Source organism: Vidua macroura, chromosome 6 (assembly GCF_024509145.1).
Source record: "Vidua macroura isolate BioBank_ID:100142 chromosome 6, ASM2450914v1, whole genome shotgun sequence".
Classification (NCBI taxonomy): domain Eukaryota; kingdom Metazoa; phylum Chordata; class Aves; order Passeriformes; family Viduidae; genus Vidua; species Vidua macroura.
This window is the reverse complement of record NC_071576.1, coordinates 45743543-45881863: the sequence shown is the minus strand read 5'-3', so window position 1 is coordinate 45881863 and position 138321 is coordinate 45743543. Positions and strand designations below refer to the sequence as shown.

General features: G+C 49.5%; 6 protein-coding genes across 12 annotated transcripts; 3 read left to right on the top strand and 3 right to left on the bottom strand.

Moving 5' to 3' along the window:
- Positions 1-12930: 12930 nt before the first annotated feature.
- IFITM10 (interferon induced transmembrane protein 10) lies at positions 12931-26228 on the bottom strand. 4 transcript variants are annotated; one of them, XM_053979440.1, is made up of 4 exons: positions 25048-26228; positions 23748-24175; positions 22340-22754; positions 12931-13812 (listed from the first exon to the last, which is right to left on the bottom strand). In XM_053979440.1, exons 2-4 carry the CDS (start codon positions 23855-23857, stop codon positions 13663-13665), a joined length of 675 nt encoding a protein of 224 aa, XP_053835415.1. In that variant the 5' UTR covers positions 23858-24175; positions 25048-26228; the 3' UTR covers positions 12931-13662. The 4 variants fall into 4 exon arrangements, with proteins under 4 accessions (XP_053835415.1, XP_053835417.1, XP_053835414.1 ...); XM_053979441.1 differs by lacking the exon at positions 25048-26228 and adding an exon at positions 17069-17210 and having other exon boundaries at positions 13730-13812; positions 23748-24385; XM_053979442.1 differs by lacking the exon at positions 23748-24175.
- A 1890-nt stretch (positions 26229-28118) lies between these two features.
- CTSD (cathepsin D) lies at positions 28119-43887 on the bottom strand. Its single transcript, XM_053979429.1, has 9 exons — positions 43518-43887; positions 42912-43068; positions 40580-40703; positions 38849-38967; positions 35112-35311; positions 33854-33976; positions 32560-32704; positions 31513-31611; positions 28119-30886 (listed from the first exon to the last, which is right to left on the bottom strand). The coding sequence occupies exons 1-9, from the start codon at positions 43577-43579 to the stop codon at positions 30725-30727; spliced, it is 1191 nt and encodes a 396-aa protein (XP_053835404.1). The 5' UTR covers positions 43580-43887; the 3' UTR covers positions 28119-30724.
- Positions 43888-52539: 8652 nt separating this feature from the next.
- Positions 52540-59103, bottom strand: LOC128808396 (cytosolic 5'-nucleotidase 1A-like). Its single transcript, XM_053979435.1, has 7 exons — positions 59048-59103; positions 57683-57741; positions 56862-57029; positions 56400-56529; positions 55784-55906; positions 54518-54696; positions 52540-53992 (listed from the first exon to the last, which is right to left on the bottom strand). The coding sequence occupies exons 2-7, from the start codon at positions 57725-57727 to the stop codon at positions 53690-53692; spliced, it is 948 nt and encodes a 315-aa protein (XP_053835410.1). The 5' UTR covers positions 57728-57741; positions 59048-59103; the 3' UTR covers positions 52540-53689.
- Positions 59104-63045: 3942 nt separating this feature from the next.
- SYT8 (synaptotagmin 8) lies at positions 63046-65972 on the top strand. Its single transcript, XM_053979428.1, has 9 exons — positions 63046-63151; positions 63515-63672; positions 63802-63897; positions 64131-64298; positions 64492-64659; positions 64847-64964; positions 65128-65211; positions 65359-65492; positions 65576-65972. Exons 1-9 carry the CDS (start codon positions 63046-63048, stop codon positions 65807-65809), a joined length of 1266 nt encoding a protein of 421 aa, XP_053835403.1. The 3' UTR covers positions 65810-65972.
- Positions 65973-77316: 11344 nt separating this feature from the next.
- TNNI2 (troponin I2, fast skeletal type) lies at positions 77317-81426 on the top strand. The gene is made up of 6 exons (XM_053979443.1): positions 77317-77341; positions 79617-79658; positions 79947-80075; positions 80470-80559; positions 80692-80868; positions 81180-81426. The coding sequence occupies exons 3-6, from the start codon at positions 79953-79955 to the stop codon at positions 81276-81278; spliced, it is 489 nt and encodes a 162-aa protein (XP_053835418.1). The 5' UTR covers positions 77317-77341; positions 79617-79658; positions 79947-79952; the 3' UTR covers positions 81279-81426.
- Positions 81427-82175: 749 nt separating this feature from the next.
- On the top strand, positions 82176-129407 carry LSP1 (lymphocyte specific protein 1). 4 transcript variants are annotated; one of them, XM_053979430.1, is made up of 11 exons: positions 82176-82281; positions 105928-106080; positions 108261-108350; positions 111564-111750; positions 112711-112842; positions 115764-115807; positions 115978-116059; positions 116423-116563; positions 117351-117431; positions 118288-118402; positions 128022-129407. In XM_053979430.1, exons 1-10 carry the CDS (start codon positions 82202-82204, stop codon positions 118375-118377), a joined length of 1080 nt encoding a protein of 359 aa, XP_053835405.1. In that variant the 5' UTR covers positions 82176-82201; the 3' UTR covers positions 118378-118402; positions 128022-129407. The 4 variants fall into 4 exon arrangements, with proteins under 4 accessions (XP_053835405.1, XP_053835408.1, XP_053835406.1 ...); XM_053979433.1 differs by lacking the exon at positions 82176-82281 and adding an exon at positions 90465-90535; XM_053979431.1 differs by lacking the exon at positions 82176-82281 and adding an exon at positions 92940-93363.
- Positions 129408-138321: the final 8914 nt, after the last annotated feature.

Below are 138321 nucleotides of genomic sequence, written 5' to 3'. Positions count from 1 at the left end.
ACTGGAGTATGAACCGGGGATAAGGGCAAATGCATCAGGTAGGGAAAATACAAACAGGGGTGGAATCAGTGAATACACTCAAGCGAACTTTCAAGCTGTGGAATAAACAGACAAAAGGTTAAACATACAAACAAATTATTAGACCTTAAATTTATTCATAACAATCCCCCCTCTCTTACTTTGACCGGGCGTGAGCTTGCGTCAATTAGCAGTTTTTGGCTCCTGACAGTAGAACTTCCTCAGTCTTTGGTATTTGTTGTACACTTCCTTGGCTGTCATTCTTTCTGTGCCCTCTAACCTCATTATTTTAGTTTTCCTTTTCCCTCTCTCTGAGGAGATTTCTAGAGAAGTGGGAATCATACTGCCTGATTGAATTGCAGCTATAATTATCTTAATTAAGCATGGTATAAGGCAGGGAAGGAATAGCAGTCCAGCTAACCCCGCTACTGCAATAAATGCTACCTTTTTCCACCAATTACTCTTCCATGACCAAAAATTATCCCACCAGTCTGTGTTAACAAGCGGAGTCCACTCTTGGGTTCCAACATAAGCAATTTTCCTAATTTCTTTAGATATGTTACGGATTACTTCACTTCTATCGTCTATCTCAAGGCAACACTCTGTGGTGTTAAACTTCCCACATATTCCTCCTTCATCCACTAGCAGGTAGTCAACAGCTAGTCTTATCTGATATACAACAGTGCGGGTTTGGGAAAGTTGTTCACTAACGTGGTCTAGGGCTAAGGCAGTTCTATTTGAGATGGTTTCTATTACTGCTTGGAGTCTAATTATACGGTTTAACATGTATATAGGGGTCCGGTACTCCTACGAGCTATCTTGCGCCCAGGTGGCAGGTCCATAAGTCTTAATGATCTCCTCAGGAGTCCACGTTTTTCCTTTCAATTTCTGAGTTCCTCCCAATTCTACCAGGCTCCTTTTTTTCCTTTTTGAAGGTGTTTTCAGATTATCATATAAAGGAACTCCTAACCCTGGACCTGCTTCTTTGGGAAGTAGGAAAAAGGATGGCTTTATGATCCCTATTGTGCAACTGCCTGCCCAATCCCCTGGTAGATGCGTGTAAGCAGCTTTCCCACAAATCCAAAAAAGATCTCCCGGAGCCTTCGAGAACCCTTCCCCAGTTTCATGTGGGAATTCCCAAAACTTTGATATGGACCTCGTTCCCCAAAAGGGGTTAATTCCTTTATCTGCACACTCAAACAAGTTGTAACCCTCATTGTATACACACCCGCTTTCTTTTTTACTCATACTCCAATACCGGTTGGGTTCCTGGGGATCCCAATGCATGATGAATGGTGTTCCTTTCGTTATTAAATATCGTTTACAAGCCATCTTCCCCACTGGGGTGTGGAACTTGTTTCCTGTTTGTAAAATGCATTCCTCTCCAATCACACTGTTCTTTAATTCCCACCTCTCCTTTCTCCTATACTCTGGTGTCACTTGTCCCTCCTCTATTTGTTTGATTTCCAAAATTTCTCTTGGTTTGAGGCTTATGCCTTCCCAAGGCCACACATCTGACATTTGTGTGCTCCCACAAACTCAGCATCTGGTGATGTTTAACTCTTTGCTGATATTTTCTACCAAATCAATGAATAGGTTCTTCCCACCTAGATCTTCCCATTCTTTGTTACTAGTTTCCATATTCACTTTCTTTTCCTTAATTATATCCACTTCCCCTTCATTTATATCTTTTTTCTCAAAGCATAACCAGTTATCTTTCATGGGACAGTCCCCTAGGAGTCTTTGCCTAAAAGAGGCCGTATTCTTCGTGATCCAGTAGACCTTCCCTCCCTCTTTACAAGTTTCCAATTGGGACTGATTGTAACAGGAAGGACTCAAATTGGTATATATTCTTACTAAAGACTCCAAGTTCTCCCCGTCATACAAGGTGTGGTAACACTTGATACAGGAGTCTATTCCTCCTGTACTAGAGAGACCCATAACCATGATTATCATCACTTTTATAAAGGGTCAACTCATTTTCCTCAGGAGTCCGGTAGGCGTCATTCTCCCTTGACCTCCCCCGGTCTTGCCTCCTGGGATTATCTTTCGTGTCTTCACTGCACAGGGGAACTGAGTCTTAAGGTCTTTAAACCTTATCCTTCCTATCTCCCTCCCTTCTTCCCTGTTTTGGAATTTGTTATTCCTGAGGGGCAGTTGTCCAAAGAAAGATAGGTCTTTTAAGGAAGTGGAGCTATCCTTTAAGGGGGTTTGAGGTAACTGTTTCAATACATTCAGAAGACTTAAAACTTATCCACTTGTAATGGTTACAGCGTACAGAAGCTATGCAGACAACAAAACTGTTACTGGTGCAGTTTAACAACTGTATCAGTTCTTGGGAATTTTCTTTAATTTCACCTTTAAGGCTCCAGTGGGTATAGCAGTCCAGGCTGGGGTACTGTCTGTTGGCTCAGCCTCTTCCCTTGGGGGTTCCACAGGTCCTTTTACTCTTGAAATGTGCGTCCACCCTTTTTCCTTGGTCCTGACAGCTGTGTGTGTAGTAAGTAGGACTTGAAATGGTCCTTCAAATCGTGGGGTAAGAAAAGCAGTACTCCAATATCTAATTAGAACCCAATCTCTGGGACTGATGTTATGGGTGCTTATTTCTAACAGAGGAGTCTGGGGGAGATATCCCTTTTTCCTGAGTTCCCCTAGTGTTTTTATGATGGTTTCTAGATATTTTCGGGATGCTTCTTCTCCCTCTACATGTTGCGCAGTACTGTAAGGGGAGATTAGAAATGGAAGACCAAACAACATCTCATAAGGAGACACCCCCAGGTCTGCTCTGGGTTGAGTTCTGATCTGAAGTAATGCAAGGGGGAGACATTTCACCCAGTCCAAACCAGTTTCTAGAATCAATTTTGTGAGTGCTGTCTTGATGGTCTTGTTCATCCTCTCTACCCTGCCAGAGCTTTGGGGATGCCATGGAGTATGTAACCTCCATTTTATTCCCAGGGCTTCAGTGGTGTCATGCAAAATACGAGCTGTGAAATGGGGGCCCTGATCAGAATCAATATTATTGATTAGTCCATACCGGGGGATAACATTTTCTAATAAAAATTTTACTACTGTCCCCGAGGTCTCATTTCGGGTGGGGAAAGCTTCCGGCCAATGCGTTAGGTGATCTACGATCACCAGGAGATGTATATATCCCCTTGCCGGGGGCATTTCTGTGAAGTCAATTTGCACATTTTGGAATGGTGACTCAGCCAATTTTCTTCCTCCTGGTATAGGTTTCCTCATCACCTTTTGGTTTACCGTCTGACATGTTATACAACCTTGTGTTATCGCCCTTGCTATGTCGTATATTCCCACACAGATGTAATCCCTCAAAAATTGATCACACAGTCCTTGTGTCCCCCAGTGAGTAAGCTGGTGTATCTCGGCTAGAACTCTCCGTGCTAGAGCTTTGCATATAAACTTTCTCCCATCTGGGAGAATCCACTCCCCTTGGGGTCCTGGTTGCAGTTTTAGTTCTTGTATAACTTTTTGTTCTCGTTCTGAGAATACCATGTGTTCCCTTAAGGTATCCCCTCCCCCATTTATGCTAGTAGCATCCGTTAACTTTAGGACTCTGACGGGTTCTTTTGGGTCTTGGGCTACTTCTTTCGCAACTAAATTGGCTGCCCGGTTCCCCCTTACTTCTAGGGTATTACCTTTTTGGTGCCCCCTCACATGTACTACTGCAATTTCTTCAGGTTTCAGTAATGCCTCCAAGATGGACTTAATCATTTCCCTATGGGCTAAGTCTTTGCCCTTAGAATTCAGGTAGCCCCTTTCCTCCCAGATTTTACCAAAGGTGTGGACAATACCAAAGGCATACCAAGAATCAGTGTAAATTGTTCCACACTTCTGGTCTAGAAGTTCTAATCCCCGCTTTAGAGCATACACTTCACATAATTGGGCAGACCAATGTGCTGGTAGTTTTCCCTTCTCCTTGACTTCTAGATCTTTCTCATCAGATACTTTTATCACTGCATATCCTGACATTCGCTTCCCATTCACTACTCTTGATGACCCATCACAAAAATATATTTCTCCCTGTCTTAGGGGTGTGTCACCTAAGTCTGCTCTGACCTTTGTCTGCAAACTAATAGTTTCTACACAACAATGTTCTAAACTAGGGGCTGGTCCTCCAGATAAAAATTGGTCTGGATTTACTGATCTGGTGGTGATTAATTCTAGGTGATATGAGTTCATCAACATAATTTCATACTTTAGTACTCGGGCATCGGAGAGCCACTTGTGTGCCCCCTGACTAAGAATGCCCTTAATATCATGCGGGGTATGTACCCTGATTTTTCCTTGAAATGTCAATTTTTGAGCCTCCTCAACTATAAGAACTGTTGCTGCTATGGCCTGGAGGCATGTTGGCCATCCTCTGGCCATGGGATCTAGGAGTTTTGATAAATAAGCGATAGGCTTCCTGTGACTGGCCCATTCTTGAGTTAAAACTCCGTGTGCTGCCCCTTCTTCTGCATTAACGAATAGATGGAATTCCTTCTTTAAATCTGGCAACCCCAGGACTGGTGCCGAGATAAGTGTTCCCTTGAGTCTCTCTAACCTCTCATCATCTTCTCTTGTCCATTCTATTGGGTCTGGAAGAACCAGCTTTTCATATAGAAATTTGACATTCTGGGTGTAATTCTCCAACCATAATTTACAATAGTTGAATAAACCTAATAATTTCCTGATGTCTCTTTTTGTTTTTGGGGCCGGAATTGATACAATCCCTGAGATCCTCTCAGGATTCAATTTTTTGTACCCATGTCCAATCATGTGTCCCAGGTATATTACCTGAGGTTCCACAAACTGTAATTTGTCTTTTGATACTTTTAGTCCAATTATCCCTAAATAATTTAGTAATTTGGTGCTGGTTCTCCAAACTAGTTCTTGGTCCTTCCCTGAAATTAAAAGATCATCTACATACTGGAGTATCTGTACTCCTTCTTCGGGTGTGAAGGTCTCCAGCACTTTTTCTAGAGCTTGCCCAAACAGGTTAGGAGACTCACAAAAGCCCTGTGGCAACCGGGTCCACCTTAGCTGCATCCTTCTATTCCCCTCAAGGTTTTCCCACTGGAAGGCAAACCAGTCCCGACATTCCGGAGCTAATGGACAGGCCCAGAATGCATCTTTCAAATCTATGGTTGTGAACCATGCGTGGTGATGAGGGATTTTGCTTAGAAGGGTATAGGGATCTGGTACAGTAGGGTGTCTTGCTATTGTTCTTTTGTTGACCTCTCGGAGATCTTGTACTAAGCGATATTTCCCTTCAGCCTTCTGGATTGCCAAAATCGGGGTATTATGCAGTGACATACACTGCTCTAGAATACCTTCGTTTAGCAGAGATTGGACAATGGGCTCTAAACCCCTTCTGTTCTCTTAACGACAATGGATATTGTTTGACCTGTATAGGAGGTCCCTCTGTCATCTGTACCTTTAAAGGGGGAATATCTAACTGCCCATATTTTCCCTTTCCAGCCCAAACCTCTTGACTTATTTTCCCTAAATCTATTTCAGTCAACCTCAGCATTTTAACCACCATCCTTCCCCCTTGAGGAATTATTCCTATCCCTAACTGGACCTGGAGGTCTCTACCTAACAAATTAGTATCTAAATCAGGGAGGTAGACCAAGTCCACCTGACCTGCCCAGGAATTTCCTTTTATTAGTATTTTTTTCAAAACTGGCGCTGAAAGGGTCTACCCTCTGCCCCCACGACTTCACAAGTCTCACCTCCCGTTGTTACTCCCAATGGAACCTGATTAATACTAGAACGATCTGCGCCAGTATCAACTAAAAATTCAAACTCTTGAAAATAGGGACCTACTTCTAAAGTTATCAAGGGCTCAATAGAATGGTATATGAGGTCCCCTCACACATAGAGCCCCTGACACCCCTAGTCCTGCCCTCTTAATATTCTTTCAAGGGCCTCCTGCTCTCTCATGATGGCTTCATCTCGAGAGGCTTTCTGACAATCCCTCTTAAAATGTCCTACCTCTCCACAATAATAACATTTTAAGTCCTCAGGCCGCCAGGGCCTCACTCGCCAAGCTGCTACATGAGCTTTATTAAGGGGCGTTTTCTCTCTAGGTGGATTGGAGTTCTCCTTCCCTTCAGCTATTTTTTTCCCTACCCCTGCACTTTCTCTTGCCACTGCAATCATCATTCGTGCTTTGCTCTTGGCTTTCTCTTCTCTACGCAAGTACACTCTTAAAGCCTCTCTTAACAAATCATTGATTCCTTTTTCCTGCCAGTCTTCCAGCCTCTCTAACTTTCTCCTAATGTCTGGCCATGCCTTGGATACAAACTGAACCTTTAGCAAAACTTGGCCCTGTTGGCTCTCAGGATCTATGTTTGAGTATTGCTGAAAGTTCTTTTTCAACCAGCCCAACCAAGCAGTGGGGGTCTCATCCCTCTCCTGACAACAATCAAACGCCAGCTTAGAGTTGGTTCCTTTGGGGACTGCCTCTCTTATTCCTCTGATTATCAGAGTCCGATACTCCTCCATATTCCTCCTATCTTGCGCCTGGTTGGGGTTCCAGCCTGGATCTTCTACAGGTAATTTACGGTCTGCAGGAACCCCAGTTTGATTCTCCCTGTCCCAAATTCTTATGGCAGCGGCTCGAACCAACTTTACTTCCTCGGGACTAAATAATATCTTTAAAATGGAGGTGAGAGCTCCCCCCAAGTATAAGTATTAGGGCCAAGAAACTGGTCAAGTTGTTGCGATACCCCTACTGGGTCCTCTACTAGATTACCCATTTCTTTCTTAAAGCCTCTTACCTCTGAGGAAGTAAGAGGTGCATATACATGTCCTACCCCACCAAAACCTCCCCCCATAGGTATCTCTCTTAAGGGGAATAACCGATCTGCCCGCATAGTTCGGGATCTTGTGTTACAATATGGACCCTCATCTAATTTCTCCCCTGGGGTCTCATTTCAGGGTTGGGGAGGTTGCAAATCTTTAGCTCCAATGGAATTATCTACTGAGGAGTGGGATTCTCCCCACTGACGAGGGGGCTTAGGGACCACCTTTGGTGACGGAGACATGAACATAGGGGTAGCAATTTTTGCTAACGGGTGTTCAGAATAAACTAAAGAACTCAGAGTATATGGGGAGGATGTAGGGGTAAAGAGGGGGTCAGGGAGTTGAGATGGGGCAGGGATGGGAATCTGGGGCTGGGAGGCTTGAGGCGGGTTACTGGGGGCATTAGGGACAGGGGTCGGTAGGGATGACTCAGTAGGGGTTAAAGGAATTACGGACGATGACTGGGTAGTAAGTGGGGGAGACAAGGGAGAAGACACCTAAGAAGGAGGGGGAAGTACTGGGACAAGAGGTTGTGGAAGGGGAGTCTGAGGGGTGGGGGAAATTGCTATGGGCGATGAAGCAGATAAGGAATTGGTAGTCTGGGACAGAGAGGCTTGCGACATGGGGATAGGGTCAGGAGAAGAAGAAGATAAAGGAAGGAGGGTTGGAGGAGGGGGAAGAGGTATAAGAGTAAAGTTCGGTGGAGGGGGTAATGGAATAAGATTAGGTGGTGGTGGTAAGGGTTCTGGGGAACCTATAGGGTGAAGAGGGGGAGGCAGGTGATCTAGGGGATCCCATGGTTTGCTCTTTTCTTTCTGTTCCCTGTCTGGCTCCTCCTTGCATTCTTTTAACTTGCAGATCTTAACAGACTTCCTTCCAGTCTTTTCCTACCCCCAACAAGCAGCATATACTAGTTGTTCTTCATCCGGCTCGGGTTGACTACATAAATTCTGCATTAATTGAGCACACATCCATGCGTCCTCTGACCCGAACCACGGCCATTCGATATCTAGCTTTGGCCAGACTTTCATACAAAGATGGATCATCTTAATCTTGTCTAAATCCCGGGTTGCCTTATTCATTGCCCAGTCATCTAACATTCTCCCGAGGGGGCTGTTCGGGGGAATGCTCTTAACTCTCTTGGCCTTTCCACCACGGGAGCTTCTTTTGCTAGTACATTGACCCATCCTGAGGGTATTACAAGAAGAACTCTTAAGGTGCCTTACCCAAACACAAATCAACTGACGGACCACACAAATTAGGCTAGAACTTATCTCTCTCTCAACAACTGATTCACTCAACCAAACTTCTACCTAATCCACTAAAACAAAACAAAACTGCAGCCCCCCTCAGTCATTACTGCGCTCGACTCGCACTTCCCCAGGGTCCCGAGTGCCGGGGTTAGCCTGAGACCTGCAGGTCAACACAATGACACGCTGTCCTCCACCTGCCCGAAGGAACACACTTCACGCACACACTTCCCCAGGAACCTATGTGCCTAAACACTAACCTGAAGTCTGCAGGTCAACACACCACGATTTAAAAACCCTTCTACCTGCCCAGAGGGTTGGACTGCGCCCGACTCACGCTCCCCAGGATCCCGAGCGCCCGGGTTAGCCTGGGGTCTGCAGGCCAACTCACCGCCACTTAAAACCCTTCTACCTGTCCAGAGGGTTGGACAAACTAAACCAAACATGCACACAAGAGGATAGGGGAACCACAGCAACTAAAATAAAACCTAGGGGTCCCTCCCCACACCTTCTCCTTCAGGTTGGGTTCCAACGGGCAACCCCTAGGGCGGGGAAGTTTTGGAGTGAGGTCCTAGCAGGCTAATCCCTCCCCCAGTCCTTAACTCCCCCTTTCCCAGAAACCCAGAGCCCGGTCCCAACGGGGTAGCGCTATCCCCTTCCAGCACTCCTGGGTCCTGACCTAGAGGTCGGGTCCTAGCGGAGATCTTGGGGGCCCTCCCTGGCCCCTACTCCCTCCCCGTACCTCCCGTGAGGCTAGGTCTTAGCGGGGCCTAGGTCGTCCCTCCCTCCCTCCACCTCACAACTGAGTCAGGGGAGCTAATCACCTAACCCCTGAGGGAGGCGTCTCACTTGCTTCACTGGGCCCGAATCGGGCCTCTCTGACTTCCCCCCGTTCCCGGCCGGCCCCCTCGCAGGAGTCCGGAACCGCGGTACTAGGGGTCCTCACTCACCTCGGGGGTCCGAGCTGCCAGCCCCCGTCTCACTCGCACACACACTCACTCGCCTCCCGTATCCCGCCGCCGGAGGTCTTACCAATCCGGCGCTCTTCAGCCATCGACTCTCCCCGTAGGCTGTCTTCGCTGTCCGGATGTGGCCAGCTGTCCCCCGAGGGTCTGAGGCGGATGGCCAGTCCTCCTGGGTCCTCGTGGGCGTGGCTGATCCCGGACAAGCCCCCAATTGTTGTAAATAATAAAAGGGCCAGGAGACCTTGTGCTCCTTTCCTGATAAGGTCTTTATTAAAAGATAGCCTAAGGGGGCGGGGGTACGGGGTTCGCGACGCTGCCGCTACTCCCAGGTGAGTCGACGTCCCAGAGGAGGGGTAGACGATCCTGTCGATTACGGCAAGGTCAGAGTCTCCACCCTCGGAGGATACGTCCAGAGACTCAATTATGACTTGTTGGTCTAAGGTGGTGACTCCGTTCAGACCTTTCTCAAGTCACGGTGACCGACTCCAGGAATGTTGAAGGCTTTCTTTGATTCTTTGAGACTTTGCTGTCTTGTAGATGTGGATTGTTGAGCAGTTCTTACTTTGGTTTGTGGTTTGAGTCCAGTTTTAGTCTTCTGCTGGGGTCCGGCAATCAATATGTAGCACACGCTAGGCCTCCTGGGAATCAGGAAGTCACCTCAGGGAGCAGCGGCTGAGTTACCCGACGCCATGAAGGGGACAAAGAGGGTTTAACTTACTAGGTAAAGGGGTTCTAACACTAGGAAATATACTAAAACTTAGGGGAATACAACTGGAGTATGAACCGGGGATAAGGGCAAATGCATCAGGTAGGGAAAATACAAACAGGGGTGGAATCAGTGAATACACTCAAGCGAACTTTCAAACTGTGGAATAAACAGACAAAAGGTTAAACATACAAACAAATGATTAGACCTTAAATTTATTCATAACAGGGGAGACACTAAGAGAGAGAAAGGGAGACCGCAGGAATTTTGCTGCCCCACAGCTCAGAGCTGCAGGTGGAGCTGAGGTGAGTGCTGTGGTGAAGCTGAGCATGATGCTACTCTGTCATCCTTCTTCCTACCCTGTTCTTGTCCATGGTGGGTCTGGGTGGACCTCCAACTTGCTGCAGCTATTTCACCTCCTACAATGTGGGTAACAAACAATAAATATGATGGCTACTAATAATAACTCTCTCTCTCCATCCTCGATGGGTTATAGATGCAAAAAGTGCTGCTGAGTCAGTTCAATATTCCCCCTGGTTCATTAAACCAGCATCCCTTTTCCTGCAGATAAGATGGTCCTTCAGGGGAAGGGATGATGATAACTCATTTGTCACACTTGTTAAATGTAGAAAAGGCTGGCTTTGGGTCACTTCCAGTTTTGTGTCAGCTCTGCCTTTATCTGAACAGCTTCATGCCTGCATGCCTGTCTTGGTTTGAAAAGACAGGAGTCTGTGAAGGAAGGCAAGGGCCTCCCGTAAAATGGAAAAGGTAAACCCCCTCCCTCCGAATTACCACAATTTCAAAATGAAAAGGCTCTCAGGCAAAGATATGGGAATGGGAATAACAGTTCTTTACTAGGAAAAAAAACTAAATAATAATAATAGAAAAGTAATTAGTACAAACAAAACTACTGATAGAGTCAGAAACCTGACACCCTGAGGAGTCAGGGTGCTGATGATAGTCCAGTTAAATGGTGGCTGCTCCTCCTGGAGTGGAAGATGAAATGTGGCTGAAGTGGTAATCCCATAGAAGGGTGTAGTTTTCTCTGAAGGTTTGGTGATAGAGTAGATGGGCCTGGTCTTCCTCTGGGAATCCAGTGAAGAGGCTGATCTGATGTCTCAAAAAATGATGATTTTATGCAGGTAGGGATGCTTGGCTCCTCCCTCTGGGTGGAGGATCTTACAGTGGGATGATGTTACTTTCTCAGTCATGCAGTGAGCCATTCAATGGCACATTAACAGAAGATATCTCCCCGGGGGGAGACATCGTTCTTGGAAGAGATAAGAAAACTGCCCAATTTAACAGAAGATACCTGCCCCACCTCCAACAGATGGCAAATAGAATATATGCTTATCTTACAAGCCAGGACAATGCCAAACAGGGCGGTTCTCTCCTCTGTAGCACAGGAGATAGGGACAGTGGCATTGTCCCTACAAGATTCCCTAGAGTTGGGGGTGGTCTCTGAGTGCAAAAGCACTTGCAATTTGGCTGACATGAGTCCCAGCTCATAGAAGGGAATGCACTCATTATTGCAAGAGATGCCATTGGTCCCACAGGGATCCAAACCTGCAGCTTGGAACCCCTGGCACTACACACAAAGTGACCCTGTTTGAGTTATCCCCCGAGCCCACCCAACTGCACTTTGTTTGAGCTGAAAAGCTTGAGAGGCGTGATGGGGAAGGATACCATGGCCTCAGACACAGCCAGTGTGAGCTTGGTGCAGGTACAGGTGGAGGGAAAAGGGGATACAACTTCATCTCTGTGCCTTTCCTAACCTCGGAGGATCCTGGGATGACTGGCCTGGGTCTTGCCTAAGGTAGCACTGTCCCATTGAGCTATAATTTGTCAGTTCAGGGTGGCTGCAATGTGAGTCATTTTGGCTGTACCCTCTTTGGGGGCGTTGCCATTGTGACAGGCCACCTCCTTCCTCAGCCTGGGACAAAGACTGGCTATAGCCCCTATATATGTTAGGATGGAAACGCTGACAGTCATGACCCCTCAGGTCTTGCTTCAGGGAAGGGAACAAGAAGTAACCAAGAGAAGCTGGGAAGAGTATTGACCTCTGAATGAGTAAACATAGAGCTGTTCATGGCTGAGATACTTTCAGGGCATCATACACTGCTCTGCCAACTGAAACTTATCTGCAAAACAGAGCCCTGATCTGGTCTGGTGTGAAAATGCTCTCCAGTGAATGGGGGCAAGGGAGGACTGCAGGTCTTTCTGCCATAGCTCCCCCAATAAATGAAGCCTGGAAGTGGATGAAGGTGTGGAGACCTGGGCAGGAAGGAGGTGACATCTCATGATGCTTTCAGGGAAGCATCTTCATGATCTGTCCCCACATCTCACTATGGCACATCCCTCACTAAACACAGCCCAGAGACAGCCTGCTGATTAAACCATGCACTCAGCAGATGATGAAGTGTCCCATGACAGCCTGTCTGTATTCCCCATCTCTTGCTTCACCTCTGCTTTCAGGGTGGGTGCAAAGGTGGATCCTCATGCCTTCTCCCAGCTCCATGGCTGGTCTGCAGTGATTGCTGCCCCTTGGCATGAGGTCATCTTACAGCTGGAAAAAGATGAGGCAGCTATGGCAGATGAGATGAGATGAGATGAGATGAGATGAGATGAGATGAGATGAGATGAGATGAGATGAAGGGTCAGAGGAGCTCATAGACTGTATTTTAGTCCTGGTCTTGTCATTCATTTATGTGTGTTTTCAAGTCAGGGTGTGTTGATTTGCAGCATGACAGGCAGTTGCAGACAGCTATTGGGCAGGGCTCTGAGCTCCTGCCTGTTTCAGTGGTAAATGCACATCATCTCCAAAATCTGGCTCTTCATAATGACCCTGGGAAGTACTGCAGTAGCAGCAGGTTCAGACTGTGGCGATTTATTTCCCTCTTCAATGTTGGTCCTAGAAGGGGAGGGAGCCTGCCTGCTTGGCTGCCTTTGCCTGCTTGCCATAGATCTTCCATCAATGAGTCACCAAGGTCTCTGCTCTTAAATCTGGGTCTGCGCTCTCCTTCACGGCTGCGTGTGGCCCCGACCTGCAGCAGCATCCCTCACTCCTGCTTTAAATCTTTCCTGAGCAGCTGCTGGTGACATTAGCATTTTCTCTTGCCAGCCCATGGAGACCAGGAGACCTGCCCTGCTAAGGAAGGAATTAACCCAGCAGCATCACATATCAGAGATATCTTTTTATTGACTGTTTACAGAAATACAGTAGCACTCCAATTAGGTGGCTTAGGCGAGTTCTCCAGAAGGTGCCTTCCTTCTCAGCACTGCTGGGAGATCCCAAGGAGAAACCTGCCCTTTAACACTTTGGGGGTTCTCTGGAGGCTTTGGGGCTTCCCAGCATAAACTTCCTAACACCTTCAGCTCTCCAGGGGTTGGGAGTTGTTTGAACTAGCGGATGAAATTCAAGAGAAAAAAAAAAGGAAAAGAAACCCCCACAAGCTGGAGGTGGTGGGGCGGTCTGAACACACCTGATATGTTGTAAGCGAGCCCTGCCATGATCCCCATCCATCACTGTATGTGTCTCCAGCTCCACAGGACCCCACTGCTTCCTAGAGCTCAGCTGTTTGCCACTAAGTGTGCGTAGCTCTGGGCTTTGCACGCTCTTTTTCACACAGCTTGTTGGCCATAAAACAAATATTTCTTGGTCTTTTTTTCTTCCTGAACATGTGTAAGAATGAGACCCTTTCCTTCAGCTGTTCACATACCATTTCAGGGCAAGGAAGGTATGCTCAGCTGGGCTGATAAAATAATTTAACATTTATTTATGTATTTAATTGACTTTTTTTTTTTGGCAATCAAGGTGTAGTGGTTGGCTTGTTTTGTGTGTCCTTGCTACAAGAAACTGCAGACACTTCTGGCGTAGAGGCATTTTGGCGGGAGCAGCTGCTGTTGGCCTCACTCAGTAGTCAGTGAGAGGGTATCGCAGGAAGATGAAGATAAGGATGATACAGAAGGTGGCAAGGGCTGAGCTGGTGATGTTAAAAAGCCGAGCTGTCTTGGCATCTTCAACTGCTCCATTTAAGTCATTGAGCAGTTTCTTATCCCGCACCTGAGACAAAAAGATAATTAAATAAAGTAGTTGCAATATGTATGAAAGACATGACTTGTTTCAAGCAACAGCCACAAACCCCAGTGCACCTGTATGTGGTTACCTGTACAGGTGCACTGTGAGGGCTGGGCTGGGCCTCTTTGTATTTGAGCATTTGGGGTGCCATAAAACATCCTGAGGTGAGGTTTGCACCCAGTCTCTGCTATGGGTTGAGCTTGTGAAGCCAAGCACTGTAATACCTGTGGGCTGGAAATTCTTGGAAGCAGAGAAGACTTAAAAGAGTGCCCCATTGCTGTTACCAACCAGGCAAACCAGAGCCCCACGGTCCCCGGAGTGGGACAGTGTCATTTGGAGCCTGAAGGTGCACAAGGGAACTGAGATGTCATTGTACACCCCAGGCACATAGGCACTAAAGCACACTTCCCACTGTGTCACAGCACCCTGGCCCTGCAGCGCCAGGTTGGGCTCACCCAGGCCACAAGGGAGAAGGCTGGCTGCAGTTCTGGTGTGCATCCCTGTGCCTCCATGTGCACTGAGGGGCCGAGCGGGTAAAACCTGGCAGAGCATCCTACTGCAGCTCCAGGGCTGTGCATGAGCCTCCAGCATATTAAGTAGCCCAGGGTTAATGAGTTCCCTTCCTTTTGCAGGTCTTATGCAGATTGTGTAGCATCTCTGCCACAGGCAGTTTTCTATTCTAACAGCACAGTCTGCTCCCTTCATTATCCCATGGGTTGGGACTTTATGGACTTTCCTTGGGACAGCTCTGCAGTGGGTGATGATTGTGCATGTCCATGTCACTGGTCTGTCCCCACCTCTTCCAGGCTGCCAGGCAGTGCTCAGCACTGCCAGCAGCAATGCCACTAGTGGGCATTACCGATGTACTGGCGACAGCATTACCAGGCAGCAGATGGCACTGCAAGGCAGCAGATGACACTGCCAGGCAGCAATGGCATTACCAGGCAGCATGTGGCATTACCAGGCAGTGGATGGCACTGCAGGTGGCGTGTGGCATTACCAGGCAGTGGATGGCACTGCCAGGTGGCAGAAGGCATAGCCAGGCAGCACATGGCACTGTAAGGAAATGATGGCATCACAAGGCAGCAGATGGCACAGCCAGGCAACGATGCTATGAGCAGGCAGAGATGGCACTACGAGGCAGTGGATGGCACAGCCAGGCAGTGACAACACAGCCAGGCAGGCAGCAATGGCACAGCCAGGCAGCTGATGGCACTGTCCACCAGCAGCAGCTCTGCAGTTGGATCCCAGCAGAGGAGGGGTCAGACTCCACTGCTTCTTAGCAGGGATATGTCCCTGTCCCCAGGCTGCCCCTTCAGCCAGCACTCAGAAGACTCAGGCAGCTTGAGCCACAAGGATGAACAAAAGGACCTGGACACTTGACCTCTCATCCATCTCCCATATCCAAGTGGGGTGCCCAGGGTGTGGCAGGGCCTGCCCCACTGCCCACTCTTGGGTGGGGGTTGTGGGGAGTGGGGCTGTGAGCCCCTTGCCTGCCCTGCTGCCAGCAGTGAGAGCCCTGCCAGGCAGTGCTGGCTGGACACCAGATGTGGGTGGCAAGCTGCAAAAGCCAGCACCAGAGTCAAACCGAGGAATATTAAAAGGCTTTTATCGATTAGGAGCTTTCCAAAAAGACACTGCAATAGATTCAGACCACATCTTAGAGACTTTTTTCTCTTCCTCCTGCAGTGCTTACCCACAGGGCTGTCCTGAAAGCCTTCCGCTGGACATGGGGAAGGGTTGCTGCACCCCTTGTTCTCACTGAGTTGTGCTAATTCATGGGTCCTCTAAAACTGCATTTCAGACCCTCAAGCAACATTCCTCCTCTCCATCACAGCAATGAGGACCTCTTTGCACAAGCAACCCCTGCTCTTCTGAACTGTGGGTAGGGAAGTTGCTGTTGGCATGAGACCCACAGGATCTGCTGCTGGCAGGCACATAGGCAAGAATGAGCCTATTTTTCATACTTGTATTAAATCAAACTGTGCCATGTCCTCGGCCTCTGATGTGCCCTGCTTGTTGGAGCCTGGAGCTGGAGCTGGGGCCACCTACCCATTGCCCTGCTGTGGAGTGCTCACTTCAGCATCCTTCTGGGATCAGGAAGAGGGGACAGTCACAAACTGCATGTGTCTTTGGGGCACACTTGGCTGGAGCTCTCAGCAGAGGAGATGATCTCTGGGAAGGCATCAAGCCGGCAGCTTGGGAGCCCACATGCCTTTCTGTGTCAGCTGAATGTCTGGGATGACTCACATTTGAAATTATTCAGTAAGTTTAACATCCTCCCCAAAACCCCTAGGCTCAGCAGCACCAGACAACTGGCACCTCCTCACGCACTGGTGAGAAGCCCCAGAGGTGCTGGATTCAGGCCAGAAATCCTGCTTGCTGCTGCCAGCAGACTCTTTGAAGCTCTCACACACTTTCCTCTTCCCAGTGGTGGGGCTGCCTCAGGCAAAACTGACATGGAGCAAATGCCTTTTGCCCCTTCCTGCACTGTAACCCGGTGTTTTCTGCCACAGGCAAGCTGGCGTTTGCTGTCAGTGTTTGCCAGGCAGACAGAGGTTTCTCCAGCAGACCGGCACACTGAGCTCTGCAACCCTCCTGCAGCCAAGCTGCTTTACCTTTGTGAGGCCAGTTCCTCTTGGCCCCAGGAGCTGAATCCTACTCCTCACCTCCAGTTCCTCCTCTCCCTGGGGCACCCTATAACCCTAATTTCCATGCTCAGCCTTCTCCAGTGCTCCCAGCCTCTCCCAGCAGCATCTCCCACCTGGCACCAGCTCACACTCGTGGCTGGTGCTTTAGCCCTTTCCCATGACACTTCCCATGACAAGGAGCAGCACCTCTCCTTGACTTTCCCATGGATCTCCCTTTGGTTCCTGTCATGCTGCTGCTGCTGTGTCAAGGGGTGCCTGGGGCTGCCCTCTCCCCATTGACACCATTTTCCCACAGTTCCTTTTTTTTTTTTTTTTTAATCCCTTCTATTTCTTCCCTTTCCTGTTGTTTGGGTCCAAATGATGGCCACCTTTGACTCCTACCAAAGGGCACCCAACTGCCTCCTCTCCCCGCACCTCCAGCTGGTCCCACCCACACACTCCTGCTAACCCCTGTGGCTTCAGTGGTCACTCTCAAGAAAATCATCCCTGATTGCCCATAATCATTTACACTGAAATGGAGCCTCTAAGCGCCAGACAAATGCAAGGGCCCCTGTGGCATAAAAGTACAATGAAAAGGAGTTTCGCCTTACACACCACTCACAGCTCCAGCCTCCCACATCTCTCCAGAGCAGCCTTGCCTCCTCCTGCATGTCTTTGCACCCCCAGATGCTTCCAGATGTCTCCCTTTAACGTCCTGCTGTGGCAACTGAGCCAGGCTCTGGAGGAGCTCTCCTGGAGAGCAGATAAGTATTTCAGCTCCTGCCCTGCTTTGTCCTTAAGGAGATGCTGGTGTCTTTCTTATAGACCACTTCAGCTTTTCCTATTTTCATGCTCCTGTGGCCATCATCATCATAATGTGCTGGCAGCTGGTGCATGAGCTTCTGGGAGCCCTGGAAGCTGATTCTTTCCATAGCCAAAGAGATGAAGCACAGTGAGGGACAGGTCCTCAAGGTCACAAGGTTGAATCCCCACCCTAGACCCAGGTATTGTGTTTACTTAGCCACAGGCTCTTCTCATCATTCCTTTGACCCTTCTTACCTTGCCTAAAACTAGATGGGGATTTTTGGCCCTGCTTTGCACTGAGGTGACTGGAGTGTGAGGATAATTACATCTTCTGACTGGGGTTTCCCTGGGCACCTCCAAGTACTGTGTGGTGGCATCTTTGGAGATTGTCCCTGGACAAGGCAGAGTTCACCTCTGATCCATGCTGGCAACTTACACAATTTCTTTTTTCTTCCATGCCTATCCTTACATGAAACACAGCCAGCTTTTGTGCTCTAACATGCAAACCTTTCTCCTCTCCTGTCTCACCAACAAAAGGTGGTGTGGCCTACCCATCCATCCATCCATCCATCCATCCATCCATCCATCCATCCATCCATCCATCCATCCCTACTTGCCTGTCACCTCCCTGCTGCTCACCTTGTCTTCCAATATCTCCATCTCACTCTGTCTTCCCACACCTCCAGCGTGTCAGTGCCCAAGGGTTCTTTCCCTCCTCCCTCTCATCACCGTCCTCTGCCCTTTGTTTCCTTGGGGTTTTACGTTCTGCTTCCTCTCCAAGTGCTCCCCTTGGCTCCTACCACCCCAGTCCCTCCCCTAGCAGTCACCTCCCCTCGCTCTGCTCTGAGGCTCAGCGCCTCTTGTTTTTGGGAGCAGCAAACTTGCTGCTCTAGTAAAAAGTGCTGCCTCAGCTTGCAGAAGGAGACAAATGATTTGTTGATAACGAGTCTAATGAGGCTATTTTTAAGGCAGCCTGGAAGTCCACAGCTGGTTGTCAGTAAACCCATTTCTATGCAGAGCTCCCTGCACAGAAGGAGCTCTGGAGGAAATCCTTGGATTTATTTGTTCTGTGAATTGCTCAAGAGCTCTCCAGCCCATGTGACTCCACCACACCGGCACTGGCATCACGGGACTGTCACCCCTGCATTTCACCCACGTCCATAAACCATTGCTCTTTCCAAAAAGCAGGATGAGAGCCTGCCTGAGAGGCTGGGTGTGGCAGCTTCTCAGGGTTAATAAATAGCTGTGGATTCGTGCTGGTCTGCTTCCACTCGAAACAAGGAAGATCAACAAGTGGCAAGAGAGGAGGGCAAACAGTTGTGCTCACAGCTGTGTGCTAAGGGCCAGGCAGAGAGTGGGCAAGAGAGCTTGGCATATTTCCATGACCTCAAGGGGCAAGAAAACTCTGCAAGTAATGATGTGGGCTGCTGGTGAGGCTTAAAAAGCCAGCAAGGCTCCTTGGCATCTTCGTCTCTATAGAGCCATAGCGAGGCATCCATACTGCGGCGCATCTCAGATCCCAGCTCCTCTGATCTACTGCCCCATGGCACAATGGGTACAGAGGACTTGGCTCACCCTGACAGTCTCTAGAGACGAAGCTCTGAACAACTGAAGTGAGATCTCCTGCCACCAGGCACTGATGCATCATTCATTACCACTTGGAGCTGGGAGAGAGGAAGGGAGGGAGCTGCTGAATATCAGACCACAACACTTGCTTCTGATCAAAACCAACTGAATCCAAAGTGTTGCTGTTGGAGTGATACTTTTATCTGTGCTGGGTTGGAGTTAGGGCTACTTTCTTAGGGTTTTTTTAACTTCCCTGGTCCTGCTGTTGATCTCTCCTCCCCCAGCATCCAGCACACATGATTAGATGCAAGCGCCTTGCTTGAACTCGAGGAGGCTGACCTTGAGAGGCCTGACATGCTAGAAATGACCCCTGGAGGGATCCATGAGTTGTATGACCCCGTTGTAGCCCAGCAAGCTGTGTTTGCTGGGGATCTGGCCTGCTATGGGGGTAAATAAAGCTGAAGCGTGCTGCCACACTCCTGTTCAGAGTGCTCGGCTGTGACGTCTGTCACACACAGAATCTGCCTCGTATATCACAGTTTCTGCCCTCACCTGACTTCATGTGTTTCTTTCTTCACAAATTCTTTGGTGCTGGGGTGGGGGTTTTGGACATTTTTTAGTAAATGGTTATCACCACAAAATAGCATTTCCCTGCAGAAAGAAATCTAGAAGTCTGCAGCTAGCATGCAAAAGGCCAGGCAGACATGATGTGGCTGAAACCAATAAAATAGGGCATGAGGAAGGGGACAGCTTCACAGTAATATTCAAGTGTACCAAGGATATATCTGTCTTCCAGTGTGAGCATTATGTTGCTGAAACCAAAGGAAATGCTCGGGTGTGCTAAGATGTATACTGAAACATCTCATGGACTCGGGTCATGAAGGAGATACTGCCTTATTAACAGTATGAATCTGTCAGAAGCAGGTGGCCTGTATGACAGGGAATTGAAAATTCTATTTCTGATAATGAAAATGATAATTCCTGAAGTTGCTAGATGTTTTAGTTGTTTAAAGGAAGTGTAAAAGCTGTAACCCAGGAAACACTTAATGGTATCAGTGCACTGATGGCCCTTGAGGAAACTGTGTTCCACTGGCTGAGGGCTCTGCTGTCAGGGGTCCCAGAAGAGGCTCAGGGAGAGGAAGGTGCAGCTTCATTCTTCTTCCTACTGCCCCTTAGTCGGTCCTTTCAAAGCACAGACATCCTAGAAAGGTCAGACTTAAGTTCTTACTGCTCAAATGTCCTTACATTTAATTGCAGAGGAACAAGAGAAGTCTGTTTAAAGGGATATCTGTCCCCAGGGCATTTCTTGCTCCTGTTTTCTCAGAACTTCTGGGAAAAACATTATTGACAGTAAAAGAGAAGAAAACATGTTTCTGGAAAAATAACCATAACACTCAGCCTGGCTAGGGTGTTGTGAAGATCCCTGCAGTAGCTGTGGGTAAGAACAGAGCTGCTGTTCTGAACATCCCAGTCTTCCTCAGGATAGACTGTATACTGCCCCAGCATCTGCATTGCCTCTCACCACCCACCCCAACAGCAGATCATGAGAGCACCCGGCATCCCTTCAGCCACTTGCTAGCTCTCTCCTTTGCCTCTGAGGGATATTTTGTTTCTATTTCCCCCCTGCCACAGAGTCACAGCCACTGGGGAGCTCCAAAACCAGAGCAGAGTTATTTCTACCCGCTCAGCTTACCTCTGTTTGGGTACCACGGTTACATCCCATCAGCTACTGCCTTCTCAGCCTGAAAGCCAAGGCTGGTTTTTGACAGCCATCTTCTATTCTCCTTTCTCTGATTTGGAGCAAATTTGCTCATTTGCCTTCCCTCACCACTGCCCCTTTTTTTCATGCTTGAGTTTGTGTCCTCTAAGTTTTTGCAGATAGTTGCCAAGCCCACACCTCTGTCCTGGTGCAAGGCTCTGGGTTACTTCTGGGTTTTGGCCTTCCTTCCATCCCATGTCAAGGATAGTGAAGAGTCCAGCCTCTAAAAACTCTGTGGGTGGCAGACACTACTCTATCTTGTCACCAGGGATGGGTCAGCCCTGTTCTCAGGCTGTCCTGCCCTCACTGCTGCAGCAGCAAGGAACCACATGTACCCAGATACCCATGGTAGCCTCTTCCATGGGAAAGATGTAAATTGTTAAAGGCAAATACAGACAAGGAAAAGCTTAAAAAAACAAGGAGGAAGCCAGGTTTTTCTTCCCTTGCTGGATCAAGCTGTGAGGGGTGTTAAGGGACTTGCTCCCCCCAGTCATATTAGCCTGCTGCTGACTGGATTTGCCCGTTGCTTGGGGTGATGCTTCGCCACAGGATTATTTAAGTTATTAAGTGCCTCACCCAGGCAGCAGCAGAGCCTCCTGCACAGGCAATGGATGAGAGCTCACCTCCCATCTTGGAGAATGAGAAACTGAGGCAGGCATGACCAGGCCAGTGCTCAGTGAGCCCAAGACACAGGGCCTCAGACTTGTCCCTGAGCCTTTTTGATGGAGACCTTGATAGTGTTCGGGGCAGCCTCCTTGCAGTGCTGGGTGCTCACAGTCCAGCTCACAGGAGCTGTATGGGGTTAATTGATCTGCTTCTGTGACGAAGCCCGTCTGCACCCTGGCCTTCCTCTAAATGCTGCCTGCCAAAACAAATCAGCCAGCTCCTCTCTGGGCCACCCAGCCGCCCCAGGCTCTCTGCACATCCATTCAGTTAGTTTTGCATCTGGCAGGCAGGGAAGGGGAGGGCAGCCCAGGGCCCTCTCTCCTAGCAGCTGCCAAGGTGCTGCCTGTTTGCCAGGCACCATCCCTGCCGGGCTGCTCTCCCTGCATCTATCAGGAATAATAACCTGGTCCCATTCCCATCATGGGCTGTGCTCCATGCTATCACCCTCTCCAACAACACAGCTCTCTATCCCCCCAGCCCACTGTGGGAAGCCCCCTGCACTCTCTTCCACCTTCTTACCATTCCCATGATGCTGGCAGGTCTCCAGGCCTTGTTTTGGGATTTATAGGGCTTGGGCTGGGGGAAGTTGGCCACAAGGTCTGGTGTTTTAATTATGGAGAGGGCAAGAAAGAAACAGGCAGGATTGCCCTGCACTTTGTAAGCTTCTTATCCCCTGCAACTCGCCAGCTGATGGCTGATCCTGGCTAGCTGCTTCTTACTGTTCCTGCCTGACCATCCAATGCTGCTGGGTCCTATCCTGACTATCTCTAACAGCCAGGATCCCAAATAAGGGACCTAGTGCCGGCATGCCTGCAGGTGCAGCATGACCCAAAGCAGCCCTGTGTTTCCTGCCTGTCACCCTGCCGCCACGGTACAGAGGAGCCTCTGAGGGTACTTGGAGCAAGTGAAAGCACCTCTTCCCCACCTGAAGTAACGTCCCAGGTTCCTCAGCTCTTCCCATCCCCATCCCCATTGTCTGCAGCCTCTCATTTGGGTGGCAAAGATGTGTTTCACATCAGGCACAACCCCCAAACGCTTCCGCCCTGCCTGGTCACCCCCTACCCCGAGCCCTGCGCTCAGTACTCACTTTCAATGAATAGGCCAAGGCGATGAAGCCGAGGCAGCAGAAGTTGAGGTATACAAAGTTGAAGATGGACCAGAGATAGTAGTCGTTCACCTCGGTGGTGTCAGGGTAGATTTCGATGACAGTGGTGGGATTGGTCATTGTCTTCTTCTCCACCGAGTGCTTGCATGGGACCGCTGGCCGCAGGCTGTCCCCTTTGCAGCTCTTGCTTTCCATGAGATAAATGGCAGAAGAAGGAGACAGGACGGGCGAAGCTTGCCGGAGCGCTGGGGGCTTGGCAATGCAGGCGAAGCAGCCCTGTGGGGGGCCTTGCGGGGGTCTCGGGGTCCAGGCCACCCCCTCAAAGGGGCATGGTGGGCCCAAGGGGGGGTCCTGTGTCCTCTCCGTGGTGGCTGCTGCGGCGTCACCTCGCTCTGCCCTGGCAAAGCAAAAAGCCTCCCCGTCAAAAATGGGGGTGAGGGGATGGAAAGGCCGGGAGCAGAGTGAAAAGAGAAAGAGGGGAAGGAGCAGAGAAGGGGAGACGTGGGGGGAAGGCAGAAGAGACAGAGAGGGACCGGGAGACCGAGGAGAGAGCAGGGAGAGGAGTGAGGGAGTGGGCAGAGGAAAGAGGGAGGAGAGTAGGGCAGGCAGGAGAGGGAGGAGGGAGCACCGCTACACCCGGGAGCCACGACGCCGCCGCCTCGGCGCGGAGCCGCCGCCGGCCCCGGCCCCGCGGCGGGGGCAGAGGAGCGGGCAAGGGCGGGCAGCATCCCTCCCCCTCTGCCACGGCCTCCCCCACCGCTGCCCGCTGGCCTGAGTGACCCGCGTTCCAGTCACCACGGGGGAAATAATCTTTTTTTTAAAAAAGGAGACAAATAAAAGCAGAAAGAAACACATGGGAGGCGCCGGGGGTCTGCGAGGGAGTTGTCAGCCGGCCGCGCTGCAGCCCCCCGCAGCCCTCCCCGCCCGCCTGTCTGTCTGTCGGGGCCTTCTCCTTTCTGTCCCATGCCGGGATGGGAGCCGGTGGCTCGGCTGCGGGAAGAGCGGCTCTCCCGGTGCGGCAGAGCAGCCCGCCCCTCCCTCCCTCCTTCCTTAGGGGGGTGGGTATTTTGGGGGGGATTTTTTTTTTCCCTGAGTCCTAGTCTTTACGGTGATTCCATTTCCCGGTTCCTTCCACCTGCCAGCAGGTTTCCCATACCCCGCTCTCTCCACCTTTTTTTTTTTTTTATTTTTAAGGATATCGTGGCTGAGGAGGTGGAGGAAGAGGAGGAGGGGAAGAGGGGATGAAGACAGAGGATGGGGAAGGGCATATTAGAAGAAGTTCCCCTCCACCCTAGCTTCGCAAATAGGAGAGACTATTCCACCTCTGGCTGCCCGTCCGTCCGTCCATCGGTCTCCTCCGAAGGCATCAGGAGGAGCGAGGGATACTCACAAGGAGGGATGCGGGGAGTCGCTGCATATCCGGCTCAGCACTGCCTCCGGCTCGGCTTCCTCGGCGCTGGAGTTGAAGGAGGAGGGGAGGGCAGGGAGGGGGGCACCCATGGACTAGGGATGGGCAGGGAGGGAGTTAGGGGATGGGAAGGTCAACCTGCAGCCCCCTTTCTTCCCCCGAACATGCTTCACGCAGGAGAGCTCCTCTGTGTCTCAGCCCTTCTCGTGTCCCCCCCACTGGGACGTCACCTCCTGCTTGGAGCATCCTGGTAGCGCCCCGCTGGAGAAGGGCATCTCCTGGGCCCCGGCCGAGCGGCTTCCCCGAGCAGCATAAGGTGATGCTCGGCCCTGTTCTCCACAGCGTCACCCACAGAGACATTTGTGGAGGGGACTGGCTGCAGCCTTGTTTGCGGGTTCACTGCTATGGACCTGGGTGAAAAACTAAAATAAGTGTGGCAGGAGTGCGTGGAGACAACCGGAATTAACAAGGGGAGGTGGTGGTGATGCAATGCTGTGGGGAAAAACGGGCTGTGGTCGTGAGGGGATGAATGGAAAGGGGATAAATCCTGTGTGTGAGGTAATAGATCCTGCTGGCATGGAGCAAATCCCAACGCAGGCAGGGGTGGGAGCACTCCAGCAGCAGGATGCACGGCATGTGGCTGCTTTAGGGGAGGGGGGTGGGGGTGTCCTGGTCAAGCCTGGTCAAGCCCGGGCAAATCCCAACGCAGGCAGGGGTGGGAGCACTCCAGCAGCAGGATGCACGGCATGTGGCTGCTTTAGGGGAGGGGGGTGGGGGTGTCCTGGTCAAGCCCGGGAGGATTTGGCTGTGCCCAGGCTTAGCACAGGATCAGGGATGTGCTTGCTACCCCTCATTGCTAACACTCTGGAAGCTGCATGGAATCCCAGCTTTAGGGTGCTGCAGTAGAGTCCCCCCAGGGACATGATGATGGAGAGCAGCTGGTGCCGTGCAGGGACAGCTTTCAGGTCATTCAGGAGGATGCACAGGGAGGGTGAGGACACAAGGACACGCCGTGTCACCCCACAGTGACATCGCCTGGTGCAGGTGGCCTTGTTGCAGCAGGCAGTTCAGCTGTGGCGCTGGGAAAGGGTAGCAGAGAAATCCCCAGAATACTGGAAATGGGGTGGGTAGAACAATAGTTCATGTGAGCAGAAACTGCAAGGGAAGGGAAATCCTCTGGAAAAGCCTTAAGCCTACCCACAAAGTGCTGAGCTAAGAAATAAGGATGGTAATTCACTCAGCTCTTCACAGGCAGGTTTGGCTCCAGTATAGGAGCACCCACCCTGTGTTCATCCCTGTGGGCTGGTCTGATGTGGGGGAACTTCTTGCACATCCACAGGTCTCTGAGACTGGAGGAGGTCCAGTTTCCATGAGACCAATTTAATTCTTCTGAAGCCTGCATTGGTTTAAAAAGGACAAATTGCCCTCTGGTTCAGGATTTATCTCTGCTGGAGTGGTGTTGGGTCCTGCCAAAGTAAAGAAGGTTTTATTAGTGCTATGGCTGCCTGTGATGAGATCCAGATCTCTCTCCAAGAAGCTGCTAAGAAACAGAGGCAGTGCTAGGGTGAGAGTGATGCTCCTGTGGGATTAAGAGGTTTGCAGGAGAGGCAGAACCATGGCCAGCTGTCATCAGCTTTTCTAGAGGGCTTGGAAAAACTCAGCTGTGCAGAGTATCCTCCCTGCAGGCTCAGGAGGAACAATGAAACCCCATGGATGCAGACTGGAGCTACTGATGAACCTGCTGTTTGTTTATCTGGGGAAAGCTGTGTGGGTAAGGCTGCTCCTCTTCTTAATGTCAGGCAGGGATGGAGAGTGAGCAGAGAAACAGGTCAGAGGAGGTTTGGAGCAGGCAAGAGGAGGCAGCAGGGTGGTGTAGGGGAATGTGAGATCAACAGAGACAGTCACATTCCCTGGTATGAAGAGGACTGAAAGGTCAGAGAGGTTGAATGGCTGTTTTTCCTCTTCTCCACGTACCAGATCACCCTTACAGTTTGCAGAGCACTTTTTGGTCTTTGGGTGAGTGATTCATCATCTTCCTCAATGTTAAGTGTGAGTGGTGAGAGGTTTATTACATGGACCACAGTGGCATATATGCAGCATCGCTGGTTCAACAACCATTCATGTGACTCCCAGGAACTGACATAAAAAATGGAAGGAATAAAACCCCTCAATAGTCTACATTATTTTAACCTTCCTCCAATTTTCTGGGCATCTTCAAAAGTCATGCATGCACACCCTCAACCATATGGTCTAGGATACTTTCCTTTCAAATAAAAGGTGGGATGAATATGAATAATTGCCTGCATTCCTGTGGCATCAAGGCTGGCTTCCCCTTATACTAAGCATGGGACAAACAGAACAGAAATATGCTTTCTGCCCCAAAGCAATTCTCCCGTAATCATGCTAGAAACATGTAGGCTGTAGCATAACCAAGTGTTGTAAGACCTGTGAGAAAATCTTCTGTCTCAAATCCTACTCAAGCTCTTCAGAAACCATTAGCAGAACCTGACCCTGCTTTTTTTTTTTTTTTTTTTTTGGAAGGAAAAAGTCCACAGCCTCCTGAATGCTCCTCTCCTATTACCACTATAAAACTGCTCAGTGGGTTGCTAAGTTCCATAAGCAGTAAGGCAGCCTGAGACTCGGAGAGGTAAATCCAATCTTCTCACTCTCTCTTGATCTGTTTCCTGTTCTGAGCTTTCATTCTGCACTCCACTTCTCTTCCCTCCCAAAGAAACCTAAAAATAAATCCAAGAAAGAGCGGAAAAAGGAAAAGCCATCAGCCCCCAAAATGATGTGCTTAGTCATTTATGGTGAGTAAAAATAGTTTCCCAAATGAACAAATTCCTGAGCCAACCAGATGAGCAAGTCATCTCCATAAATGAGGGGTCTCATCTTCCCTCTTCTTGGGCAGGAGAAGGAAGCCATTGTGTTAATCGGCTTTTGGTAAAGCCGTAAGCAGAACTGGAGAAGGATCTGGTCCATGAAGATAGCCCTGGGGGTAAGTGCCAGGCACCCCACTACTTAAGGGGACATGTAATGAAAAATTTGATGTTTTTTTTCACCAATGGAGACATTTAATGAAGAGTGAAATACCAAATTGTCATATACATGGAGTTCTGTAGAGATGGGGCAGTAAACAGGGGGGTGTTAAGTAAACCTGAGGACTTTCTGGGCAAGATAGTGTGGGGCTGCATTCAGGCTGCTCATGGGGCAGTGTGTGCTTTGCTACCTGCTGGAAAAGCATGGGTGGGCAAGTCTGGCTCTTGGCGTCTCCTGCTTTTGGCCAAGATCAAGGCTGTGGTTGTTCCCACTGGGATGTAATGTTCAGTACACAAGGCACAATTGAAGACTTATGCAGAATCCCCCCAGCAGAAACAGGGCCCTCATATTCCTGTCAATAAATATTTGGCAGCAGATGACTTGTTCTCCCCTTGGACTGAGGAACAGTGGGCTACATGATTGGTTTTTAGGATCCAGCCAGCCCTTTTGGGTTAAATCCATCTCTTTAAGATAGGAGAACAGCTGACTGGGGAATTTAGGCATCCTGGGGGAACAAAGGCTCCAGACATGCCAATAGGGAAATCGGCTAAGCTGTGTGCTTAGATCGGCATTCAGAAGATGGGATGGGACTTGGCTGCATCCATCTTGCTTATGTAGATGATGCTTTTTTCAAAGTAGGGATTAGCTCTTATCTTCCACTTGGCACATGGGGCCTTCATTCTGCTTCAGAGTCTCCAGCTCCTATACAGCAGTGCTAGGAATAAAATGACACAGCTAGGCAAGAGGGATGGATTTTTCCTACATTGTTGAAAACAATGACACTGCACCGTGTTCATCACTGCGCTACAGGACTTCCCCAGACTTCACACCTTAGTTGAGTTTAGGCCAAACTTAGAAACTGAAGTTCCACTTTGGCTGCTACAGGACCATTCCAAATCCTAAGCAGGAACTTGTTCTAACTGGTCCAGACGATCAGGGGACAACTTAAGTTCCCTGTTAATGGAATACCCTTGGCAATACTCAGCTGGGGAGGTGTGGCCTCAGGAGAAGGCTGTAGACTAGCAGGGATGCTGGGAGTGCCCGCTGCCCCAGTGGTGCTGGGTCAGGGAGCTGGCATTGTCATGTCACCTTGCAGAGGCTGAGTTGTGTTTTAATCCATTGAAAAAGACAAATCCAACAGGGTCCTAGCATGTTTCCTTGTCAGAGAGAAAGGGAGGAGCCCTTCTGAAACACACAGGAGTCCACACAAGAGGGCGACCAGATGTCCAGGGATAATAGGTCAGGGAGACACAGTCTCTGCACACCCACAAAGTTTGGCATCTCAAACTGCAAAAGGAAAGACCACTCTCAGAGTTAAAGGGGAAAAAACTGTATTTTCTTTTCAATTTTCTATGAAGAGACAGTTAATTCTGACAGCAAAATAATTTAAAAAAACAGTTACATGATTAGAGATGGGTTTAAAAATGCAAATAACAGAACAAGGGGAGGAGACCCATTCAGGGAAAACTGTGGTGAACTGGTCCTCCAGCCTATCCTACAGTGTGTCACTCAGGGCATCACTCTGGGCCATGCCTTCCCAGGGAGCTGCCTCCTGCCTGCTGACAGACACTAGCCCACCTGGAGTCACTGTGCTGGGACCACGCAGGCAGTGGGAGGCAGCGCACGCCCAGCATAGCCATGGCCCAAGGGCTCCATCGGGGGCTGTGCTGCACATCCCACTTCAATCTCATGCTGAAGATGTTGAAAAGCCACTGCCAGGTCCATGTCAAGCTTCCACCTCACATCAGGTCTATTCAGCAGGTACCCAAGAGGCCAACTCTGTCTTCCCATGCTGAAGAAATCCTGCGGCTGGGAAACGATGTAGCAGAACTTGGAAGAGCTTGGGGCACTTAACTGGTGTGAAACTGAAGATCCCTGGAGAGGTGCTGAATATTTGCTAATTTTGGAGCAGCTACTGAAGATTTTTTTTTTTTTTTTGTAACATGCTACTGTTCTCTGGCCAGTCTAAAAGAGATGTTCTTTGGTGTCCAGATGCAGACCTCCAGGTGAAGATTATGAGGAGGCAGAAGCAAGCTTTGGGGAACAGCATTTATCACATCTGGGGTTGTAGGGGACAATGCATGTGTCCCACATGTGCCTACGCCTGTCCCCACTGTCCATGCCAGACCCCTCCAAGGGAAGCATGGTTATAATGCCAAACTTATTTCACTGGGCAAAACTGTCTATTCTCTCACTGCCCAAAGACCTTTCTCAAAAAATTTCTTGGCCCCACTGCTACTGCTGGCAGGATTATCAGTGAATTTTGGGTAGCCAGGATTTTGCCATCTGTTTAGTCTGGTTTGAGGTCATGGCCACCACTGATCTTATCTTTTTGCCACTCCAAGATTTGCTCCTTATCTGCTGCCACTCCCTTAACTTTGGGACCTGATCCAGCACACTGGGAAAATGAAGAGAGTCTTTTACTCCCAGCACAGGGACTGGGATTCTTGGCAGGCTCTCTTCTGCTTTCCAGTACTGCTTAAAACTTAATTTTATCATCCTCCCAGCTCCACCAGTGTTTGCCTACCAGTGCCAGCCCAGCAAGTGGCATCACATGCGCAGATCCCGGCTCTCTGGGAGGATCTGTGTGCACAGCTAAATCCAAAGCAGGATTGTGCCTCACTCTCTCTGCAACACAGCTGGACACGAACAGACCTCACCAGTGTTAGTGAAGTGGAAAGCGGGTACAGAGGGTGTTAAAGGCAGCTGGATTTTGGGACAGGGCAACAAGGAAAGTGAATGTAAGTCCAGCAGCTGCCATGCCATCCTCCTGCCCAGGAGGTTTGCTGGCTCTGCCAACTGTCTCTTTGAGTTTTGGGCAGTTCAAAATGCTGTGAATCCTGTTTCCAAAAGCTCTTATGTGGCTGACTAACACAGATTTTACCAGTATGATTTCAGCTTGTAGATCACTTAGTTGCTTCAGGAAACATTATTCTCAACTCACTGGCTGTGGTTGAAGCTGAGAAGATTTGCTGTTTGGGGAACCTGGGAGAAGGTCACTAAACTCAAGAGAACTTGTGCCACGTGACTTTGCTCAGCAGAAGGCTGGACAAGTATTGCCCTGAATTCAAGTAATCTCTATTGTAACCTACCTTGACCCCCTTAGTATTTGAACTGACTGAAAAGTCCCACTGTCTAGAGCCCCCCTACAAACCCATGTCCCATTATGTCAGGGATGTGGACACCATGCCTCCCAGCTCTCTCACTAATGCCATCACTAAACAAAACACCACCACAGCCCTTAGGCTCTGAAACTCATGCTTGAGGCACATTACCATGCTTCCCCTTCACTGCAGCCCACGACATGCTCTCCTAGGACCAAACCAGTGCAAACTCCTTGAGAAATGACCTACTGGTTACTGCCTCAACCTGCCAAGGAGGGGTCATAAAGACAGATTCTCCCAGGCCATCCACTCCCCCACTTCATGACTGAAAAAGCAGTAAGAACTAACGTGCAGGACAGCCTTCCCTTGTCCCTCTCCCCCAGCACAGAAGATCAAACCCAAGAGCAGTAGCACAGCCTCTCTGCACAAACAGATATGCCAGGGGCTGGCTTCAGCCAGCTGCTCCTCCCTCCCCCGAGGAAGGACACCAGTGCTGGGAGATGTGAGAGGGCCTTGTTAACCTCTGAGCATCATTCTCAAAAAGAACTACCAGAAGACCTAGCAGTAAAGCAAGGGACTACTCCAGCTGGAGTTGTCAGCTAGAGACCTCCCAGCACCACTTACTCAGTGGAAAAAGTAGCTAGCAGGGCACTAATGACTATTTTCCATGTAATTTTAAATCTAGTTCCATTTCTTTTTCCTTTTTTTTTTCCTCCTTTCCACTCACTGGATTTCTAATACTGGCAACCTTTCTCTACAGCTCGCATGTGTGTGTGTTCAAGTGTGTGCGTGGCAGAAGCAGTGGGGGTCAGGTGTTTAGGCACTTGGGGCAAAGCCAACACGGTTGTTATCACGGTCAAAGGCGGAGTAGTAAGGTCCAATAAAGACATCTCCCAGGATCCAGAGTGGGCCCCCGGGGGGTGGGATGTCCAGGCCTGAAAAGCCACTCATGCAGATAGTCTCTCCTTGTGCACTCATCTAGAAAGAAGAGTGAAAGCTTCAATTTAAGCAGGCCATTCCCTTTCCTCAATCTTGCAGGCTTGGCAAGAACACCTACAAGGCTGCCTTTACTTCGTCCTCTCCCAGACTGAAATCCAAAGATTGCAAAAGTGACTCCCAACCCACCGTTTCTGCGACTGCAAACCCAACTCCCCTTCCCTTAAGAACTAAAGCATCAAGCAAATCTGCACATGGCCATAAACCTCCCAGCCCATGCAGCTCTGAATTAGGGCCATTGGTGAAGGTCTGCACATGGTCCCTGTGAGTTGATTCTGATGGCTTAAATGACAGGCTAGTGGCCTCTGCTATAGTAAGGCTGGCCTCATGGCACCAGGATGCAGCAGAAAAGAGTTGAAATGTTTGTTGAAAGTGATGCAACAGCTTGCCTCCCCTTCCTTAACCATCCTGCTATCCCTCATGAGCATTATGCAGGGGGTCTTATTCCTGTGAGACATTGATGAGGTTACCTGGATCCATTGGCAGTACCACCACCCTGACACCCCAACCTTTGGCTGCTCTTGTGTTTTGGCTGCTCTTGTGTTTTGGAAGCAAAAGCCAGGCCTTGGGGAAGAAGCATAAGGCAGGAAAAATCTGCCTGGACGTACCTTGAGGACATACTGGTCTCCTGTGAGGTTGAAGGACTTCCCTCCTATTTTCATTGCGACGATAGGCAGTGTTGGCACTTTTTCACAAGGGATCATGTACTGAAATTGCAACAGTAAAGGCTTTGGATTGGACCTCCCACACTCTCCCACAGTCTTCCTTGAACACAGTTACATCTTTGCTGTGGTTTTCCCTAAAACCAGCTCAGCACAGAGGGCAGAAGCTCGAGCTGGGGTAAGTAGGCTGCTCCCTGCCTAGGGCTCCAAGCTGAGGGGCAAGAGCGCTTTATGGATAGGCATGGAGTCAAAGGATGTTGGATTCAGCTTTGGGCTCTGCTGGGTCCCAGAGTGCCACAGCTGATGTGGCATGGTTGGGGGTTTTTACCAGAGGAGAGGCAGCTGTGGCTAGGTAAATAGACAAAGCCAGTTTCATTAACAATGGCAAGTCTTGGGGATGATGGCAGGTCCAGGCCAACTGTTGCTGCAGCTTGGGGTTTCTGACACTGCAGAAAAGCCCAACAAATGCTCATGGCTCTGATTTGGGAGGGCTTTCAGAACAGGCAATTTTTTTTCTACAGAGTAGAAAAAAATTATAATCCATATTCTTCCACAATTTTAGGGAGGGAAGAGTGTCTTGTGAGATTAGCTTTGATGGTTGAAAACTTTCATGCAAAGGGTTGCCATTTGCATGAAATATACTTTTATTAGTGTCTCTGGACTCATATTAATGTGAATCCTTCATCTCAGCTGCAACTCAGATCCCTTCTCTTCCACCTTCCAGAGATGGGTGGCAGAGGTGACTCAAAGCTTCCCAAAGTTCATGGGACCTGGGTTTTCTACTGTGAGCATGAGTAGGGTAGTGAATGCTGCTCAGGGTGAAAAGATGAAGGGGTCCCTGATGTGCCAGTGGCTTTTCCAGTAGCGCAGGCTGGGAACAAAGATGAGAGGGAGCAGAAGACTAGGGTCTCAACAAGCATCTAGGTACAAAGTACGGTGTAAGCATAGGTGCTGTGATGGCCATAGACCCTCACATTTCCAGCCTGGCCTCACCTCGCCTTTTATGAGTGGTTTTGCACCAATGGCCTCCTGTATCTTCTTCACTTCTTTGGTGGGGCCAGTGATGAGTGAGGTTCCCGTGTCCACAATGGCCTCACAGCCCCCCTCACACACACGTGGCCCGTTGGCAACATCCACCCTGGGGAGAGATACCCAGACATTAGACAACCCTTAAGGCCTCCCAGAGACGGCTGCAGGAAGCAGTACGCAGGCAGGCAAAGGAGGGCTGTAACAGACACCCAGGAAGCACAGATGTTCAGAAACACTGATGCAGCACCAACTCAATGCACAGACCCCCTGGCTCCCTGTGGTCTGCTCGTGACTGAGCAGGTGCCTTGAAGTGTAACTACATTTCTGCAGAGAGCCTGGAAGCTGCCTGTGTACCCTGCTTGCTACCTGCACTCCAGAGCTAGTGCTGCAGGTAATGGACATGGGAGAGAGCTAAGGACAATGAATTATGGACTTTTATGGCTTGTGCTATTGCAGAAAAAAAAGGGTTAAAGGGGTGGTGTGACAGCCATGGGCAAGGAAAGGGTTCCTGTGCAGAAAAAAGGCAAGCCAGGAGCTGCTTGGCTTCCTCGCCCGCGTTGCATTTCACAGCAGTGCAAAAAGACAAAGCCTTCTAGCCAAGGGTCTGCTATACTTTGCCAACGCTGCAGCTCTGGGAGAAAATGAGAACTGAAACGCCGCACCGGGGAGGGATGCAATTCCCAGGAAAAGGACACACTCTGATCACAGGCCACTTTTAAGTTCCCATCACGTGGGAGAGCTCAGAATAGACGGGCAGGCAGCCGTCAGCTCAGCCTGCTCTCCTCCCCTCTGCCTCCAACAATGCGCGCTGATTGCTGCGCTGTGCCCTTCAGTCAAGGGCTGGCTTCCTGAGGCCTCATCCTGCTCCTCCGGAGCCGTGTGCAGGACAGCCATGCAGCTCAGGCCTTGCTGAGAGCTGAGCAAAACTGGGGTTTAATGGAGCTCGCCCTGCCTGCAAGGAAGACACACTGGCCTTTTTCTCCGCTTCACAAGGATGCAGCAGGCATCCTTTTAAAGGCCAAGGGTCAAGCCACAAACAAGAGGAAAGGATTTTGCAGAACATTTCCTTATGGCTTCTGCCTTTTGTCTCCTTCGAGTGACAAACAACCCAGCCCTAGGGTGGGATTTAATCTGCTTTTTTTAGTGAGGATATGTTGCAGGGATGATTCCTTTTCAAGGAGGATCTCACTGAAGCCTCAAGCATGTGCTGTCAGCACATGTGACCCCATGCATGTAGTCAGGTAGATGGGGAACTTACGAGTCCATGTGGATCTGCCAGTAGGCCTTGCGTGTCACATTAAACCAGCTGAACTCGCCCTTGTAATACTTGGGGTCGGTCCCTCCCAGGACCATCTCACCGCCAGGGACACCAGACGGATCTCTGAAAAACAATACCCAAACCTGTGAACATCAAGGGCTGGGTGAGAACAACCTGCTACAAGTGCCTCCTAAAATACCTGCTGCGTTGCTTGGAGGTGAAGCACAGCATTAACAGTATTGGAGACAGATAACTTATGTCACGCTATGTTATGTCAGTATAAGGACAGATACCATGAGATAGGCTGGGATGGGGAAATGGGAATATTTTGGCCCAGCCAAAGCATCCTGCAGCTTTTCACCTGGTACTTTCTCATAGAAACCTGAAGAAACTCATGGCAGGGAAGGGGGATGGCAAAGAGGAACTAAGCACTGACACAGGGACTTCCTAAATCAGCTTGTAAAAAGTGCCTGTGCAGGGCTGGACACAGCTGATGTAGGGTTAAGTTAGCTGTACTCAGCTCTGACAACCAGCAGCTTTGGAATGAATCCTCAAGGTTACCTGAGCAGATGGGAAGAAATATGGTAATGGGGGAGGGCTGGTGCTTGAATGGCAAGCAGCAGCCCTCTCTGCCCTACCTGGTCTTGGTGTGCTACTTTTTGGGCTGAAGTAGTTCAGACTCGCTGCTGTGGTGCCAGAAAAGCTATGTGGTGTCCTGCGGGGAGCAGGAGTGGGTGGGAAGGTGCTGGCAGCTGCAGAGGAGGATTTCCCAGGGTGGTGAGAGAGCACTGGCCCCCTCATTAGTGATGACTGATGGGGGGCACCTTTCCTAGGGAGGTGACATGGTGGTGACCACATGGCTTATGGATTTTGGCAGCAGACTAGGGCTGTTTACCTCTCTAAAAGGGACTGCACTAATATCAATCTCATGATCACAGCCCTGTTTATTTTTATTTCTCTTTCCTCTGGAAACATCCTTTGTCTATTCATCAGTTAAGAAATCTGGTCACAGATCCACCCAGCTTTTTATCAGAAAAAGAAATGCATTTCTACTTCCCATCTCCCTACTTCAGAGCAGCAAACATAAGAGATTTTGGCCTGACTGCTCCTGCAAGCAGAACTTGCTGTGACTTCCCCAACTGGGAAGTGCTGTCCAGAGTGTAAAACAGCAGATGACAAGAGGTGCTACTGGAAAACAGAGAAAAGCCCACTGGGCTTGCCCTTGCAAGCAGAAGTGTGCCACCAAACCAAACACTACCTGTTTAGGTAGAAAGAGAACATATTTTTGTCAACCAGCTTCTGTTTCATGACATTATCGAAGAAAGGCTCGGCGCCTTCCACAGAGATCCTTGGGAATGCCAGGCCCAGGATGCCATCAAACTTGGCAGCGATGAATGTTATGCCTGGCTGCTTCGTGGCTTCCCCAAAGATCTGATCCACGATTTTCAAGTCACCAAGCTGTGGGGAGATAGGGAGGGAAGGGAAAAGCAGACTGTAAAGAAAATGGACTCAGGGGACCTGGGTGGTAACAGAACCTCACTGAACACAGGCTATAGCATGTCCCTCAGTGTGCTGCCACACTCCTGCCTGCTTCCACCACTGCATTTGTAGGCAGCTGCAGAAACCAGATACCCTGGTGCCACACTTATCAGGGACTGGCAACTCTGGCTCAGTGGAACCTCCTGAGTCCCTGCAAAGCTCAGCACACTTCTAAGGGCAGGAGAATCTCTTTAGCCTTTTGCAGCGTCCCTGCACTGGCCGTGCTGTTCTGCAGCCCCTCCTCTTTGCACAGAGGACTCATATCCATTTTTCCCTCCTGCATCTCCTCCTCTGTCACCTACTTCATAATTTCCTCCCAGTCTGAAAAGCTCTTGTGCTGTTCCTTTTATCCTCTTTCCCACTCTGGACATCTTCTAAGTCATCTGTGTATCCTACCTCCTTGGGTGCTTCACCAATCCTCAGTTGGGAGCACAAATCCCTCCCACCTCTGCCCACAATCTCTGTGATGTCCCTTACGTAAGGAAAAGCCGGGATATTGCTGAATCTCTTGGAAGAGCCACCAGCCTGCAGAGACCTCCCATGAAAACAGAGAAGACCCAGCCAAGAAAGTGAGGTTGAGCCTGAAGCACGAAAATAGCAAGCAGAGTACTGAGAATTCAAAGGTCACCTCCCTTGCCAGCCATGAGAAGGACTGACATTCCCCACTGGAAAGCTGAAACGCCTTCCAAGGGCAGATCCCCAGAAAGATGATCAGAGAAAGGAGGATAGCTCTGCTGATGGGGAGCAGGATGCATCTGCTGGCTTCTGGCTCTAGCAGTTCAGGAGGCTTGTGAGCTTCTGGCTCACCACAGGCAATTTTAGCATCCACACTAGGACAATTTCAGCCTCTCAGCCTGCAGCTAGCAGCCCTGTAGTGAGCCAGGCTGGACTGACAAGCTGGCCTCTCCTACCTGATGGCAGATAACGATCCCTGTAAATTACTAATATCCCCCTAGGGTTAGACAGTGCAAGGCCCGGACAGCAGTGCTGCCTTTAATGGTATTGGAGGACTGCACTAGGAAAGGGTGATTGAGCCTTGTGAAAGCTAAAAGCCACAGGGCAGGATGTGGGGGGCAGCGTGTGTGGCAACGCATCCGCTTGCCTGTGCCTGCCCCAGTTGTACACTCCAGGTTTACAAAAGTCACCCCTTGGCACCACTGATCCTCAGCAGCTCGGAAAATTCAATGAAGCTTCTACTTGAAAAAAAGTAAAATGCAATGGACTGATAACACTGAGTGTCAGGTTTGTTTGAATATTGCTCTGCTTCACATCCCAAGGGTGAGGCAGATTTCTGCCCAGTCATGGATTCTCAACAGATCCTGCCTGCACTTGGTCCTCAGCAGGGCTGAAACCCAAGACCATCTTTAGCAGAGTGCTCCTGCCAGGTCACAGATCCTTTGTCTCTGTCTCTTGGCTGGCTCTTGGCCCGACACTGAGCAACCAAAAATCATGACCAGTGGATGGCCATGCGGTGGCCACCCTCCAGCACTTTGCAGACGGGCGTCAGCATTCCACAGCTCACCTGGCCTCCTGGTTAGTGGCCTCAGCCAGCAGTTAAGCACTGGACGGTAAAGGCAGACCAAGAGGTGAGGGCCTCTAAGGCACAGCTTGGCAGAAGGGCTTGGGATATAGAGGCACAAGGGAGAGGCAAGGAAAGTAATCTCCTGTGCACTGTATCTGCACTGCAGTCATGGGAGAAACACTGTGCCCCATGGTCAGCTATCTTTCCTCTGCTGTCCTTGAAGGACATCCCGAGGTTGGGCTGTGATAAAGAGATGAGATGTCTGAGCAGCAGAGGGCTGGCTGAACCTGCTGCTCTTTGGAGAGCAAGCAGCACTGCAGAGTGCAGCACTAAAGGGCATTGCTTCTCCACAGAACAAGAGAGGATGTTTGACATGAGCGCATCACCCTCTCAAAAAAAAACATTAGGGCTGAGGGACTCTAGACTACCTGCCAACAAGCATCTTTTCATCAGATGTCAGTGCTACCCGAGGTTGCTGTGGCTGCTTCCACCCACCAGAATGGCTGGAGCCAAGAGGGTCACCCTGAAGGTTATTTCAATGTCTTTCTTTCAAGACTATACCTGACTGGGAGCTTGCCTACAACGTGTTGTGCATCAGAGGATGCATCCTTGTGTCCAAGCTGAAGGTCCCTGACCCTCAGAGTCACCTCTGCTCCTGCCTACTACAAGTGGGACATTGCTCAGCTCCATTCAAGAGGTTTCTCTTGCTTCTGTGCAGACAGAAATCAAATGCTACAAGCTGTGCTGTCTGACAAGAGTCATCCCCACTTCGCAAACAAACTGAGGCACAAAATCCTTCCTCTGAGCTGCTGAAAAGTGGAAAGCTAATCAGCGAACAGGCACTAGGGTGACAATTACAAACCAAAAAAAGGGAAAAAATGGCAATCTTCTTTCTGACTCATTTCAGCCCTTGCATTAAGCCCACACTTTCTAAGGACAATGAAGTTTGCTGTTTGCCTTACTGCATCTCTGGATGCAGCATAGAGGCAACAGCTGATGCTTCCAGGCTAGCCTGAAATCTTCATGCTGTAAGGATGGGCTAAAGAGCACATCCTGCAAGAGTCACACACTTTAAACTTCTCCTGGGTACTTTTTTATTCTGATGAAATTGGCAAGCCAATACTTTTCATCTGAACCTAAACAGAAACCTCCAAATCCCCAGATTTATGTGCTTATTCAAAACTTTTGCTTTGTTTCTCCCCCCCTGCAAAGCAAACATATGCTCTTATCCCTGCCAGGAGAGCAAGTAATCTGAGAGCACATGCACCCCTGATGTTTGGCAGCTGGCAAACTCTTCTGAGCATCTGTACCTGGGAGGAAGTCATGAAAGGCACTTGTCCTTCACAGGACAGAAAGCTCAGGCTTTGCTTGCTGAAAAGCAAACTGTGAAACAACCACCACCCAGCTAACTCAAGATGCACACTGAATACTGCTGGGGAACCTCCTCCCAGCCTTTGTAAGGATGAGCACCAGTTCTTGATCTGAGACCGGGATGGGGCAGTAAAGAGACCTTTTCCAGTCTGTGTTTGGGCAGCCACTAATGTGTGGATATTGGCCAAGAACAAGCTGGGCACCACCAGAAGTCTGTGCAGTGGTGTTGGCATGTGCTTGGGCTGGTAGGTTTTTGGGGTCACCAGGAAAAGGGCTGGAGGGATGGCCAGAGACCATGTTTGTAGGGGCACCCTGTGAGCAGTCCCCACTCCCAGCCTGCTGACCTGCAGATTAATACCTTCTCCCTTCTCAGCCTGCCATGGTTATTGCTACCTTAACAGTCATCATTACCATGTCGTTTCAAAGGACTTGGAAACACAGCACTGAAGGATGTTCTATACAAGTAGGACACTCAAGAAAGGAGATCCATTGAATCTAACAGCTGCAAGCACTCTACTGAAAGCAGTCTGGGGCAGCACAGGGCAGGGGCAGTCGTAACTCACCGTGACTACGTCTTGGCTGAGGAACCCGGAAAGGCTCCCTGTCCCATAGCGGATGGCAAACTTGGTGCCGTTCTTCACATAGGTGCTGGATTTAGCAGAGTCGTACTTGTGGTGCACCACTGCAGTTGGGAAAGGGGACACAAAGGGACACACAGCATTAGTGCTCCTTTATACCTACGGTTCCCAATACCTAACCACATCATCCAGTTTATCCAGACAAATGGACACTCAATGATGTGAAGGTGGGCCTGAACCCAGGGTTTGCCATGCCCAGATTGCTCACCAAAGCATTTCTAGTGTCTGGGGAATTAGGTGGGCAGATCCAATTCAGGCTGTTAAATCCGATTTGGTTACTGGGTATTAAAAGCCTAGAGGTTATGTGGTTGGTGTGGTGTGTTAGTCAGCAGAGCAAAATGTATCCCTCTGCACGCCATGGAGAACCAGGGTGGCTTTAAATATAGTCTGCTCTGGGCAGGAACGCCTTCACCTCATGGACTTACCTGTTTCTTTTACTAGGAGTAGCTGGAAATTTTTCATACATTGTTTTTCAAAATATTCCTTTATCCTTTAATTTGCAGAGGAGAAGGGCTTTCCCCTAGTCTAAGCTGCTTTTCCCCTTGGCTGGGTTGGGAGTTGTAGGATATCCCTGGTTTTACGGGCAGGCAGATTCCTCCTCCCTAGACTCCTCCCAAGTCACGAGCTGGCCAGTGCAGCTCCATAGCTAGTTGCTGAGTGGTGCAGACAGCAGCTGAGATGAAGCAGCTGAGCCCTACACAAAGTGACAGAGCTACAGAAAGAGTTTCCCAGCTAGGCTGTCTGGGTCCCAGTTTGGATTCCAGTCTGGCAGGAGTTTAAGCTCCTTGTATATTTATAAAACAAGCCCTTTGCTCCCAGACGAGCCCTCACGAGGCACTGCCTTGAGAAACCATCTCCCTGATACAAATCAGAAACCCCCTAGGCATACCAGGTCTGAACCTCACCACCGTGTCAGTGTCCTAAATCTCGTTTCAGATATGCAAAGAGAAGATCCATGTACAAGAAGTCCAAATTTCCACTCTACTCCCAGTGAGCACTGTGGAATGCCTTTCATGGTTGCATTTGTTGACTCCACAGGTTTCTCCACTTTGCTTAAGCAGCACAACCAGCGGCTTTTAACTGGCATTTTGCCATAGCCAGGTTTGACATCTTCAGCTGTGGAAGGTTATTGCATAGGAATGCCACAGAATAAAAAAAAAACAACTTGTAGTCCCTGGACATTCTCATTCCGTTGTGCCTACCTGGCTCTTGTTAATTATAACTCCATAAACATGCACACACATGCTCTGTGTAGCAATAAACCAGAAACTAGGACAGTTTGTATCAGATCTGGCAAGAGGCTGACTTAAAAAAAGTCAGCCTTGTGCAATGGGGTAACAGCAGCATTGGTCTATAATTTGGGGAGAAACATCACAGCCAGTGATGCTGCTCCCCTGCTGTAGGGCTGAAGCTGTTGGGAGAAAATTTGGCCATGTATAGGGCTTACTTGGAAAAGAAAAAAACCCAGGAAAGGACTAATGAAGGATGGATGCAGGAAGCTGGGATTGTATTTCCAGCTCTCACCCTAAAAAGCCCATCAGCCTCTGGCAAGTCCTTTCACACTGCTGCCTCAGTTTCTCCTCTTGCAATGCAAGGCTCTGCATTTTGCAGGGAAGGAGAAGCTGTTTGGCAGCTTCTGGCACCCGTGACACTTACTGCAGGCGATGTCCAACATGGAACAGTGCACGGATGGCACCCAGAGGTTGGAGGAGCCAGTGTCAAAGATCACAGTGAAATTCTGGGGGGGTGTTCCGATACCGATCACACCAAAATACTGGGCCTGCAAAGCAGAAAAAGGGAGCCATGAGCAGAGGCAGCTGGCTAAAAGCAGGGATTAAAGAACAAAAAATCTCTTAAGTATGAATAGAGGATCAGCTTCTTATCTAACATTGCCCTCCTCTTGGTTTTGGCACTGATGGGTTCCCATCCTTTTGTCCTCTGGAAGGGAGGTTCCCCTTCAGCATTCACAACTTGTTACAGCGGGTGTGAAAAGGATAAATCGAGGACAAGTGGGATGGGTGTGTGCGGGGGAGGACATTTGGGGCAGGGAGACAGAGAAGAACAGAAGGGGGAAGGTCTGCAGGCTAGCATGCAGTTCACTACAAGGATGACAAAAAACAATGGAAGGAAGCCAAGCAAAACACCTGCGTTATTGAAAAGCTGAAACTGGCTGGGGAAGCTGCTTTGCTCGTGTGTTTGCAGAGAAACTGTGGTTTGCAGCAAGCAGCAGCACTGCCCGCTGCAGATGGAGGTACAGCTGCTGTAGGTTTTGGTGCTTGCTGGTGAGCTCCAGGAATGTGGGGGAATAAACAAATGCTCAGCCTCGAGAGGTGGAAGACTGGAGGAGTGGTGGGATCAAAGAGCATGAGCAGCACCACCAGAGATGGATTTAGGCCTCCAGGGTGAAAGACTGGGAGAAGTCCCTGTAGCACAGGAATCTGATGGATACACCTTTGCTCTGAGACTATATTTCTGCTGGGACTGGAAGAAACCTGAATGGCTGAGTTGTTGGCAAAGTAACCCTCTCTCCACAGAGGAGAGGACGAATGGAGAAGGTGCTACACAGACTCATTTTTCCCCAGTCCTCCCAAACAGGCAGGGAGCTGTGTCCTGCCTGGTAAGCAGCTGGTTCAGGGTTCTGGAGAGAAGGCTGCTAGCAAGGGAAGTCAACCAGTAGCCTTTCCAAACCCTACGTGTACTTAATTAAGAGGGGGGAAAGGAAGAAAACAGGATTATCAAAGCTGTTCACCTCCTGTGAGCTTAGTTTGCAAAGCTTGCTCACTAAGTAATTAACAATCCATTGCAACATTCCAATTAGCCATAATGGGGAGGCAGCATTGCTTCCAGTGGTTCTGTAATTATTGCTGGGGCTTGAAAATTAACCCCCAGTACAGGGGCTCTGTTTGTCACACACAAAGACCCATGAAGGGTCCCAGGGCAGGAAACATATGAGGCAGGCTAGTGGGGTTTGTCCCAAGAATTCATTTGGCAGCAAAAGTATTTTTCAGCCAGGCTGGGAGGGACTCCGTGGTCCCTTATCTGCCACCACAGGTTGGATTGGTGCCTCTGTGACAAGGGAAAACAGTGCTGCACTGAGTGGCGGTCTGAGCTGTGGCTGCAAGAGACAGCACCGTGACACAACCACTCACCCTGGCTTTCAACACTGCCAACTGAAACACCGGTGTGGCCCTTCCCAGGACAGGACGACGCTGGCTGGGTGACAAGAGCTGCTGGGGAAGGGCAGCAGGGGGAACATGTGCTGAATTAATGCCTAAATATCTGGGCCCAGTTTTATTCTGCCAGCTAATGCTCATATCCTACGCTGCCTGGTAAGGAACCCTGAAATAGTAAACCCCACACGTGTCTGGCAGCAGAGCAAGGGCAAACTTCATGCCCTTTATCTGGCTTCTCTTTCTGCCACCACCCAAGTCTCTTTGCTCCCTAAACTGCTGACAAGAAAGAGGAGATAAAGAGTGTCTTTTCCCAGGGCAGTGCAAAAGATGAAGGATAGTGAGAGGAAGGGTCCTACATCCCCAGTACCATAGTAAGCTAGCATCCTCAAGGAGTAGAGCATGATTTTTATGCCTCTGTCTTGCCAGAAGTAGAGTCCAAATGGCCAGAAGATGCTGGGAAGGATTGTGAGCAGGCCCCTATTTATGATTGTTAATTAGTGACAAAGGGGAAAGGAAATAGGTCACAAACTGAAAAGCTCCTGCTTGGGTGGCAGTAGGCTGTTTGTTGTTGTTATAATTACTAGTATTAGTATTTTTAGTTTAGTAATGATGGTAAGCACCTTTTGGTACACACTCACTAAGCCATAGGGGTGCATGAGTCTGTCCTACAGGATCAACATCTCTTCCTCCTTTGCCTTCCTGGCTGGTGGGAGGCTGGCATGTCCACCACCCCTGGGATGCGTACCCCTACAAGTGACATTATGCTGGGGTCCGCTGCAGTGCAGGGAATCGTCTGCAGGGGGCTTGTTACTCACATCCATGTAGTTCTTCAAAAGCTCCGGAGTGGGCTTACCCTCCTCGGCAAAGCCCAGCTTGTACTTGATGGCCTCGGTGATGGAATTCATATCTGGGATCTCACTGCCCGCCTCTCTCAGGATCCGCCGCATGGAAGGGAACTTGGTCAGGGGGATCCTGTGTGAAGACGGCAAACACACACCTGTTAAAGAGGGTGTGCAGGGCAAGGATACCTAGGGAAGGGGGGTAGCAGGGCTCCACTGCAAACAGGGAACGCGCCAGTACGAGGTGGGTGAGGTTTGGGCTCCTGCCAGCACCCTACGCTAGATCCCCCTCGCCGCGCTGCGTTCAGTGTTTTTCCCAAAACCAGAGGATAGGGGGAAAGGCCGGCGGGCTGCTAGATGTCACCAGGTGTAGGGGAAGCTGGGGCGAGGCCCCTCCATGTGCAGGATGGGGGGGATATTACGAACCTTCCCCTCCTTGCTTTGATGGAGGGGGAGCCACCCGCTATGGAGGGCTGTGAGAGGAGCTAGGAGGCCACCGCTGCAGCAGCACCGGGGGTGCTTTTCCCATGTCCCTCCCAACCCTGGCGTCTTAGCAGCCCCTGAGGAACCCCCTCCCCTCACCTGATGAGGGCGGCGCAGGACCCGGCCAGGGCGAGCAGCAGGAGGAGGCCGCGGGGGCCCATGGCGGCAATGGCGCTTCTGGCGGCGGTGACGATGGGTCAGAGGCTGGAGGTCCCGACGCTGAGAGGCCGAGACACCGCTCCCGCTTTCCGTCCCTGCTTTTGTAGGCAGAGCAGCCCCTCTCCACGGATTTCTGGAGTCAGCTGACGGTCTAAAATTGCAACCGGCGGCGTCACGTGAGGGCGGGACGGGGCGGGAGCGGGGCCGGGGGCGCCGCCTCACGGCCCTAGCGGGCTGACCCTCGGCGCCTCGGGCCGTGACTCAGCCCCCGGGAAAGGGGAATAAACACCATGAAATCAATCACGAGATGCCTGCCCGGCCGCGCGTGCTCCTTCTGCCCTGCCTTTAACTTCCTTCTGCTGGGCTGTTTTTTTTTTTTTTTTTTTTTTTTCGTTCTTTCCAGGTTATCTGGCGTTTTTTCTCCCGGGGGAGTGGAGCCGGGGGGACACGGGAGACATGCACAGCCCCAGGCAGCAGACCCCGAGTTCCATGCAGGGCTCGGCTGCTCACGGACCTCGGCCACCTTGTCACCCGCTGTCTCCACCGGGGTTTTATTGTGCACCCCCGCCCAGGGGGGGCCGTGGCAGCCCCCCAGCCCCGTGTTTCTCCCTGGCCCCAGAACGCCTCCAGTTTGGGGGATTCATCCCTCCAATCCCTCTGAGATGGGTGCTTCTGGAGAAGATGGCCTAGGCCACAGCTTTTTTGGGAGGTGCAGTGGGGGATGTCAAGCCGTAGCTGCCACCTCTCAAAGTGCACTGTGGGGGTACTGTACCACCTGCAGCCACTGAGAATGATGCTGGTGCAGGACAGAGCCCGGGGGGAGCACACCAGCAGCCCCTGAGGTCTGCCCCTTCCTCAAAATGCAGACTGAGCATCGAGGAGTACCAGGGTGGGCTCTTCACCACCACCGGAGTGTCCTAACAGGGTTCAGAGGTGTCATCCCACCAACTCAGGAGGCCACAGCTAATCTCTGTCCAGTTTGCCCCAACAGAGCTCCTACAGAGCCACGAGACCTGCTAGAAAAACAATAAAAATTAAATCAGATTTACAGACATTTTCCCTTCCAAGTCCTGAGGGCTGGGAGGGCTTGTTTCCTGCTCCTGCTTGTGCCTAGTCATGGGAATGGGAAAGTAGCAGCCTGTGGGATGAGCTGGGCACTGCTGGAGTGGGGGACCCCTAGCTTTGTGGTGATGTTCCTGTCCCTCTCCTGTCACATTTGTGTTCATGCAACTTCTGTAAAATTGCTGGGTCATGTCACTGGCACCTCACTTGCACCAACTCCTTCCCACACTCTGTCCCTAAGCCTCTTCCATCCTCCCATGGCCTCCCACAGGACCCTGCTGCCCTGGGTCCATGCATGCTACCCCCCCAGCCATGACCCATCCTGAATATTTTTAGAGGGCATTTCTGCCCTGGGCTGTATCTTGTCCCACAAGCTCTCCAAATTGCCGCATCTTGGTCAAGCTCATGGGCTTCAGGAAACCTGCTGCCTGCTTGTGGGACACAGCTGCCATTGGGATGAGGTTTTCTGGAGCGATCGCTGGAGACATTGGCTGGACCTGGTGGGTCCCGTTATTTCGGCCAGCACCTGCTTCCTTCCTGCCCTTGCAGGTCTGTGGTCAAGCTGAGTGCCACTGACCATGAGTCAGCAAAACCTGTTGCCCTCCTGGCCCCCGTGGCACTGCGTGACTCAGCAAAATCCTGTGGCTCATTCGGGCAAGGGGCCAAGGCATAGCGGGTCTCCAGCACCAGTAGCCTGACCCCAGAGGCATCGCTGCTGCTGCTGCGGGCTCCAGTTCACAGGTCTCCTCCTCTCATCCCACTGGATGCTCGTGGGCAGGAGTGGGTCAGACATAAACCAGCCCGACCGTGGCCCCATCCAAGCAAATCCACCCTCCCGAAGGGCTCTAAACCCCTTTACAAATGTGCTTTGCAGACAAAAAGGACAGCTCTGACGCCAGGCCCAGGCATCCCCTATGTCCCTTATAGGCTTTCCTGGAGCCTGTGGCAGAGCAAGTGAAGTGCCAGTCCTCCTCCCTTCTCTTTGAAGTGTCTGGGAAACTGTAGCTGGCCAGACAACCTGCACCTTGGCCCCCAGGCTGGGGCACCTATGGTAGCTCCTCCTCGAGTGTTTCCAGTCTAGCCAGTCTCTTCTAGAATCCCGTGGCTATGGAGTGGGCTCCAGTGTGCAGGGATGGGCCGGTGAGTACATCATGCCATACTAGTCACGTACCATCACACAGTGCACAGCAAAGTGCTTCAGCAAAGTAAAGAACTCTGGACCCAGGCTGTGTCTGGTTTTTTGATTCCAAGGGATTAGAGTCAAGCTTTGCTGTTATGAATGAGCCTTACCTTGAGCTTCATGGTAGCAAAGCTTGTGTCCTCATCTCGGACTGCTCTCATACCAGTGCAAGAGAGTCGCTGCTTTTTGAGCTGTTCTAAGTGACTTACATGCCCCATGTTTCCAATGGTTTACTGGGAAAAAGGGAGAATGGGGCTGTGTCAGGGAATGTTACAATAGTGATCCTCTCCTGGGTGCTTGCAGGATGGGAAGGGACTGGGGGTCTTACCCCCGAGTTTTTAATCTGTCTCTGTCCCTTGGCACCAGTAATTTTGGAGCTGACACTGCAGTGCCTGCATGCTGGGAAGCCAGTGGCTCCAGCAAGGAGACAGGATTTCTGCATTCAGGCTCCCTCAGCACCTCTGTGGAATGTTTGCCCTGATGTTAAAGCCTTGAGAAGTACAGTGGGTATGTTTAACCAGGAGCTGGGAGCACGTCTGGGTATTTATAGGCTGGGACTGTGAGAGTTGCACCATATTATCTTAAAAAGATAGAGTAGCATGAGCCTAGGCTTAGAGTTTTTTACACACTTTTCCTTGTTTGTGGAGCAAACAAGGAGTGCCATGGCTGAAGTATCTAGAGAACCTGTGAGACACAATGGAGGGATCTATCCCTCCTCACTCCTCTTTTTGTCACAGTGAATGAACCCCTTTTGTTGCTGCTCTGTCTCCATAGTCCCCTGCATCCCCTGTGGCCCCAAGGGTGAACCAGCCCATCTTCCCCTGCAGCCACAGCTGTGGGTGTGGGGTGACACGCCCCTGGGGCCCGGCCATGCTTTCACAACCTCGGTGCCTGCTTGAGAAGATTCCCAAGGTGGGGTCAAATGACTCAGCTCCAATAGCTCCAGTTGGGAAGAGCACCCCAGCTCTGGGAGATTGGGGTCTCCTCTGCAAGTGACACCTGGCTGTCCCATCTGCCCTTTGCCCCACAGGCAGGGACCTGATGCAGCTTAGTTTATAAACATAGAATCCTTTAGGTTGGAAAAGACCTACAAGATCATAGAGTCCAACCATTAACCCAGTACTGCCAAGTCCATCACTGAACCATGTCCCTAAGTGCTACAATTGCATGGCTTTTAAATGCCTTTGGCAATGGTGATTCCACCATTTTCCTGGACAGTCTGTTCCAATGTCTGATTACCATTTCAGGGAATAAATTTTTCCAGTATCCAGTCTAAAGCTCCCCTGGCACAACTTGAAGCCATTTTGTCTCATCCTGTCATCTGTTACCTGGGAAAACAAGCTCCCACCTCACTACAGACCCCTTTCAAGCAGTTGTAGAGAGTGATGAGGTCTCTCCTGAGCCTCCTTTTTTCCCAGGCTAAACACCCCCAGCTCCCTCAGCCTCTCCTCATAGGATTTGTGCTCCAGACCCTTCACCAGCTCCACTGCCCTTCTTCAGACATACTTCAGCACCTCAATTACTTTCTTGTAATGAGGGGCCCAGCACTGGACACAGGACTTGAGGTGCAGCCTCACCAGCACCAGTACAGAGGGACAATCACTACCCTAGCCCTGCTGGCCACACTATTTTTCATACCAGCCAGGATGCCACTGGTTTCCTTGGCCACCGGAGCACACTGGCTCAAGTTCAGTTTCAAGTACCTTATTTTTGGGGGGCTCTAGCAGGTCTCCCATTTGCAGTGTGGCAGATCTCTGCCAGGGCTGCTATAGTTGTCTCTTTGTCCTTACACATGGCTGTATGTTTGCCTTCACCCTTTCCTCAGTGTTTTTTTCCTAAATTTATTTATCACAGCAGCACCAATGTTGTGAACTGCAATGACCTACAGGGCAAGGAAAGAGTCAGCTCAGAGATGCAGAATATTTTTTTGCTCAGCTGTGGGTGGCATTTTTAGAGGGCATCTTCAAATTCAAGAAAATGCATTTCTAATTTTGAAGCTTGTTGCTAAAAGAAAAGAAAACCATTCTCCCATCTGAGCTGAGCAGAGCCTACGGGTGCACAAGCCTGGGCAAATCTGGTTTCAAACAGCCTGCCTCCGCTGGTGCTGGTGCCGGTGTGAAGGTGCTGGATGCAGCTCATTAGCAGAGCCTGATTCACCATCCCTGAGATCCCGAGGGAAGCAGTGGTAACTTTTTCCCGGCACGGTACCAGGACTTCGCCCACTCCCTACACTGTTTCCTAAACTGATGTACAATTCACAAGGTGAGGGTGCGTTTTGCAGTGGTGCTGGCACATCTCAAACTACACCCTTTTTCAGGGTAACACCCACAAAAGCAAGACTAAAAGGTGGTTTAGTAGCAGCTCTGGGTGGTGGGAAACCTGGGAGCAGAGGAGGGGTTGCACTGAGCATATCAAGGTGACTCATGCAGGCCCTGGCCATTGTGTCCCAACGCTGTGGGCATTGGGGAAGATGTCCTTGGCATCATGGGTGGTGGCAATCCCAGTCCATTCATGCCAGCTGGCTGGGGCTGGTTTGGAGGCACAGCGGGCCAGCAGCCTGCTGAAACATGTTCTGGCTGCCATCATAGGCTGCAATGACCTTGGGGAAATGCTAAGTGCAGTTGCAAATGGCCAAGGCTGGGTGGTATTTTTTCCTTTGGTGTCCCTCACGCTGCAAACTGTGATCCTGCTGGCAGGTGAGGGTGGCTCACTGTGTGACACAACTGGATGTCATAACTGGTAGGAGCCCTGAGCATTCTCATTAGGGCCATTTGCAGCAGCCTTCAAATGTAGAGTGTTTTCATCACATCTTTTTCCTAACTATCTTCCATCTTCCATCTTTTTCCTAGCTATTTAAAAACAAAACCCAGAAAGTATTTCATAAGTGAAATATACTTATGGTCTTTAAGATTCTGAGCTGCTCTGGTGTCTTCACTAGGGTTTACTTACGCACTACCTTGTCTCAGTGGGCTGCTGCCAAGCTTGACATCGCCTGTCCCTGTGTCCTACGCACTTCATGGCCCTGCCCAAATCCTTGCCACCCCCACACCACCTGCCCGCTCCTGACCCTGCTCGGCATTGGATGTTCTTCGTCATCCCCTGGTCCATCCTTCCCCATGGCTAGTGACATGTCTGGCACCCACTTTGGGGAGGAGGGGACCTGCCTTTCCCTGGCTGCTGGCCCTGTCTGCTCCTCAGGGCAGGGATCTCATGTTGTTTGTCTCACCTGAGTTATTTTGCAGCAGGCTGACATTGCCAGGGATGGGCAACAACAATCCTGGCAGACCCTGGCAGCAAGGCAGTGTGACCTGTGGCTGACAGGATGGGGTGATAAGTGACAATGATGGTATTGATTCATCCCCACCCACACCAGGATGTGATGGGGAACACAGGGACCCAACTCACCTTATCACCACCTTGAGCAATTCCTGCTTCTGTCCCCCGTGTAAGCCTGGCTTGGGATGGGGGGTATTGGTATGCTGGTGGGGTTTCCATCGTGATGCAGAGAAGTGCCTCCAGCCACATCCAAACATATGTTTCATTTCCTTTGCCAGCAATAGATGTCATTTAATTATTTCCTTGGGTTTCCAGCAGAAGCTGCCCTAAAACGACCATCATATTTACAATCGTGTCTCTTCCACATAACAAAACATTGAAGCAATTGGCATTTCTGATCCTGAGAGGAGTGTGGGCTCAGAAAGATGAGGGTCAACACCCCATTGCAACCCAAGGATCAGCTTAAAAGTTGCAATGTGTTTTCTTGGAGTGGGAGCAACCAGCTCTCACTGGTGATTTGGTGAGTCAGTCTGGACCTCCTGGGGCAGTTTCTGCTGTGTCAGTATTTCCACAAAGGCTCTGAATTCTAATTTATTGTCACCTTTTTGCTAAGCTCCATCTTTACTTGCCACCACAGCCACTATTTTAAGTGTGACTGCCTGGGGTTAAGATCTTGAAACCAGTTTTAAGCACATTGGCAAACACAGTCTGTGGCTTTGCACACCCTCTCTCTGACCTTCTACATGCACAACAGCCTGTTAATAATTTTTTGCAGCATGGGATGTGGCATCTCGGCCTCTCTGGCTGAGAACTCCTGAGTGTTTCTCAAGGTACACTGCCACCAGGGTGACTTAGGGTTAGGGTTATGGTCAAAAATGTAAAGATGCCTTGCTCAGTGCTCATGACCAAAGGTGCTTGTAGGTTAGGGAGGTGTGGGAGCATCCTTGGCAGACACTGCAGCTGCACCCAGGTCCTGCAGCCTCCAGCATCCTCTCCCTCTGCAGCCAGGAGTCAATGAAGCTGAACAGCTCAGACACTGACACTGCAGATCTCTATTAGCAGATAAATACCACCAATCTCCCCTCCCTGCAGTACCACCGTTTCATAAAACCCTTTCTCTTGCTTAGCACTGAGTTGTTTTGTTTTTAGCATTGCAACTCTAAATTGACTGGTGCAGTGAGGGAGGGATTAAGGGCACGGTCCTGGGCAAAGGTCTCCCACAACTCCGGGCCAACCAGCTGCAGCCTCTGATCCCTGGGGTCACGTGCCCCACCCTGAAACAAGGACCACTTGTTTGGCATCGCTGACAGAACTGGGCCCTGCAGAGGAGGCAGCTGGCCTGTCTGTGGCTGAGAAGAGCAGGGGCCCACTTCCTTTTCTGGACCAGGAGGGTGTCTCAGAGGGGAACCCAGACAGCAGGCAGCTTTGGCTGGGGTCATGGGGGGTTGTTGGAAAGCAATGGTCAGAATCAAGTGCAGGTCCTCAGAGCCCCCTCTGCACTTCTCTTCCTGGAGTGGAAAGGTATGAAACCCAGCAGGGTTCAAAGGGAGCCTATCTGTGGTGGTGACATGGCAGCGTGGTCTGCTCCTGCCTTGCCCTGGCCAGCAAAACCTGAAATGGGTATCAGAGAAGCATGCCATGACCAGCCCCAGCAGCTAAACCCTCTTCAGGTTGCAGCAGTGGCACAAGACCCTGGGGCATCAGCAATCCCTTGAAGGAGGGAGCTTAAGATGCCTCAGAAATCCAAAACCTGAGGAGCATCCTAAGCATAAACAAACTTATTACAGCTGCCTCTAAGACAGAAACAGCAAGTTTGTCCTTGCAGCAGGGCATGAAGCTGCAGCAGTCCTTGAGGGTGTTTTCGATGGCACATCATTGGAGCAGGGCAATAACAGGAGTTTTGATGCTATAAGGTTGGACTATGGCCTGAAACAGCTGTACTTGGCCCTATATGATGCAACCTCACAAGCCCCGAGTTTCCTTCCTTTTTTCTTATTTTGGGCACGTTTTGCCCTGTCACTCCCCACTGTGCTGACAGTGCTGGAAGAAGGCATGTGGTGCTTTCCCCCTGCCTTAGCATCCCACATGCTGCAGTGGCTCACGTGGGCCTGTCCCCACCATCCTTGACTCAGCAAATTTCCTCTCGCCGAAGGCGGCGACCAAGCTCCTGCTGGCCTCATCCAGGCGTTAGCAAATGCAACGGGTCAGGGTGGTGGAAGGTGCCCAGGACCACTGTCACCTCCAGCACTGGGTCTGTGTCCCCAGCAGCAGTTGCCAGGGAAGCAGCTAGCTGTGTGTGGTGGCCAGGGGTGGAGGAGGGGGCTTGGATCACCACACTGAGCCTGGTGGTATCTGACCTGCACAAAAGTGGGATGAATATCTGCACCTGCTTACTGAGCATGTTTGGAGCATCCTGTTATTGATGTTTGCTCAGCTGACGGCTGCTTAGCATTGTTAGTGAATGATGAGTGGCTGATGTTATTGATGTTGCTACCTTGAAACATCTAATTTCAGCATCTGCACTGAGCTAAAAGGCTAGGGGCCAGACAGCTGGTGCCAAGACCTTGCCAGGCTTTGCTTCTTTGGAGGCGGTTTCCTATCAAATCTGTGCACATTGGCATCCCTGCCCTACCCTAGCAGCCCCGAGTTTGGACCCACATGGTGGTCACGAAAGCAGGGACAGGACCTCTGCCAGTGGCATGTCAGGGCCAGCAGCTGCCCTTGCTAAAGCAAGAAGTACCTTAGCTTCTTGGGATGCTTGTTTATTTATTTACTGGGGGGAAAAAACCTTTGGTTAGAGCAACACTTGTGAAGCCTTTAAAAATAATTATTTTCTGATTACACTGAGATTAAAAAAAACTAAGCCAGCATAATCTTTATCTCCTCGTCCATAATGCCGCTGCCGCCTGAGCAGCCAGTTTGTGGTTTTTTTCTTTTCTGGACAGCTGGCAGGGATTTGAGGTGCTGTGTCCCCAGGCAGCACAGTGGCCTCTAGTGGCAACTCACATCCAGCCCTGGGGAAAGAAACCTGCAGGTGAACTTTGCAGGTTCCTTGTTCCCCAGGAAAATTAAGAATTGAATCCAAACTGCCAGAGGAGAGGCATCCCTGTTCGGGGTGTGGTGTGATGTCAGGCACGTAACTGAGCACACCCACGTACCCCATGAGCAAGGAGCGGTTGCTCCTGAGACCCCCACTCATGCCCTCCACCTACAGCTCTGGAGATCCATTTAAGGTTGGGTGCAGTTACTAGTCCTGCCCCAGCCCCCGTAGTGCTGGTCTGCAGCCCGGGCCCCTCCACGGCTTGTGCTGCAGGCAGCCTATCTCCAGTGCCCTCTCCTGGTGGGACCTCAGTGCTGGGTTGTAGCCCTGTCCCTGTCATGCAGCTCCAGCACCTGAGTGTCCCACAGGTCTGTCTCCTAAAAGCACTCTGAGCAGTATGCATGTCTAAGGAAAGCTGTCTTGTGCTATAATCTCTTTTATGAGGAAGAATATCTTGGGCTTTCTTTCTTCAACCCATGCACCCATTTCTAAAAGGTTTGTAGGTCCTTTACAGTTTTGAAGTCTTTCTCCCTCTTCTGAGCTCATCCGGAGCTGCCTGAAGCACTCACTAGCACATCAGTCTCCTCAGGAAACCAAGATGAGTGTGTCTGGTGAGGCAGGGTCTTGAGGGCTCCCTTTTAGGCAGAGATCCTGGGAATAAATCATAAATAACCATAGAATCATAGAATGGTTTGGGTTGGAAGAGACCTTAAAGATCATCCAGTTTCAGCCACCCTGGTGTGAGCAGAGACACCTTTCACTAGACCAGGTTACTTAGAACTCCATCCAACCTGTCCTTTGACATTCCCAGGGATGAGGCATCCACAACTTCCCTGGCCAACCTATTTCAGTGCCTCATCATCCTCACAGTAAAGAATTTCTTCCTAATATCTGATCTAAACCTGTCTTTGTTCAGTTTGAAGCTATTCTCCCTTGTCCTGTCACTACATGCTCTTGTAAGTATTTACTCTCCATCTTTCCTGTAGATTCCCTTCAGGTCCTGGAAGGCCACAGTTAGGTTACCCTGAAGCCTTCTCTTTTCCAGGCTGAACAATCTCAATTCTCTCAGCCTTTCCTCACAGGAGAGGTGCTCTATCCCTTTAATCATCTTGGTCTGCCTCCTCTGGACTCAGGTCAACAGGCTGATGTCCTTCCTGTGTTGCTCAATCTTGGAGACTGTCTGAGCACAGCCAAAACTAGCATTTTTTTCTTGCTTCTTGCAGCTTGCGTGTGTGGCATTAGCTTCACTAATTTCTTTGAGAAAAGTTCCCAGGTCCTACAGGGCAGGTAGGTGTAGTCCTCAGTGTCACAGCAAAGGTGTCCTTCCATCCTGGAGCAGTTGTGTCTTTTGGCTTTATCCTAAGATGTAGAGAACCTCTTATTAGGAGCAGAAATATACATCAAGCTTTGCATGGGAGTCCATGCTCTTGTCCCCTTTCCCTGAGATTTGCTTGCTGCACGTTAGGAGATCTTTCCTTCCCCACCAGAAGTTTTGCCTCCAACTGACCCAGTCTCCTGTGTAGCTGGGAGGGAGGACTGCTGGCCTGCAGCCCATCAGCAGCAGGAAGGGACCCAGGCAAAGGGTACCCCCACATTTTGGGCCCCTTGGATGTTATGAAGCCTATTGTCAAAGAAAATGTGAGGCTGGATCTGGGCGAGGATGGGGCCTTTGGGAGCCCCATCCATGAAGAAAGCCTCGTCGGTGGGCAGACCCCATTCCCGGAGTGTCTTGATGGCTCGGATGCCCATGTCCCGGCCGCTGCGGGCTGTCACCAGGTAGGTGCGGATGGGGGATTTCTCCTGGCCAAACTTCTTACGCATCTTCCCAAGGTGCATGGCAGAAGCCTTCAGGGGACCCTGGAAGGACAGCGAGAGAGTTGGGAGTGTGTAGGAAACAACAAACAGCTACCCTGCCTGTACAAGCCACTTGTTCCTCTCCCAGGCTTTCTCAGGGCTCTGCAGAGCACACAATGCCTGTGGGCTCCAGGACCAGGAAATGCTGGGACTGGGGCTCTGTACTGTGGTCCTTGGGAGGAAGGTGAGACTTATGGTGCTCATCCTAATCCCAAAGTGACCAGCAAGGTACATCCCAGCAAGCAGTGCCTCTTGGTCTGAGTCCTGCAGGGACTTGGACAGCAAGAGGTCACAGCTACAAAAGGTGGTGTTGGGATTAGCCACAATCCTAGATATTTATGGCTTATTTATAGGAGATAACAAATCCATTTCCAGTGAGACTGCAGATCAGGCCCACACCAGGGACTGAATAGTGGATGCATAGGGATTCTGTAAGGATTCCCGCTTTTGTGACTGTTCATGCCAAAGCCCTAGCAGGAGAGACAGCAGAGCCTGTGGGTGCCCATGGAAGCGAGGTGGCATGCTCACCTTTCCTATGGGGACTGTCTCCATCGCCCGCTCATACTGCACAGCCCCCTCCAGGCCCTGCTCCTGGAAGATCTGGTCTGTCTCGTCGGAGAAGAACACAACATCCCCGTCAAACACCATGTGGAGTGGAGTCCTGGGGGCCTGCACCTCTTGCTGGAAGACGAGCGCTGCTGAGACCCCTGTGAGGCAGAGCAAGGTGGGGTCAGGAGAGACACCCCTCCCTGGGGCAGCTCATGCACAGCTAGCTGCTCCCCACGCATCTGCTGCAGCCCTGTCCCACATCATCATGCCATGGCCCCCAAGTCAGGGAGCTTTCTAGGGGAGTCAGCCCAGCCTGACTCCTAACACATGGCTGTGTTATCCCCTGAGAAAGTGCTGCTGATCAGAAACCGAGGTCTGGGGAGATACTAAAGTGTGGTAAGAGATGGTGGGTGGTTGTCAAGGCATTAGCAGCCCTCGTCCTGGTGCTTGCTCACCCTGCCAAGCCTCAATCTTTATTGCTCAGATTTAGCACTCTGTGGTGTGAATAATACGGGCTGGCATCTCCATTGATTGTGGTAATTGGCTTAATTACAGTCTCTTCCTACAAGCTGCTCCCTGTCCCCCCTCATATGTGGACCCAGGCTCCCAGATGGGAGACACTTGTCAGGGCAATGATTCTCTCAAGGAGGTTCCAGGAATGTGCTGTGTAATGAAGGAAAGTCCAGGTTGCACATGGCTTGCTCCTGACCTTGAAGGATGGTCGCCAGCTGATGTGCTGGTACCCAAGTGAATTAATAAGAAGGTGATTAACCCCATTAGAGGAGCTGGGGAGACTGCACTGCCTCTGATTGAGGTCAGGCATGTGCTTACATCTATCACCAAGCACACAGTAACTCTGCATGTACCAAAACAGCAAATTTCTATGGCATCCTCACAAAGTCCTGGGAATCACTGATAAACTCTCATTGATGAATGGAATTGCATTTTTGGTTAGAAAGGCTTAAATGTCAGGCAGAGAATGACCAGCCCATGGCAGAGCTGTTTTCAGAATGATGCATAATGCACTCAGTGACTTGTGAGGGCATCTGAGCAAGCTTGGTGTGTTTGCATGCTACTGGTGAGGACAGAAAAGGAGATTGAACTGTTCAGGACTGTACTGGTAATCAATGTGCCATTCATCCCTCATCCCTGTGAAATCACAGGCTCTGGTGTTGTCTCTTGGTAATGAGCTGCTTGGAAAAACTGTGGTGGGTTTGGGGACGTGGGATGGAGGGGAGAATGTACCTCTCTGGAGGGCATTGCAGACATCTGTCCTGTCACCTGAGAGGAACAGCTTGACGCTGTGGGACTTCAGGTACTGTGTAGAGTCCTCATCACTGACGAAGCAGAACTTGGAGATCTCCAGGCCTTCAGGACAAAGGATGTGAGTGAAGTCTCATGGAGCAACATTCTCCTCACAGCCCCTCACTCCCTCCCTGTGTCTCGGTGTGCTTTGCTGCAAGAGCACAGGGCAATGGATTTCCCAATGCCTGTGTTCTTGCTGCATCTTCTTGACCTGTTGTTGCTCCTATAAAACTGCAGAGTGCAGGTAAATATTCCCTCCATCCCTCCCTTAAATGAGCATTCCTCCTGACAGCACTCTGGGATTTAGGGTGGCTGTTTTAAACAACTTTTTTTATTTTCAGTACCTGCCTGAACATGGCCAGGCTGTGCAAAATGCTGCCAGATTTCCTGGTGTGAAAGATATGGCTGAGGGGAGCTGGGCTCAAAGAAAACCCCTTCCCCACTTCCCCTTGTATCCCTTGGCTCTCTGTTCGCCACTGATGATCCACTGTGGTGCCTGATCTGCTCTGCAGCCTCCCAGGGGCATCAGGCACTGCCAGGGATGGGTCCCCCTTACCGTAGTGCTTGGCGCTGTTGATGATGCGCACGCTGCTCTCTGGGTTGTTGTTGGAGACCACCAGGATGTCAAAGAGGTCCCTCTCTGCTGGGTTGTTCTCCAGGATCTTCTTGTTAACATACTGCACTGCCTGGGAGGAGATGGGACTCTTTTAAAGAGGCATCACTGCAGTACCTTTGCAGGGGTTCTTTTGCAGTTAAGGTTAGTGGTTTGTGCTGCATCTGTCAGCTATGGCAAGGCTGGCATGTTATGGAGAGCCAGACAGAGCAACCATCCTGGAGAAGCCAGTGGGAGATGGACTGGTCAGAAGCACAGGTCTCAATGCTCTGCAATGAGACCAAGAGATCAGCACAAGCATAACTACACCCCGTGATGGGAGTTGAGACTTAAAGCTGGGAAAGCTGAGCTTTTACCCCATCCTGCCAGTGTCTGCATTTGCCCCTAGACATGTGTGGGGCTCACCTGGATGAAGGCAAAGGCTGTGCCTGGTGGCAGGGGCTTGTCCTGGTTGGCCTGCTGGTGCCTCGTGTACTCCTCCTTGCCCTTTTCCAGGAAGAGCTTGTGCTCCTCCTCCAGGTTGAAGATGGCTCTGGTGGTCACAGCAATGACCAGTGCTGTGCTGGGGTCTTTCTGCAGGACAAGGAAGAAAGAGGAGTCAGGGGACAGCAGAGAAGGAGCTCACAGAGGTGGGGCGAGCAGGAGCACCAACCAGAGTGGTAGGGTTGGGTGCTGGAGGTATCACCCCTGTGTCACAGTTCCCAATGCCAGAGATACCACACCCAGTCTTCATTTTCAGGCTACCAAGGATGGGGCTGGCAGTTGTGAAACCCTAACATGTCTGATAAGTGCCACACGCTCCAAGCACAGCTCACACAGAGGGGATTGCTCCATAATTTTGTTCTCTGTGGGGACAGCACAGCCACAGTCATCTGGTTATGCTGGGTTTCTCTGCACATACTGGTGGTACTACCCTTTGGTTTTGTCTGTTCTGGACAGTTGAATGAAGTCTCTGTGTATGTAGAGAAGCTGCTGCTTTCTCCCTGGCTGCTCTAAAATTTAAGTGTGAGCAAATGTATGTGCCCAGTCCAAGCAACTGGAAATTACGTGGACTTCACGGGGACCAGGTGCCCAGCAGCCGTGGGACAGCCACTTCTGCTGAAACCCAGGCATGAGCAATCCAGGCCACCACAGTTCTGGGCTGTGGTGTGTTCTCTTCTGTGGTGGCATTTCAAAACTTAGTTTGGAAATACAGCATGTGTGTTTTGCAATGGACAGCCTTTTACCTGTTTTACATTGGTGTTTATGACTGTGCTTTCCAGCTCTGCCATCTTCAACTCTCAGCCTTTAAGAGAAAATATAAAATTAAACGGGCAGATTATAATGTAGCCAATCTATATTCATTCTTGAGAGGAGGAAGAGTGGAAAGGAGACAGGAAACATCCTACACACCAAGTACAGCAGCCCAAATGAACCTGTTTGTGCCGACAGCAGCTTTGTGCCAAGAAAAACTGTTCTAGTAGTTCCAACTAAATGTGATGGAAAAGTGGCTTTTCAAACACAGATCACTGCTTTCGTTTTTCTCAAAGAGAAAAACTCTGTGCGGAACTGCTGAAAGATGTTTAGAGCTCTTTTCCAAGCAAAATAAGGCTGTCTTTAAAAGCCACAGTAGGTTAGATCTTATAGGTAGGTTTCTAGTTCACAACCTTTTTGCCACTTTTGCTTGAATAGTGAATTTGTATCTACAAATGAAGGAGTTCACTCCATCAGCAGCTCATTTGCAGCTGTAAAAGGCCAGAGAAAGTAGAAGTGTGTGGTGAGGGCTTGCATAAAGGCTGAGACCCCTGCGATGGGGTTGGTCTGCCCCTCCATAGCCCTGTGAGCCAGACAGGCCCTACCTGGTTATTGGAATGGAGGCTGGGCAAGTGAAGAGCAAAGCCAACATGCAGTGTAAAGGACAAGTCAGGGTCTCCACAGAGACCTGTCTTTTGCCCCAGTTTTATTTAATTAATGTTTATTGTTCAGGGACTACAAAATGTTGCCTGGGCCAGTAGGCAACACACTTGGCTGATGCCAGCCTTGAGAGCCACAGCCTTGCCATGGGGGGCTCAGTGCACTCCCCGACTGCCCGAGGAGTAGAAAGTCCTGCAGCAGGGCTATTGCCCCAGCCAGGGCTGCCTGGAAAGCCAGGAGATGCTGAGCATCCCTCTGCTTCCTCCACCCCATGCTGGGAAGGGGTCTCCTGCCAGAGAGGGTGGCAAACACCACCCCAGCTGTGCAGGCAGAAGCTTTCCTCTGACATAATCCCAGCCAAGTATTCTCTGAAAGTCAAAATTAAATGCAAGGAGGCAACGGAGCTGAACAGCCCTTCCTGGTGGGAGAATCCACCTCTAATTTCTGCTTCGCTCTTCCAAGCACTGCAAACCAAGCTCCACTTCTCCTTTCCATCTCCCTGCCCCGATAACCCGCAGCGCTGTTCGCATCAGACACACGGATCTGCACAGGCACACGCCTCGCTGCGAAACCGCAGGAAAACATTCCAGACGGGCGCTGCTGGTCCCCGCAGCTCTTCCTACGGCTGCCTAGCAGGGAGCAGATGTTACGCCCTGCACACAGACAGGGTTCTGCTAGAGAGAAAAGCCCACACTCACCGCGAGCGCTGCCTCTGCTCCCCGGCAAAGCCCGTCCAGCGGCAGCATCCCCACCCTGCCCAAGGCGCCGCTGTTTACATTTCCCCCGCCCGAGCTGCAGGAACCAGGCGGGAGCCGGGATTTGTAGGCAGCCAGCTGGTTGGCGTCGTGCCCGGGCCAGACTGCATTTCCCAGCTGGCATTGCACAGGATCACGGTCACCTAGGCCTAGCTTCGGTCACAGCCGGGGTCACCCTGCGGAGGGGAATCGGCGCTGTTCCTGCTTCCGGAGCCCTCTGGGTGCTTGTGCTTAGTGGCTGATCGCTGTCCACAAGCCGTGATGTCTTATTTCTGCAGCTGGAGTATTTATAGCGTGTCTCTAGTCCTCTCATTTCCCAGCCCCTGAATGGTTGTATTTTTGACCGAAAAAAATAGGGGTACCTGGTCGAGAGTGACTCGTGGCGTATGCAGGGATGCCGGGAGCAAAGGCAGGTGCAGAGTGTGGCTGGGTGCAGCTCGTTTGCAATTTTACTCTAATGGTTTTGGGTCTCTTTTCCCTAATTTTCTGAAAGCCCTGTCTCACATGCTGTCCTGGGCAGGGTTGATTTTGGGGCTAGGATTTTACTTTTCTGGGTAGGCTGTGTGGCACCCAGCCCTGTGGGGCTCATGGTGCCAAGATAGTTCAACACCCCTTTTCTGTCCAAGAATGTGACTGTCGGGGATGTGGTGGGGAGAGGATGACGAGAGGGGGGCTGACACAGGACCATCCTGCAGCTTTTCCTTTGCCTTGCTACTGGAACAAGTTCCATTGCAGCAGCCTGCCCAGCCTGGCTCTTGCCAATGAGACCAAACTCACCTGCACTAAGGCTGAGCACTTGTCCCCTTGCATGACACCAGGCTATCACCAGGATCACCAAATCTCCTCCCAAAATGTGGGAAGCCACCAGGGTCCTGTGCAGCTTGGTCTCACTGAGATCATAGAATCACAGAATGATTTTGGTTGGAAGGGTCCTAAAGATCATTTAGTTCCAACCCCTTCCACCATGGGCAGGGATGCCATGCACCAGATGAGCTTGCTCAGAGCCCCATCCATCCTGGCCTTCCAGGGATGAGGCCACAACTTCTTTGGGCAATGTGTTCCAGTGCCTCATTACCCTCTGAGTAAAGAATTTCTTCCTAAGATCTGAATCTCTTCTCTTTTAGCTGTCTCTAGCAAACAACCTGCTGAAAAGGCTACTTGTGTGCTCAGCTTTTATGTGCATATGCAGACCCCCTTTCCCTGGAGGATTTTAATATTCCCTATTCCCCCATCCTCATAATGCATTTCTCTTGTGCATCCCTTGGGATTTCCAATTTAGAGCAGAAAGTTCCCCCAGAGGTTTGCTGCAGCATCATTCCTGCATCTCCTGCTCCTGGATATGGTGCTTTTCTGAGCAGCAGAAGTGCAAGGCCCTTGTGAGTGTGGCTATTTTTTTGGGTGGCTGAGGGATAGTCCTAGCTGTGGCTAGGCACTTGCTGTGGAACGCCTTTGTGGCCATGTGAAAATCTGGAAGGACTGGTGAATTAGGGTGGTGGGACAGAGCTGGGACAGGTCTGGTTTCTGGGCATCTCCTCCCATCACTACATCAGCCACTAGACACTGGCAGTTTTGCGGTATTGCTCCCTGCTGCTGACACCACCCCAAATTTACGTGGCAATAAGGCAGGTTTTGGGCAGACTTTGCTGAATTGGCAACAAGGGAAGAAGTTTACAAGCATAAATTTAATGCAGCTGAAGTCTGTGAAGTTGCTTCTGGCTGTGTGTCTGGTGCTGCTGTTGGTGCTGGAGGATGAAACCACCCAAGCGGTATCCCCTTGTCCTGTCTGTCCTCCCTGCCATGTTGCAGCAGAGCATTCCTGTTCATCCACACACATGTTTTGCAGGCCCTCACACTGTGCATGCCCTGTGGGCCAAGGAGTTGGGCTTCTCAAGTGCAGAGCTCACCAGGGATGGATGCAGTCATGAACCCATCCCCTTGAAAGTGTCCATTCCCTTCTGCTAAGTGCCTGCAGCCACACAGTCCAGCCCAGCATCGCTGCAGGGATAACTTGGAGAAGCAAATTTCCCAGTGCATGGAGCTGGGCAGCAATGCCCTCCAGCCTCTTGCAGGCAGGAGGGCAGGTTTTGCTTCCCGGTCCAGCAGGGAGTTCCCCGCTGGCTTTTCGCCTGCATGAACACTGCTTGGGTCAGCAGCGAGGTGGGGCCAGCAGAGCTGCTGGGGCCACCCGGCTTCTGAGCTGGCAAAGCAGACTTTCCAGTTTCAGCTGTGCAGTGCAGCCACCATCCCTTCTGCACCCTCAGCTGCGTGCTTGGTGGGCTCCCATCTCAGACCACAGCATGCCCCTGCCACATGTGGTGGCTTGACTGGAGCCTGCGCAGCCCGGAGGGGAGGCTGATGCTGGGAAGGATACTTGTTGGTAAGTCTGGATTTGGGAACCCAGTCAGCACAGGGTGGGAGCAAGAGTCAGGGTTCCCCCAGCCCCTTTTTCAGGAATATGGATGCTCGATGCTCCCAGTAGACTGCCCATTGAGACTATGTCTCCTGTGCCAGACCGCAGCACACAGTCCAGCCCAGTCCCCATCGTTCCCAAGGTGGTGGCTCGGTTCATTCTTTGGGGTTGGGATAAAGGCTTTTTTTTAAACCAGGGTCAATGTTAGACTAATGTGACACAGCCTGTGGCAGGCAAAATGTACTGGCACTCCTAATTGTGTGCTGGATGGATGCCTGCTTGCCTGTGCTATCCTGTCCACTGCTCACTCCAAAGCTGCAGCCTGGCATCTCTAAAATACCTGAGTGATGCTTTGGGTGTCCAATGACACAGAAGTCCCAGGTGGCCCTGGACAAGTAATTTAACCCGCACCTCATTGTCCCAGCAATGACGCCACAGGGCTGACAGCAATTCCCACATCTCTCCAGCCCCCTGCCCACATGCAGCAAAGTACACTGCTGGAAAAAGAAAGGCTGCTTGCTGGCTTTGCAGGCTCAGCAAAGGGAAGTTCAGACGTGGTTTCCTCCTCCCCAGGAAGATCCCCATGCAAGGAGAACCTTGGGATGGGCAGAGTGTGGGCAGGGTGCAGGCAGAGTGAGGTGGAGTTGGCTGCTTGAGCAGGCACCCACTGGAATGCAGGGGAGGAGGCTGGCAGCCACAGGCACATACCTGCCAGCCCGGGCACCGGGGCTGGGTGCCACCTGTGCTGTGGTGGTTGCAGACCCGCTCACCATGCAGCACGGCTCTGGGCACACCTGTCCCGCTGATGCAAAAGGAATTTGGCTATGAGGAAGTATTCATGCTAGAATAAGAGCTTTGCCGTGGGGAAAGCAACGCTGTAAAATCATCCTGCTTTAAATCTGAAGCCTTCCCTCAGGCTGTGTCAGCATTGCCCACGTGCATAGGCCAAGCTCACCGAAAGATTCTGAGCCGGTGTGGCCCCAGCCTGGTGGCAGCACTGCCACCGGCAAGGAGGGCACCAGGCCCTGTTGCGAGCCCAGAAGCCAACCTTACTGCTCCTCAGCCCTGCGACAGGAGGGAAAATGGCCAAAAAGGGGTGTTAGCTGATGATGGGGCTTTCCTGGAGCTGAGCAAACCTTTCAGCTCACTCTGCCTGGCCGGGGAGGAGCCAGCACAAAATAGCTCTTGGTTTTTGTCCCCTACAGCCAAGTGATTCCTCTTCTCAAAACTTCCTCAAAACACCCCCTACCTCTCCACTTTCAGCAGGCAGACTTGCAAAGATATGAAGGAGAAGGCTGTATGGGAGGGGCTGGCTAGCACAGAGCCCTCCCTGCCAGCAGCTCCCTCCCGCTCCATTTCACATCTCATTGTCAATGTGGCCAGTCTCTAATTGCTTTCCACACCTGAGCTATATATTTTAATTGTGTTTGCTCTCATTAGAGCCCTGGGCTACGGGCAGCACAGTGCTACCAGAGAGGAAATCCCCACCCTGTTAATTTTGCCTGTGTTCCCAGTTCACCCCAGATTAGCCATGGCAGTGGCAGCCAGGAAAGGCAGGACTACAGCCTCCCCACACACCAGCATCACCACCACAGCTTGGCCAGGCTCCCTGGACAGATGGCTTAGCTGGATCCCGTGTGAGTATGGTGTCTTTTGCCCTCCTCTCCCAGGCAGCATTACCTGGTAGGGCTGCTGGACTCTGAGGCTGTGTATTCACTTCACTCTCCCTTCAATTCCATTTTCTAGTGGGCTCCATCAGGGTGGGATTACTGCAGAGTAGTACCACACTACTTCAGGAGCAGAGGATATCTTTGCTACCCATTTGGGGAATGGTTTTCAGCCTCGGTCTCCCTGCATGGGGCCTGTCCAGGATTCTAGGGGCAATTTTGAAAGTACAACTCCTTAATGCTGAAGCACCGAGAAGAGGTTTAAATGCACTCTGTATGTTTTGCTTGGTTTTAATTCTTCTATCCAACTCCGCTCCCTGAACATCACACCAGTACCCAAATGGACGCTCATCACCGTGGCTGTGGCAGGGGCCATTCTCCTCCTTCTCTTCCTCATCTGCATTGTCAAGTGCTGTTGTACAAAGAGGAGGCCCAAGAAGAAGGAAAGAATCGGCTTGTGCACCATCAGCAACTCCACCACGATCAACCTTGTGCGTCCTGCCTTCCCCTCAATCCCACCTCCCTCCCCTCTGAGGGGTTTGCTGCTGCACTGCCCAGCCCCAGGGATGGTGGGAGCACAGCATGGCAGAGACATGGCTGAGTGTTGCTCTCTGCCACAGGTCCAGCCTGAGATGGAGGACCTGGAGTGGGAAGTAGAGCAGAAGCGGCGAGGAAAGCTGCAGTACTCCCTGGAGTACAACTTCCGCATGCAGGAGGTGGGGATGCTCATGGCCATGGCACAGCAGGGAAAAAGCCATGCTCTTGCATGGTCACTTTTTGCTGCTCACTGAGGTGGATGTGCCTTCTTCCACCTGCCTGCAGCCCACTAGCTCTCATGCCTGCATGGTGTCAAGGTGTTCCTCACTGTTGCACTCACTTCCCACTGAGCCCCCAGCTGTCTGACCCTATCCTTCTCCACCCAGTGACCTTGTGCCTCACTCTTCTCCAGCTGAAAGTTGGCGTGAAGCAGGCAGCTGAGCTGAAGGCCATGGACAGTGGAGGCACATCTGACCCATATGTGATTGTCTACCTAATGTCTGATATGAAGAAGAGATATGAGACCAAGGTTTACCGCAAGACCCTGAACCCCATCTTCAATGAGACCTTCACTTTCCAGGTACAAACCAAAGCCAATGATGTTTTTTTGATCCCATCAAGAGTGTTGCATAGACACTGCTCCCTGGGCAAAAAACTCTCCAGACTGGGAGTTGCTTGTGCAGTCAGGACTGGGAAATGTGAGAGACGAATACCCTCATGGGGCAGGGCTGCCACTGAGGAGTGAGTCCAGGCTTTTGGATCCTGTCCTGCAGGTACCCCAGGCTGAGGTGTCTAAATCCACGCTGGTGATGCAGATCTATGACTTCAACCGCTTTTCCAAGCATGATATCATTGGTGAGGTTCGGCTGCCCCTGGCCAGTGTCAACCTGCAGCATGTCATCGAGCAGTGGAGTGACCTGGCGGTGGCCAGTAAAGTGGAGGTTGGTCCTGGTGGGTGGGAAACTGCTGGGAGGGAGTTGCTTGGCTTACCACTGCTCCAAGCAGCAAGCCCTTAGGGGCAAGCATGAGTGTGGGGGTGACTCAGGAAATCTGGGGCCAGTCTGGTGCTCCAGCCTCAGGTGAGCTGGCTCCTCTGCCTGGTACTAATTAGTGGCATCTCTCTATCAGGAAGAGCATCTGGGTGAGATCTGCTTCTCGCTGCGCTACGTCCCCAGCACTGGCAAGCTGACAGTGCTCATCCTGGAAGCCAAGCAGCTGAAGCGGATGGACTCGGATGGACTCTCAGGTCAGTGGGGGCTGCTTGTGCTCAGACCTTCTTACTCCTGCCCAGGCCTCAGTGGTGGCACCAAGAGCTGCAAAGCCTTGAAAACTCTTGGTGTTAAGACCTGCTTCCTGCTGCGACCACCATATATCACCCCTTGGCTGACTCCCAGCCTCCCGCAGCACAGATACTCCAGCTTTGGGCCGTACTGGAGGTATCTCCCAGGAGGAGATGTCATGGCTGGATTGTACAGGGAGCTTGGCAGGAGGAAGTGAGCTCTGAGATGGCTGTCTCACCATGAGTAGTGACAAGTGGGATGCCATGGTCTCCTTGGGAATGGCTCAGGAAAGCTGTTTTGTGGCTGAGTTCTTCAGTCAAAAACTGTCACTTGTGCAAGATGTGCCCTCTCTCTCTTCAGATCCTTTTGTCAAGGTGCATCTCATACTGAACAGAAAGAAATGGAAGAAAAAAAGGACAAGTGTGAAGAAAAACACCTTAAGCCCTTACTTCAACGAGGTGTTTGTTTTTGAGGTGCCTTTCAGTCAGATCCAGGTGGGTTTCCCTGAAGTTCCCTGAGCAGGTCCCCACTGCAGCAGACTTCTTCCCACTGACCCTCTTTCTTGTGTCCCCCCCAGAATGTGGACGTGGTCATCTCTGTCTGGGATCATGACAAAGTGACCAAAAATGAGCCCATTGGCAAACTCTTCGTGGGCTGCCGAGCTACAGGCAACCAGCTGCGGCACTGGTCCGACATGCTGTCCAACCCATGCCGGCCCCTCGTCCAGTGGCACATCCTGCAGCCCCCGGAGGTGGTGGACAAAGCCCTGGGACTGAAGTCCCACCTCAAGCTGCCCCTGCACTCCAGATAGTGAGGGGTCTCCTTCTCCACCCAGGGAGCAGGATGGTGGGCTTGTGCAAGAGTGAGGGGCTTCTGCTTAGCAAGCTCTAGACATGTTGGTCCCAGCTCATTGTCAGCACAGAGGGGACTGGGACTCCTTCTGGCCAAGATATCATCTGGCTGCTGGTGCAGCTCGTGCTCTATGTTGCACCTGGGACAGGGCAGCTTGGCATCCAAGGGCAAGGTTGGACATGGAGCAGAGGGTGCTAGTGGGGATGTCAAGGGCACAGGAACCAGCTCATCCCAACTGCTAATGGTCTGGGGTGGGGGGGAAATACACAGAGCTTCAGGCTCATGCAAAACCGAGTCCACTGATATTTATAAAGCAGAGTGTTAATGTGCTGGTGGCATGGGTGGGAAGTTTCTTTAGTTGTGAATAACTTGGTGAGAAGTGTGTTCATGTTTCCTGTGAAGGCTTTTAAACAAGACCAAGATAATGAAGAACATAAGAGGCTTGAGAGAAGGAATACAGGAGGATGAGGAAGGTGTTGGAGATGTCGAACTAGCTCTTTAGTGCCTCTCTAATGTGTGCTCTGTGTCCTGGCTAGAGGCTAAATGAGAAGCAATGTGGCTTCACACTTACCCCGTTCTCAGCCCATGATGATTTGTGCACACTAAAATGTGACTCAGGCTCTGGGACTCACCAGTGGCCATCCCCATGCACCACACAGATGAAGATGCATAGTGTCAGCTCCTTTCACCTCACATGGTCCTACAGGAGTGGCACAGCAAGGTTTGCACCTCTGGCACCTAGAGGTCCTGCCAGGGTGGAGGGGCTGAGGCTCTTGCTTTCACACTGTGATCACACCACCCTGGTAAAGGCTGGCTTGCAGCCGTCACGTCTCTTCTGGACAGGTTTCATGTTTAATCTGGGAGGTTTTTTGTGGCCACATGTCCTGCCCCACCCTGCTTTGTGGGGCATTGATGTTGGGGCTATGTAAGCAAAGATCTCTCCTAGAAGGATGAGGGCATCGGAGTGGTGCTGCTACATGCCCTTGAGTATGCTGCAGTTTGGGGTGACTCCAGAGCAGCTTCTGTGAGCCATCTGCAGGAGGAAGCTCCCTGCACTGGGAATTGCTCCTGTTCTAAAATCCTTCTGCTACAAAACAGCCGCAGAACACAAGATCTGGGCTCATGCTGTGGAATTTTGGCCCCAAAGAAGAAAATCCTTTTCACCACAGGGAGCTGCAGGCTCAGTGCTAATAGCTATTGCCTGGACTCTGGAGGGGAGAGAGCCTGGCACATTAATGAAAAGCTATTAATATTAAAAAGCAGTTAATTTGTGATTACCTGAGAGCTCTACAGAGCTCCACAGAGTGACTACCCAAGAGTTAAACAAACATGAAGCTGAGGAAGATTATGAAAAGTCTAGATAGAGATTAATGACCTGAGTTTACCCATAAAAAGCTGCTGCTGTGTCTGCCTCTTGATGAGTATTCTCCAGGCTTAGCTGTGGCTGTGAGGAGAGGAGAAATGACAGGGTGGTTTTGAGATGACTGTAACAAGTGAAGTGTGGCTTCTGCTGGGGAAACAGCATCTGCTGGCAGCCGCTAATGAGATAGACGAGGAAATCAGTCACCTGAGAAAGACTTGTAAAGGGATATTTTAAAGCCTCAGCCTTCAGTCTCAACATTAGAATCAGCCTAGAACAGGCTGTGCAGAAGGAAACATCTCTGAATTGGGTTTGCAGTTCCAAATCTATTGCCAGGTTGGTTTTTGGTGATGCTGTTGTGGTGATTTAGGGCTATGCAGCATCCAGAAAGGGCTTTTGGAACTTGCAGTTCTTATTTTTTGTGTGTGTGTGTGCTTTTTCCAGTCCTCTTATTTTGAAGTCATAGCCTTGAGGTTCACTGCATAATTTATGGCACTGGGCATAAAAGTATGTACATATTAGTCCCAAAACAGATGCAGTTGAAGAAGGTGCAGAGACAGCCCCTCCCTGAGAAATGTTACTCCCCATACCAGTGCCTGCCCCTTCTCTCTCCAGCTCTGGCCTTGCTCAGTGCCTGGATCGCCAGCATAGTGCTGGGTGAGCAGAGCTGGAGAGGGAAGCCCATGGTGCTTTTAGGGGAAAGGCTGGGGAATGCAGGAGTGAGCACCCAGCTGGGCTGGCTCTGGGCAACCTGGAGTGAGCCTTTGTGCAGTAAAACTCAGCAAACCGAGTTGTTTGCTCAGGAGGGAGAGGCGAGCAGGTGGGGATGTTCTCCACCCAGCTCCAGTTTTTAATGCACCACCAAGGCTGCTTTTTTCCTCTGTCATCATTTCTCCTTCTCAGTAAGCCTTGTGTGCTTACAGCATGGCTTTTAGCACTCTCCTCCTCTGGCAGGATCCTCTTAGTATGTGCTGGCAGCTGTTTGAAGCAGGGCTGGTGGATGTGGGCTTCATTTCATGCCTTATTTCACCCCAAATGAGCACAGCCTGCTCGGGAGTCTATTTGCAGGGAGGCAGACAGCCCTGTCTCGTGTGCAAGCCATCTCCTTTTCACCTCCCTGTGGCCTTGGCGGGGGTGGTTGTCCCTCATCGATCAAAGTCAGATGTCTGAGCATCTTCTGCCTCACCAATGCTCCTCCTGCACTTGGAGGGTGGAAGATGAGAAAAGAAGAGAAGTAAAGGAGGGGGAGAACCAACTCCTCCTCAGCTTTTGTCTGTGCTGTATTCCCGTGTCTGCACCTAGAGGGCAGGGCAGTACGTGCTATGAGCTGGGTCTCTGTTTCATCTGGTCTGTGGCCCCCGTTAGAGCCTCACCAGCCAAGATTTTTTCTTCTGGAGATGGAGCCCGTGTTCAAGAGGGAGAGAAAGCAGTAATGCTGTGCAAGCCCGTTCTCATGGCTGCATAGCCCGTTGGTAGCCATGTGGCAATGCTGGAAGTGTCTAAGTGGCTTTTTCCAGGAGACAAGAGCCAGCCCTTGCCTGATTCTGCACCACAGGGGCAAAGAGGGTTTTGCTGGTGGTTAAGGGGGCAAAAGCAGGTATCCAATCCATCCAAGGTGCCCAGGTGGTGGCTGGGGAGTTTGTCTCTCTGCATTTAATTAGCAGCTCTGCAGGTCAGCGGCAGGGCAAAAAGCAGGGCTTGGGCCAAGCAGAGGTCTGATAAAAGAGACAAGAAGCACTGAAAATTGAGGTGTTTGTTATTAAGATTTATAATCTCAATTATTTACATCCAGATCCAAGATTTCTGACCTCCAGAAGTCCCTCCCAAAGTTAATTATTCCCTCATTCAGTGATTTTTTTTTTTTTTTTTTGAAATCAAAGGGAAGGGCTGCACAAGGAGAAGGCTGAGCCTCATATGTGCTTGTCACCAGTCGTCTGCAGTGAAACAAAAATCATTATGGGCTGTCATCATTCAGCCTGGGTATGGGCTGGCTGTCCTCCAGCCACAGATTTTTTGGCTAGTCTTAAAGTTTTTGAGAGCTGGAGAGCATCTAAGCTCTTCTCACTAGGAGCAAGCATGCCTGCCTTATAAATATTCCTTAGCTAGCATCTTTATGCCTTACAATTTTATGAGCAAAAGATATACTTATGTCATGGATGGGCTTATTTTTTAAAAGCTCCAGCTCCTGGATCCTTATCCCTAGTTCCCTTTCTCTATCTTCATTCTCCTATGCTTTTCTCCCCTTTTTCTTCCTCCCTTTTCCCAGCCCCTTTCCCCTACTCTGACTGCTGCTGGGACTCTTGTGTGTGGGAGTGTTCCTGCCCCTGGTTGGGCTTGTTTTTCTTCTGGATACAGAAATATTGTTTGGACCACTTTACATCTCAATGCACCTTGCCCTGCCATGGGCAGGAAGGGAGGGGTAGAAGCCCCAGACAGTCCAGTCTGAGAAACAGGAGTAATAATGGGTGCACAGAGCTGCTTCCCAAAGTTCAGATTTGAACTTTGTGGGCAGACTTGGAAAAAACAGACTTCTCATTTTTCCATATTTCAGGTCTGGGTAGGATGGAACCAAAGGAGAAGCAGCATGAGGATTGCATAGCTTTCATACTGCTGGGCAAAAAGTGCTCCCTGAAGAAGTTCAGCGTTCTGGGTGAATGGGTACCCATCAGTGATTACTTGTTGCATGTCAACAAGATGGGAATTTCTCAACCAGCTTTGCTGACTTCACAGAGAGCTTATGAAAACCCTGCAGGCACTTATTGCCACTCAGTTGGAGAAACAAGCACAGAGTCAGTTAGGAAGAGGAGTTTAACTGAGCTGAAAAGAGGCCTTGACCTGCAAACAACCATATCATATTTTACATTCTGTAAGCAGCATCTGGGAAGATGGTGGGTTTGCAAACAAGTGTTTCATCACCCTGCTTGTGAGCATGGGCATTGCAGATGTCCTTGTCTGAGCCTGAAAAGCTCTCTGTGGGAAATGGGCAGTTTGAGTTGTGAATCAGTCATTGTTGACTTAGTAAAAGAAACATTGCCCCCTTGGAAGAGCTGGTGAAGAGCCCAGTGCCCATAAAAGAGGTGGCTGTCTCATGTGGAAACCAGCCTAGTTGGCATCTGGTTTTGCCCTGGATATAGAGCATTTTCCTCTTAACTTTTACATACAAGTCAGAGCAGTTTAGACCTAGAAGCCTGAATCTTGGCATGAAGGTTTTCACTTAACACAATCCAGTTAAAACACTTGGCTTTGGTGTTCACTCTGGATGTGACAAAGGATGTGTTCATACCTGCAGAGGCCTCTGCTGAAGGTTTCTCTGCTTTGGATGCACTCATCTCACACCACTCCCAACTTCTGCACATGTGCTAAACTCAGGCCTGCCTTCATAAAAGAAGGCAGATACTCTGTGAATTAATTGGCTTTGGGGATGTTCTTGAGAGATGCTCAGTGGGGTTGGGTGTTGAGTTTTCCTGGTGCAGCCCTCTCCTACTCTGAGCTCATCCCCTCCATTGCCAAACCTGAATGAGAAGCACCTCTAGTAGAGCTTCCAGAGGCCCATCTCCTTGCAGCTGTCTTCTCCCAAGGCTTTCTCAATGTGTGCAGGTAGGTGAGGCTGCCAAGGGTCTTTGCAGCTAACAGCTTTTTTTTTTGTAAAATGAGGTGTCTGGGGTCATACAGCATTTACAAAAAGCCAGTGTGCTTGGAATGGATAAATTCTGGAGAATCATTCCTTGCATGGCTACTGGTTTGTAGAGCAATTGCTGACCTTGGGGAGAGAAAAACTTTGTGATTTATCAGTTTTCCTTGAGCTCTATGGCCTTTTTTGTAACTAACATCATGTTCTTGCTGCTGCTTTGTCTTGGCACAGAGAGCCTGAAAGACCTTTTGAGAGCAAAGACGTGTTTCGGCCTTACTCATTTGAGCACACAGAGGTCTCAGCTTGTTCTCCAGACACGTTCTGTGTCATACCCTGTCTTAACCAGGCTCTGAGGATGTGCATACACATGAAGGATTGTGATCAGGTGTTGGGTCACTTCGGTAATACTATCCAGGGGCAAGCTGGGTGGAAATTCCAGAGGGATCACCTCCTGTACACATTAAATGCTGAAGGCCTGGGCATGGACCAGTGCTTGTCAGAGGTCTTCACTTTCCAGGGGGCTGCCAACTCAGCCTGGAGTCATGGAGGAAGTGCCACACTGTGGAAGAGTCCAAGGCTTCTGGTCCTGTGAGGTTTGTGCCCAGGGCTATGCTGGGAACCAAGTGATCCTGGCTAGAAACACAGACGCTCCATCACTGGAGACTGAAGCCCCTGTGTGCTACCATGGTCAGAAGGGACTTCATCCAGAGGAGTTTTCTGGTTTTTGCCCTCTCCCTGAAGCCTCTCTTCACCCTGTTGTGTTTTCATTTTGAAATGCCGCCCTTCCTCCAGGCTCTAGCTTGCAGTGAGCTGCAAACTCTCTGGAAGCCCACACCAAAGAGTGTCCCTTTGGAGTGGAAGGGATCATTAAAATGCCTTGTTTCTCTTCAAGGCCAGTGTTTCTATCAAAAGCAGCCATGTGTGAGTACTTATGTGTGTCCATAGGGAGTTGTTGTTCCTACAGGCACTTATCCAAAGTTGTTGACTATTAAAGTGAAGTGAATGAAGAGAAGGGTGGGGATGTGGTGTTCATAGTCCTGCAACTGGCAAGATACCCTGGTCAATCTACTTAGCACCCTCAGCAAGAGGCAATGACTGCTTCAGCAAGATTGGTCTGCATGTCTCCTTGCTCGTGCAGCTGGGGAGATGAGTTTTTGTGGTCTCACCAGTCCTTTTCTTTATACTGTTTGGCAGATGGAAGAGGCTGAGAACAGAGGGGCAATCCACAACATAGTGTCCCTGATGCAGGCCCACAGATCCACCTCTTCTCCTCCCCTTCCTTCTCCAGCAGACTGCCCTTCAAGCCAAGCTCTCCTATCACTTGCCCCTCTTTTTGCTGCTGTTGTGGGGCTCTGAGCCCAATTTCAGCCTTCTGCAACACATGCCAGCTCCAAGAGATCCCTCAGGAGGAACAAGAAAAAGCTGCATCCCAAGGAACCCACTGGTCAGAAACCTGTGTGTTGCCCCTTCACAGGACCCATCATCACTCAGGTAACTGACTGCATCCACGTGGGGAACATGGACAGTGGGCAACGCTGTGCCTGAACAGCACCGACAGCTTCACTGACATGAGCTGCCTGCCCAGCGACGGCAGCCTGAGTCTCATCCCCTACCTCTGCCACAGAGAGGGTTCTGCTCACACCTCATGGCTGACATCTGGGCTCTGCTCCATGGGGACTGTCATGGAATGGGGCAGCCCTGTTTGTGGGACATCAAAGTCTCACTGGAAAAAGGGAATTGTGTCCTCATCCATTGCTGGGATGGCTTCTCCCAGGGTCCTGTGTGCATCATTGTGTAGCCGATGGTCAAACACAGCATGAAGCAGCTGTCAGCTTAGGATTTTGTGACATATCTGCTGAACATGAGGAGTGTCATCAGAACCTGCTGGTGGGTTTGGAGCCTAAGGGCATCGACATCATGTGCCTGAAGCAGTCCCTGTCAAGGAAGATAGCATAGAGCTAAATGGTGTGCAGCACAGGGTGGCACTGTTGTTGGCAGCAGCCCTGTACAGGAAAAGCCAAAAACCTTAATCCCATTTCATGGGCAAATGAGGTGACTGTGGGATGGGGGAGGTAGCTGTGGGATGTAGGACAGCACTGGCACAATGATGTGAAAGTGATGGCCTTCCTTTGTAGAGTTCCTGGGGGTTGCTGTCAGCAGAAGTAGAGAAATGGGGAACTCTTTTAAAAAGAGACACACTGGAGGGGAGTGGGTATGTCCTGGGCAGGATGGGAGCCATGTGCTTTTGCTTTGGTGCGATGCGATTTTGGGAAAGCAAAGTCAAATACAGGTTTCCCCAGTGATCTTGCCTGAACTTTTACTGTGATCATTGCTGCTGAGTAGCATGCTTGTGTTTTGCTAACAGTGTCATCCTTGGAAATAAGGCATAGCATCATCTGGTGTCATGTCACTCCTTAGTGCCTTTCCACTTGATCCTTGTGGGATGCTGAAGAGGAGGTAAGGTGTAAAGGTGTAGGAGAGTGTCATGAGGAGCAGCTTGCATGGATTCATCAGCCTCATCCTTTTACCACATGGTGATTCTGTGGAGGAGCCTGGCCCAAAAGAGCTGCACTTGAGTCTCTAAAACATTGTGCAGAAGTTCCTGTGTGTCGCAGGTCTTCCCTCTGTCTGACCTCGCAGGATGGTGGGAGTGCTCTGGGAATGGTGGCCCACACCCATGGTACATTTCTCTAGTTCAAGTGGGGGGGAATGGGGGAAAGGAACAAGGTCAGATGATCCATAGGAAAGTACCCAAGTATGAACAGTGCATCCATTTCTGGTCCCTGCCTAATTACCTCACTAATACCTAATATTCAGAGCCAAACAACTCTTTGAAGGATGTGCCTGGAGCTTCATTATGCCTTCATTGAGCTTTTTTTTGCAAGAAACTTGTTCTCTCATCACTCAAATACTTAAATAATTCCTTTGGAAACTTCTGTCTTTCCTGATGTTAACCATGGCTTCTAGCTTTGACATGGATTTATTTTTCCATTCTTTCTTCTCCTCACTGGGTTTCTTCCTCATGTCATTTAAGTCTGGTGCTTCTTTCTTTTTCTGGGAGAGCTGCCTTACAGCTTAACCCCTGTGCAAGGCATTTCCATGGAAAGCCTTCTGCAGACTTGGAGACTTGACCTTCTGCTCATGCTATTTACCACACCTCAACATCTACTCCTCCTGTATCCTACAAACACTTCTGTTGGTCAATATTTTGGTCATGGGACTTCTTTCTTTGGACTTCATTCTTCCACTATATCAGGCCAACACTTTCCTGTCACAAGGTGATAACCACACCCTTGAAATTCTGAGCAGATCTCTCTCGCTGTGCTGCATGCCTGATCTCCAGGAGGTCCAGGATGCCTTCCTCTCACAGAGCTGAAGGAAACTCCCTGCCTGTGGGGAATTCTGAATGGAGAACTCCCCCAGTTCTGATTCCTCCACCAAGAGCTGAGTGGCTCTCTGGAGGCCTGATGTGCCAGCAGAGGCCAGAATGCGTAGCTGCAGCATTTCAAAGGGACATATCCCACGTGGGATATGTGTGTCCAGGCAGGCACCCAGCCTTGCCCACGCTAGGGGTTTCTCCCTCCTCCACCTGCTACCATGGCAAATGCCTGCGAGAGACACCAGCCCATAGCAAGGCCTTGCTCGTCCTTCAGCAGCACCTGCAGCACCACTTGTGTGGTGCTGAGCATGGTGAAACAGGAAGCCTGCAGCAAGGGATTTGCCACTATCTATATAATGTTTGGGAGGCGCCTGCAAAATATTGTCAGGGCCATGTCTGAATCAGCCTAAAAAGCCCCGGCTGGAAGAGGAGGGGGAGTCTGGCCTTGGGGAAGAGAGCAGGAGCTGTTTGGGTCCCTGTCTCCATGGGATCCCCTACACACATGCTTTACATGTGCTGTGACAAGGGCTGGGGAATATTTCCAGCCACATTTCCACCTGCATCTCCTTCAGATCCATGGAGATATGGGTCTGGGTCATCCCACAGAGAGGATTATCCTTCTTGCTGTCAGTGTGGGGCTGCTCCCCCATGCTCCACTGCCTCTGCCCAGCCCCTGGCTGGATTTGAGTCTTGAGGCTGGCTGCAGCAGATCCACAGCTTGTTTTTTAAAAAAATCTCTGAGTTGTGTTGAATTTCACACAGGGAAGAGCTACAAGTATTTACTGTGTGAGGGAAATAATTGATGTTAAAAAAGCATGTTAGTGCTGGATGGCTTATTAAGGGATTTCTCTTGCATATGCTGTCAGCAGTGGACGTTTGGGGTGCAAACTCTTTCCTCTCTTCCTTCCTGAATGACAGAGTTGCTCCCAAGCCCTTGAAGGCAAATTGAGTCATGCCCTTGTCCATGGATAAACCACTCTGTATATCCAAGGGGAAATTTTAATTAGAGGCCTTGCAGATGGATGGCTGTGTGCAAGGAGCCTGGGCTCCCTACATATTTGAAGCCGTATATATTTTGACTGGTTAGTGACAGGAGAAGGGAGAGGAGGGCTCCCTACTTGGCATTTCTGAGGAAAATCACCGCCCCAGCTCCTCTGGATCCCACGGGTAAAAGATGTTCTCCTCCTCCCCACCCCTCCTTCCCTGGGGGCTGCCCTCTCCTGTTCTCCTGCCGCCCTGGCCTGCCCCAGCCAAGGGAGGTGCACAGCAGACTCTTGCACATCATTGGTCTGAGAAGGTCTCCATGCCCTTAAAGAGAAGGTGGATTTTCTGCTGAGCCAGCCGAGAAGCCCTTTTATACCTCCTTACTCAGCCAGCTGCCTGCGGCTCGTCTGTCCATCCTGTCCAGCCAGCACGACTGATTTTCTCCAGACTTGGGTGAGCCTTTTTGCATATCTCCTAATGACCCAGCTTGCTCTTAGGGAGTGATGGGGGAGCAGATTTACTTACCCGAGTATTAAGGAGATAAATACCAGGTGGGGGTGGCCTGCTGGGAGAAACAGGGGTTCGAATAATACTTTCTCCATACTTTGCTTATTGGAGAGGGTCTGTGCATTGGAAGGGTTCACTCTGTCTCTTCCAGTGAGCTTTTCTCTTTCTGATTTCATGTTTTCCCCTGCCTTGGCTGGTTCTGCTCTCAGCTTGAGTGGCGAGGGCAAGTGGAGCCTAACGTTGACCTCCTCCGCAAGGCCATAGGATTCCGGACCCTTTCCTGCGGTGACTTGGCTATGCTCCCTACTTACTCCCCTTCCTCCAGCTCCCTACCCGGCCCTTGCCGGGCCTTCCTGCCCAAAAACACCCTCGGACAGGCACCGACATCCAAATTTATGGTGTCCTCCCTGCAGAACAGGTGATTCGAAGCCCACGTCGCGGGCAGCGAGCTGCAGCCTGGCGTTGTCCCCTTGGCTCCGCGGCGTTGCCGCGGCCGGAGCGGGAGCGTGTGTGCGGGGCAGGGATGTCAATGAAAATAGCCCGCGTTCCTCGGCCTCGGCTGCAGCTCCACCACCTGCGGCGGCTGCGCTCTGCATCGCCGCCACCTCCCTGAGTCACGGGGCTGGCACCGGCGAAAGGCTGCCGTCCCAGGAGACAGCTGCAGCTCCTTGTGCAGCTCCCTGGCCATTTTTAGAAGCACTTTCCTCCCCCCGCCTCTCCTCTCTGAAGTAATGTGATGGGCCCGCACATTTTCCAGGATAAAGTTTCCTTGGCCCTGCGAGCTGTGCCTCCTGCCTCGGGCATGAGCCCCCATTAACACTTCCCCTCCTGACAGAGCCTCCCAGCTCTGCAGACGGCTGCCTTGTCTACTCTACAAAGGACAGGCTTAGGAGATGCAAGTAGATATTGCTCCGATAGCAAAGTAAAATTCTATTTATGTGGAAATCATTTGTAGCAAAGCAAAGGTGCTCTTCCATGTCTTCCCTAATACACTGTGTTGTATGTGTAAAATTTCCACTTACAGCAAATGCAAGGGATTGCCTGGGGAATTTTTTTGTGCTTGTATCAACTCAACCACAACTTCCAGCTGTGCTGAGGCTGCTGCAACAGGCTCCCCTGTCCCACAGAAGGAGTGCACACACTGGCAGCAGCATACTCTGAAGTCCTTCCTTGTCACCTGGGGTCATTGCTGACCCTTTGCAGGCTTTGGGATATTTCTTGTTTATGAAGTGAAGTTGAATGGCAAAGTGAAGCAGCAAACTGCAAATAGTTTTTGCCTTTTCTTCCTTTATTGAATAAAATGGTTTTGTGGGGGTCAGACAAGAAACATACCTGCAGGAATCACTGTCACAAATCTCTCTTTTTCTGTCTCAACCCCATTTAGTCTTTTCCAGAAGTCCCTTGATGCTGTGGTTTGTGTTGCTATGAGATGTTTGCCTCTCATCTACAAACTGCAGCCTAGTTCCCTATATGATGAAAAATTGGTGAAGTTGGGAAATAAGTACAGACCTATTCCTCTTTTTATTTTCTAGAGGAGTCTTGCTTTGCTTTTAAATCCACAAAAAAGTGAGTTTAAAAGTTGTGAACTTTTTCATTTCAGGCTCACAACCATCTAAACCAAGATGTCTGAGTAAGTTCCCATTTTTCTGTCTCTAATATACTGTTGGCATTTAAAAACTTTTGTTCAACCACCAACTTTTATGCTTGTTAAGATTCTTGTGTTGTTTCCAGTTAGGATGCCAACTAACTGCCTTTTTTTTTCCTCTTTCCTCTTCCTTTCCTCTTCCTTTCCTTTCCTTTCCTTTCCTTTCCTTTCCTTTCCTTTCCTTTCCTTTCCTTTCCTTTCCTTTTCCTTTCCTTTCCTTTCCTTTCCTTTCCTTTCCTTTCCTTTCCTTTCCTTTCCTTTCCTTTCCTTTCCTTTCCTTTCCTTTCCTTTCTTTCCTTTCCTTTCCTTTCCTTTCCTTTCCTTTCCTTTCCTTTCCTTTCCTTTCCTTTCCTTTCCTTTCCTTTCCTTTCCTTTCCTTTCCTTTCCTTTCCTTTCCTTTCCTTCCTTTCCTTTCCTTTCCTTTCCTTTCCTTTCCTTTCCTTTTTTTCCTTCCTCCATCTGCTTTTCCTGAACAGTGAAGAGGTAAGTGTGTTTTGCTGGGGTTTTTCCTTTAGCAATGCTTATGGCAGCAGTCCTGGCTTCACTGTTCCTCCCTAGGAAAATCAGCTGCTGGGGGGGGGGGGGGGGAGGGAAGAATGGCTCATGGTTATTTTCTTGCTGACTTCTCTTGGTAAACACGTGAAGGAGAAGAAAAATCCCTTTTGAGAGACTTTTTTTTTTTGTCCCCTGGCATGGAGTTAGATGCCTTTTCCCCTCCATTCCTGCTTCCCCAGCCGGCCACGAGATGGTGCTGGGAAGGCAGTGGTCCAGAGCTGCCTCTCCTTTATCATCCATTCATCATCTCGCCCTTGGCCTAGCATCCTCTCCTCCTTCCCCACATCTAGCCCTTCATTTTCTACCCACTGAGCACTGACAAATCCCTTCCCAAAGGCAACCCAAGGAGGCCTGGATCCAGGGGAGTGTGAGCAGGGTGGAGATTGCATTCTTAGCAAGTTTTCCCTGGCTTCTGGCAAAGCCAGATGGGGATGGGGGTGTCTGGAGAAATGCAGGGAAAGGTGTGGGAGGATTGTTCGTGGCTTTGTCACTCTACATTTCCTCTTAGCAAATTGCTTCATCCTTCATTTCTTCTTGGCATCTCCCCATATGTCTGCAACACCACAAGCACCAGCTTGTTCTCACTGAGAGAAAAGAGGATGTCAGGGACACATAGAAATGCCACAAAATGGTGCTGGTAACCAACATGTTCTTTTACTCCCCATCAAACCCAGACCTCCCAGAAAAGGCTGGGAGGACACTCTTTGCTAAGGTACCACTTTTTACATGGAGAATAATCCCCGGACTAGCAACTCTCAAGGGATCTGATTGTCTAATGGTTAATAGTGTGCTGCATCTCTGAGCTGGGTGCCTTTTTTCTGCAGAGCCCTCCAGCCCTGTCAGGAGGGCCTTGGCACCATTTACATATGTGAGACATGTCAGGTTTTGTTGCATTTCACTCTGCACATCCTTATTCACTTCCTCCTCTTCGCAGCACAGACCCACACCCAAGTGCTGCTTTCTACTTCCCACCCCTCAGCATATCAGATGTGTTTACCCTGGGCCAGCCCAACTCAGCTGTGCCCTGTCTTCTGGGTGAAATGCTCAGGAAACAGCTGAAATGCAGAAGTTGTGGGTTTTTTGTAAGTAGGAGTCCTGTTGCTGCTGGTCCAGCATGACAAGGACAGAAGGACAGGCTGTGGTCGGGTTTGTCCTCCAGCTGTGATGAACTCCTGCTTCAGCATCACTTGTGCTGGGTCTTTTCAGCTCCAAGAAATTGCACAGCCTTCATGTTTTCACCTGCCTGGCTGTCCTTGTCACCAGAGTGTCAGAAGGACACGTGCCCTAGACTGCTCAGAAAGATATCCCACAGCTCCTGAGTGCCTAGGGACATGGGGGTCATTAGCTTGAGCACAGTGTAAAACACATCTGAGTGAAGAGGAAATCAAGAAAAGGCTAAAAGTCCCAAGAAGCCAAGTTTGAAACTATATTTTATACATATGTTTTCAAGTTCATCACCCTTGTTATCTTTTCCTCAGGGACTTCGTAGGTTTTAGCTACCTGAGGTTGGCAAAGCTGGGTTCAGCAGGGAGCCTCTTCCTTGAGTGCTGCTGGTTTGGGGACAAACTGTGTGTCACAATGGAGCAATCTCCCTGGCAGGGCTGCAGGTCCTTGGTGGACTGTGGCATTGCATGGGGAAGGGCAATGGAATGGGGAATGGGCACCTGATAACCTTCTTTTCTGTTGTCTTTTCTTCCACTTGCAGAAAAAGAGGAGGGCAGCCACTGCCCGTCGGCAGCACCTGAAGGTACATGGCACTGCTGTGGCTGTGGGATGTGTGTCCCAGCCTTCCCATCTCCCATCCCAAGCCAGCCAGCTCTCAGCACTCTCCCTACTAGAAGAGGCCACGATGCACAGCATAGCTCTCCCACCCCACTCCTTACTGGGTCTCTATCTTATCTCTTGATTGGAAATGGTGGTATTTATGGGAACTCCCCAGGCTGTCTCTCCATCAGGACTCCCACTCCCCTGGTGACCCCCCTACTCTCCTTCCTTGCTTCCATCCTTCACTGACGCTTCTCCTGCTGCTTTCCAGAGTGCTATGCTCCAGCTTGCTGTCACTGAAATAGAAAAAGAAGCAGCTGCTAAAGAAGTGGAGAAGCAAAACTACCTGGCAGAACATTGCCCTCCTCTGTCACTCCCAGGATCCATGCAGGAACTTCAGGTACAGGCTTCTTTAAACCTTTCAGTGCTGGAGCAGAAAATATTTGACTCCATCAGTCAGCCTGGTGGATCTAGACTGGCCTTCCCATCTTGACCCTCTCCTCACCTGTGTTACCCTGGAGCCAGATGAACATGCAGCTGGCTTGAGAGGCAGGTGGGGTCTCTCTCCAAAAAAAAGGGGTCTGGCTGGCAGGAAAGATGTGTTTTAAATGATGTGTTGAGGCAGCATTTGTGTGCAGCTAGTAGCATGGAGATCAGGAGCTATCTGACAAGCCCCTCTTCACCTCAATCCCATCTAGCCTTCTGGACTGAGGGCTTTCAGAGCCAGAGTGGTCAGGAGAGAGGAATCATGTGTGGGTCCTAGCAGTCAACATCCCTCTTTGCTTTCTTCCCAGGAGCTGTGCAAAAAGCTTCATGCCAAGATAGAGTCAGTGGATGAGGAGAGGTATGACACAGAGGTGAAGCTACAGAAGACTACAAAGGAGGTGAGTTTCCTCTGGAGCCATCCTTCAGGGGAGTCTGCAGCCCATTCCTCATGCCTCTCTGCACTGCTTGGGTCCATCTCATTAAACCCATGCCCCCTCTCTCTCCACTTCCCCTCATTTCATCCACCCCAGCTGGAAGACTTGAGCCAGAAACTCTTTGACCTGCGTGGCAAGTTCAAGCGGCCGCCGCTGCGCAGGGTACGCATGTCGGCTGACGCCATGCTGCGGGCCCTGCTGGGCTCCAAGCACAAGGTCTGCATGGACCTCCGAGCCAACCTGAAGCAAGTGAAGAAGGAGGACACTGAGAAGGTATCCTTCCCTCTCTCTTTTCCCCCTAACAGGAGTTGCCCCCACCCTTGAGGGCTCACACCTCCCTGTAAGATAGACAGGGTTGAGAATGACTCTTTCTCCTTAATGTTCTTCTTCCTGCTCAGTATTTCCTTCTCTGGCACCCATGATGTTAAAACAGGAGGGTGCAGTTTAAAAAGATGTATAGCATGGGTGGAACTGGGTTCCACTAGCTGACATGGGGGTTTCCATGGGTGGACTGGTGTGGGGCCTGGGCTGGGTGGGTTCTTACCACGGCGCCATTCACACCAACGCAACCATTCCTCCCCCAGGAGAAGGATCTCCGTGATGTCGGTGACTGGAGGAAGAACATTGAGGAGAAGTCCGGCATGGAGGGCAGAAAGAAGATGTTTGAGGCTGGCGAGTCCTAAGCACCTGCATCTCCACAGCTGTCCTCCTCTCTCCGCTGTCCCTGCTGCCCCGCCAGGCTCAGGGGCGCTGACTGGGTGCCATTTCTCTCTAGTTTTGTGAAGAGCTGCATCATGGCAGCAGTGATGTAAATAAAGCTTTGGTGGGAGAGGTGGGTGTTGCCTGCCTGGGTGGCCAGACCCCAACTCATGCCATGATGCCAGCAGGGACTGCCTCACTGTGGCAGCCCTGGTGGGGATGGGGAGGCTTTGGCAGGGGCTGTGCTGAGAAGATGGGGGACCTCTCTCCTGTTGGTCCCTGTCCAAAGCTGCAGATGCTCATGCCCTTCCCCAGTGGTGAAGAGACAAAGAGAGAACAATCCAAGCCCCAGGAGGTGTTGCAGAACCTCAACCCATGATGGCATCAGCAGGAAGCTGTGGGGAAGAGCTGAAAAGCGGGGAGAGGGGTGGCATCTGCAGGGCAGAAGCAAACCTTTTGGCTCCAGTGGGATTTGAGAGGTGCGAAGTCAGGAGAGCCTTGACAGCACCTGCAGCAGCACCCTGGGACTGGTACACTGTAGGGTGCTGTGGTTTAGAGATGATGGCTGTCACCAGAGTGGCATGGGGAGCTAGGGGGGCAGTGGGCCTCTCCTTTCCCTGCCATGGTGGGGATGTCTATGCTGCCCACTTTTCTTTTGGGTTAGCCCAGGACTTCCAAATTTTTAGCTGCTGACAAGTAAAATCTTAAATCAGTCTCAATGGTTTTTAAAAGAAAACAAAACAAACCCCAAAAAATTCACCTTCCTTCTGCCTTCTCCCATCCCCCCAAACCCTCAGCCCATGAAGTTTCCGGCACAGCTCACTTCTGCTGAGCACAGGAAAAGCAAAACAGCATCACCCTGGTGCTAGAGCTGTCTGTGGGGCTGCTCTGCCAACCAGGGGAGAAGATGTCAGACTCGGAGGGGTGCCAGGAGGGTGCAGACGGAGTAAGCCAAGTGGGAGATGAATCCCCTGAGGAGAATGAGAGGTGAGGCTTGGGGACACCACAGCTGCCTTCCAGTCCCCGGATACTGGGAAGCTGGGAAGCTTGCAGGGGGGCACAGAGGGAAAGGAGGATGTGCAGCCACAATAATGATGACCCATGAGTCTGGAATAGGTCAGATGTTCCATCAGGCTTTTGACAAGCTTCTTCAGCTAGGATAAGACTTAGATTTCCTAAAGGTCTCAAACCCTTTGAACTTCAAAGCCCTTGGGAAGGGGTTGATCAAGTGGGAACACCAGCTCCAGAAGCAGGAAAGCTCAAGGGGGAGGTCTGATGACCTGGAGCTGCTCTGCGGCTGAAATCAGCCCCATCTCTTAAGACCTCTCGATTGTGGAGATCAGCTGCTTTCTCTCCTTTCTGAGCACATCTGACTTCTTGCTGCATCCCCTATGTCACCAGCTGAATTAACCTGGCAATGTTTCAGGCTGGCTGCTGTAAAATTATATATCTCCCTGTGCCTCTGCTCTGCTTTACTGCTTTATCAGCAGTGACTGTAAAATCTGGGGTCTCTTCACTTGAATACAGACAGCTTTCCATGAGGGCTAAAAGAAGACAAATCAGTATCAGAGACCACATCTGTCTGTGGTAGAGGCAGATAGATAAGCTTGGCCAAAGTGCATCACCCAGAAGTACTCAGATTTGGACTGGATTCAGGCTGAGCATCCAGGGAGCTTAGGAGGTTGCCTGATTTTTCACCTCCAGCTTCAAAGCTTGCATTAGCATTTCTCCCCAAGGCTTCTGAGAGCTGGCACAGCTAATGTTGATGGGAAAAAAAATCCTTGAGTGACAATGAGAGGAGAAAGGTGTGTCATCTCCTGTCATCAGTGGTTGCAGTAAGTGCTTTGGCTGACACCTGACAGCAATTAGCCTCGGCTGAAGATTTGACTGGAAGCTTCAAAAGGTGCTGGAAGTCTCTGTACATGACTTGCTGCTGAAACAAAGGGAAAGCCTTGGCTGCTGGGGGAGCACAGGGGTTTCCTCAGCACCGGGATTGATGTGATTCCCACCATTGTTCCTGCCTGGCTGTGCCTTTGCCGCAGGCTCAGCTCACCTTGCAGCAGCAAGGAGCAGGTGCTATGCGTGGCCCAAGGCAAGCAAACCTTCCTACTCCCCTCTTGCTGCAGTGAGTGCAGGAACTTTGGTGCATGCAGGGCCACTGGTGGGGTCTGCTGGTGGGGCTGGGTTGGCTTGTTCCCTTTTCTGTTTCCTGCTGGAGTTTCAGCTAAATAAAAGGCCATTTGGAGGAGTCTGTTCTGTAGCAGGCAGACCCTTACAGCCTTGCTTAAAAAGAGTGTGAACACTGACAGCAGGGAGGCACATCCTTTCCTCTCTAGCTGTGTTGTAGCATCTTAATGAAATATGAAAATTTATGGCAAAAATAGTGAGCAGAAATGAGTTCCTCTTTGTTTCAAAAATATGAAGAATTACTTTCCCTTACAATTTGTATAATAGTTTCATGTGCAGCTCTAAACTTCTCTTGCTTTCCCTTGTACTGTTTAAACACTTGCTAGACTCGGGTGATTTCCACTCCCAAAATGGAGGAAGGAAACATTTATTTGCTGTTTGGGTCTACCTTTTCTCACCCTGTGGCTAGCTTATCTCCCTGATCTCCCCTCCTTGATGAAAAAGCTCTTTTCAATCTGACCCATGTATGGATGGAGGCAGGCCAAGGCTCTAAGGACAGCCTAAAGCATGATGGATGTCAGAGCAACCAATCTTGTGATGGAGCTGCCAGGAAAGTAAATTCCAAGGCTCCTGGGTGTAATGCACAGTGGGAGATGTCAGGAGAAAAATATTGGTGCTGTGTTTCCGTAGACAATGAACCTTGTCTATTTAACTGTGTCCAGTGTATAGAGGAGCATGCATTAGAAAAGGTCCTAGAAATATTAATTTGAACACAGCCTACTCTGTTTCCTCATACAAATTGGGACATACTGGCAAATTCCTGCTGAAGCAGGTGTAACACTGCTTAAACTAGACTTGTGTTATGCTCTCTTCCATGAACTGGAATTGCTGTATGGGAAACTGCTGTGATGTGAGCCTTCCCAAATAAACGAGAAGTTGGGGGGAGCTCTGGAGAGGTGGCTGCTTGGGCTGTCCTGCCTTGATGGGGAGAGGTTGGGAGCCCAGTATGTACAGGGTCTGTTACTCAGAGCTCTCTGTAAAGCTCTGGAAGCTTCAGGTAACTCCTGCCCTTAGTTCCTACAGCCATGGCCAGGCATGTCCCTTGGGCTGTGCTCCGCAGGATATCTGCACCTGGGAGGCAGATTGGCTTTGGATTTTCCCAAATTCCCCTGTCTCCGTACTCCTGGGGCTTCCCTCCCCATGAGCTGCAGGGCAGGCAACCCATGTATGGTCACTGCTTGGGGAAGGGCTCTGCTGTGCCAGCAAGCCACAGGGTTTTCCTTGCCACATGCATCCCCCCAGCTGTCTTGAATTCTCCAGATCCTTAGAGGAGCCTCAAGGGTCTTTGCTGAAATGACTGCTGTTGCTAAGTATACCCATGGTTGGAAGGAAGTTGTTTGGGAAAACTGATACTTGGAGAGTTTTTGGACCCCTCAGTGCACCAGATTCCTTGGGGGTAGAATGGAGGGATGGCTGATCCCTGCTCAGGAGTAACTAGTCACAGTTTGACCCAGCTGGGCTCATTAAAGTGGAAAAATAGTAGGGAAATTAACAGGGGAGGACCAGATGGATTATGTAATGAAGCTGGGTTATACTTCTGGTTTCCAAATTGGATATAGGTGGTGGTCTGGCAGTGGCATTAGGGATAAAGAACTGTCTCTAATTATAGGAGGTATCAGGTGCCTTCACTGTCCTTTTCTCCTTGAGGAAAAAAAAATAAATTAAGCCTGGCTTGCCTCGCCTTGACTCCAGGCTTATTTTGCTCTGTAAAGATATGGGTTTGGACCAGTGTGTGTTAAAGCAGGGGATTGCCCAGCAGCCTTCATGTGAATTGCACTTCTCTTTTTAAAACACAGAAGACTCTCTCTTCTGCTCCCCCAGCTGGCACAGCAGCTTTGACCTCCTGTAGCTGCAGTTCCTGTTCTCTTAATGAGTCCAGTAAACTCCTCATCAGGCTGAGTCTTTGGCATCCTTTGAAGCCAAATGCACAGGGAATGGATCTGCATGGTGTGGTTCTGTTCTGAAGCCTTTCATGAGGAGAAGCCTTGGGGATGTACATCAGTGAAAGGAAGACACAGGGGTGTATGATAGGGACTCATGCCTCTTTACCCAGGTCATATTCTGGATCACGCCCATCTGGTCTGGGTCAAAAAATATATCCTAGGAGGTGCTGCACATTCTGGGAAAGCAGCTGTCCTGCATGACATAACTTTGGTATCATCAGTACTAGAGGAGCACCCATGGTGCCCAGCCAAGGTCAGGGTGCTACCATGGTGGGTGTTCTGTGGCTATGCCTATGGCTACTGCCTCAGGGATAGAGGACAGGTTTTCCCTACTGCAAGACCAGACAGCTGAGGTTGAAGTGCTCAGGAAGGTGAAGGGATGCCTTGACTGTAGAACTTGCCCACTGTGGGTTTGGTGCCCAGAAGAGGCAGTTTCCTACTGAACCTCTGTGACATCTTCCAGGCCTTGGCACCTGTCTTAGGTAACCCAAGGCATCCCACACTTGACACCTGTGCTTAGGCACCTGGATTGCTCCCTGATTTCCCAGAATCAGCTAGGAAGCACAGGCCACTAGTGAGATTTGAGTCCAGCTCTACTGAGGTTTGGCCAGGTGTCTCTCACTCCTCAGCCTGTCCACATGTTTCACAGAGGCCCAGTCATGAGTGGGTTAACCAGACCCACTTGGAACCGATGTATGTTTTCCTTGCCAGTGCATCCATCCTAACACACACAAGATGTGTGAGGCAGCCTTTGAAGTGTCTTAATCCCAGGTTTTGTTACTCAGAGTTGTCTTTCTCATGGGCAGGTCTCCAGTGCCTTTCTGGGGGCTCCACTCCTGCAGCCCCCATCCCCTGCAGGAGAACTTGCAGCAAGGCAGGACAAAATATCTTCTGTTATTTGCTACTTTAAGCAAGTCCCCCCTGGGATGGGCTGCTGGGGCTGGCAGCAGAGCTCCATATTCAGACATACATAGGAGTGTCAAACCCAGAGACTACTTGGGTTCAACCTGTCTCACATGAGCAGTGGTGGTGCCCAGCAGCCTAGTGCATCTGGTAACTGTCCAAGAAATACATAGATAAAGAGGAAGATACACGAGCAAACCCAGCTGGATTTATTAATGAATGGAAATGGCAGTCAGAGGGCTTCTACTGGCTTAATTGGTGACTTCCATCCAGTGGTCTGAAAGCTTGGGGCAATCTGCAAGCAATTGATCTGAGAAGTGCAAGACTCAGATTCACTGGAGCTCAGTTTATTTGGATTTCTCTTGCTACTGCACAGACATGTAGGCCCAAATGCTTTTGCCAGCATATGTCAGCACCATCCCTCTGCCTGCCATAGAGAAAGCTCTGCCAGTTTGGTTCTTTTGCTTACGTGCTCATTTTGAAAACAGAGTTTTTTTTTTTGTTAGGGATTCATTCTGCATTACCAAGGAAGCCTTTATCCCAGCTCTAGGTATCTGTTGCTTGCTGCAGCTGACTAGACAGTTTGTGCAGCGCCTTTTATCAAGTCCTTGCCAGATAGCTTGGAAAATATGATCTCTTCTTCTGTGCTTGTGCATGCTTGTGCTTTTCTGCTGCAGAAGCAGTTTCCTTTCCAATGAAAGCTTGCTTTGGAGCCATTAATACTGACAAACTCTGAGTTATTGACAGACCCCAAACAAACATGGCTGCCAGCTATTTAGAAGGAGCAGAGTTCTCTCCCAATAAAATTGATGACAATAATAATTTCCTTTTGAAATAAATGCCTCCTTGCAGTTTCCCATAAGAGGAACTGACAACATTGTGCCCAAGCTGAGCTGTCTTGAAGAGCAGACTACTGTGATACACAGGCTGTGCACCCCTGCTCTGGTGGGACCTCTTCCTGGGGGTGGCATTTATCTCTTCTGCTGCTTCTGCATTCCAGTTGCCATCTTCCTGCATACAACATTCACTGCCCTTTGTGCAGAAAGGCTCCTCTCAGCTTTTCTTTGGGCCTCACTTTGGAGCATTAATGACTATTCCCCCTTGATGGAGCCATGTGTCTTCAAGCTTTCTGAATACATGATGATGCTTTTGCGAGCCCTTTCAAAACAGCCCCTGTCTTTTGTCCAGCTCAGTGATGGAAGCATGGGTGGATATGAGCAAGCCTTTTTTTTTTTTTTTTTAGATTAGATTTTTTTAGATTAGATTAGATGCCTTTCCGTGGTACAAGGAGCAACTTGAAGTGAGAGATGCAGGAACTGTCCAATGGTGCTTGGGAGTTCCTTTTTATGCATTTAGTCTCCCCTGACCCCAGCTGGAGTGACAGCCTGGCAGCGCAAAACGGAGATTAATGGTTGCTAAAACTGCTTGTGTTGCACAACACAGTGCTGCATCAGAGCCTGGAGCCAGCTGCAGATGAGCTAATAAGTTTATATTGGGCATAATCTGTATTTTACTTCTTGCAAGCTATGTAGTCAGCTGAGTAGCACGGCTTGACACAGGGCTGCACTTGTGCACTTGTGAACTCACCTACAGGCACATCCACAAAATATGCTGCACGGCTTTGGGCGATGCTTAAACATGTCACACAGATGCCACCTGGTGAAGAAAGGTGGTGCCTCTGTTACTGGTAGTGCACCTCTTATACCCAGCATGGGAGATATCTGAAGATGTCTTCAGCTGCCCAGTGTCCATCTAATCCACCTAGTCAAAGTAAAGACCACTCCATTTATTTTAAATAAATGTTCAAAATTCAAATTCATTCAGCAGAGACTCGTGACAAAGCAATGTGATGCTATAAAAAGGCTTTTTTCCTACAGTGTCTGCTGGGGGAAGACAATCTCTTGGCAGCAGCTGCCTATATCTTATCCATCCTGGCTGGAGTCCTTTGTCCTGCTTCTTGGCCTTGTGGTAGACAAGCATTCCTAAGAGAAGGAGCCTGACTCCTTGGGGCCAATAGTTCTCTTCTTGTCCTGTAATGACCCTCCTGTGTGGGATGGGAGTGTCTTATCTGCAGTCATTGTTTTGTCTTCCTGTCTCTTTTCAATGGCTTTGTTGATTTAACATAATATATAGATAGCAGTGCACAGTATCAGTAATGCTGCTGGCTCAACATGCTGGACCAGCTGCACTCCTCCAGGGCTTGGCTGAGTCACTTGGCCTTGGCCCTGGTCTGGGAAACCTGCATGGTGGCTCACCGCAGTGGCTCAGGTGGTCTCTTGCTGTTTGCCCAGCCCTTGGTGCAACAGGAGCTCAGATCTCCTTTAACTGTGCCGGGCTGCCCTGGTAATGCTTCTCTCCTTCCCCTGCTTTTTAAATCCATCCTTTGTCCTTCTGTGTATCACCCCTGGGGCAAAAAGATCTTCTCTTACAAGGCTTGTAAACTTGCACCTTTCCCTCTCACTGATAAATGAAGCAAACTTCATTATGAAACCTAGTGATCTGAGGTTTATGAATGTACTCCTTAAGTTCCCCAGGGAGTGTCTATTTTCCATTCTGTGTGAGGGTGAGAGGTCGTGGTGGGGTAGAGGAAGAAGGATGCTCCTTCTAGATCCAGCTTCTGATTCCCTCTCATTTCTGCCTCTTTGGATATCAGAGGAAGAAAGTCATCACTGATCCCATGCCAAATATTTCAGACTTAGTATGACACAGTGTTTGTTGGCTCTTTAGACCCACAATTAAGCATGTGTTTCATGGTGCTCCTCTGAGCACGTCAGCCTGGCAACAACTCTGAGCCAACAGAGTTGGCTCCCACCTACAGCACCCCCTCCCTGAACACCCATGGGGTTATGCATTGCCTTGGGAATTTCCTCTCCTCACTCATGCCAGAACAGAGGAAGGCTTGCTGGGGAGCATCATTGGGACTGGACTCCTTGCCCTGCACGCTGAGCTAATTGCAGAGGTGGGGCACCCTGCCCTCCTGGCAGCACACTTTGGTGCTTGTAAAGAGCTGTTCTGGTGGGAAGGAGACAATGTGCTGCTTTTGGCTGCTAGTCCTCTGTCTCCTCAGGATTATCTCTTGTTTACTTGTCTTGGTCTCTGTATTTGGCTGCCTGAAAGTGAGTGCTAGCAGAGTAAGGTGGACTGAGTTAAGTGGGAATTCAGGATGAAGGTGAGGTGGGCAAACCCTACCCTGCAGGCCAGCATGTAAACCACACCATCTGTGCAGCTGATGTACCAATGTACCAGCCCCTTTTCCCTGAACTGGGGCTCCTGGGGAGCTGGACAAATGCTGATGCCAGCCAGGCTGCTTTCAAAGTGGTGGATGCATGTGCCTGGTGAGGAGAGGCTGGTGGGATGTCAGGATAGGGGGAGAGGTTTGGGATGGTAGAAGGAAAGATGCATCATTTTAAAGGAAAACCAGAGACCCGCCTCCCCCCCCCCCCATCTATTCCATTGTCCTAGAGGCTGCTGGTGGAGGCACAGGGTCTCCAGCTGAGATAGGGCTCTTAGTCCTTGCTGAAGATGTGAGGCTGTCCCTGTGAGAACATCTTCTTGGGGTGGGATCCCACCACTGGCATGCAGGCATGGACCTCTGGAAACCTTGCTGGCAGATGGTGGCACTTGTAAGGGACTGGCCCTTGCAGTGACTGTGCTTTGGGGCTTACGCTGACAGTGGCTGACATCCCAGCAGTATTGGAGAGAAATGCTTGAGCTGTATGTTCACTAGCAGGGCTAGGGTATTTTTTTTTTTTTTTCTCTTGACCATGTGTGAGCCTTCAACTGATTTTGCAACTAGTGCTACATAGCAGAATGATTGTGTAATTAATGGGAACTGGTGCAGCCCTATCTCTCTGGGACTCCGGCCCTCCTTCCCACAGTGATGGAGGCAGACCTGCTCTCTCTGACAGCATTTCACCTTCTCTGCCTTCCCTGCTGCTGGGAAGAGCTTTGGGGAACTCCAGTGCCACACAGTGTGCTCCTGGGTGCTCCAGTTCCTTTACTGGGATGGTGTTTTGCTGCAGAGATTTATGGTGGTTCTCCTAGCTTAAACTGTGCCAAAAATAACAGATTAATTAATTTTTTTTTTTTTTTCTTTCTGTGTCCACTGTACTCCTACCCACTTCCTGGTGGGACCAGGGGGTTTGTTTCTGTGAAAGCATCCAAGCAGCTGTGGGACTGATGCTGACCTTACTGTTCCTGGACACATGGTATGACTCACACTGATGCATGTGGCAGTGAGGGGCAGGAGAGGAGAGGGGACCCAAGGTGCCTCTGCACTCTAAGGCAGTGGTGTGGAATTTCTCCTGCCCTGCTCTTTCTCTGTGGGCATGTCCTTTGTGCTTTTGAATAGTGGGTTTAAATGCTCCCTGCCCCACAGAGAGGGGGATAGTGACTCTGTCCATTCCCTTTCTTGCAAGCTGTAGGTCCTGCCCTGTTCTCTTCCCCCTGTGGTCCTGAAGGATCCTGCTGATGCTGGAGGAAGGCTGAGTTTTCTTGTAATTAATATTTTTCTCAAAGATGAAAGCCAGGAGAAGGGCAGGAAGCCTTCTTCAAAGGTTGAGTGGCCCAGCCACCTTGAAAGATTTTTCCAGGAAGAGTTCAGTACCAGGAATTTCTCTCCCTGGGAGCAACACAGAACTCAGCCTGCTGCCTGTTGCAGTTAAGGGACCCCTTTCCTCACTGCCTCACTTCTGGTGTTTCCAAATTATCTTAGCACCTTAGACCAGCAAGAGCTAATGTCGTGACCTCTTCCCAGTCCTGCATTTCATCATCCAAGCATGGCTTCTGTCAGGCCTGTTCATTGAAAGCCCCATCTCTGAGAGGCAGTCAGTCCTGGAACTGGGGTGGAAATCTGCCAAGTGCTTTCAAGACAAGGAGCTCATGCTGGCATCCTCTGGGAGTCAAACCCGGTGTTGAGCCAAGGCTCTCTTGCTGGGGGAATTAACAGATTTTCCTCTGCCCATTTACACAGAGACTTTTGCCTTCCACAGGTAACAGCGTCCTGTTACCTCCAGGAGGCTCCCGCCTTCTCCTGATGACAGTGGCTGCATTCCTCCTTGCCCCTCCTCAGCTCCCTGAGGATTGTGTGGCATCTCTGCCTGAATAAAGAATACTTGCAGTGATTTCATTCAACCCCAGTTGCTGCTGGCCCATGGCTACGAGATACATCTCTGCCTGCCAGGGCTCCTTCAAGTTGCCTCCTTGCCTGGCTTGGACCATGGGAGTCAGGCAGGTTTGGGCCCATTCTCTCCAAAAAGAAAACCCTGTAGGTGCACACTTCATTTCAACTCTGGCCAATTGTGGTGAAGTCAGTAGGAATGCTCACATGCTTAAACCTAATTACTCCTGCAAGCACTTGCAGGGCTGGAACAAGCTTTTTTTTTAGCAAGAGATCTTTTGTGGTGGATCTCTTGCATATTCTCACTGAATTTAGAAAGAAAAATATGCAGTGTGATATCATCTGAACAGCCCACAGAGTGAGGCCAGCATCAGTGTCTGCGCTTTGTGGATTTTGTCGTTCATAATCACTTAGATGATGCTTAGCAAATACCCGCAGGGAAAAAAACCAAGCTGTTTTGAAATTAAGAGACAGTGGAAGAGAGGGCAGGCACTTCCTTTTTTTAATAGATATTTCTTGGTGTATTTTATGGGCAACTTCCCCATTACAGCTTATGAGGCATCAAGAAACATTTCTGTAGAAGAGATTGAAAGGAAACATGTAAATGAGATCAGAGGGACTGAAAGCAGAAGGAAGGTGAGGGTCTCAGCAGAGTGGTTCCATCATAACTCCTCCCATTTTGCAGACAGCCAGAGGAATATTCCCACTTACCTTGGGGAACATGGGCAGGCCATGCCATGAGCACCATAATGTGCAAGTACAAGGCAGGGCTGGAACTTGCTAGGTACAAGTCCAGGCACCTGTTGGTTTGGCATAGTAGAGGTTCTCTTTTCACCCAAAAAAACACATGTGGACCAGGAGATGCAGTTTAGGGAGAAAGACTCTTCTGTTTTTTCCTCCCAAGACTACTCCCATGAGGAGGCAGCATGAAGAACAACCATCTGAATGTGTGGCAGATGGGCATTTTATTTTAGCAGGTGGCAATCTTAGTCTTTCATCAAACACTCATGCACTTTTATCTCCTGAAATATCAGTGTTTTATGGAGGCAAGCCAGATTTAGCCAAATTTTTTGCCTCCTGGCCAGTTTGATGTCTGGGAAAACTGATGCATGGGTGACTTGGTGAGGGGCCAATGTTTGAGAGCAGAAGCAAGGTGTAGCCTGTCTGAGGCTGCAGCTCTGTGGCTTTCCCCAAAATCTTGCTGCTATCTCCATTCCAAGAGAGCGTTTTCCTCTGGTGTGGCATTTCACAGTGCTAAGCCCCTTTCGTGTTAATCTGACTCTTGGCTCACCTTCGGATGTGCAGGGACTGTTTGGAGGTGAGACCTTCATGCAAGACTTCTGCTGTGAATGGAGCAGCAGTGATTTACAGACCATCGTGTGCAAGTTGCCAGCCTGGATGTCTGCTCCCTAGTTGCTTTGTGTAATCAGAAAAACTCTGGTAAAGGTGGGGAAAAACAGGAGAGAAAAAAAACCAAAAAAAAAAACAAAGGGCGTGGGAGAGGAGGGGGCTGGAGAAGATGAAGGAGGGAGAGAAGAGTTAAACCCAGGAGAGAATCCTCCTCGCAGGGGAGAGGGGAGCGCCGGGCTTTGTGCTGGGGGGCCCGCCGGCGGCTGCGCCCCCAGAAATTCTCCCGTGACACTTCCACGAGGCAGAGGGGGAGGAGGAGGAGGAGGTAGAGGTGGAGGAGACAAGCCGGGGGTGTGGAGCAGGGGGGGCTAGCAGAAACAAAAGGAAACCAGCTGCAGAACTTCCTGAAGGCGGAGAGGGGGCCGCGGGAGCGCGCAGTGCCGGGTGGCTGCCTGCGGCGCTGGGGAGGGGGCAGCAGCGGGACCCTGCCCGCCGCGGCTTGGCCACCATGACCAGCGCGATCCTGAGGAGGAACTCCAGCAAGCAGGGCCTGCAGAACCTCATCAGGTGAGCGCCCACCTGCCCGCGGGGATCCGCTCCCGGTCCCGCTAGATGTGCCCGCGCCGAGGGGCGCGGTGGGGAACGCCGCGGGGGAAAGGGAGTGTGTTTCAGACCGACCATCTTCGTGTCCCTTTAAATCGGCGGAATTTCGTCCTTACCCCGGTTTTCCAGCAGACCCCATGCATTGGAAGGAAGGATAATAGATAACCCTCCCTCTCCTCTCCTAAAGCTGTATGAGAAAAGCAGATTTGAACTTACTGATGGCTTTTCCAGGTGCTCCCAAATGAAATAACTGAGCACAACTGTACTGTGACACTCACCTGAGCCGCTGGTTTCCCCTCTCCCTATAAGGGATGTCTCAGTACGTGCCTTTTTGTGTCTACTGAGTGCTGAACGCTTCTGCCTAGAAAAAGGATTTTTCTTTTTTCCCCGCAGGAACTGTACGTTGTGCATGCTGTGATGCGCGTTTATCATTCAGAGATCAGTAAAGGGCTGGATCCTCCCAGGGCTGCAAGCTGACACTGCTCTTTTTTCGATTTAATTGATCACAATAGTACTTTGAACCTTTCTCTCAGTATAATTGCGAGGGCAGGGAGGTGGATGGCTCAGTTGGGCTTATTCCCGTTTGTCAGCCGGCGCTGAGTCCGGGAGGACGCCTACATTGTCTGCTGGCTTTGAGATTTCCCTGCCATGTGGTCACTGTGCTCTTCCCTGGGGGCTAGAATTGCTGCTTCCCTCCATGGGTCTCTGGGATCCATCTCTGGATGATGGTGGTGTGCCATGCTGATGGCCCTAACTGGGCTGAAGAGAGGCACTTCTCACCTTTTCATATTTAGTTGAGCAGATGGATGAGTGAGAGGTGGAATTAGGCAGTGCTGGACTCACATTCTGCATCTTGGTTGCCTTTGGCTCCCTTGTGCTCACTGTGACTGCTGGTCTCCAGATGAGAAGTGGAGGATGTCATGGCAGGGTTTATTTCACCAGGCATTTTCCAGTCAGTTTGGGATCTCCTTGACTGGTAATGTAGCCTCTAAACCTCATCTCTCAATAAGTTTCTTGCCTTGGAAGGTAAATGGGTGCCTACAGCCCATCCAGTCCTTGCTACTTTCTGCCCTTCTGGACCCAGGGAAGTTGGCAGAAAGCTCCCATTGGTTGCACAGGCCCCTGGATTGGAAAATGGGCAGGAGAAACTGACTCCTCTCGGTTCATCTTTTGTTTGGCCTGTTGGACCCATTCCCTGGTCTCAGCCCAGGGGGACTGGGATCTGATCCCTGTTACAGAGCAGGGCTTTATCAGCAGCTTGTGAGGGGTAGGGAAACCTCTGTGGCTGTGCAGAAGGCAGGGACCAGCTCGGATTTGGGGCCAGCTGGTACTGAGGAGGGCCAGGCAAATGAACTGGGGTGGGAATCGCCTGCTTACATCTGGGTAGTAATTTATTTTGCAGGGTGACAGATGGTGGTGGGGGGGGAGAGCAAGATGAACCACATGTGCTTCATGCAGAGAAAAGGGGTGTTCAAAGAACTGTCTTCAGCACTGCCTAAACCAGGGGTGTTTTCCTGTCCTGAGTGACATCTCCATGTTCCTCCTGCTTTGGATAAGGGACTTTTGGTGTCCCAGAGACTCAAAGGGACTTTTTTACAAGGTGACATGTTTCCTGAGTGGGGTTATTACACTTAACCTGACTGAGGTTTAGCTTTGTGGCTGTGTTTTCCAGTCTTGCTTTACAGATGAGGAGTGGAGCGGGGTGTGAGGGATTTCCATGGTTTGCACACAAAAAGCCTCACTTGTGCTCACAGGATTCAACAGCGGAACAGGCAGGGTCTGCTCCATACACACCATAGCCTATTTTGCAGCTGTATTTTTCTCTTGGAGTTCCTGAGATCAGCTGTGGGGCTGGCTCTGCAAGTCCTGCCACCTTGGCTGCAGGAAGGAGCTTCCTTCGTGAATGGCTTGAGGCTCCTGGCTTGAAGTATTGTTGCTGTCAAGATTGCTGTGGTCTGCTTTTTTCTGTCTCAAGGTAACTGCAACAGAGTGGTTACACTGTGTAGGTCCTGGGCTCTTCTGGTGTGTCTGAGTACTTTGGAGAGCTGGAGCACACAGTGAAAACAGCTGCTCAGAGCCATAACCATGAGCACTGGGGATATCAGTGTGGTGTCAGGACTTACCTGGCTGCTCCTGCTGCAGGGCAACAGCGGGGATAACCAGGGAATTACCTTCTCTGAGCATTGCTCAGCTACAGGGGCTGCTTACCAGCTGTCCAACAGCTGGGTTAAGGGTTCCTGAGCAGAAACCAGTGTAAGTCTTGTGAATTTTGGGTTGAAGAGCTGAGTCACAATGCTTTAATCATCCTGCTTTGTGCTTGATACAAAACCCCATCATTTCAGACAAAGGGGCCCATGGGTGAAGCATCACCTGAATATCTGTCCCAGGAGTCAGATTTGCATGAAATGGCTTTTCTACTGACAGGCTTAGTGCACACGGTGCTCTGGAGTGGTTTGGTGTCCTTGGGGTCACTAGGACACACTGGAGACACCTGGAGGCTGAAGCACTGAGCCAGTACTCACAGAAACATCTTTCACCTCTGCCCAGCCAGGAGGTGGACTGGAAAATTAGCCCTCCTTCTTCCTCAGTGGCTTTGCAGAAGATGCAGGCAGGGACCTTCCATTGGCATGTGAAAAGCTGGAGGCTGAAAAGAGCCCGGGGTTAGGCCTTGCAACTGCAGAGCACGAGGGGCTGAGTAATTGCCTGGGAAAGGTATGAGAAGAATGGGCAATTGCAGGGTTATCTACCTTCCCTGCTTTGGCCCATGTGCCCAGGCACTCCCCTTGTCCAGCATACTTTCTCTATCAGGATATCACTGGAGAAATACTTCTCCCTTTGTAGGAAGTTTACAGTGATGATCCCCCACATGCCCACAAGGCTTTGTATTTTTTTAAGTCCTCTCCAAACATGAGCCACTCTATCTTGTTATCACGATCTCTTTCTCCTTATCCTTCTAATGAATTCCTATAAATAAGATAGGGATCCAGCACTTGTCATGTCGATTCATTCAGTTCTGCTTCTGCTGGAATTTTACTCTCCCTCTATTTATCGAGCCTGACGTGTTTCACAAAAGAATATGGCTGTTTAATTAGCCTACAAATCAGCCTTTCTGTAAAGCAGCTGTGCTGCTCCTTGGAATTGGATTTTTGGGCCCGTGGTTGACACTGCTCCCACTGGGTGCTGTGGTGGCTTGCTGCAGTGGTGTCCCCATCGCTGGGCTGTGGGTGCCTGGCTGGGATGTGCTGCCCTGGGGTGGAGTGTGTGGGCATATGGATGTGAGTGGAAGCACTGCTGCTCTTGTCTCTTTTATCTGGCATGTAGCTGAATCTGGGGTGCCATTAGGAAGCGAGCTGTGATTTGTTCTTGAGGAGAAAGTACAGTGTTCTTACACGCTACAACCCCCCTTTGCTTCCCAGCACAATGGGGTCCAGAACAGGGGCTCCAGAGTATGGCTGCTGCACGAGCAACAAATAAACCAGTGTCTCTAATTGTATGTCTTTGCAATGCCATGGAGTTTGAAATACAAATACTCCTGTGGGAAAAGGGAGCTGAATCTTGCGGATGAAAAAGCTCAGGGGAAGAAAACAGGTCAGAAAATTTGATCATGGGATAGAGCTAATTACTTACTCTGTAGGATGGGATTTTTGCTTTGTTATCTTCTGTGGAGTCATTAACATGGGAAGCCAGAATGTGAGATCTGAAATGAATCTTGCACAGTGCCATGTTTTGGCCTGCTATATGTGATGAGGTGCTTACCACCTTCAGCACTCATGTCCTGGCACCCATGAGGCGCCTGCAGGGCCGCTTCTTTCTCCCTACAACACGTTACTGCATTTTCAAGCAATGCTCTTGGTGATGCTTAGAGTTTCTCAGCACTAGGGGTAGCTTTAAAATTCCCTGAACTTGAATTTTGGTGCGTGTCATGAGTGTAATATTTAGTTTGATCAGGATATGGGGGCTCTGCCCAGCTCTGTGGGTTGCCTTCCTTTCTGCCTGCATTTGATGTTTCCTGAAGCTTGCCAGGATGTGTCTCAGCAGGGAAGATGCTACTCCAGTATTTTTGTCTTGACCTCCTGAGTGCTGAGCTGGGAACAAGGAGCTTGAAGCACTTGGGAGGGCTGGATGGTGCTTTGAAGGGGAAGAACATTTTTTGTGGGGTGTGGGAGTGTGTGGTTGATGCCAGGACATGGTCTGGGCACAGTTTGTTGCCTGGGAGATAGCTGCTGCCTCCAGGGGCTATTGCAGCACCACTTTGCTTCAACTCCCTTGGCTCGTAGATAGGTGTAGGGGGCAAGGAATTCTTGCTGTGAAGAAGTGGGGCAGCTCTTTAGGGGAAGATGGGGAAACTGAAATGTGTAGGAATGAGCCAGCAGCAGAGCTGTTGTGTGGGAAGAGGAGGGAGGGATACCTGCATGGGGACACCAGGGGACACAGGGCCTTCATCAGTGTGATTCATGCTTTGCAATGCTGCCTCAATGTGTCGTGAGGAGCCAATGGTGCTTCCCTTCTTGAATCTTCCCTGTTTTGATGTTTTTATTAGTGGCCTTCATTTTTTTTATCCCTCCATGCCCCATAGCTGTGGCCAGGGCAGAACAGATGGGCACCTTTGTGGACCCCACAAACAGAGGGCGGATGGAAAGGGAGGATGAGCAGAGGCTGCTGGCAGGGAGGAGCATCCAGGAGAGCCCTTTGGGCCTAACTGATGGCATGCCTAGTGGATTTCCAGGTGCCTTCTGTGGTGCCAGCTGCTTGCAAAGTGATGCCACCGTATTCTGCAACCCAGGAGGAACCTGGGGATTTGCAGCCCAGCTGATCTGTGGGGCAGGGTGAGGGTAAGGGCTAAGCCAGTGTGTGGTGGGTAAGTTCCTCTCTGGGTATCTTGTGAGGTGCCCACCCTCAGCTTTCACCCCAAGGATAACAGCTCATCATTTCTCTCCAGTTGAAGCAGCTCATCTGTCCCCTCTGAGAACTCTGTGGATCCATTCCCAGATTTTTTCCAGCCCTGGGGTTTGTTTTGTCAGAACTCCACCTACCACTGACCTTTCCCAGAAACCAGTGCATGAGTCTTGTTTGCCTTTAGCCTGGCCTGACTCAGATTTTTACCTACTCTCAAGCAATTGGATGTTCAGGGCCTGAACTTTGAGCCCATGGAAATTTTGGGAAGCTGTAGTGAGCCTTTGAGTCCGTCAGGGCTGCAACCACAGGTTATTGGCATCCTCTGATAGTCTGGAGAAGGACCGCCATGTATGTCTGAGTGTGGTTCATCTAGAAGGGCACTGGTTGGAGAAGCTGAGGCCTGAGACTTTGCAGCTGGGATAGTGTCTGAAAACTAACTTTCACATTCCAGTTTTTTTTGATTTGTCTTTCTCCCTGCATTTCCAACTCTTTCAATGAAGCATCAAATAGCATTAGCACCGTTCCTCAGCTCTATGGTGGGCAAAGGGCAACTGGGATTGCCAAGTGCCCCAGCAAGAAGATGGGGTGCCATGCCCTCAAACACAGGATTTTGGGATCAGTATTTTGGGGCAGACTCTTTTTTTTCTCATGAAGACGCTCTGCCCTGGCACAGCAGGGAGCGAGGGCTTGCTGCTGTCTCTGGTTCCTGCTGCAGCACAACTCTCAGCGATGGCCATAAACAAAGAGAGCCTCCACTCTCCCAGGGAGTGGAGCACCGCATTCTCACGGCCTCCTGCCAGTGCTCAAACAGCAAACACCCTCCTGCTGCTGGGGGGACCGCCTCACCCCCAGGGCTGCAAAGTGAGGGACAAGCCAGCTGTGCTGTAAAAACCACCACGCTGATACGAATCTTGCTGTTAATCCCGGCTTGAAGCAGAGATAAGGCAATTGCTCACCTTTCGAGGCTCAGACTTGTTTACCAGCAGGAGTGTATCAGGAAAGATGCTAGCTGACTGTAGCCAAGGCAGGGAGGCTGTGGAGTCTTGCTTCCCTCTTAAGGAGGAGAAAAATAAAATACAAAAGCTGGGTAAGGCAGTCTGCATTTCATTGGCATGTCTATTTTCTCCTCTGACATGCTTGTCCCTTGCAAAAACATAGCCCAGACTTCCTGCCCTGTAGGAAAACCCCTCCAATTCCTTGAACCTTAGGGCTGAGATGGAGTGACTGTGGGAAAGAGCCATGGTTCGAGGTCATACCCAGAACTGATTTCTCACACCTACTGAATGCAGTGGAGTGCTGGGAGGGCTTGGGCTCCAGCCCTTTCCTCCCCCCTGCCAAATTCCGGGCCGGTGATGTTGATACATGATTGCACCAGCCTATCTGTGTGCTAAGGACCCACGGTCCTGAGGGTGCAATTAATCACCTTGGAGGCGCTTCATTTGGATTCTGTCTGCCGTGATTAAAATCAATAATAATAAAAAGAAACAGTTGTTCCCACTGGTTGCCTCATGCCTCTGTGAGTGGTTGTGCATAACCTATGGTGTCTGGAAGTATGGAGCATTCCGTGCACCTTGTTGGAGCCACAGTCCTGTGAGTGGCAGGAGGGGACAGATGAAGCTCATGATGAAGGACCAGCCTGGTTTTCATCCCTTCTCCAGGGTCTGCTCCTGCCATTTGCCACCAGCTTTCTCAAGTGTGTCTTGTTTTGCTTGTGGAAGCAGTAAATTAACATCCTAGGGCTTTCCCTGCCTGTCATGCCACAGTGACAGGTCAATCTTCGCAGGGGATTTAATGAAGGCTAAACTAGGCAGAGTTTTATACATGGCACATGTGATGCATGGCTGTACATCTGCATATCCTTCTCAGGGCAAAAAAAGGATGTGCTTATCTGGAGGAAATCCAAGATCGGTTTAACAAAAGAAGAGTTGCTTTTATTTTTAAAAGGGAGATAGAACTCTGCGATGCTAAATGTGGTTTTCCTTCTATTCTGCTTGATGAAAATTTAGGATGTATCATATTCTGTTCAGATGCCTTGGTGTGTCCTTATCACCCTGTACATGCTGTGCCTTTCCACAGCCCCAGTTCTAGCAGGAGGTGGAGATGGGCTCTGTGGCCACTCCTGGGTGTGAAGCAGCTCTATCCTGATGTTCACATCCTGAAGGTGAGCCGTGATTTATAGGAGAAACAGGGAGACTGCACAGCTACGTGTGGTGTTGGGAATTTTGGTATGAGAAAAAGGCTGAGGGTGAAGTACATAGATGCATTTTTTCCTCTCCCCCTACCCGCCTTCTTGTTCAAACTCTGTCATGTGGACTCTGAACGGAGCAATGCAGCTGAGGAATTACATGAATGTATGGGAGGGAGAGGCTTGTGGAGTATCTCTGGCTGCCTTTGATTGACATGCTGCTCTTTCAGAGCTAGAAAAACTCTCCCGAGGCAAGGCTGAAATAAACTTCAGGATGTGACATCATAATTCTTGATTTTATTTCTTTTCTCAGTCTCCCTGTATTGTACTGCTATCCTCACCCCATTCCTTACGCAGTGGGATGATGACCCAGCTGTAATCTTTGCTATCCAGCCACGTTACTCCTAAGGCATGGAAACCCATGACTCCTGTGGTGGCCTGATGCCAGTGGTCCTGAATGAAATGAGTGGAGGCATTATCTGTGTATTTCAGCATACTTGACTCAGTCACACAGAGCCATTATATGCCACTAATAAGTGATTAATTTGTTGGCAGAAGGTCAAGTGGGTGAGGGAGTTGTAGCCTTCGGAGGGTGGCCTCTTCCCTGTTGTGTGACAGGGTGAGCTGCACATCTCCTGCCAACAGTCAGGGCCCTTTGTAATTGTGTGATAAATGCAATATGAAATAAAGCCTGGCAGCTCTGCTCAGCAGCAGATAAACTTATTGATGGTTCTAGGCCATATTCTGCACTGGTGTTGTATCTGGCACTGTGACAGGGCAATGCAGGCTGCAGTGGATTGCATAGAAGGGGAAGGTCCCTTGTATTGGTTTCTGGCATCTCCCTTTCCTCAAACCTCAAAAGAGTGGAGATGGGATGGCCGCCCTTCCCAGTTCTTCTCTAATTCATGTAGCCCCTTGGCTCCCAGGGGATATTTCCAGCTGTGGTGGACACTGGGTTTTTCACAGGTGATGGGGTAATGTGTCTTCTGGGGTTGCACCTGGCTCCTCCTAAATCCTGTTCTCAAAACCTCTTCCCTCTTGTGCACAGGCTTTGTGGGGACAACCTACCCAACAGAGGTGGCAACCAAAGCCAACACACTCCTGGCCTGGTACCCCGGTGAGCTCAGGAGACAGGAATGTCCAGTGTGTTGGTAGAGGGTTCCTGAGTTTTTCTGGCGCAGGTCTGCAAATGCCCAAAGCCTCTGGGAGGCATTTGATTTTCCTTTCTGGAATTAGCTTTAGTGCTGAAGGTTGGGTTTGGGCCAGCAAAGCTTCCTTTGAGCCGTCAACCATGCAAAAGACTCCTGAAGTCTACAGAGTTTCCCTTAAACACAGCTCATCTGCTGCCAGAAATTTCCCTTGCCTGAATATTAAAATCTCCTCAAGTGCTGGTGAGGAATTGCCCAAAGGAAATGTGACCTTCCCAGCCATGCTGGCTTGTCTGGAGCAGGCGTTTGTGGCCATGTGGAACAGGGCAGTCAGAGTGTGGGTGCCTGTACTGCTGTGCTGCAGGAAGAGGTGTTCTGCAGTGCAAACAGAAATAAAGCCCCTCCCTTGGCTGGGGGTCCAGAGGGAGGTGAGGTCAAGAGCTGGATCTGAAACAGGCAGCTGGCCCTGGTCAGAGCAGAAATCTAAGCATCCCGAATGCTTGCAGGCAGTGTCTCCTTGGGCATGGCTGAACCAAAGTGCTTTCAGCTCATCCTTACCCCTGCAGGATGTCCTCAGGAAGGGAGAAGCCCATTCCACAAAGTATGTTTGGCTCAACCAAGACATCCAAAAGCTGTTGGCAGAGATGTAGGGACTGTGTAAGAGAAATGACCTAGTCCTGTGATGAGCTCTTGCTGGAGCAAATCTTGCCACAGCTCTGGGCTACTTGGGTCACTGAGGTCTCTCTACCTTTTCTCCTCCCTTCTCCAGTCACACTAAAGTCTGTTAAAGGGGGTGAATTTCCTTTCACATTGCATGAAAATCCCTCTGTGGAGGGATTTTGTAAAGGCAGGTGGCTGGATTCAGGAGTGTAGCATGCTGTAGCTTATCTTGCCTCTCCTCAAGCTTCAAGTCTTACTTTCCATTTCCCCATCCTGTGATGGGTGAAATGAAGTTGAGAACTCTTGGTCCCACTGGCAGCTATGATTCTGCTTTTCCCCCAAACCTCCACAGCCTGGGACGAATCTGGGGCAGTGCTGGCTGGAGGAGAAGATACGTGGGATCAGCCTGATCTAGAAGCACTGGGTAATTATTTCTAGAATTGGGAAAGACGGTTGTGAAATACCACTGTGGGCTGAGCACGTTGAGTTACTGAATGCGGTTGTGAACAATTAGAGCAAACGGGAGACCATGGCCCCATTTTAGTAACTGGAACCATTTAGAAATTAAATCTTTCCACCTTTTTGCTTCAAAAGGCAATTTAACAGCTGACCCCCTGCTCACACTTGTGCTTGTCCAAATTGAAATGGCACATTTTGTCTGGGGTCCAACAAACCCATTTGGCTGACCCAAACACAAGGACTTTGGCAAGGCTTAGTTTCTCATTTGCTTGTGTTTTTTTGCTTAATTTTGTTTTGTTTGTTTTTCACTAAAGACAAATATTTGTGCTGCTAGGTCAGTCCAAAAGTAATCATCCTTTTTCCTCTGCTTGTTAGTGTGATTACTGAACCCCAATGCATCACTTATTAAACCTCACTCCCCTACCAGCCTATTTGAGCATGACAGAGAGCTCAGAATCTGAAAAGAAATTAGGTTTAGGTGTTTGCTGGAGTGTGCTGGTATCTTTGAATCTGTGGGGGCTTTATCTGCAGCCCTTTTTGCTGAGCAGAGCCATGGTGTTCCCAGCATTGCAGCCCCCCAGGATGTGCAGAGTGTCTGAGACACATCCCAGCACAGCAGTGGGCAACCTGGAAGCTGGGATTGCTCTGTGGCAAGGGGAGCTGGGAAAGTTATTTCTCTGCTTTTGCAGAAAAATCCTTCTGCCCAGAACGGTCGCCCCCGGCTCTCTCCTCAGCCTGTTCGAAGGATGCAGGGACAGAATAGCGAGCCGGTGAGGTCATGGGGAGAGTTAGTCACATCCAACTGGGAAAGGGAGAGGGCTGCCAACCAACGTTGCTCTCACAGTGTGGAAAGCTCATGTGGATCAGAAGGGACCCCCCCCCCCACTCCAGAGCGCCCTGGCCAAGCTGGAGGTGTTGGTGGAGCACCACCTCTGCAGCAGCTTCCCAAGGAACTGGAGGAAGGAGTGAAAGATTTTAATAAAAATCTAACTTTTTCTGGCATAAACATGGACTTTGCTTCTCGTAACTGGGGCGATATGGGCGAGAGGGGGTTAAGAGCCTTTCTGAATTGGAGACTATCTGGAGCTGTCACACAAGTGAGGGAGATCATGGCAGAGTTTAATGAATGACTTCATTTATATATTTAAAAAAACCCAAAAAACCAAAACAACAACATGCTGGCTTCCTGCCAGGTCCACAGACAAGGGTTTCTATGGGAACCTGAGGAAAAATAATAAATAGGAGTGTGGGATGAGTAGGGAAGGGAGGAGGGGAGCTCAGGCTCGGGTCTGGGTCTGCTTTGTTCCTCATGGAGACCCAGGTGGCAAGGGGTGATGAGGGGGTAAAAAGGGAAAGAGCTGAATTTGGTGCTTGCAGAAGGACCCCACCCAAAATAAGGCAGACAGTAACTGCACAGCAGTGGAGCATTCTCTTGGGCTAGTCCTGGGGTCTGCTTTGTTCCCTGCTCCTCTGTGGGCACAGCAGGCATGGGCAGCCTTTCTTCACTGGGCTCCCAACCTGGCTTTGCTGCCTTGAGGCAGGTGGGAGTTTGGGAGGGCAGTGATTTGGAGTCATCCCCAGCTTCCTGACAGGGTGGTGGTGGGACCACTATGCAAAGGGATGCTACTGGGGCTAAGCTCAACAGTCCTGCTCGCACTGCAGAGTAAAATAGGCTATGAGTGAGTCTTCCTTGGAAAGGGTAGCAAGGTTCACAGTGTAATTAGAAAGGCTACGTTTTTCATCAGTTAATCCCAATGGGCTTTTTTCCTCCCTCATTGCTGGGATAGGGAGGTATCTGCTCTGAACTTCAAAAGAAAACAGCTTTTTGGTGAGACCCATGGTGAAGTGAGGCCCTCTCACGTTCTTCATAGTCCAGACTGAGGGCACTCCTGGAGTCACTTGAAACCTGCCGCTCATTCACTCAAACTGGGCTGAAACATGTCTCAACTAAGGATTTCTGTTTGGGTTTTTTCCCCATTTTACTTTTCACAGGCTCTTTGTTCCAATCTGAATAATGTTGCACTGTATCTCCCATTGAGCAGGTTCATCCTAAGAGGAATGTGGTCCTCAGGGTGTGCCTGAGGTGGGGAAGTGCAGGTTGGTTTGGGTCCTGCTGCTGGTGGGAGATCGACTTCCCAGCTCCCATGTGTGTGCCTTTCCTGAAAGACATTTCTATAAATAGGCTTGAAAATGCCAGGGGAAACATCTTTTGTGTCTGCTTTGGACCTGGCTGAGCCAGGGGTGAGTGGGGTGAGGAGGCATCTGCACCAACATCAGCCCTGCGTACTACAATCAGACCTGCCCAGCTCCAGCTGCCATCACAGGCCCTTTGGGTGACTGGTGGCCCCCCATGGCATGTCCCTTTCTGCCTGAATCTCAGCTGGTGCTGCCAGTGGAGCAGGAGCCAATCCCACATGGGGAGTGACTGGACTGGTGTTATCACCAGAGAAGGAATGTGGCATCCGCCTTATCACTTCCTTGGGGATGCAAGAGGCTGTTCTGCACACAGAGGCATTATTGTCCAGCAGTTGAGATGTCTAGGAGAAGTCAGGGCAGGTTTTTCTTCTCCGCAGGGTTGACAGGAAGCCAGGCAGGGCAAAGCAGGGCAGGACATAGGTGCTGCCATTGGCCACTGTTTCCTTGGCTTCTGGTTGGGCAGGAGCAGCTCAACTGCCTAAGGAAACTCATCCCCAGCGTACAGATCTTGCCCTCTGTGGGCTAAAGCTTGATATGACGGTGTTGGATATCTTGCAGCACTGCAAGACCCTTTGCAAACCCTTCAGACACCTTGCAGCATTGCAGGACCATTTACAAACCCTTCCAAAGCGGGGGTGCAAAGCTGTTTTTGCAGGGAATGGTGCTGTCCAGTGGGCTTCAGCCCACAGGCAGGTAGGAAGAGGATATGTACCACATCTTCCTTCTAGAGACTTGCAAGCTCTCTTTCACCCCTCTCTCAGTCCCTGTGTCCCACCTTGTCCTTGCCCATCAGTCAGTCCCACTGCGAAGCTGTGCTGATGGAGGTGAGGATGCCACTTGGAGGATCACTGCTCATGGTGGGAGCACTCATCTGCAGAAGGCTCCTGCTTGCTGGGGGGAGCGCAGACACCTCAGAGGATTCATACCAGGTTTCACAGGACTGCCTGATGGCATTAAAGATGGGTTTTCCCTCTGGCTTGGCAGGCTGACAGCGCAGTGGAGCGTGGAAGATGAGGAGGAGGCGGCGAGAGAGCGGCGTCGGCGGGAGCGGGAGAAGCAGCTGCGGTCCCAGGCAGAAGAGGGCCTGAATGGCACTGTCCCATGCTCAGAGAGCATGGCCCTGGCACAGGAAAACCAGTAAGAAATACCCGTGGACAAATACTTCAGCAACACATGTTTTCCTTGCAGCAAACCCCTCCTGCAGCCCCTGGGTGTGTGTCCCCGTTGTTTGGGGTGGTTTGGGGAAGATGGAGAAGTTCTCTGATAGGTTTGGGCTGGGGGATTTAGTGCACACTAGCAAACAGTGTGCTTTCTTCTTTGGGCAGGAAACCCCACAAGTCCCGCATTGATAGTTTTCTTGGATGGAGGCTGGGGGTTTTACTGCCCTGAGAGTTGACACTGGGACAGCTTGGGGCAGGCTGGGCTCTGGCAGGGAGTCCCTATTGCCAGTGATTTCAGTGCTTGGTTAAATTTCAACTTTGGATTCATCCTGCACTAAAAGTAATGGAGTTTCCTGATACATGCAAAGACAGATGTGCCTTGAGGAGGTGATGCACAATCCCAGGCAGATCACAGTGCAAGCAATCATCTATCCTGGCTGGGTTTCCCATTCCTTCCTTGGAGGATGCTGCCCTGGCACTGGGAAGCATGAAGCAGCACCTGAGCTGGTGCAGTTCACAGCTCCAAGGGTTAAAATTAACTTTGTGCTTTAATGGGGCAAGTCCTACATGGAAATAGCTCAGGAGGCATTTATGGAGATGCTGAGCTCTCTACTGTCAGAGAGGAAACACCTGGAGAAGGGATAGGATGACATCCCCAGCATCCCACACCACATCCTACTACAGCCTCCCCATGTCCATGGTTCAGCAGTCCAGATGTCGTGCAGCACTGGAGCTAGCAGAAAAACCAGTCTGCACTCTGAATTGCCAAATTCTTGTCTCAAAGTCCTCAGTCTTACCACTATTTATGTGTTCAATTTATTTCTAAATCTATTGAATGGAATACTACAGTGGAAAAGTAGTGGCAGGATTTGGAGTTATAGTCACAGAGAAGCAACATCTTCATTTTACTGGGAAAAAAGCAAAAGTTATTTATGAAAACCTTTTTTTTCCATTAAAAGATTTTTTTTTTGCCAAGATACTTCCAAAATTATTCAGGATTTTTTTTTTTAATAGCATTGCAAAACACCTTCACAATCTTTTGTGGAAATACACAGTGATATTCTGCAGACCGAGCTGCTTCAGTCTGTTCTAAAAGCAAACAGAAGGTCTGGAAAGTAATAATAGTCATTAGCTTTTCCAACCCCCCCCCCCTTCATGTAGGGGCTAGGAAATAATTTGAAAAGGTCTTTAAAACAGCAGATGAGGTCTCTGGTCTCTGCTTTGCTGGTTGGTGCTGTGAGCAGCCTCAGGCCCAGAGCAGTGTGCAGCAGCCCCAGTAACTCAGCTTGCAGGCTCCAGTCCTGTTGACATGGGCAGAGCCATGCTGCTGGCCCCACAGGACCGTTGGCATAGCCCAAATTTAAATGAGTGCTTAAGAGGGCAATGACAAGTACAACTCCTAAAATGAAGGGTTTTGCTCCCTGCTCCATGATGCCAAAGCTTGCTGGGCCAGGCTCAACCACAAGGATGTTTCTTCTTCTCTGGCCGTTCCCTGGTTTTGTTTACAGCTGCTGACAGCCACCTGGGCTTGCTCATGCAGCCAGAGTCAGCCCTGGCTATTAATCTTCTGAAAAGCTTCATTCTCTCTTGTGTAAATCCTGCCTCCTCCTTCCTGTGGCTCTTCCCATGCTGGGACTCATCTTATCCATGTCACTCCCCTTAATTCAAACCCACCCTTGCATTTCCTTGCTCCAGGGAAGGGACAGAGTGAACCTCCTGTTTTCCCTTTCCCCCACTAAAGAAAACCAGAAATAATCAGGAGGACAGAGGGTTTGCAGGAAAGACAGGAGTGTTCTTGGGAGCCAGAGGGATGGACGTCAGCTGAAGAGGTGATGATGGGGCTGTGCTGGCTTTGCGCTTCTCCTCAGATTGGGTTTGCAGAGGGACACAGGGAAGCAGCCACTTTTCTGACAGCATTCAACCAGTCTCCCTTGCTCCCTGGGAGCTTTTCCATTAGCCTGAGCACACATTTGTGGCCAGGGCCACAGATACTGCAATGATTTTGCCATGGCTATCTTCAACAGTACAGCTCACCCAGAGAAGAATAAATGGAATAACTGAAAGGAGAAGGACTGTGTCAGTCTGTGGCTATTTCAGGCCAGGTTTAGGCCTTTTTGCATACCCGTCATGCTAATTTTCCTTCTTGCTGTGTTTCAGCTATGACTTCAAGCCATCTGGGACTTTGGAGCTGGAGGAAGATGAGGGGTTCAGTGACTGGTCCCAGAAGCTTGAGCAGCGCAAGCAGAGGTGGGTAAGACATAGATGAACCAAGGGGAGGGGTACCCATGTCCCTGAGGAGCAGTGACCAAACCCAGGTCAAATCTAGCATGTGTAAGAAGGAGGCCAGAGTCTGGAGCATCAGCAGGACAGAATAGGCCCACACCACTGGGACAGATGCTCTCTGCCTGCCATTTGGGCTAGCAGGGAGGAATGGCCCAGGGACAGCCCCAAGCTTTGGGGATGTTTGGATTGAGCTTTGTGCTCCAAGAAGTGGCAGCCTGCCAGGACTCCTGGGTTTGGAGGAGTGACAACAGCAGATTTAAGCCACCTGAGCTGCTGCAGGGGCTGAAACAGTCTCTAACATAATCCAGGCCAGCCTAAAAAGCTGTTCTAAGTTATTGCTGCTTCCTGGCTCATGTCAGCATAGTGGGTGTTATGGCCCCAGCCCACCTTGTGCCTGACTCCTCTCTGAGGAGGGAAAAACAGGCAGCAAAGAGCCCTGAGAGCCCTCCCATCACTCCTCCTTTACAGAACGAAACCAAACTCCTGCCTTAACCACTTCCCTTGGATACAATCTACCTGCACATGAACTCTGTGACTCAGCTGTCTTGGCAGCTTGATTTTGTAGGGAATTTTTGGCATAGCCTCTTCTTTACAATGAAGAATTCTTTGCACAGAGACGTGGTAGATGCCCCTTCCCTGGAAACATTCAAGGTCAGGTTGGATAGGGCTCTGAGAAACCTGATCTGACTGAAAAGGTTCCTGCTTATTTCAGAGGGATTGGACTAGATGACCTTTAAAGATCCTTTCCAACCCAAACTATTCTGTGACTGAAAAAATGCTTAAGATTAATATTTACTGCTGAATAAATAAGAATGAGCTCAAAGTTTTGTTACTTTTCTCCAAACGTTGTGGCTAAACCATGTTGCAAGCTATACCTTTGCAGCCCTGACCCCACAAACTCTTCTCAAGCACCTCCAAAGCCCAGCACAATGTAATTATAACATCTGTGGGAGCAATTAGAAATCATCTGCTTTTTGGTTGGCTGCCTCTTTTTCCAGCTGCCCTTGCAAAGAACTTTTCTGGAAAGAAAGGCTACTGCTTCTCCCTCCTTGGCCTTCAAAAGAGAATTAGTTGGAATTAACACTATCCTCCCCAGGTATTTCTAGTTGGGTTTTTATGTGATGCTTGTGTTTATCCTGTAGTGGGATGGGAGGGTGCTGAGCAGGGGAGGTGGTGTTCTTGGCAGGTGAAGCCCATCAGTGAGAGGTGGTACTTCAAAAGCAGGAGTGGTAGGTATAGGTTGTTTGGCTAAGGGCTGGCTGGGAGAGGTAGCGGAAGGAGCTCAGGATCTGTGGGCTTGCTGGGGGCAGGCTTTTTGCAAAGGCTGGGCTTGCCCTCACAGCAGGGGCTGTGCCCTGTAAGGTCCTTGCAGCAGCTTTCTCCTTGGGGATCTGCTTCATCTGAAGGACGAGCTTGGAGTGTGGTGTGAGCACAGGTAGGTTGTGTGTCTGCCTGTGGTGCCCTGTGCTGGGACAAGCAGTGCTGTGGTCAGGCTTTCCTAACTCCCTTTGGTCCTGTTTAACTGAAGATGAAGCAAATCCTGGGGTTTAAGTGGTGAAAGAGTGGCTGGAGACAGCTGCTCTCTGTTGGATGGAACTAAACCAGGTCCTGCATCCCCTGAGGGCCTTGGTGCTAAGACATGTTTTCTTTTTGGTCCTGGCTCTCCTCTTTGAGGTAGGAGATCCATGCTATCAGCTGTGTGCAAGAAAGTGAAGCTGTGCCAGCCTACCTGCCTCCCATACAGCATTGCTGTGGTGTGAAAGGCATCCTATGGGCTGTGCTCTGTTTGCTGGCCTTAATTTTTAATACGAGCTTGTACTTGAGCTGGAGCTATTGCTGGCATCCTGGTGGAGAGCTGCTAGCTTCCTGGGCTTTCAGAGCCTGTTTGCTCTTGGTGAGAGGATGATGAGAAACAAGTCAAGCGAGCCAGCATCTGCATCATCTTTTTCCCCATGTAGTCAATGTGGAGGGCTGGATGGGGGCTGACCTGTGAGCTGCCTTCCCAGCAGCAGAGAGGTGGGTGGAAAGGTCTTGTTGGAACTTGTTTTTGTGTTTTGGTGCTGCCTGTTGAGGGAGGAGCAGTGAGTCAGCCTTGCCCTTTGACAGCTGCCTGCTAGCCAGCTCTCTAGCCCTGCTCTCTCAAGCCAGGCGATTTTCTAAGAACTGGGTGGGAGGAGAAAGCTCTTTTGGCTGGGGAAAGTAAGATGGCAATAACAGCTTGATGTGTGGCTGTGAGCCAGTGAGAGTTCTGGGGTTATGTACTCCAGTGTCTCTGTGCCCAAAGGCATGGGCTGCTCTGCTCTTGCAAAGCTGATTGTATAAACATACTCCTGGGTCTCCTCTTGCAGCCTTGGAGACCTGGAGCAATTATCTTGGACCAAACCCATTGTGGTTTTTAAACCTCTAAGCCAGGGGGTGACCCCATCTGCTTGTAGCTCCTTTGTTTTGCTGGGATATGAGATGAGTGATGTGAGTGGAGGTCTAATTTTTTCCAGTGGGCAAAACTGAGGCTTGGGACCAAGTGTCAGTACAGCATTGCTTGTGAAGCACTGTGCTTTGCCCATGGAATGATTCCAGGGGAGTGGCTCTGTAGCCTTTCCCTAGAGTTCAGCTTCAGCTTGAGAAGCATGCTCATGTGCTGTCAGTTGGGCTCTCCTGCAGCAAGAGGCTGTTAATGTGGAAGATGAGTTTAGGCAGAGAAGGGCTGTTTGGTGCCCCACACTGAATTAATGCTGGAGCCATGGGGGCAGCATCAGATTTGTGTTTGACTGCAGGGTGTGCTGGTGCACCTGGATTTTTAGCTGTAGCTGGGCAGGGAATTGAGCCAGCACCACATCATGGTAGCAGTGTCCTCTCTGCCAGAGGTTTCAGTAGAGGGCTCTTCTCTGCTTTCCTATGGGTTTTGCCCATCATGATGCTGGTAATGTGCAGATCCCTTCAGCTCTGCCACAGCTCTTAGTTGAGCTGAGTCTTGGACACTTAAAGTGGGGGGGAGTGAGATGTGACTGCTGTTACATCTGGGTGCCTGGAACTGGCTGTGAGCCCCAGTGTGGAATACCCAGTATGCTGTAGGCTTGGGGAAGTGATAACATTGGATTTCTAGAGGTGTGAGGTACCTCGTGGTGTCTGTAGGCTCATAACTGTGCTTTTATTCTTTGATCTCTCCCCTATCTCTAGGTCTCCGAGGCAGTCCTACGAAGAAGAGGACAGTGGTGTGAGAGAAGCAGAAGTCAAACTGGAGCAGATCCAGCTGGATCAGGAAAGCCCAGAGGAAAATATGGTTATCAGAGAGGAAGAGAGGCTGTGCCAGGAGAAAGAAGAGGTTCAAGAACCGCAGGAGGAAGAGGAACCAGCTGAGCAAGAGGTGGGATCAGGAGGAGCTGACCTTCTTTTCAGAGGACTGATGGGAGAGCTGATGCTGGGGGCTGCTCTCCTGTGTCCTGGCTCACCATTGCTGCTGGAAGCTGAGCCCATGCAGACATTAGATGTACTTTCACGGCATAACCTGGGGCTGGTGCTGCTTTTGCCTGTGTGCTGTGCCTTGTGGTCACTGCAGGCAGCCTTTGCCCTTTTGTGAGGGGGGTGTGTTTGCTCCCAGAGCTGGTGTGGCTTTGCCATGTCCCTGTCATGCTGAGGAGGAAAGTGTTATTTCTCCTGTGGCTTTGTGGGCAGTGAGTAGCTTTACAGGAGAACTCAAATCTAAATTACACTGCTTGTTTTTCTCTCCCCGGCCTTTATCACACCTTTAGAGTACTTGATAGATCTCTAAGCCTTGCATTGCTCCCAGCTGAGGTGTTTTTTTTTGTTCTGATAAATTCCTGGTTAGGGGGAGGGGGAGAGAGATACAAAGCTGGAATTCAAGTGGTGTGCAAGTCAGGGGGCTGAGCTTCAAATATCATTTGTCATAAATGGATTTTGACTGTCTGGGGCTAGTAAGATTTTTGCATTTGAACTATGTGTTACCCTTTCCAACCCTTTATTCTAAAGGTAGCTTCTCTCTCTCTCCTTTTGGCCTCTAAATGAGAAATTAATGTTTTCCTGTTTCAGTTGTGGTAAGAGATCATTATAACTGATGCAAAGACCTCTTTTCATACCATTTGGGAATCTTGAACCTGCAAAATTTCTGACTTCTGCCCTCCCTTCCAAATGACATATGAGGTTCTTCTGAATGTTTCCAAATTAGATGATGTTAACATGAAGTTTCTGTACTTTTGTGTTTATTTAGTGTAAAGCAGGAAGCCTGGGAGATGGGAAAAATCACTGTTATTGCATAATAAACAGTATGACCAACTCACTTCCTGGCTTGTTCTTTTTCTGCACTCAGGAAAAGAAGAGAAGGCGAAGTGATGGAGAGAAGGAAGAAGAAACACCAGAGAAACGCCAGAGGGCCCCAAGCATTGCCATCCTGGAAGAGGAGGAACTGTGCTCTGACCACACTGCAGTGTGCTCCACAAAGGTTTGTGTTCCTGGGGCCCTGCTGGATGCATGACAACTGTCACAACAGGGGACCCAGCTAATGATGAGGAAGGATTACCCAGGGCTTGCAGCAATGTGGGGTATGAATCCTGTTATCTGTCCTGCTACAAGCTGAGACAAACCACCTGAGCAATTTGCCTCATCTTTCATGGCTGTCATCCTCTCCTCCTACTTTGCCTGCTTGAGCTGTTGGAGGCTGTAGCAGTCACTCAAAAAGTCTAAAGTTCATTGAGGACTCCAGGGAATATTGTGATACTGAGATACCTGTGCTTTCAACTTGTGTAGTCTTTAACAAAATTCACAAGAACTTAATGAAATTTCCCTTCCAAAGGGAAAAAAACCCAATAACTGAAACAGTGGCATTTCCCTCTTAATTAGAACAACATGTCTGACTGAGGTTGTTTAAACAAACAGGGATTTCTGATCTCTGAAGCATTGTGTCCTTCCCAATCACATCTCTTTGCATTGATGTTCTTGTGAAACTCCCATTATTAACACCACCTGAATTGCATCTTATGACTTGCATTGCATTTACTACAAATCCTCAGTTCTCTGTGTGTGCTTTTGAATACAATAGCTACAGTTAAGTGTTTCTGTACTGAATGATTTTTTCTGTCTTTGCAAGCCCCAACCTTTTTGATTGTAGCAGTGAGGGAGATGGTAAGGAATCTGTGCAGCCTGTTAATCATCTGCTATTAGAACTATCTTTGCTTTTTTTTTTTTGAGTCTAGTTTTGTGCTATTTGCGGCTTACTCAATATTTCCTGAGTGGGAATGATTGTATGAGTATTTTCTTTTGCATCAGTAAATAGATGGCAAGAGGAAGGTTTCATCATCTACAGCCAGCAGATTCTTGCTCTTCGTGGGGAATCCATTTTACAGTCAAATTAAAAGAGAGGAGACAGAGTGGGTGTGGATGCAGGCTGGGTGCTAATGCCAGGTTTGAAAAATGGTGGGGTAGCCAAAGCATACTCCTGAAGTGGAACTGGTGGGAAAATGTGGAAAATGCTTTCAGCAACTTTCATGTGCTGTACCTTCTGTCTTTACAACCCCAAAACACACATAGCTTCTTGACCTCAGCTTAACTGCTGCTGCATTAGCCCAGGGAAAGGTTTAGAAATGCAGTCCCTCTGTTTTGTAATGGTGATCTCAGAGCTCACCCACACACTAAACTGGATGTAAAACTGTTCAGGAAAAATCTGAGCTTGGAATCTTTCCAAAGGAAGGATGATCTTTACACTCCAGCTAGCAGGGCTCTGTGAACACTGAAGAACTAAGCACATTGGCCACCAAGAAGGTGTTTTGGCTCAGGAGGCTCAGCAGCCTGCTTGTAGAGGAAAGGCAAAAGCATCTGCAGTTGAGGCTGGCTGAATAAGTAACTGTGGTTTCTTCTGGCCTTCAAAAAGTGCTTGGGACCAGGAAAATGCACAATTCTCACTGCAAGGAAATGCCAGGGATGGGGGGAGGTGGTCTCCAAATAGCACAGTGAAAGTTTGTTCCTACCTAGACTGTCATACTGAGATACTTTGTCACTTTCAGCTTTTTCTAGGCCCCTCTGTGTTTAACCTGATGCTTGTTGATAACCTTTCAGAAATGCCTGTGTATGGTTTGCACCTGCACACCATCTCCCTGGCAGGGTTGGCAACGCTTTTTCCTATTGACATGTACTTGTGTTTGGGAAGCTGAGGCAAAGGTCTGCCAGATTCCCTTTTCAGGTTGGTGCTGTGCCTTGTCAGGTACCAGCCTGCCCATCAGTGAGCAAGGTGAAGTCTCTGAAGTCATGGCTCAGAGGCAAGCAAAGGAGTGAGCTGACAGCAGGCAGACAGCCTGCCCTGCAGACAGAGCTGGCTGATGGGCTGCTGTCGTGCTGCTGTGGGGGGACCCTGCAGAGTGGCTCTCCCCAGGTCATCTCTATTAGCCAGGGTTGTACTGTTTGCTTGTTCTCTAATGGGTCTCATGCTCTTGGGCACAGCTGGTAAATGTGTCCTTTATGTGACACTGTTTTGTCTTCTGTTTAGATAAAATTTAGCACCGGCATCCTGAAAGTATCGCAGAGGATCATTTAGTGTTGTTTTTTATCTGCTGACTTGGTAGGTGATGTTTCCTGTGGCACAGGCAGCAGTTTTACAGGGGGAGAAGGCTCCTTTTTACTTGGTTGCTGCTCCTTGACTCTGTGGGAGCTGGTGTTAAGAAAGCCCCCCCTTTGGCTTCAAGGTGATTTTTTTTCTGTATGCTTCTTTTCTGGGGCATGAAAGAGTCACAAGGTTTAGCAACATTTCAGCTTTCCTTTCCTGCAGTGGTTGTGAAGTGTTTGCTTGCCTTCCTGTCTTGGCCAAAGAGTTATTGCACAGGAGCCTCTTGTGCAAAACTCTTTTTCCTGATGGCTTGTCATGAAGAGCTGCCTCGCAGGTGGCTCCATGTGCTGATTTGCCCTGTCCGTGTGCTTCTCTGGTGTGAATAAGTTGACCTAACTCATGCCTGTGCTGCTCCCATGCTTGGCTTCTCTTCTGCAAGATGTTGCCTCTAGTTTTCCCCCTTGTCTTTCTGTACTTGCCATTTCCCTTTTTGTGCCCTGCTAGGAAACCAAAGGTCTGAGAGAGACCTTCTCTTTCACCAGAGGGAGTAGAAAAAATGGTGTTGGTTAGTGTTTCAGCTGTCAGTCAATTTACACATGGTTGGTTTACCCCGAATTTGGTTGGGATTCTCTTCCCCTGCTTGGAAAGAAGGAGGAAAGAGAATGCTCACTGCCTCTCTGATCTGTAGGGGAACATGGGGGCTGCGTGAGTAATTTCTAACCAAAATATGGGTGAGAGATGAGGCCAAAAACTGGTCAGCAAAGGTGACGTGCATCCATCTGAGGTCCCTGGACAAAAGTAATATTTGTCTTCTTTCTCCCCTTTAGATCATGGACAGAACTGAGTCGCTGAACCGCTCAATACAGAAAAGGTATTTCTGGGGTCGGCCTCAGGGTAAAGCAGGTCACTTCCTGCAAAGGGAGGTGGTCAGCAGGTCCTGCTGTGGGAAAGGGCAGGAGTGACAGGCTGCCTGTGGCTCAAAGTCCTCCCTTCTGCCTGAGGCACTGGGGGAACACCTTAATCCTCCTCTCTGTTCCGCAGCAACAGCATAAAGAAGAGTCAGCCTCCTCTCCCTGTGTCAAAGATTGATGACAGGCTGGAGCAGTACACACAGGCTATTGAGGTGGGTTGCTGTATTGTCTCTGCCCTCACCCTCCCAGGAACCCTCTTTGCTCATGTTGCTCCCTCACCATGCCTCCCAGCCTTACCATCTGTGAGATGACAACTAAATTGTCCTCCCTTGGATGGGAGCACTCCTTGCTCCCATCTGTCTGTACATCCCTCCACAGCATAAAGTAGGTTTCTTTAGCAGGCTGTCCTGTGCTTGTTTTTTCATGTTCTCTGCTTAAAGAGTGGGAATATCTGACAGGAACTAGTAGGGCTCTACAAGTCTCCTTTTACACCCCCTTATCTCCAAGGACCTTCTGGGGTTAAGCATAATCAAGAGGCACACTCTGATGGCAAACTGTCTCCATTTATTTTCCAGACCTCCACAAAGGCTCCAAAACCTGTCCGGCAGCCCTCTCTTGACCTTCCCACCACGAACATGATGGTAGCCAGCACAAAAAGCCTCTGGGAGACTGGGGAGGTCACAGCTCAATCTGCAGTGAAGCCCTCAGCCTGTAAGGTATGGCCCTTGGAGGACTTGCCTTGTTTGAGCCAGAGGCAGGGACTGGTCCCTGGGCACAATGTGCATTGTCCTTGTTTTTCCTGTTGGTACATCTTGTTTGTGGGCCTACAAGCTCCAAAGGCATTGATATTAGAGGTCTTCCATCATGTTGTAAGGCTTTGCACCTTGGAGATTCAATTTTTCTGACAGGGTCCCCAGTTGTTCCTTGGTGGTACATGCAGGAAAACCTCTGTGTTGCTGATTGAATCTCTGATTTGAAATGGGAATAAAATCAGCTGGTGGGGAGAATGCATGTGTCTCCTACAGGGCCTAGGGCTGAGCTACAGTTGTCAAGCATGAAGTTGCATCTAGTACCAAGGTGATAAATCTTATAAACTTGGAAAATGCAGAGAGTATTATGTATTGGTCTCAGTGATTCACTTTCTGGCTGTTGTGGGTGAGGCTGGTTCTGTAATATGTTGGTTGCAAGTCTGTTTATGAGAGCAGAATTCCTTTCAGTAGAGAAGCCTTGATGTTTACATGTCCTAAATAGTTAATGGACTTGAGAAAATAAACATCTTGGAGCTAATTCAGACTCTTATGGAAGAGTGATAGGAAAACATAGGATTTACTGGGAATGGGAAGACATTTTCACAATCATGGGTTTTAGCAGTAGCTGTTATAGGTCAGATGTGATATTATAAATAAAAAATGGAGGTCAGATGTGTAGGTTGGAAATGGATGTGAACAAAGACACGTTCAGCAGCATTAGCAGTGAAGAGTAATGAAATCATCATTTTCTCAGGATATTGTGGCTGGAGACATCATGAGTAAAAGAAGCCTTTGGGAACAGAAGGGGAATCCCAAACCTGAGAGCAGTATCAAGGTGAGTTGGTGTCTGTGAGTGTGATATGCTGAAAAAGAACAGAGCTGTTGGCTGGGTTAGAAGTATAGAGAAGATGATGTTCTGTAGGGACAAGGGCTACCTGATCTGTCAATGCAATTGTATGTTTAAGACCTCTTCCTGACAGTGAATTGCTGTTGGTTCAGCTCTAATGAAAATGGGGACAAAAATACTTTTATATCCAGTAATTCTGAAAGGTCTCTTGAATAGCATGTTGTTCTCAGCCCGTGAGCTGGGAGTTCCAGCCATCTAGGCTCAAATGGAACTGCAAATTTGAGTTTTGCTCTTGTTATGCTTTTTGGCACTGAGAGTAAACAAAATGTGCAAAACTAAGTGGAACTGATCCTAAGACTATCACTTGCAGGTGGATCTGGGGTTTTGTGGGAATGTTTGTGGAAATGTCTTCTAAAATGCAGCAAGTAGATACTGCTCACACTGTCCAGGCTAGGAGAGGAAGGTCAAAGTATCTTGTCAGTTCCTGTGTTGAAACTGCCAGTACCTGGTAAATCCCACAGTCTCTTGCCATGGATAAAAACAACCCTAGCTTAGGGGTCTGGGCTCTTAGATGAGCCCTCCCTCACAATGCCTGCATTGCATATACTTTCCTATTGCATATCCTGTTTTGTGTTACCTTATGCTTATAGAAGGTGGTGATGGATCTGTGCAGAGAATTTGTGTGAAGGGGGCAAGAAAGCAGTACATAATGGGCTGTCTCCAAGCCCTCTGGGATTAAAGGCAACTGTATCATGTGCTCCTCTGGCTTCAGTTACTTGATTTTTGACTGCCTATATAACAGATAAAAATGCTGACTTTGGCTCTTCCTTTCTCTTCTGTTCAGCCCATTCCTTCCGGCAAAAAGTATAAATTTGTTGCAACAGGCCACGGCCAGTACAAGAAGGTGTTGATAGATGATGCTTCAGAGCAATAGTGTGTCTGGAGAACTCATTAACCAGGTAGGTGGGATATGGCTCTGCCCTGTGTAACAAACTCCTGGGCTGTTCTGGCAGGGTGCTGGGGTTGTTTCTGCCAGCAGCACTTTGGGTGAGTTGGAAGGTGCTGTATGGGGGCAGCTGGAGCCTGGCTTCTGGGCCTCACTGTCTGGGCTGGAGCTGAGTGGGTACACAGCAGGGGTTTGTTTTGGTCTCTGCCTTTCTGATGCTGCTGGATACCTCTGTTAGTTTAATCTGCAGTGCAAGTCCCTTAGCTACTGCTGTATGGGTGAAGATATGTTTGCCTTTGCTAGTTCAAAGGAATGGTCTCTCTGCTGTCTTTCCTTATGCTCTCTTAAGTTGCAAGGAGTAGAGAGATACAGCTGGAGGTCGTTCTGGCTGAGCATGGGGGCTGATGTACTTCTGAAATTCAAATGTTTCTGGGGTTTAATTCCCAGATTTACTGAATTAATCAGGGAGAAAACTTTTAATGACTTCAATAACCTCTTGGAACCAATCTGTAATAAATTTGTAGCAGGAAGGATGTGAATATCTGTTGTACTGGGTAGACCAACAGAGCAGAAAGGACTGTTCTCTGTGCAGCAAGGGGAAGGTAGAGCTAGGTTGCTGTCTCTGTGCTCTCTTAAAATGGCCTTTGGATCTCATGTTCCTATTGTGTTTAGGTTCATAGATATCCTGATGTTATCTTGAGTGGATGATAGTAGAGGGTTGTGGCAATAAGGTGGAATGGTGTAGAGGGAGGTGATAACTGGTTGGATACAACTGGGCAGCATCTGGCACAATGAGTGGAGAGGAAGTTGAGGGTGAAAATAAGCTCATTCTCTCTTCTTTTTTTTCCTACTATAAAAAAGAAGCTTTATTTCACTGCCAAAGTTAAAATAGCTCTGCCTGCTACAAAACACCTTTTGTTTCTGAATTCTCCTGGGGCTTGTGTTCCTTCCTTCCCCTCCCTCCCACCCTTAAGGAGCTGGCTTCTGAGTGTTGCATAATGTTTTGTTTGTTTAGGCTTGTTTTTTTCCTTTTGTAGTGCCCATTTAGAGAAGATGCCCATCTGAATGCTACTTTGAGATGGGCAGCAGTACAAGCCCAAGACTGCCTGAAGCTGTAGTTTTAGTCCACAGAACTTCCATCCTCAACTTGCTTCTCTGCCTGTGACTCTGAGAAACCTATTATAAGGTCTCCCCTTTGATCAGTCTCCTCTTTCTCCTGAAGTCTGTTTCAGTGCACTAGGTGGGAAGCTACTGAGCTTCAGTTCTCTGCAGCAAACAGGTTTTGCTAGGTTGTCAGCAGGTTTTGTTTATCCTACCTGAGTTTCTCTGAGCAGCTCAAATGAAAATGCCTTTGGCTCTGGTCTTTGTCCAGCAGCCTTTCTGGAAAGGCAAGGCACTGTCATAGGATGTTCTCTAGGATCCACCCAGTGATCCTAACAGCCATGGCACAACACTGTTGCTCTCTGGGTTTGTTCACATGGAAGTATTGGGGGTTTTTCTACTGTGAATAGCAAAATGGCTGTGATAGCTGAAGGAGCTTGGCTTGTTTCTGTACTTAGGTTCTTAGCTGTCTGTTTTGTATACTCTGCTGCTCCCCAGCACCCCCTTGAACTATATTCATCCTTTTTCCCTACTGCTGGATCACTGTCATGGCCTTCTTGCTCCCAAACCCTTCTGGCTCACCTCTGTCACTTGCTTTATACCACCTTAGCAGCTTTCTAGTTGCTTAAACACAGATGTGGGCTTTTTTTTTCTCCTTCCCTCCCTTCCTGGGCTGCAGGACCTCACTCTGCAGGCTATGGAACAAGGATTTTTTTAAGTGTCAACATGGGCACTTAGCAACTGCCTGATGTTGTTTGGCATTGAAAAATAGGCAAATTCTGTGTCCAGTAGCATCCCCCTTCTCTTCCTCAGCACAGCAGCTCAGGCTGGAACACACCACAGTGACTTCCAGTGAGCAGCCATTGATAGAAATCTGTTGCCTACAAGGATATGCCCTCCCATCTGTGGTACTCTGGTGTCAGGGTCTGTCTCTCTGCAGGACTTGCCATACTTGCTATGGGCCTCTTACCCCCTTTGATTTTGGGGTAAAAGGGCTAAAGCATGCACCCATATCTGCCTTCCTCTGTCTCCTTCTTTCTGCTTGTGGGAATTGCTCTCCCCAGTGACATTTCCCCATCCTTCATCCACGTGCAGTGGGGCTGGGGTGGGAATGCAGCCTGAGTGGAAGCCTAGCACATGCAAAACCTAAGCCTTAGGTAAGAGTTGCTGGATTGCTCTGGGTGGTTGTCCTTGGTGCAGGACAAAAGCTGTTTTAAAGCACAAGTGCTTCTTAAACCATCTTCACTCCCAAATGTAATTGATGTTGGCTGCTCTGCTTCATGCCAGTACTGTGGCTCTTGTGCATACAGACCTTTGTGCAGAGGCATCCATCTGGCTGTGCTGCTCTAAGGTGCCATTTATCACTCTCTGCTAAGGTTGCCCTTTATCTGCTTCACGTGTTTTATGCTGCACTCTTTAAATTTTTATGGCTGTGCTGCTGCTTGGATGTTTCTCTGTAGCCTTCTCTTGCACCAATGCTAAATTATCCTGCAGAGGCTTACCTAGGATTCACTTGTGATTACTGGCACATTTCCAACCTCTTTTTACCTTTTTCTTTGAAAACTGGGGTTTGAAGAAATCCCCACTTTAGATAATTGGGTTATTCTTCCTTCTTTTTTGCCCTTTGAGTAGGGAAGGGGTTACAGAATAGAGATAAGACTGGTAAAGTGAAAACTTAAGGTTTGCTAAATGAACTGCTCTTATAGCATCACTGCAAAACAGGAAGACTTCAAAAAAGGCAAAAGGGACTCTTTGTTTCTAAGTCTGTTTGCAGTATGGCCTGAGGAGCTGTTGGTCAGTTCCATATCTTCTGCACATGTAAAAGGAAACTCTGTACACAGCTCTTTATATTCTACTTGGGCTAAACATAGCAATCCTGTATTAGCTGTGTAGGAACACCCCAGCATATGACCAAGTCCCTTGTGAAACAGAAATAACCAACCTCCAAGCTTTCATGATCACAAACCTGCTGGCAGTGGAGTTGCAAGGGGTAATACTGAAAAACCCAGTTGTCTCTGTGGGTGGGCAGAGTTTTCCTTTAAATGCCCTTTTTTCAGGATGTCAGGGACAAGAGGGTGTACAACTGTCATGATGTTCACCCTGAAAATGAGACTACATGTGGTTAGCAGAACTCCTCAGAAACCAGCACCTTGTTAAATACAGAATTGGATATCCACATGCTAAAGCAGGGTCTTGTTGGTTATCATGGAAACATTAGCCATCAGCTATTGTGGAGAAAACATGGTAAAATACATAACAGAACTTGATTACTGAAACAAAATTATTCTTCTGTGCATTATTTAGTAGACTGGCCTAGGGGGGTGTCAGATGATGCCCATTTTGATAGGCAGAGGAACTGCTTGGTGAGAGCAGGATATATTACTCTGTCTCTTGTCTGTGCCTTGGGTGAAAGGATGAGTTTCCATTTTGTTCTCAGCAAATGGGCATAGGGCACACTTTCAGTAGAGGAGACAGAGGTTATATGTATCCTCTTTGAGTTTGGTTTCTAAGACTCTCCCTAGAGATGTGGAGCAACCCAGATTCCTTCATTTCAGATGCAACTGCTGTTGTTCCTAGGATCAATCTCTTAGATAAATGCAACAAAAAATTCAGATTCCATTATCCTACTCTAAACTGGTCTTTTTTTCTGTAGGCAGCTTGTCCTCTTCACTGTGTGCCTTCACTCTGTTACTGCCTCCAGTGATTGTTGTTGCCTCTTTTTAAAACAAACATGTTTGTTTTTCTGTGATCTGTGGATGTGGTAGTTATGCATTTGAGCTTCTAAATTTATGGAGAGTAACCCTTAAACCTGCAGCATGGGGCTGCTGGCTTGGAGGGGTTTTGTTTAATTTCCTTTTTTCTTTACACTTGGCTCCACTGGGCAGTAAGCTTGGTCAGTGGTTGGTGCACCTCCAGAGGTGTAGGGCAGCCTGGCTTCAGTGGACTGACCATCCTAATGCTGTTCTGTTAAAGCTCTTGGTGTGCTCCTTGGCCCCGTTGGGCCGAAAGCGGCTCACCTCAAACATGGTGCTGATCTTTGTCATGGGCTTGGCAGCCAGTTCCTTCAGTTTCCGGGCATCAAAACGTGGCTTGTGTAGGAGGATGGGTAAGCGGCGGGGAAGAAAGAAGCTTTCTTCCTTCTGTGCTGCCTTCTCTTCTGCTTGCTGCTTCTTCTCCTTGCTGAGTGTCACCTGGTATAAAATGGCATCCCACATTCTCATGGCTTTCGATTTAACCAGCATGCAGTCTTGCTTGATGACTGCTTGAGCAGCATCCTCTTTATTCCCTTCCTCCTGTCCCAGCTTTTCTGGCTTGGACTCTGGGAAGTTGGTTTCTTCTGGCTGCACCATCAAGTGCTTCCTGAGGCAATGCCAGCCACTAGCACCAGTTCCAGGAGGTCTTGGTGCTTCTCTTGATGGTGGTGCTGGCTCAGCCTTGGGGGGACAGCTGGTGTTGGGTAAGCTGGGAGTCATCTGGGGTTCAGTGATGTGTTCTGTCTCAGTGTCTGTGGAGGTGGACCCAGTACCATCAGCTTGTGCTGGAGTTGCCGTTGCTGGGCGTGCCTGCCTCCAGGGAGTGCTGGATGTTGATGGTTCTAGGATGTCTCTGTCTTTCTCTGGTAATTCAGGAGCTGTCTTGGATCTGGGTATTTCAATGTCACTTCCATGGGTTGTAGGCTTATTGGTGTGGGCATCAGAGGTGCTGGGCTTCTCAGTAGGAACAGGCTTGGGAGCATGATCAGGAAGCTCTGTCTCTACAGCAGGAACAAGGGGAGGTTTTGGCAAGGGGGGAGTGGCCTTGCTGTCTTTAAGTGAGGTGGGTGTCTGCTCTGGAGATAGTTCAGAGCTGCTTGTTTGAGGTGCTGGGGAAGTAAGCCTTTTGTCTTCGTGGCTGACAGTTCCTTGGGTTAGGTTTGGTGTGGGAGTCCTGGGTGGCTTGACACTGTGGAAATAAGTGTTCACCTTGGTGACATAGCTAACCTCTGTTGCCCTTTCTTTGCTGGGTGTACTGGAAAGAGGAGGCTGGGGGAAAACAGATACTGAAGGGTCAGATGGAGAGGGAAGGTGGGAGCCCATCCCTTCAGGCTGCTGTGGAGTCTCAGCAGCTTCTGGCTTCTGTAGCAGGGGCATAGCCGAGGAGGCTGTGAGCTTGACATGTTCAGCAATGCGCCGCTGCTCGGTGACCTTCAGCGCGAAAGGCTTCCCTTTTCGGAAAGGGGAGGGGACGCGGTGGCTGACAGGCCTGATGGAGAGGTGGGTTGGCAGGGGGGCACAGGGGGGTGCTGTGGTTTCAGGGGTCTCTGCTGCTGGGGCAGCGCTCTCAACGCACTCTTGGTCAGGGCTGGCTTCGTTCACAGGCGAAAGGCTGGAGCGGAAGGACTTGCCCTGCTCAGAGGTGAGTATGGCGTTCTTCCGGGCTGCCTTCTTCAGCAGCCGCTGCAGCCGCAGGTTGTCCTTCCCAGGCTTTGGGAGGGTGGGAGGGGGACAGAGGGGGTGGTGATTGGAAACAGCCTGGGTGGAGGATGATACTGTTATCAGCATTGTCATTTCCTGCAAGAAAAGACCAAGTTTAGAGTTGGTGTGGGCTTAGCCCTGGGCTGGATTCTGAAATATTTATGCACAAGTCCTCCTCTTCGTTTCTGTAAAAGCTATGAGTATGGAGTCAATATTGTGGGAGAAGAGCATCAGTCTTCGTTTTGTTACTCTCCTGAGGTAACCTCAACCAGTCTTGAGGGTGGGTGTGGCAGGGCAAGAGATGTCCTGGGGGAAAGCTGTATTGCCAGACCTGAAGCCCTTCTGCTCCTGGCATTAGCACAATGAGAGCTCCTGGGGACCCCAGCTGTTTGTGTCTTGGCAAGTCCTAATGGGATTTAGAAGGAAATGTCAAGGGAAACAAAGCAGGTTTGAAATTTTGAAGTTTTGAAGCCTCTCCAGAGGCAAAAAGCAGGAATGTTTCATGGCTTTACATATTTCAGTTATTAAAACTCTGATACAATGTTACATACATCAGAACAGCCATAGTCTACATGTGTCATTTGAATCAAAGTCAGTGATTCATTTCAGCTGGCATGAAGACACCCCTGTGAAATACAGGGCTTCTCAGAAGCTCTCTTTATCAGTGAGGAAGTGCTTTGTCACAGCACTGACTCTGGCTGGTCTTTTCTTGCTGCATGAAGCCCAGGAACACTTTCCTCCAAGATAAAACCAAGTTTTCTCTTTCCCTTGGGAAGCTTTGCCCCTGTCTTGCCTTTATCACTCATTCTTGAATGAAGCAGAAGTGGCTTGTGCTCTGTGTCAGGTCTGATCTCCAATGGCAATTGCAGCCCTTGGGCCAATGCTGGGCTGCTCCTGCAGGGACGCATGGCTGCTTTTCCTGCTCTTTATTATGAGCTCATCACTTCCTCCTTTTTGGTGATTGTTGCTCAGTGGAGCTCAGTGACTACTGGTCAGGTGAGCAGAATGGAGCTAAGGGTTTGTGTTGGGGATGCAAAGATAAAACTAAGTCTCAGTTCTCTCCTTTCTCTTCCTGAGCAAGCTGGGGAGTACCAAACTGCCTCTGACCTGCAATGACTCTTTGGCAGCCCCAGGAAGGAAATCTGACTCTATCCTGGCTTGTGGTCAGCAGAGAGTTGCTGAATTTTGCCATGAAATGAGGCATAAATCACTGAGCCCCTTAATCGCTGGTGCTGGATACAAATGAGCATCCTGAAACAAGGAAGACGAGGGCAGGGTGATGTCAGGCTTGCCCGGGGAGCTATTTATTTCATGTGCTGTGTTCTGCTCCTGGTGGCTCTCAGCCTGCTCTGGGTAGTGTGGTGTGTAATGTGATACCTACTGTGCAGGAAAACTATCCTGAATAGAACTCTGGAAAGTGCAGTACAGCTATTTGTGCTTGAGTGCCCAGTGCTGGCTTTGGGCTTTTGGCTTTGGTGATCCATACCCAGCAAGCAGGTGGCGTGTCTGCCAAAACTGGTTGGGCATGGGGGGAGAAGGATGACTTTTTTTTTTTAAGGCAGCAGCAAATAAAAGCACTGAAGAGGTGACATGTTGAGCTCAAAAGCTTCAAGGTCAAGCCCTCACCGTGGTGGATGAGCTGCCCTCCAGAGCAGAGGTTGTGGTGGGCAAGTTACAGGCAGTGTCTAGCAAGTAACTTGCATTCAAGTACTGCATTCAGTACCAGAGAGACATGGGTCTGTTTGGGCAACTCCTGAGGAGGACCACAAAAATCATCAGAGGGATGGAACAGTTCTATGAGGACAGGCTTTAGAGCGTTAGGGTTGTTCATCCTAGAGAAGAGAAGGCTTTGGGGAGACTTTGTTGTGGCCTTTTAATATGTAAAGGTGGCTCGTAAGAGAGATGGGGACAGGCGTTTGCAGTAGGACGAAGGGTAAAGCTTTTAAACTCAAAGGGTAGATTCAGGCTAGATATAAGGAAGAAGTTGTTTTGTTTTTTTTTTCTTTATGATGAGGGTGGTGAAACACTGGAACAGGTTTCCCAGAGAGGTGGTGCATGCCCTGGAAACATTCCAGGTCAGGCAGGATGGGGTTCTGGGCAGCCTGACTTAGTTGCAGATGTCCCTGTTCATTGCATGGGTGTTGGATTGGATGACCTTTAAAGGTCCCTTTCAACTAAAGGTCCCATTCAAGCTATTCTATCATTCTATGATTTGCTTTAGCTGTAGGCATGAGAGACCTGCTGTTTTCTGTGAGGGGGCTTGGAGGGGATTTGTGTCAGCTGGGGATGACAACTGTTGGACATTCACAGTGTCTTATCAGCTTCATTCCTTAGGCACAAGGCTGTCATTAGGATTTGCTTTGTTCCAGGAGCTACTCTTAGAGGCAAGTCTACACTGTTCCAAAAAAAGGCTGAGAGCCCATTCCTTTGAAATATACCTGCTTTCCTCCCCAGCCTCATGGGTATTTTAAATTCTTCTGCGTCAGAAAGCCAAAATGTCTCAGTTGGAGGGACATGCAGGTACTTTTGTGTGACACTACTCTGGCTCTGTTTGTGTAGGGATTGGTAATTGCTTGTGGGTTTTTTTGTGCCTTTTTAAAAAATCTGCTGAAAAGTGAGCAAATACCTGCACTTCCTGGTAGGATTTATTGTGGAATGACTTAATCTGCTCCTATTTAATGTGGTCCCATGGACAGCCTGTACCACAAGATGAGCTATGGTCCAGCAGCACTGGTAAACCAGATTTATAAGGTTGACCTGCTTCAGACTTGTGTAGGGAATACTAAAGAGGCAGGGCAGTGAACTTCCCAGCTACTGATCAGCTCTTGGAGTGTTTTCCTTCTCCTATGGACTGCTGCACTCCAGAAAAATGCAGAGGAGGGCATGGGGGCTCTCAGAGTAGAAAGTTTAGTGTGCATACACCAGGAAAATCCCTCTGTTCCCAAAGTCAGGAGCTGCTTCATGCTCTATAACCTCAAGATTTGTTTTCTCTTACAAATAATCTGTGCTCTTAAAATCACTCTTGCTGCTATCTCATCATCCCGTCTGACTTGAAACCTGCTGTGCTGTGGGTCTTGGAGTCCTTATGGGTGGTGACTTCCATGGCATGTGACTGTACGGGAATCTGTGTGCTTGACTAGTGGAGCAGCGAGATGCTGAGAGACAGCAAAAGGAAATCAGCTGTTAATTTATTTGTCTTCCCTGTCATGCCTGGCTTTGTTTTGAGTCTCCTTCAGAGCTTTGTGTGTTCAGGAGAAATTCTCAACAAGGAAGATTTTTCTTCCCCCTTGCCACCTAATGAAGCAAAAATTAAGGGGCAGACAAACTTGCTTTATTGCTAGTGGAAAGGCTGGAGCTGAAAGCCTGGGGACAATAGAGGAAGCACTGCCTGAGAAACTTGTGTGGGTTTGTAATAAGCTAGAAGGAAGTTAATCTTGATGTCAAGAGGCTTTCAAAGGGTTAAGTTTCTCTGCTGCTGGTTGAGCTCCCATGTGTGGATGGATGTTCATCCACTCTTGGACCCCAACTGTTCTCCTGACTTGGCTCCATTTGCAGTCAGCCCCAAATCAGGAATAGTGGGGAGAGTGTCAGCATGCAGGAGTCATTTATCAAGTGATGGAAAAGTCATTTGTGTGCTGGAGTCCCTTGGCTGCACCAGCTGTCGTGCATGGAGCAGATGGAGAGCTGCAGGAACCCAGCCCTGCTGCAGATGGTTCCAAACAGAGCTGTGGCTGTTGGGGGCTGTGGGGACACTCTCTGCTTTAGTGGCTTTCTTGGGCTTGGGAGGAAGCCTGCAAATCTCTTTTTTGGGGTGGGAGACAGCGTGGCAGGAGTGCAGCTGTGACCTCTGCGAGGCGTGCAGCCCTCAGCATCTCCTCTGCCATGGGTATGGACATTCCCAGCATGCTTCACTTATGCTGAAGTCTTATGGGTGGGCTGCTTCACAGGGCTTTGTGAAAATGGGTGGGAGAAACCCACCTGTAATTGCTAGAGAAGATACAGTTTATGTATAGACCTGGGTGTTGCTCATGAGAGGCCAAATGGTATTCGTAACTTTTGTGTTTTCTTGTCTTGCAGCTGAGCTTGATCCTGACTCAACGTGACCCTCCATGCCACTATTTCCTCTGCTCTAGAGAAGATAATTGAAGGATGTTTCTCTTCTCCTAACTGCTGTCAGTCTGCTTTGGGTACAGCCTGACTCCTCTTGGGGTTTGAGCAATACCCCACACTGCCTCCAGATGGATGAAAGGAACTAGATCAGCTGACAAAACTCATCCCTGTTTTAACTTCCTATGTGACTCTTTGCCTTTTTTCTTTTTTTTTTTAAATCTGTCTCTGCTATGGAGATGAGAGGCTCTGTTCCCTCACCTTAAGTGTTAGAAGAGAGGGATCTGCTGTCCTGCTGAGCAGGCAAGGCTTTTGTTACATGATTAAGAATTTCTCTTTTTGTGCCCTTTGATGGATGGGTGGTGGCAGAGAAGGGAACTCGACAGAAATCTGGTGAAGAATTGGTGTTTGAAAGGAGGGCAGTGGGCAGGTCCTGAGTGTAAAAAGACTTGCAAGGAGAGTGTGATGAGAGTGCAAGGACCACTTGTCACTCTGCTGGTACTAGCTGTGGGTAAAGTCTTGCCCTGTTTATGATGCAGCCTCTGTCCCTCTGTTATCTGCTTTGAGGGACTTCCATCACTAGTCAGTGTACATCAAGTTGCATTTGACTTATTCCTGGTCTTTTTCTTTAGTTCCCAGATCATTCTTTAATCACCGTTATATGCCCAGGCCAAAATGTTCCTGCCACTTTTCTGTCTCAGTAGGGCAATAGCAGCTTTGTTTCAAATAGCTGCTGACTTCCTCTGCCTGTCTAAGATGGTTTGGAGATCTTCTTTCCCAGGTGAGGAGCCCTGGCCACTGCTGTTATCTCCCTTCTCTGGGAAAGTGATTTGGTTATTCTCCAGCCAGTGGGCTGCAGTGCCAGTGTCTGAAACATTTCTGAAAGTTAGATGTGGTGGCACCTTGATATGAGCTATATTCCTGAAGCTGAGTAGTATATGTGGGAAATGGCTGCTGCTGGAACCTATCTTGGTGAAATAGCATCCTAGTGAATTGTTGGGGAGACCAAGGTTTGCTGTGAACTTGAGGAAATTGAGTCCTTCAAGAGTGGCATTTCTGGCCTTGGGCCTGAGGTCTGCAAATTGACTTCTAGGGTTGTTTCTGAACTCTCCCATGTCTTCATACTTCATGGTGTTAACATGTCCCCCATCCCCTCTTTAGTCTCATTCCTACTTTCTTCCCATATCAGCATAATTTTGCAACTTGTTTCTACCCTTCTGGAGGAAGGAGGGCAGCTTGTTTTTCCTCCTGCATCAGTGTGCTTTCTGCTTAAAACTTTCTGCCCCTGGATTTTCTTTTCTTTTTTTTTTTTTTTTTTTTGTAAGCATTTAATAAAATTTTAAGATGATATTGTAATGATGGCAGGTCTGAGAGTTTTGTTCATGTAGAAGTCTGCAGCAAAGGTGTTTTCCAAGACCTTGAAACTCTGCTTGAATGTGAGGTTGAGGAGAAGAAGCATCAATCCGAGTGACAAGAAGAAAAGGAGCTTGACATATGCAGGGAAAGGGGCTTTCTGTGTGCCTGCCCCATTTAGATCCATGTTATTTTGCTGAATTTTTCATTGGGAGTAATTGCAATTCCTCTCTAAGAGGGGAAGGAGTAGTGCTTGGATGAGTAATGGAGCAGCCTGCAGAGACTTCCTGGGGAGTGTGATCAGCTAGGAGAAGCACAGAGATTAACTCCTCAGGTAATAGACCTGAGCAACCTCAAAGGCTTCAACCAAAATCACTGGTGATGTCAGCTATTAAAAGAAAAAAAATTTTTCCTCTGTATCCTGCTCATCTGGCTTCGATAAGGTCAGTGTAGCTGTCTGTACTGGAACCCAGCACACTAATGAGCTGATGGCTCTATCTGGAACCATCTCCCTTTTTATGGAAAAACCTTTTTATGGGGGTGACCTTCCAAGTAATAACACTTTTATGGTGTAGCAACAATGAAGAGTTTCTACTATCCTAACACTTAAAGTGTAGGTAAGGAAGGAGGTAATTCCAAATATAACTTTTCTCTTATATTTCTGCCGATTGGTACCCTTGTTCTCTCCATCCTCTGCTTCAATTCTGGGAGGTAGGAATTCAAGGGGTCCTGTGTTCTTCAAAGCATTGAGCAGCATGGCCCCATTTTCTTCCCTTCAGCCCTTCTGCTGCTGTGCTGGGATTTTCAAGTGGGGCTGGAGTAGTAGCAGTGTGGTGCATAGAGATATGTTCTGGCTTGAGGCGAAAGGAACACTTCTTTGCATGTGTGCAAAGTGGTTGCACTGATTTTTTTTTCAACACAGTAGCTGGCTGCTGGAATAATGGCTGAAAACTTCTCCAGTTACTATTCCTGTACCCTGCCAGTTTGGAGAGGGCAGAGAAAGCCCCAAAGGCTGTTTGTGTGAGATTCCTTCTCTAAGGGGGAGTTAATTTGCAGAGTATATTTTCTCCACTTAAAGCCCACAGGGACCTCGAGGTGGTTTTAATAAACAACTGCTGTAATTCAGGTTGTGGTGACAGCAGAGAAGTGAGCAGGTTATGGGAGACCACAGCTCTCTAGCGGTGGTCAGGAACCAGGGAGAGAATTGGCTCAGAGTAAATGTGTGCAGCTCTTTATGAGGTACTTATATCTGCCAGGGGAGATGTTTCCACAGCTAAATTAACTTGATGATGTGCTGTTTCTCCTCCCAAAGTAACATGGTGTGCACATGGTGGTGGGGTTACCAGAATGATGAAACCTTCCCCTACCTCCCCAAAATGAAAAAAAAAGAAAAAAAGGGATGCTGCAGCCCAGACATGCTGGATGTGCATTTTGGACAATGCTAAGAGGGAATGAGGGCATGGAGGCTGATCTCTTCCCTCAACAGGGACCTGTAGGGACCTGTGGCTGATTTTGTGAGTGAAGGAGAGCAAGTTGGTGCCACTCTGCAGCAGTTACTGGTCTGGTGTTAGTGCCTGACTGCTTCCTATCTTTTCTCTGTTCATTTTTCACAGCATTGTGGTTTTTGCAGCACTGGCATCTCAGAGGCTTTTGCTATGAGACCTTAGCTCTGTCTTCTCCTGAGACTGCTGCATTTTGAGCATAACAAGGACAAACTGTCACACTGAGTGAGTCTTGCAGGCTTAGTCTTACCCTCAAAGCCTGGTTAAGAGTGATGCTTTCCTGGTCCCTGTATCTGCTGGTTGCCTGCATCCCTGTCCTGCCATGCTTCCCTAAATTACCATCCCCTTGGCAGGTTGGCAGTACCCAAAAAGAGGGACTGGGAACCCCTATGTGGGCTCTCAGTGCTCTGAACTGGTAGCATACCTTGAGGTGTTGCTTCATGACAATTTCTTTTTTACCCATCTTGTCTAGATTATGCAGAAGGGGAATATCATTTTGGCAGCATTGGCTCTGAAGTAAATCTGTGGAGGCTCCAGTGATACTGAAATGTGCTGCTTGTCTTTGTGGTGGGCTTCAGGGCTGCTTTTTTCCCCAACAGAGTTTAACAGATTAATTCTATGTGAATGTATGCAAGATGGGATTGAAAAACATGGTCCATGACTACTGTACTGCTATAAAGCAACATTATTTAAACTTGGGGGAAACTCAAGTCTGTTTTGAGTGTTATGTGTTTTTGTAGCACTTGTTCTGCCTCGAGACTGGGGCCTGGACTTCACCTGGTTCTCTTTCCAGGTATGAAATAATTAACAGACTCATTTTTACATCCATCCTAATGTATATGAGTGAATGCTAATTAACAGATCTCTGCTCAACCCTTGTTTGCAGCTCTGCACTGGGCCTCTGGTGTGGTAATGGACACAAGAGTCTAGAGTTTCCAAATGACTTTGTTCCTTGAAATGTGTCTGCAGCTTCTGCTCTTTGAAGGAAAGGTCAGCCTCGGGGACACCTGAGCCTGAATATCAGAGCTTTGCCTCCTGCCACCACCACCTTTGGGAAGGAAAATAAACAAGCTCAAAGAGCAGGGTGGCTATAAATACTGAGGTGGCAGCTGATATGCTGCTGAACAAGGTTCTGAAGTTGGTCTGTTGGTAACTCCTTGCCAGCTCAAGACACTTTCCCTGATGCTGCATTATATATATATCTGTATATAAACAGGTTAAGAGAAAAAAATATATTTCACATTGACAAAAGTGCAGTTGGAGCTAGGATTTACTTTAGGAATGGAAGCATTCCAAGGATCCTGGTGTTGAGACAAGTGATTTCCCTGGGATTTTGCATTGAGTCCACTCAGGGTTTTGATTGCAGTGGAGTGATTTGATTTAGATCACAAATTTTCAGAAAGGTGCTTCATCTCTTCCTGATAACTCCCAGAATTAGTGACTTAGCAATGCTAAAGACAGGCATTAAATAAATAGAAAAAAGTGTCATGGACTCAGGACTTGTAAGAATGATGGGAAGAATGGGAAAAAGTTGAGTAAAAGTAAAGGGGAGATCCCATTGGGATTTATACAAGTGAGCCCTTTAAGGCATGAAAGCAGCAAATTGCAAGTGTAATTATCCAGTAGGATGCTTGGTTGGATAGGTGAGTCTTTCCCAAGGCTGTGGAGCAGCTTGTGAGCTCCTTGACTGGTCTCCTGCCTTGCTCACCTCCTCTGGGGGCACAAACCAGCAGCTCCAGGCATTGGTCCTGACTCCCATCCTGCTGCTCAGTTATCATCCTCACTGTCAACCTGTCTTATCCATTTAGGTGTAAAAGGTGTGAGGATGAGACCCAGCCCCTATCTTGAATGGCCAAACCTGATTTGTTATCTTTGGAGAGGTACCTAACCTAGATCTAGGGTGTCCAAGCAGGATCTCCTGAATCCCACAGGGATTGTGCCTCAGTTTTCTAAAGCAGATGCAGCGAGGACATGTCCCAGGGCAAACAAATGACTGATGGAGAAACAGTCTACCACAAAAGTCTGAAATCAATATTAACTGGAAAAAAAAGAAAAAAAAAAAAAAACAAAAAGAAATGCATTACTTACTGATGTGTAATTTGTTTCCATCTGAAATCATTTGCATGTTGGGAGCATCATGCTACTCAGTCCAGTTTACAAAATTAACAGGTGCTTGTTCCTTTGAGATCATGCCAGATTATGGTTGTTTGTGACTTCTAGAGCCCTGTAGGTGAGTTCAAAACATCAGATAAGTGTTTATGGTAGCCACTAAGTAAAAGAGATTTCTCAAAACTAAATAAAGGGACTTCTTAAAAGCATGAAAAGTTCCACCACCTAAAATTAACATGAAGAGGGGCTATTGAGTGACACCATTGCATGCTCCCAACTTTGGCTCTGCAAAGTTCAGCATCTGAAGTACTGGAGAGGTGAAGGGCAGAGGATGGTGATGTTGCCAGGATGGCTATTCTAGCAGAGTAGCTCCAGGCAATGAAACCAGTTGGAGGCTTTTCAAGTTGGCTGGTAATATTTACTGTTTTGTAAAAGTCAGGGTTGCAAAATGCAAATTTGGAGCTGTGCTTTTATTGTTACCTTCCCAAGAGAGGAAGAGAGCAAACTCTGGCTCTGTCTTTACATGTTCTTGGCGAGGGACTTGCTATGTGCAGAGGATGCAAGTGTAAAAAATGCTGCACTGGGAGCAGAGAAGGTTTGGCGTGCATTATTTTGGTGAATTTTGGTTGAGGGGTTTATGTGCAGTTTGACTCCAAGATCTCAACTAAGACTGCTGAAGTGAGCTGGTAAGGATGGCATCAATGCCTGCCTTTGTCCTGGGCAGCCTGTGAGCTGCCCAGACACCATGCAGGTGCTTACTGCCTCTTGGCCTTGAGGCATTTCATCTGTTTTCCAGCTGACTTCTCATGTTCTGCTTTTTCCCAGCTTTTCAGGAGTGTGAATGCCAGCTTTCAGGAGTGTGAATTCCCAGCTTTAAGTGTGAATGCCATGGCAGCTGGGGGCTTAAACATGTTCCCTGGAAGACAGGGGTAAGTGACAGCAGTTTCCTGGAGGTCTACAAAGCAGCTTTATGCCCAGGTTAGGCTTGGGCTGTTTCATATGGCATTTGAGATGCTGGTAAGCAACACCACAAAGCCAGCTCTGAAGGCAAATTCCTTCTGCTTCTCCCTGCTAAGCCTTGTTGCTCATTGACTCTTCTCTAATCTGAGTTAGTCATGGATCAAGGTAGCAAAGCTCTTCCTTCATCCACCAGAGGTCTGGCCCATCTGATGAGGCTGGTTCTTGTGGGAAGGAGGGTATGTGCTGGTGCTTTGGAGTAGGTGTCAGAGGTGTGCTCTCCATTTGCCTTCTTCCCCTCCGCCTCCCAGCTGACTGGTGAGATCCTGCCTGGCTCTGCAGGACAAACTGCTCCTTATTGCAGTGCAGACCTCTGGAAGGATTTGGGGTAGCTGCTTCGTCCTTCATACAAACACCCTCATGCAATTAATTCCTCTTTGACTGACAACTTCAATGTCTCAAAAATGCCCTTGTCTTTTAGGAGTGCTAGTGACTTTGTGTGACCCCAGCACTGAAGATGTTGCTGGGGGAAAAAAAAAAAGAAAACGGGGAATAACAACCCAACTGGAAACTTAAGAAACCCCATATTCTGAGTAAGAATATTTTAACAGACTTCAGAAATGCCCAAGGACACATTGTATCCTGCTCTGTCACTGTCACCACTGAGACCACACCAGCCTAATGCATGTATTTGCAGCACACACTGTATGAATGATGCAAAGGGCTGGCTTGTGTTTGCACATGTTGAAGTAGGGAGTGTTCAGATCCCTTCCTATTTCTTAACAAAGATGTAGAGTTTCTGTTCTTACAGGCTAAGGGGGGATAAGACAGGCAGATATTTCTACCAACCAATTTTCACAGGAGGGATGACACACTAGAGACCTCCATGGAAATGTTGGTTGACTCCCTCCCACCACATGCAAAGAGGAGAACAGCAGTGCCAGGAAGTTAAATGGAGGTATATGTAAGTAATGTGGTCGTCATCAATAAGAGAATGCTAGTTTGTTGCCTTTTATTCTCCTTTTTATGCCTCTGAACTGTGATTTCATGAAGCCACAACCAGCAGAAGGGGTTGGCACATTGAGGCTCCCCAGCCACCTTCCAAGATTCAGGTAGGTGAACCCACAGCTTGGCAACTGTTTGCTCTCCTTGTTATTTGAATGACTGCTGCAAGAGGTGCATCACTGTGTATGGCAAACACTGCACCAGGGCACTTCTGGGAAAGGAGAGGCAACCAAGGACAGAGATCCTGAGACCAAGTGCTAAGAGGATGGTATTAGAGGAGCCAGGGAGAAAAGATAGTCTTTGCTCAGCCCCTTTGGGCTGTTTCAGATTCCCCAGGATCCCATTGTCACCAGCACAATGATAGTAGTCTGCTGATAACTCAGATGAGCTGGTTATAAAGTTTAAGGCTATTCTGATCTCTTCCTGACTGGCTGCATAAAACAGGTCATTGGATTTTGCCCAGGAACAGAAAATAATTATATATGTATTTATATGCTGTCCTTTCTCAGAATGTACTTACTTAGCCACTATCTGATCTACCTTTTTATTGACAGCTACTTCAATTAACTTGGAAAGAGTGTTCAATGAACATAGGGCATCTACTCTAACCTTGAACTGCTGAATAAACCCCCCTGCAGAACCCCTTTCTCTGGGGTGGGATGAAGAGAAGAAAGGGCATAGGGGAACTGTATAAAATTTACTTTGCCTTCTTAAATGGCTTTTGTGATTCCCATTTCCCCTCTGCCCTGAATCATGGTAAAAGGTTATAACTGAATGTCACAGAACAGAAAAATATATCCCCACACTTTCCCAGTCAGATTAGTACATTTTTCTGGATACCTTCAATTATTTCAAGGCTGGTATTTGTAGAAGCAGACAAACATGCCAAACCCAAAATACCTATATCATGCAAAAGAGTAAAAAAACATTGCTTTGAAAGAATTCAAACATTACTTTGGAGAGGAGGGGGTATAAAGAATAATTCAGACTACGAACTCAAGTAAAACACCTTTTCCTCATAACTAAATTCACTTTGGATAACTTAACTATTTTTAAATGATAGAAGGTGTCAGTGAAAGTTCCTCTGTAGCTCTACCATGAAGGTGTAAGTGCAGTCATGGGCAAGTCTGGGTGAGGAAGGACCTCAGGAGCTCCTCTTGCTTGTCTCCAGGCCCAAAGCAAAGTCTGCTTAGGAAGTAGATCTGTTTGTTCAGTGTTGGAGAGTAATGGTAGATAGGGATAGGTATTACTTTATCTCAGAAATTGGATCTCTCCTGGGCAGTTTTATGGGAAGGATGTAGCTGACTTTATTTACAAACTCTGTAGTCTTTAATGAACATGTAGGATTTCAGACATCCAGGGCTGCAGAGGTTTTCAGATGAACTTTTCCAGTGCTATTTCAGCTCGCTGGCTGAGTATTAACCAGCCATGGAGGCAATGATCCATGAAAATGCTGCCTGCTGACTGGTGTGCAGTGAGCACAGGGAAAGGATATTTAAATAAAAAACAAACCCAAACAAAACATGCACACCAGCCTTTGACCAAGATGTACATCTTTATGCAGTTTGTAAAATTATCTGGGCTAATGTGTGTGCATATTGTGTGTAAAATCATCTCTCCTGAGTGCACTGGCTACTGCAATAGATCAACCAAAAGCTAGAAAAGATGAGAAGAGTTGATTACAGCTTCCCTGCAAGTGGCCTGGCAACACAATAAATTCATGTAGCCTATATCAAGTAGCCAGTCTGGGTGTTCCTACTTACCAAGAAGAAATGTGACATTGGGCCAGATTACCTATGGAAACTTGTCTAAATTTCTGCCACAGCCTCTAGTTCCTGTTCAATGAGGGACAGTGGTTTTCTGTATGCTGTCACAGTAAAAGCATGCCAGGCTCTGGCTTGAGGTCAGCTGGCAGAGGGACATTCTGTGGTTTGAGACCCTGGTTCATGTCTGTGACCTCACGTGTGCTCTTTAGCCTCGGTGCTGTCTCCTAACCTGGCAGCTGGTGGCAGAGAGGGGCTTATCCCATGACAGGTGCTTGCTGCACCCTCACCTAATGAAATTGGGTAGCTTTTGGCAGCTGTGCAGGTACAGCTGGGATCATGTCCCCCTCATCTGGTCTCTGTGATCATTGGGGAGCGTGAGGTACTTGGTGGTGCTTGCTTGCTCTCTAGGCTGGCGTGACTGTACTGTAGAGCTCAGAGGAGAGCCCCAGTCACCTTGCTGCTGGTGCAGGGACAGCAGATGATGTCAAGACAGCAAAAATTATATCTCCTAGAGCAGGAGCATCTAAAGTAACGAGACAAAGCTGATGAGGAAAATGTGGCAGGTTGTGAATGAAACCATGGTGCGTGATGGAACCAAGAGGTGAAATAAGGATGTGACAGAGAATGTGTGAAATGCAGGGTATATGGCTAAGGTATGAAACAAATGTTGGAAGGGCCTGTAGTTACGTGCTAAACTGGATAGAGAGACCCACAAAGGGAAGAAAGGACAAACATAAATTGGACTGTGGGGAATGAGCCTTGGTTGTGAACCAGGTGTCAGCAGAGCAAATGTAAGAGGTGTGCATCAGACAAGCCCTCTTTACCGAGGGATGGAAAAGGTACCCTCTGTCCCATGGGAGGAGGGATCCAGATCATGCTGGGACTGCAAATGAGATGCATGACATGGACATGAGTTCTGACAGAGGCAGCCCATGGGATGCACAGATATCCTTTGGGACAGTACTATGCAGAAAGGCCATGCTCCCAGGGTATGGTGATGGGGAGGACAGAGCATGGACATGACACATGATCTAAAGATGGGTGTTGTCCAAAGCAGTTGCTTGGCATGTCCAGGAACTGAGTGAGTGCAGGAACTGAGTGGCTACTGCAGACAGCAATGTATGCTTCTCATCTATTTGCAAATGGAGCTGCAGCAGAGAGGTCTGATTACCTGTCCTTCCCATTGCTTGTACCAGCTGCATGTTTGCCAGGATGCATAGAGTGAACCCTGAGTGATGTGGGCAAGAGCAGCACCATTCTGGTGGAGGCTGTGCAGCTCACACTACTCCTGCCAAATGGCTGGCAGCAGATGGGCCCACGGGAGCGTTTAGTCCACATCTGCTGGGAAGCACCCTGCTGTAAGCCCAGGCTCTGCATGCACTTGGGCACACACATACAGACACATGCTTTCTTTTGAGCTGATTGATCAGGTCCTTGGTGTGGCCGGCCTGATTTGCAGCCCCCATTGGCAGCAGGGACAGTCGATAGCTGGCAGGTGGGCACAGGGGGCTGGTGAAGGCCATTGCCAAACTGGGCCCACCACAGACGTGAAAAGAGAAACAGCTGGGAGCCTCTCCT

Excerpts from the sequence above, each read along its gene's own strand:
- IFITM10 (XM_053979440.1), bottom strand. The coding sequence starts at position 23,857 with ATGGGTGCCCCCCTCCCTGCCCTCCCCTCCTCCTTCAACTCCAGCGCC. Across the intron at positions 22,755-23,747 it reads GACTCCCCGCATCCCTCCTT|GGCAGAGCGAGGTGACGCCG; the intron begins GTGAGTATCCCT and ends TTGCTTTGCCAG. Across the intron at positions 13,813-22,339 it reads CCTTGGCCTATTCATTGAAA|GTGCGGGATAAGAAACTGCT; the intron begins GTGAGTACTGAG and ends TTTTTGTCTCAG.
- CTSD (XM_053979429.1), bottom strand. The coding sequence starts at position 43,579 with ATGGGCCCCCGCGGCCTCCTCCTGCTGCTCGCCCTGGCCGGGTCCTGC. Across the intron at positions 33,977-35,111 it reads TTCTCTTTCTACCTAAACAG|AGATCCGTCTGGTGTCCCTG; the intron begins GTAGTGTTTGGT and ends ATTGTTTTTCAG. Across the intron at positions 32,705-33,853 it reads TGGCAGATCCACATGGACTC|GGTGGATGTTGCCAACGGGC; the intron begins GTAAGTTCCCCA and ends ATCTCTCCCCAG.
- LOC128808396 (XM_053979435.1), bottom strand. The coding sequence starts at position 57,727 with ATGGCAGAGCTGGAAAGCACAGTCATAAACACCAATGTAAAACAG. Across the intron at positions 57,030-57,682 it reads TAAACACCAATGTAAAACAG|AAAGACCCCAGCACAGCACT; the intron begins GTAAAAGGCTGT and ends CTTGTCCTGCAG. Across the intron at positions 56,530-56,861 it reads CAGCCTTTGCCTTCATCCAG|GCAGTGCAGTATGTTAACAA; the intron begins GTGAGCCCCACA and ends ATCTCCTCCCAG.
- SYT8 (XM_053979428.1), top strand. The coding sequence starts at position 63,046 with ATGGCAGTGGCAGCCAGGAAAGGCAGGACTACAGCCTCCCCACACACC. Across the intron at positions 64,299-64,491 it reads ATGAGACCTTCACTTTCCAG|GTACCCCAGGCTGAGGTGTC; the intron begins GTACAAACCAAA and ends CCTGTCCTGCAG. Across the intron at positions 64,660-64,846 it reads CGGTGGCCAGTAAAGTGGAG|GAAGAGCATCTGGGTGAGAT; the intron begins GTTGGTCCTGGT and ends TCTCTCTATCAG.
- TNNI2 (XM_053979443.1), top strand. The coding sequence starts at position 79,953 with ATGCTCCAGCTTGCTGTCACTGAAATAGAAAAAGAAGCAGCTGCTAAA. Across the intron at positions 80,560-80,691 it reads TACAGAAGACTACAAAGGAG|CTGGAAGACTTGAGCCAGAA; the intron begins GTGAGTTTCCTC and ends CATCCACCCCAG. Across the intron at positions 80,869-81,179 it reads AGAAGGAGGACACTGAGAAG|GAGAAGGATCTCCGTGATGT; the intron begins GTATCCTTCCCT and ends TTCCTCCCCCAG.
- LSP1 (XM_053979430.1), top strand. The coding sequence starts at position 82,202 with ATGTCAGACTCGGAGGGGTGCCAGGAGGGTGCAGACGGAGTAAGCCAA. Across the intron at positions 106,081-108,260 it reads GCCCTGGCACAGGAAAACCA|CTATGACTTCAAGCCATCTG; the intron begins GTAAGAAATACC and ends GCTGTGTTTCAG. Across the intron at positions 115,808-115,977 it reads AACCGCTCAATACAGAAAAG|CAACAGCATAAAGAAGAGTC; the intron begins GTATTTCTGGGG and ends TCTGTTCCGCAG.